This window comes from Sorex fumeus, unplaced genomic scaffold, assembly GCF_029834395.1.
Source record: "Sorex fumeus unplaced genomic scaffold, SorFum_2.1 ptg000072l, whole genome shotgun sequence".
In the NCBI taxonomy this organism is placed as follows: Eukaryota; Metazoa; Chordata; class Mammalia; order Eulipotyphla; family Soricidae; genus Sorex; species Sorex fumeus.
The window spans coordinates 35,754,492-35,871,018 of NW_026606129.1; the positions used below are offsets into that span (position 1 = coordinate 35,754,492).

General features: G+C 46.8%; 1 protein-coding gene and 1 pseudogene across 2 annotated transcripts; both read left to right on the top strand.

Annotated features, from left to right (window-relative positions):
• Positions 1 to 33,278: 33,278 nt before the first annotated feature.
• On the top strand, positions 33,279 to 91,147 carry CNOT10 (CCR4-NOT transcription complex subunit 10). Of its 2 annotated transcripts, none has more exons than XM_056129143.1 (19): positions 33,279 to 33,615; positions 44,580 to 44,674; positions 47,585 to 47,746; positions 49,586 to 49,736; positions 52,799 to 52,941; positions 53,979 to 54,065; positions 54,852 to 54,935; positions 58,517 to 58,634; positions 60,202 to 60,351; positions 63,194 to 63,396; positions 64,710 to 64,831; positions 68,094 to 68,267; positions 69,656 to 69,736; positions 79,796 to 79,909; positions 81,372 to 81,502; positions 83,349 to 83,384; positions 83,555 to 83,682; positions 90,118 to 90,193; positions 90,634 to 91,147. In XM_056129143.1, exons 1-19 carry the CDS (start codon positions 33,594 to 33,596, stop codon positions 90,783 to 90,785), a joined length of 2,229 nt encoding a protein of 742 aa, XP_055985118.1. In that variant the 5' UTR covers positions 33,279 to 33,593; the 3' UTR covers positions 90,786 to 91,147. The 2 variants fall into 2 exon arrangements, with proteins under 2 accessions (XP_055985118.1, XP_055985120.1); XM_056129145.1 differs by having other exon boundaries at positions 69,659 to 69,736.
• On the top strand, positions 59,167 to 59,284 carry LOC130038015 (uncharacterized; annotated as a pseudogene).
• Positions 91,148 to 116,527: the final 25,380 nt, after the last annotated feature.

Sequence of the window (116,527 nt, forward strand, 5' to 3'; positions counted from 1 at the left end):
AATGTTCAGATCCCACACTGGGAGCGAGCCTGAATTTTCTGGGTGTGTTCTCCTCCCATGTGCAAGTTGAAGGACCAGAGAGATAGCGCAGCAGATAATGCACTCGTTTCGCGTGCAGTCAACCCAGGTTTGACCCCCAGCATCCCATATGGTCCCCTAGCACTGCCAGGAGTGATCCCTGAATACAGAGCTGGCAGTCAGCAGTGAGCACTGCTGAAATGTGGCCCACAAAACAAAAACAAAACAAAAACCAGTTTGAACTCTGAAGTGAGTGGCACCTGACCTTGGAAATGTCTGAGAGGACATTCTTTGCAGGCAGCAACACTGATGATTACTCTCTTCTAGAATTCGAGGGTTGCTGGGTACCCCAAGACCAGCTCCCTGGAGCCTGTAGACAGCACGCAGACTCAGTTTTCCTGACATCATTTTCTTACATTCCCTTTCTGTTTCATTTCCACTATTCATACCTAAGAACCTTGACTGGAGTCAGAGAGATAGTACAGTATGGAAGGCCCTTGCCTTGCATACCACTGACCTGCATTTGATCCTGACACCCCATATGGTCCCCCAGTACTGTCAAGAATGATCCCTGAATCTCTCAGAAAAGAGCACAAAGTGAGACACCATAGCCATGCCGCTAGACCCCCATACCAGGCTGTTTCATTCAGGGCAACCCAGAGGGGTGTGGGTCAGGCCTCTCCCCACTGAAAACCTCCAGAACTCATGCTCATAGTTGCTCTCCACATACTTGGGCCGAGCCTCACCCACAAGTGAATCCACAGAAAAACCCAGGTATGCGGGACTTGTGACTGAAAACTCCAGGCTCAATGAAACTGGGAATGGGTGACCATCACCACCTCCCCCTACTTCTGGTAGCTTGGCAGTCACCCCAACAAGCTGCCCCTGGCACCATGTAATCTCATCAACAGCCATGATCCAGAGACTCAATATAAATCCCTCAGAAAAGAGCATAAAACAAAAGGCCATAGCCATGCCACCAGACCCTGTGCCAGGCTGTTTCATTCGGGGCAACCCAGAGGGGGTCAGATGAGGCCTCTCCCAGCTCCAAGGACCCAGACCTGGCAGCCAAAAACCTCCAGAACTTAACCCCACCACGCCCACAGCTTGGACAAGTCTCCACATGCTTGGACAAGTCTCACCCATGAGTCAATCTATTCCTAGATATCTCATAATTTACACCACCAATATACCAAGAGTAGCACGCCACATTTGATGGGGTTTAAAGTAGAAGGCAGGGGCTGAAGTGATAGCACAGCAGGTAGGGCGTTTGCCTTGCACACGACCAACCGGGGTTTAATCCCCAGCACCCCATATGGTCCCCTGAGCACCTCCAGGAGTAATTCCTGAGTGCAAGAACCAGGAGTAACCCCTGTGCACCACCGGGTGTGACCCCAAAAGCAATAAATAAACAAATAAATAAATAAACTAGAAGGCAACCAATTTCTTTTTTATTGAATGGCTGTGAGAACAGTCACAAAGCCTTTCAGTTCAAGTCTCCGTCGGTCATACAATGATCAAACACCCGTCCCTTCACCAGTGCACATTTTCCACCACCAAGAACCCCAGTATACCCCCCTCCCACCCACCCCCTGCCTGTGTGGCAGATTTTCACTTTACTCTCTCTAAAGGCAACCAATCTTAAGGGGAAATATATTTATACAGATATAGATTCAGAATCTCCTGCCCCCGAGCCAGACTGTCTTTACCAGGGCCCCCTCCAAGGGGGGCAGGTTGAGTTTCCTTCCCTGCCCCAAGCAGAGCCCCGGCAGCCAAAACTCTCCAGAACCCAGCCACAGCCATGCGCAAAACCACTCTCCACACGCTCCGACGCATCTCACCCATGAAGGAACCGTCAAAGGAACCCAGTATGCAGGACCTGTGACTGAAATCTCCAAGCCTGCTCAGATCAGGACTGGGCCTCCGCCACCCAGATACCCAGTTTTCCAGTAGCTTGGCAGACACACCCACAAACTGCCCTGGTGCCAAGTAATCTCATCAATGGCCAAGATCCAGAGACTATAAAACAAGCTCCCGGAAGAGAGTGACACAGTTTTTCCTGGATTAGAGGTCGCCCCAAAAGCCTCCGTACCCCTTGGAGAGTCCAGCAAGCTACCAAGGGCATCCTGCCTGCACGTCAGAGCCTGGCAAGCTACCCAGGGCATATTTGATATGCCAAAAGCAGTAACAATGATGGACTTCATTCGCCTGACCCTGAAAGAGCCTCCAGTACTGAAAAGTGAGAAGAACAAGAGCAGAGGCTGCTAAAAATCTCAGGGTTGGGACAAATGGAGACATTACTGGCGCCCGCTCGAGCAAATTGACAAACAATGGGACAACAGTGCTACAGTGCCACAATATAGATATAAGCACACAAGGCTCAATCTTTAAAAACATGTTATAGAAGGGCTTAATGGCTCCTGGGTGAAATTCAATAATCTTCACACACTTTCCTCTGAGAAACCTTTTTGTCTCATCTTTAGCAGATTATTCATAGCAAGGAATATAAAATAAATTATTTTGGTTCTGTTTTGGGGAAGAGTTTAGGGTTGGGGATGGAAATATGGTGGTGGGAAGGTGTAATGGTGGTGAGATTTGTGTTCGAATATTAAATGTGATCAAATATTATGAACAACTTTATAAATATATTTTAAAAAAAGAGTGATCCCTGAGCACAGAGCCAGGAGTAAGCCTGCCAGGTGTGGCAAAAAATTAAAAACAGAATAAATAAGAACCCTAATTGATAAAATGCAATAAGCTCATCTTTTGGGTTTTTCCCACTTTTTGGGTCACACCCAGTGATTTCCAGGGTTTACTCCTGACTCTACACTCAGGAATTACTCCTGGTGGTGCTCAGGGGACCATATTGGATGCCAGAGATTGAATCCTGGTTTGTCACTTGCAAGGCAAATGCCCTACTCAACTGTACTATTGCTCCAGCCCCTTTGGTTGTTTTGATTTGGGGTCACACTCAGCAATACTCAGGGGTTACCTTTGTTCTGCACTCAGGAATCACTCCTGGCAGGGCTGAGGGATAGAAGATGGCATGTCAATGATCAAACCCAGGTTGGCTGTATGTAAGGTGAGTGCCTTACCCACTGTACTGTTGCTCTGGCCCCAAAAAACTCACATCATAAATAATATATTTATGCTCAAAAAATATGAGACAGTGGTTGAATATAATGGCTGACAGTAGATCCTACTACTTTCACTCCAACTTTGTTGTTCGAGATTTGTTGATGTGTCTCTCCATCTCCAACAGATAAACACTTAGAGGACTAGAATGGCAAACTCCTTCCTTGGAGAAGTCTGGTTTCTATCAAGCACCCTTGTTCAAATGAGCTTCCACTACTTAGCAAATAAATGAAAAATAACATTATATGACAGACCAAAAGAACATGGAAAATTAACCTTTTATTTTTTCTAAAAGTCTATTCTGAGATTTTTTGCACAGGAATCTGATAAGACCCATGTACTTCTGCAAGGATTTTCCCCACAACTAATGATCAAATATTTCCCCCAAATATTATTTCTCTTTTTAAAAAGCTCTTTGTCCAACATAAGTTTGTCCACTGTGAGCCATGAACTCACTTTCAGGCATAAGGTCAACTTTCCTGTGATTGTTGTGGTAATTTCTACATGCAATTTTTCCGTTTGCTGCCTATGAATAAATTATCTTAATAACCTCAGGATCAGAAACTGAAGGAACTTGGAATTAGCACCTTGGGTGGTCTTCCAACTATCCCAAAGGACCCATTAAAAACAGGATTCAACAAAAACATCCTCACAGATAAAAAAACTATTTGCTTTGAAGACACACACCAAAGATATTTGGCCTAAGGAAAAGCAGTGAAATACACACCAACAAAAGTCCCTGCCTATACTTTTTAAAAATAACAAAAGAGAGGCTGGAGTGATAATATAATGGATAGGCCATTTGTCTTGCATGCAGCCAACCAGGGTTCATTTGCTGACATACAATATGGCCCCCTGAGCACTACTAGGAGTGACACCTGAGCACAGAGCCAGGAGTAAGCCCTGAGCACAGCCAGGTGTAACCCAAAATAAAAAAAATAGCTATAGATAAATTTATCATTTTTCTAGGATCTCTTGAGTCAGAGATTCAAGCACCTGATTATTCTGTAACGTCAAATGATAGGATCCTTGGAGAGATGGTTGCTTGGTAACTCCAATCAGAGGGATGTCTTTAAATTTCTCTGGAATAATGTGCATCTATTTTGGTTTTTTAATGAGCTCATTTCCTTTCCTATAGTCCCCAAGGTGAATGATTTTGGGGGAAAATTCCACTCATATAAAAGATTCTTCTCCTTTTAGTAGATTTTTTTTTCTAGAAGAAATCCTTGTCCTCTTGTGATCAAATAGCTCTATTTTCAGGACTGTGGCATGAATGTATGTGTATGTATAAGAAAAGATGTAGGGCCAGAGCTATGGTACAACAGGTAAGGCACTAGCCTTGCATGCAGCCCACCCAGGTTCAATCCCTAGCACCGCCTATAGTCCCCTGAGCACTTTCAGGAGTGATTCCAGAGTCAGAGCCAGGAGTAAGCCCTGAGCACTTTCAGGAGTGATTCCAGAGTCAGAGCCAGGAGTAAGCCCTGAGCACTCCAGGCGTGGCCCAAAAATGAAAACAAGAAAAAAGTAATATGCATTGACATGTAAGAAAAGCAAAACTCCACCTAAAGGGGAGTTTATAATTGAAATGTATATGTTGAGGCAGAGACACCAGCTTTCTAAGGGCAGAAACTAAGTCATGATCAATTAGATCATAGTGTAATTTACCTGGGCTAGAGCGATAGCACAGCGGTAGGTCGTTTGCCTTGCGCACAGCCAGCCCAGCTGGAGCCGGGTTTGATTCCTCCGCCCCTCTCAGAGAGCCCAGCAAGCTACCAAGAGTATCTCACCCGCACAGCAAAGCCTGGCAAGCTACCCGTGACGTATTCAATATGCCAAACACAGTTACAACAAGTCTCACAATGGAGAAGTTACTGGGTCCGCTCAAGCAAATCGATGAACAGGACAGTGGACAGTAATTTACCTAGCTGAATTATACTTCGTAAATTTCTGCCCCTTCAAAAAAAAAAAAACAAAACAGAGGAGAGATGTCAGATTTTTGCTATGCCTAATAGTCCTGGTCTGCCCTCTTCTCTATTCAAGATCTGATCAGAGATTTTTTTCACTCTACACTTAATTAATTTGTTAATTTATTTATTTGTGTTGGGGGGGCACACCAAGCAATATTCAAGGCTTATTCTTGGCTCTGCGCTCAGGGATCACTCCTAGAAGGGCTTGGGGGACCATATAGGATTTGAGGAACCAACTCAGGTCAGCTGTGTTTAGGCAAGTGTCCTACCCAATATACCATATATCCAGCCCCTATCACCCTACATTTGACCAAAGAAAGCTAGTTGCATCCCTTTAGATTTTTTGGGTAATTAGCAAGGAAACCTGATGGAGAAATCTTACATAAAGGGGAAATTACTGGAAGGATTTGGAACATTCACAAATGACTAACCAGCTTGAGAATAAACAAGGAAAAAGTCTTTGGAAACATAGGTAGGAACCAGAGGGATCAAGGAGGAGAAACAAGAGCTGCAATCCTCTGTGAGATTAGTGAGTTGCAATGACTCACTTATCTTTGACTCAAGATGCATAATCCTTGGAGAGAATCTCAAATGGGCTGAATTTAGGGCATAAGTAGGGACCTGTTCTTTGAAAGCAGTGAGAGGAGGGATGGGGTTGGAGGGAGCTTCCTGTGAAGGAATAACAAGTATCAAGATTTAGAGTCTCAGCGAACTGGACGGTCATCACTTCTGAAAGAGAATGATGGAGCCATAAGGAAGAAGGAATATTAAGAAGTCAAAATATGTAATGTTGGGGGTGGAGCAATAGTACAGCAGGTAGGGCATTTGCCTTGCATGAGGCCAACCCGAGTTCAATCCTTTGCATCCCATATGGTCCCCCAACCATCTCCAGGAGTAATTCCTGAGTGTAGAGTGAGGAGTTACCCCGGAGCATACCCAGGTCTGACCCAAAAAGTAAAAAAAAAAAAAAGTGGGGGGAAAGTATATAGTGGTCAGGGCCAGAGAGATAAGGCCTTGTGCACACCCAACTCTGATTTGACACTGATTACAACCTAATGTGACCTGATAAGGTAAGGTAAAGGTAAAGGCCCTCCCGTTGTTCGTCGATTTGCTCGAGCGGGCCCAGTAACGTCTCCATTGGAGACTTTGTTGTTACTGTGTCTGGCATATTGAATACGTCACGGGGAGCTTGCCAGGCTCTGAATGTGACCTGAAAACAAACAAAATGTAGTGCTCACTATTCTCTGAGGTTGGGTTCTCAGAACACAGGGATGGAATCCTCCTTATCCAAGAGATAAACTAAAGGCAAAAGAAAGCTATCATGAGGTAAAGGAAGTAGAGGAGATCAAGAAAGGTGCTAAACAGAGGTTTATAGCCAGAGTTGCAGCCCGAGGCCATGGGGCATTCTGGAATGTGAATGACAGACCAGAGTGTTAACAGTTTTGAGACTAGGGACTCAGCTTTTCAAAATATCTGAGTCAGCTAGTCATTGACTCCTTGATGCTCTGGAGAAATACTCTCCTGGAGTGTTTCCCATATAAGGGGGCTCCTCTTGGTCAAAAAACAATCCTTCAGAATAAGGAATATGTTTGGGTGATTAGCAACAACATCTAGGATTGCTGGGGGTGAGAGTTCCAGCACGGTGATGGGGCTCAGGACAGACACCCACAGCGTCTGTGGCTGCCCCAGTGATAAAAGCAAGGTATTGAAACTTCCTTTACTAATGTTCGCTGCCACACATATCCTGGGACACAGCCAATGAAAGGGATTGATTATTGTATAACTCTCTCCTTAGGGGGACAAAGTAATTAGCAGAAAAAGCAAGCAGTAAAATTTCTTTAAAGTGAAGCTGGAAAGATAATACAGCAGGTAGGGCACTTGCCTTACAATCAACTGAGCCAGGTTCAATCCCTGGACCCCTATGTGGTCCCCAGAGCCTGGCCAGGAATGATTCCTGAGTGCAGAGCCAGGAGAAAATGCTGAACACAACTATGTGTGGGCCAAAAACCAATTAAAAACATCTCTTTAAAGAGAAAAGTGATAGAGAGTTATGGATAGAATCCAAAGACAGAGGATAGAAAAGAGAAATAATACAAGAGTTAGAGCACTGTCCCTGTGCATGGTCCACCCAGGTTCCATCCCCAGCACCACAGGCCGTCTGAGCATTGCCAGGAGTGATCCCTGAGCACAGAGACTGAAGTAAGCCCTGAGCACTGCTGGGTGTGGCTCCAAACCAAAACAAAATAAAAAGACAAAGGGTAACAGAGAGAAGGTTACTGAAAGATCAACAAAAATATAAATAAATAAAATAATAATAATAATAAATAAAAGAAGAAGCTATCTCTACAGCACTTAAAGAGAAATGCATGAGAAAACCACAGTATTAAAGAAGCCTCAAAGACTTAATTGGGCCTCTGTTTACCATATCAGTACTATTCAATCACAACAGCACAAATGTCTCCAGATATTGTCAGAATGTTGCTAGCTAAATATTTGGGGAAAGGGATAAAAATCACCCCAGTTGCCAACTATTTTCATTTCCTTTTTTTTTCTTTTCTTTCTTATTGAATGAATCACCATGAGATATTGAAATTGAGTTTCAGTTATATATTGTTCCAACAATATATATCACTTAATCACTTGATACCCCGTTACTCATCGATTTACTCGAGTGGGTGCCAGTAACGTCCCCATTAATCCCTGTTGCGTGCTAGCGTAGCCCAATGGCATCTGCTCGCAGTTCTAGGAACATGCAGAGCCTCAAACCGATCATTCAGGGTCTTGCAAAGAAGTCTGACCATCTTATAGGTGGGCATCCATGCGATGTTTTGACGTCCCGTGGTATCCAGTCAGAAATGGCTCTAGTTCAGCAGTCATCTCTAAACCTCATTACGTGTCCAGCCCATCTGATTTTTGATACCTTGGCAAATGAGACAGCGTCCCTGATTCTTGAGCGTTGACGGAGATCAGAACTCCCGATTCTATCTCTCATTTGAGTGATACTCCAAGCATAGCTCTTTCGATTCCTCTTTGAGAGACCCGAATAGCGTTCTCATCCTGTTTGTCAGGGCCCAGGTCTCTGAGGCATATGTTAATGCAGGAAGAACAGTGGAATCGAAGAGATGTGCTCGGAGCTGGAGGTTCTTTGTCCTCTTAGTTATTTCTTCAATACTCTTGAAGATATTCCAAGCCACCCTCTTCCTCCTGTGTAACTCAGGTGCCAGGTCATTCATCATGTTGATTTCTCGACCTAGGTATATATATAACTGTTGCATTCGGAGATGGTGGTTCCGTTGAGAGTGAATGAAACATCAGGAACAAGACTTCCCCACCCACTCCCCCCAAAAAACAGATTTCTAAATTTAATAAAGTAAATTATTAATTTACTTTAAATTATATCAACAATTTCTAAATGTAATAAATTAAATATTAATATAATAAGCATATTATTAGAAATATACAACCAATAAAACAATAAGCAAAAGTGTTTACTACAATTGCTTTTAGAGAGTAAGTTGCTTTTTGAAGAGGGTGATTTTGAATTTTTTAATATTTTTTTCCTTTTTAAATATCACTGTCACTGTCCTCCCCTTGTTCATCGATTTGCTCTAGCCGGCCCAGTAACGTCTCCATTGTGACAATTGTTACTGTGTTTGGGATATCGAACACATCACGGGGAACTTGCCAGGCTTTGCCGTGTGGGCGAGATACTCTCGGTAGCTTGCCGGGCTCTCCGAGAGGGGCGGAGGAATCGAACTCGGGTCGGCCATGTTGGCTGCTTGCAAGGCAAACGCCCTACCTGCTGTGCTGTTGCTCCAGCCCATCTATATACAACTGATGAAAATAGAAAAAGAGAATCTGGAAAGTCTGGCTCTCCTGTTACCACACAGAAAGGTGTTGCAGAGTGAGGCTCAAAATGCTTATTCTCATAAGAGATTAAAGAAGTGCTTCTTCTGATCTTTTGTTCCTTTTTAATGCTGAGCCATCTTCTCTTATACTCTCCCAGAGGCATTATGACTGTCATCTAGCTGGAATCCGGTATTTCTTTCTTTTCCAAGATGACTCCAGGCGGCTTCCTCCCTAATGGTTCTGGTTCTGGGCAGAGAACTGGCTTGTCTGGTTGTATTTAGGTCGTAGTCAGAGAAGACAGGAACATACCCAATGGCAAATGTAGAAGAGGTGGACACTGCAACAACATCAGGGGCCTGAGTCTGCATGGGCACTGCCCTCCGAAAGGGATGCGCAGGGATCCCAGAGCTTGTCTTGCTAATGTGTGTTCTTTATTTTTCTGGTATGGCTTTCCTTATTTTCTACCCACCACTCTTCACCTATTGTAGCTCCACCATTAAGCCTACCCCCTCCCTCGCCCCCAGCCTCAACTGAAGCGAAGTCTGGCAACTGGGCCACAGAGACAGCTCAGTGGGTGAGGGGCTTGCCTTGCTTGTCATCTAGGTGGTGTTTGATCCCTAACACTGCATATGGTTCCCCAAGCACTGCGAGGTGTGATTCCTGAGCACGGAGCCAGGAGTAAGCTCTAAGCACTACTGGGTATGGGTGGGGGGAGAGCTCACTGGGTTAGAACTTTTTGTGATGCTCATGCATGCTTGGCGGTGGAGTGACAGGAATCTCCAACAGCCAGACTGCCAGGAGCATATGCTACACATGTGGGTGGGACTGCAGGGTCTGAACTTGTGACCACAGGCTAGCAAGGCAAGTGCTCTAAGTCCCTCTCTATTCCTCTGTGCATCTCAATTCTCTTGTCTATCCTCTTACTAACTTATTGGGAAGAACATTAGAAATTTACACAATACAAAGCTATGGAAATAGTATTCCTTTCTGAACAACCATTCTTTATATAGTTGGCGGGGTTTTTGTTGAGGGGGAGTTCATGCCCAATCCAATCAGCTTCATCAATGGCTGAACAAATACTTTGTTGTTACTGTGTCTGGCATATCGAATACTCTCGGTAGCTTGCCGGGCTCTCCAAGAGGGGCAGAGGAATCGAACTCGGGTCGGCCATGTTGGCTGCATGCAAGGCAGACGCCCTACCCGCTGTGCTATCGCTCCTGGGCTGGAGTGATAGCACAGCGGGTAGGGCGTTCGCCTTACAAGCGGCCAACATGGCTGACCCGAGTTCGATTCCTCCGCCCCTCTCGGAGAGCCCGGTAAGCTACCGAGAGTATTCGATATGCCAGACACAGTAACAACAAAGTCTCCAATGGAGACGTTACTGGGCCCGCTCGAGCAAATCGACGATCAACGGGAGGGCCTTTACCTTTACCTTTTACCTTGTTGAGGGGGAGGTGGGGCGGAGGGGGGTACACCCAGCATGCTCAGTGGTTACTCCTGGCTCTGCACTCAGAAATCACTCCTGGCGGTACTCGGAGGACCATATGGAATGCCAGGGATCTATCTAGCCCTGGCATTCCATATGGTCAGTTGTGTGCAAAACAAACTCCCTACCTACTGTATCATTGCTCTGGCCCCATCTTTTTATAGTTCTCTCAGTGCTCTGGTATACTTCATGCATGTGTGTGCTAAACATCCAGTGGTAATTGTTGCCAGAAAGGAAGATGTCGTTCGTGATTTTAATAATGAATGATTGGATTGGCTTTAGAAAAGCAGCTGACACAGATAAAGAGGTTAATTACTTCAGTCACTTGATGCCAGGGAATAATGTTTGATGAGTGGAAAGAGGGTTTACCAAAGTATTTCCACCTGTTGTGCTTTCGTGAGCATAAGTGCTTATTCAGCTTGTCTCTTTGCTTACATTTCAATTTTCCAGCATTTGGTAATCTTGACAACTGGGATTTTTCATGGAAACAGTAGAATAAGATACTTCACCTTCCAAAGCACATTTGGACACAGCCAGTTCAGATTTGATCCATGACCCCTTTATTGTTCCACAAGCACTACCAGGAGTGAACCCTGAGCACCTCCAAGTGTGGCCCCTAAAATTCCCAAATAATATTTGGAAAATTTAGCAAATCAAATACTTCATTTAAAAATTTTATGTAACAAAAGGGAATGCCCTGCCACAGAGGCAGGGTGGGATGGGGGGGGGGGGGGGGGTGGGAGGGATACTGGGATCCGTGGTGGTAGGAAATGGACACTGGTGGAGGGATGGGTATTTGATCATTGTATAATTGAGACCCAAGCACAAAAATTTATAAGTCTACAACTGTACCTCATGGTGTCTCACTAATAAAAATTTTAAAATAATAAATAAAAAATTAAAAATATATAAAATTTTTATGTATATAATGTGGGCCGGAGCAATAGCACAGCGGTAGGGCGTTTGCCTTACAAGCGGCCAACATGGCCGACCGGAGTTCGATTCTTCCACCCCTCTCCGAGAGCCGGGCAAGCTACCGAGAGTATCTTGCCCGCACGGCAAAACCTGGCACGCTCCCCATGACGTATTAGAAATGCCAAACACAGTAACAAGTCTCACAATGTTACTGGGCCCACTTGAGCAAATTGATGAACAACGGGAGGACCATGACCGTGACCGTATATAATGTATGGGAGCAAGAAATCTGCCACACAAAAAATATGAAAGTTACCTTTGGAAAAAGAAGTTAAGGAAAGATCTCTCTCTATCTATCTATCTATCTATCTCTCTCCCCCCCCCCCCCACCGCCATACACATACACCTGAGGATAGAGTCCAGGGCCTCATACATGAAAAGTAATGTTCTACCATTGGGCCATATCCTCACCAAAATTAAGGTTGTTATTAAGGTTACAAGGTAGCAAGAAATTGATTGCATTAAAGTAGCAAGGGAGGGATGCTGCTAAAATGCAGATCCATAGATCCAATCACTTCTTTCTGTTATTTCTAGAATGTCCTCGGCCACTTGATTCACTGAAAATCTGTACCCTCCATCACCAGGGCTGACATAAAAGGAAATGAAATAGCGGGTTTAATCAAGACACAGAAAGCATTATTTTACATTTCCCAAGCAGTTGTTCTAATCTGTCTGAGTGGGCAGGAAGCGATAGTGTTAACCTCGTCATTAGGCAGTCCTCCCCCACCACTGATTCAGCCCCATAAACAATGGATATAATTACCCTGAACAATTGGGTGTTTATTTCCATGTCTAAACACAGAGCTTGCATTTAAAAACAAAGGAGAAAAGAAAAAGAGAAGTACCCTGCTGCTTTTTAATTCTCAGTGTCAAACTTTTTCTCAACCAGACAGCCCCTCTGGTGAGTAAAAGAAAGAAACCAGAGCATCGGGACTTTTGTTTATTAAAAAAAAAAAGGGGGGGGGGGACTTTTGTTTAAAAAAAAAAAACTTTTGTAGAAAAATGGGTGTTACTGTATTTTTTTTTTAATTTTTTTTTATTTATTGAATCACCTTGGGAAAGGTTACAAAGCTTTCAGGTTTAGGTCTCAGTCATGCAAATATCAAACACATTTCCCTTTACCAATACTTTTCTTTTTACCATGAAGAACCCCAATAAAACCCCACCCCCCACCCCTCCCAGTCCCTGTGGGGCAGATGAATTCTAGTTAACACTCTATCTGCTTTGATTAGATTCATTGTTTCACTAAAAGATTCACCACTATTATTTAGAGTTTACCCCCCCCCCCCCCAAATCAGACATGCTGAAAAAGCATTGTGACGTGATTTGCTTTCTACAGCTGGGTTCAAGAATTAAATGTTGGTTTTGGATTTCTGCTATTTTACTTATTGACCCTGGGAGTATTTATACTGAAAGTCAGATAGTTAAGAAATTGGTTTCTGTGCTCTGGAGTCGTGGCCGTGCTGGAGAGCCGCTAGTGGGGGGCAACTGGTGGCCTCGGTAGGGCGTGAAGGGCGGACCGAAACGCCCCCTTCCCATGAGGTTTTAGTCGCCCCCCCACTCCCCCGGCTCATACCTGCTGTCCACAAGGCTCCCATGCGGCCGCCATCTTTCTTTCCAGAGAGGAGAAGGCGACTGGGGCAACACCCTTTCCCCTCCGGACAGACATGATGGCCTGGATTAACGCATAGTCCTTTCACTTTTCTGCTCCAAGCTGCCGGGTTCTGCATTAAGTCCTTGTGCTTCTGGGGCTGTGGCCGTGCTGGAGAGCCGCTCGCGGGGGACAACTGGTGACCTCGGTAGGGCGTGAAGGACGGACCGGAACGCCCCCCTTCCCATGAGGTTTTAGTCGCCCCCACACCCCTGGCTCATACCTGCTGTCCACAAGGCTCCCATGTGGCCGCCACCTTTCTTTCCAGAGGGAGGAGGGCGGAAGGGACCAACACCCTTTCCCCTCCGGGCAGACATGATGGCCTGGATTAACGCATAGTCCTTTCACTTTTCTGCTCCAAGCTGCTGGATTCTGCATTAAGTCCTTGTGCTTCTGGTGTTGTGGCCGTGCTGGAGAGCCGCTCGTGGGGGGCAACTGGTGGCCTCGGTAGGGCGTGAAGGACGGACCGGAACGCCCCCCTTCCCATGAGGTTTTAGTCGCCCCCGCTCCCCCGGCTCATGCCTGCTGTCCACAAGGCTCTCGTGTGGCCGCCATCTTTCTTTCCAGAGAGGAGAGGGCGAATGGGGCAACACCCTTTCCCCTCCAGCAGATTTGATGGCCTGGATTAACGCATAGTCCGTTCACTTTTCTGCTCCAAGCTGTTGGGTTCTGCATTAAGTCCTTGTGCTTCTGGGGCTGTGGCCGTGCTGGAGAGCCGCTCGTGGGGGGCAACTGGTGGCCTCGGTAGGGCGTGAAGGACGGACCGGAACGCCCCCCTTCCCATGAGGTTTTAGTCGCCCCCACACCCCCGGCTCATACCTGCTGTCCACAAGGCTCCCATGTGGCCGCCACCTTTCTTTCCAGAGGGGGGAGGGCGGAAGGGACCAACACCCTTTCCCCTCTGGCAGACTTGATGGCCTGGGTTAACACATAACCCGTTCACTTTTCTGCGCCAAGCTGCTGGGTTATGCATTAAGTACTTGTGTTTCTGGGGCTGTGGCCGTGCTCAAAGCTTAACTATGATTTTCAGAGAGAAACGTTAGGTGGTTTACTTCCCATGGATCACTTTGTATATAGAGAGATGTCGCGCGGCCGCATAAGCGGCCGCGCGGTTTTGAGGAAAAGTCCTAGTTCCCGCATACTCGAGCTGTGCTTGTAGAGGTTTCTGGTCACCGGGGTTCCATCTGGGGGAGGCGGGATGCGGTACCTACCCCATCTGGGACTTCCCGATGATCTCGGCTCTTTTTGGAACCTGTTTTTTTTTTTTTTTCCTTCGGGATCTGTGGATCCCGCCCTCCATGTTGTCCTTCTCTTCGGCTAAATGCTGTCAAGATGGCGCTGGGGGGCGGGCTGTGGGCGTGACTTCCGGAATCTGAGGTTACCTGGGAGGTGTAGTCCCGGCATTTTTGAGGAAAAGTCCTAGTTCCCGCATACTCGAGCTGTGCTTGTAGAGGTTTCTGGTCACTGGGGTTCCATTTGGGGGAGGCGGGATGCGGTACCTACCCCATCTGGGACTTCCCGATGATCTCGGCTCTTTTTGGAACCTGTTTTTTTTTTTTTTTCCTTCGGGATCTGTGGATCCCGCCCTCCATGTTGTCCTTCTCTTCGGCTAAATCGGTGTTACTGTATTGAATCCTTTGGAGGTGTGTAAGGTGGTAGGATGGTAATGAATGGAGCCGGATCCCAGGATAGTCTACCTTTGTCATAGGATCTGAACGAATTTGGGCCCTCCATGAAAAATTTTTTTAAAAAGAATAAAAAAGAAAAATGGGTGTTAAAACTTTGTAGCAAGGCAATGTAGTTAAAAAGATCTCTAGTTGTAAGCAGAAACAATATACTTTATTTTAATTGATTGCTTTAGCTTGTGTGTGAGTGGTGCCAGGGATCAATCCCAGGCCTCAGGGAGCCTCATAAAGGTGACGCACGAGCCCCACAGCAGAGTCTGCTTTTCCTCTCCTCCTCTCCCTGCTTGTTGTCAAGAATGCTGTTGCGGTGTGTGTGTGTGTGTGTGTGTGTGTGTGTGTGTGTGTGTTGGGGTGTTCTCCGAGATTTCCACAGTGTTCCTCACACATATTGCTTTCCAGGGTCTGCACTTCAAAACAGTACTGCTGGCATTTTTTATTTTTAGATTTATTTTGCGGTACTTTTATAGGCGACATCCTTTATTGCTGATTTATTCGGGGGAAGGGGCTCCCAAGCAGTGCTCAGGGGACCCAGGGCCCACTCCCAACCTTACTCAGCAAAACCAGACTGGCAATTCAAAACAACCTCTGAAACCAGCGGTACTGCTCAGGCTCTGTGGTACCACAGACTACCAGGACCACCCTAGCAGAGCTTGGGAACCTCCAGGACTGTGAGAGAGACTATGGGAGGGCACATGGTGCCAGGGATTGAACTGGGGTCCAGCACATACAAGGTATATGCCCTAACCTCTGTATCATCTCCCGAGCACCCATTTCTAATTTTATTTTCTTCACTCAGTATTTTTTTGGGGGGGATTGTTGGGGGGGAGGAATGTTTAGGGGACCACACCCAGAGGTGCTCAGTTCACACACATGCTCAGGTATGTGCTCACATATTTAGGGGTGGTGCTTACTGGTCTCCCACCTTTTTTATTTATATTGCTTGCTCATGTCCTCATGGGGGGTGGGGGTGTTGCTGTTTTACTTGTGGGGCTCATAGACCCCTGCTGCTATGTGCCAGAGATCTCACACTGATGCAACACAGGGTTACAAACACACAGCAGGGAGTTGCAGGGACCAAGACAAGAGCACGTGAGTGGCGCCAGGGATCAAACTTGTGGCCTTGCAAGGCAGACATTTTGGACATAGAGTCATTCCTGGACTCCTGTTAAGTATTTATTCACACACTGTCTTGGTCTCTTCACTTGGTTGATCCATGTTGGGGTGCCCACTTACAGACTTACTTCAACAAGTGTCTCATCAAAATATTCACTTCCTTTTTTTGCCTAAGGAAGTGAGTCCAGCATACATGTACGATGTGCATGGAGTAACCTTTAATTAATAGAGGATAGGACATAAAAGATACAGATTCTCACCTCAGTCCCCAGGCCAAACAATTTTGATCTTTTATAAGTTTTTTTTCAGAAGACTGAACACCGGCACCTTTAGTGGTATCAACTCAGTAATGTTTCCTTGTATCACCTTTTTCTTCCATCCCTATTTCCATCCTTGTTTCCTGGGTTGGCTTTTCCCAAATAAGCAGCTGACATATAAGTTTTAATGATGAGCTCAGGGGAGCTCGAGGGATTTCAAGGGATCCAGGCTAAGACAGCCAATATCAACAAATACTCTGTCTCAGTCCAGTGGATAGGGTTCTTGCTTGGACACAGCTGTTCCAGATTCAATCCTAGACACGACACCCTGTATGATCCCCTAAGCCCTGCCAGGAGTGATCACTGAGCACAGACCAGGAGTAAACTCTGAGCACTGCTGGGCTTAAAAACAAAACAAAACAAAAAAACAATGCACACTCAATGAAAGAAATAAAATTTGTGCCAGATGTTCAGATTCCTTCCAGAATTCCTTCTTCTTTATGCACATGTGTTGTTGTTTGGGCATCATACTTGGCGGTGCTCTGGAGTTACTCCCTGCTTGGTTATTGGGGATCACCAGTGGTGCTCAGGGTCACACAGTACTGAGGATAAACCCAGGCCTCCCACATGCAAAGCCTATGTTCATCCCATTGAGCTTTCTTTTCAGCCCCTCAATGGTCTATTTGTTTGTTTTCTCTTGGGAAAGGACATTACCCAGCCATGCTCAACACTTACTCTTGGCTCTGAGCTCATGGACCATTCCTGGTTGGATTCAGGAAACTACATAGGATACTGAGGTTTGGACCCAGGTCAGCTGTGTGCAAGACAAGTGCTCTGCCCTCTGGTCTATCAAAAACTATTGAGTCCCCTTTCTCCCATAATTACAACCATGAACTAATTTATCACTTTTGCCAAGGCATTAGACTAAGAAAATTGGGCTTTCTAACTAATTTCAAGATCATTGAGTTTTTGGTGTAATTTTGTTAAAAGATAATTTGTGTGTTTGTTTTGAGGACCATACCCAGCAGTGCACAAATTAGTGCACAAAAGATCATGTGGTATTAAGGATAAAACTTGGTCCTCCTGCTGTAAAGCTTACACACGAGTTCTTTGAACCTTCTCCTCAGCCCAGGGATAGTTTGTCGAAAGAGCATATTATCATGACTCCCATCCAGACATAAAATAAAAATAAATCACTGACAAATTGGAAGGCTAGTACATTAATACTACTGGCTCAAAGGGTAATTCCAAGAACCATACATACACATATATACAAACAGTCAGCAATGGTGAAATGAATTTAGAAAATGATGCAAAATTGGCATAACTCATTGAGAGAGATTAAATTGCATTTCCACATGTGAAAATGTGCTTGCAGTCTTATCGGGGGCAAGTGGGAGGGGGGCTGGTGAGGAGTGGGGTAGCTCTGCCCCAACAGAGCCCCAGTAGTCAAAATACTTCAGTACTTAATCGCTGCCCTACTCACAGCTGCCCTCCATAGGCTCAGACGAGCCTCACCCATGAATGAATCTGCTGTTTAATATTATTTTAAATTTTAGAATTCCTGGAGCGACATTTCATACTCTACACCACTAATGTACCAAGAGTAGCACACCACATTTGATGGGGTTTAAAGTAGAAGGCAACCAATCTTAAGGGGAAGTATATACATATGTATATATACATATATATATACACACAGGTATATATGTATAAGCACACAAGGCTCAACCTTTAACAACATGTTAGTAATTTCTTATACAAGAGCTTAATGGCTCCAGGGTGAAATACAACAATCTTCACACACTTTCCTCTAAGGAAACTTTATTAAACCATTTTTAGAGGATTATTCATAACAAGCAATATAAAATTAATTATTTTGGTTCTGCTTTGGGGGCACAGTTTGGGGTCTGGGGTGGAACCACTTGAAATATGGTGGTGGGAAGGTGCAATGGTGGTGGAATTGGTGTTCGAATATTAAGTGTAATGAATTATTATAAACAACTTTATAAAAATAAAATAATTTTTTGAAATGTACTTACATGTTTAGATATAAGAAGCATCCATAATGCTGTCATTTAGTGCTGTCATAAGACATTATACTTATTTTGTAAACTTTTGTAGACTTACAGATTTAAAACAGCCCTCCCATTGTTCATCGATTTGCTTGAGCGGGCCCAGTAACGTCTCCATCATGAGACTTGTTGTTACTGTGTTTGGCATATCGAGTATGTCACGGGGAGCTTGCCAGGCTCTGCCATCTGGGCGAGATACTCTCGGTAGCTTGCCGGGCTCTCCAAGAGGGGCGGAGGAATCGAACTCGGGTCGGCCATGTTGGCTGTGTGCAAGGCAAACGCCCTACCACTGTGCTATCGCTCCAGCCCCTGGATAATGAATTTTGAAGTAGGGAAAGGAAAGGTTGGACTGGAGTGCTAGCACAGCGGTAGGGCATTTGCCTTGCGCGCAACCAGCCCGGCCGAGCCGGGTTCAATTCCTCAGAGACTGAATCTAATACTTGACTTATTCAATATGCCAAAACATGCCAAACACAGTAACAACAAGTCTCAAAATAGAGACGTTACTAAATAAATAAACAAAAATAAAATCCAATATCCAGGGCCAGAAAGATAGGTAGGTTATTTGCCTTACACACGACCAAACAGGGTTTGATCCCTGCATCCCATATGGTCCCCTGAACATCACCAGGAGTAATTTCTGAGTACAGAGCCAGGAGTAACCCCTGAGCATCGCTAGGTGTGATCCAAAGAGAAAAAAAATAATCAAATAAAAATTTTAAATTAGGGGGCTAAAAGGAGAGAAAGAGAGAGAGAATGAGAAAGAGAGGATGAGAGAGAGAGAGAGAGAGAGAGAGAGAGAGAGAGAGAGAGAGAGAGAGATGGAAAGAGGGAGAGACAGGAAAAGTGCCTGCCAGGGGCAGGCAGCAGTAGAAACAGTAGGGGGAGGAATAGAAACTGGAAACATTGGTAATGGGAAATGTACAGTGGTGAAGGGATGGATATTGGAATATTGACCACTTGATCACTTGACATCCCATTAATCATTGATTTGCTCGAGCAGGCACCAGTAACATCTCCATTTATCCCTGTTGCGTGCTAGTGTAGCCCAATGGCATCTGCTCGCTCCAGGAACACGAAGAGCCTCAAACTATTCGTTCAGGGTCTTGATGAAGAAGTCTGACCATCTCATAGGTGGGCAGCCACGCAATCTTTTGACTTCCCGTGGAATCCATTCAGTAACGGCTCTAGTCCAGCGGTCGTCTCCAAATCTCATTACGTGTCCAGCCCATCTGATTTTCGACGCCTTGGCAAACAATACAGGATCCCTGATTCTTGGCCATTGATGGAGGTCAGAACTCTGGATTCTTTCTCTCATTTGAGTGAAACGTGATACTCTAAGCATAGCTCTTTCGATTCCTCTTTGGGAGACCTGAATAGTGTTCTCATCCTGTTTTCGTAGGGCCCAGGTTCCCTTGGCATATGTTAATGCAGGAAGAACAGTGGAGTCGAAGAGATGTGCCCAGAGCTGGAGGTTCTTTGCCCTCTTAGCTATTTCTTCAATGTTCTTGAAGGCATTCTAAGCCATTCTCTTCCTCCTGTGCAACTCAGGTTCCAGGTCATTTGTCATATTGACTTCTCGACCTAGTTACACATAACTGTTGCATTCGGAAATGTTTGTTCCATTGAGAGCAAATGGAATGTCAGGAAGAAGACCGTTTCTCATAAACATTGTCTTTGTGAGATTCAGCTGCACATTCACCTTTCCACATTCACAGTTGAAGTTGGCCAGCATTTGTGACGCTTGGCTAATGTTTGGTGTGATTAGAATGATGTCATCAGCAAAGCAGAGGTGGTGTAGTTGCCGACCATCTATCTTCACTCCCATTCCTTCCCATTCCAATCATCTCATGACGTTCTCGAGGATGGCACTGAAGAGTTTAGGTGAAATGGTATCACCCTGCCAAACCCTTCTCTTGACATGAATGATCACTTCCTTGTAGAATAGTGAGATCCTAGTAGTGAATCTATAATACATCTCACGGAGGATCCTGATGTATTGAGTTTGAACGCCCTGTTTCGATGACTGCCTCAGTCTCAACAGAATCAAAGGCCTTCTTTAAATCAATGAACGTTAGACAGAGCGGCATCTTGAACGCCCGAGAAACCTCATTAAGCTTGGTTACTGTGTATGTAACAATTGATATGGTCAATTGTGCTGAATCCTTTTTGGAACCTGGCTTACTCGCATGGTTGTTCTTCAGCTAGTGTTCTGCCAATCCTATTCAGGATGACTCGAGTGAACAGCTTGTAGAAGACAGACAACAGGCAGATTGGGTGATAGTTGCCAATGTCATGGATGTCTCCCTTCTTGTACAGTAGAACAGTCCTGCTGGTTTTCCACTGGGATGAAACTTTGCATTCAGACAGGTAGCGTGTGAAGAACCAAGCCAGTGTATTGATGAGTACTGATGGCAGATTCTTCAGGTGTTTGGGTCTGACCTTGTCTGGGCCGGGTGCTGTTCGCTTCTTTACCAACAAAATGGTGTGTCGGATTTCAGAAGGGAGAACATTGGGAACGACATATCCATCCTGCGGAATTTGGTATGTGGGCAGGTGGATGTGGAATATTATATGACTGAAATCCAATCATGAACAACCTTGTAACTGTGTATCTCACTGGGATTCAATACATTTTCTTTAAATAAAAATAAATAACAAAAACAAAAAATTCAGGGGGGCTGGGCTAGAGAGGTATCTCAAAAAAAGCTAGTGTTTATGTTTTGCATTCAAGGGAGCGTGGGTTTGATCCCTGACACCATAATTTTCCCCAAGTACTACCAGGAGTGATCCCTGAGAAAGGCACCAGAGTGGTTCCTGAGCAATGCCAGATGTGACAAAAAAGCCAAACAAGTAAAAATCAGGGAAACCGAAGTCTTGGGTTCAATCCCTAGTACCAGTAATTTAAGTGGGGGGTGGGGCAAGTACTTGCCTTGCATGCAACCAACCCTGACTTGATACCCAGCACTTTATGATCCCCTGAACACTGCTGGGAGTAACCCTTGAGCACAGAGCCAAGAGTTGACCCCATGCACTGCCACCTAGATGTGACTCCAACCTTCCTTCCTCATCAAAAGGAAAGTAAAGAAAGAAAAATGAATGGTTAGGTTATGAAATCAAGCAAAATGTCATGACAGGAGCTAGGATGACAAGACTTACCAGTTTGTAAGTAATTGCTCTAGGAAAAGAGGTTGAAAGTGTAAAAAGAACGTGTTAGATGTGGGGAAGAAAGAACACTCATTCACGGGGCTGATGTGATAGCACAGTGGGTAGGGCGTTTGCCTTGCATGCGGCCCAGCCCAAGTTCAATTCCCAGCATCCCATATGGTTCCCCGAGCACACCAGGAGTAATTTCTGAGTGCATGAACCAGGAACCAGGAGTGAGCCATGTGCATCTCGGGGTGTGACCCAAAAAGAAAAAAAAAAAAGAACACTCATTCACTGCTGGTGGGAACACTCACTGGTCCAACCTTTGAAAAAACATGAACACTTCTCAAAAAATAAGAGGAACTGAGCTCCCTTATGAGCAAGCAACTCTATTTCTTGGCATCTACCCCAAGGGTCAAAAAACCTCTCTTCAGAAAAAAAAAAAAACCATCTTCCTTATGGTATTCATTGCAGCACTATTCACAATAGCCAAAATCTGGAAACTACCCAAGTGTCCCAGAACAGATGACTGAATAATGAAACTATGGTATATATACACAGTAGAATACTAGTTGGCTTTAAGAAAAGATGAAGTCATGCAATTTCCAGCTATGTGGATGGTTCTGAAAAGTATCGTGCTGAGTGAAGTTTAGTCAAGAGTAGAGGGATCGACACAGAACCATCTCTCTCATATCAAGATATAATGAAATACAGTAGGGGACGGAACTGGAGCAGGAGGGCACTGTCTTGCACATAGCCTGCCCAGATTCTATTCCAGCACCCCATATTGTCCCCTAAGCCCTCAAAGGAGTGATCTCCTGAGTACAGAGTCAGTCTTGAGCACCGCTAGGTGTGCCCCCACCACATCACAAAAAAAAAAAAAAAAAAAAAAATATATATATATATATAGTAGGGAAATAACAAGTACCCAAAGGAAGGGCCGAAACAATAGTACAGCTAGTAAGGCTGTACTATTGAATGACCAGGGTTTGATCCTCAGCATCCAGTATGGTCCCCTGAGCACTGCCAGTTCCTGAGTAACCCTTGCCAGTTCCTGAGTAACTTCCAGAGCCAGGAATAACCCTTGAGCATTGCTGGGTGAGACACAAAAAGATAAAAATAAATAAATAAATAAAAAGAAACCCAGAAAACCCCCAAAGGCAACAATCTGAGGACCGGTTTTCAGAAAGGAGTTTTACCATGGCAATGAGATTTGGGATGGGAATGGAAAGGGCAAAAGGAACCGGGGACAATAGTCAGGAGAAATGATCTCTCTGCTAGGGATGTGGTCTCAGAATGTTGCATGCTTGAAACCCCATGATTGACAGTATTGTAAAATTATAAAACGCCGTTACTAAAATTAAAACTGTGAAAGTGAAGAAAGGGAAGAGGTAGGGAGCATTAGATTAGATTTCCTGGCACTTGCCACATTAGTTAGGTGCAGTGGCAGGCAGCATGTATGAAATCTCAAAGGTAGTTAAACAGTAACGAGGAGTCAGAACAATCCAACTTACCCACAGGATAAGAAAGATACGGTGATTTATTTCCACTGGCTTTACTTGCTATAAAAGGTATGACCTTGGCCTCCTTATACCATCTAGAGAAATGATCTGTGGTTCTTTACCTGCATTTGATTGATCAATGGAAGGACAAAGGTGAAGGATGTAGTCCCAGGTAGTAAAGTTCCGAGATAAAACCAGCTGAGGGACTGGAAAGATAATATAGTAGGTAGGGCACTTGCCTTGCATGTGGCCAACCCGCGTTTAATCCCCAGCATCCCGCATCCCGTATGGCCTCCCCCCCTCCCCCCCATGTAACACCAGGAGTGACCTCTGAGCACTGAGCATCAGGCAGGGTGTGGCCCAAACACACACACACACACAAAACAGCTGAGCTGAGGCACAGAGCTTTGAAACTGACACACACCAAATTATCTGGCTTGTGTGACAGAAGTGTCATTTCACAGGGCAGTGCAGAGCTGACATTCAGCTACACAAAGAGGAGGAGCAGAGAGACCACAGCTGCTTTCACTGTGGGCTTCTGTGTGTACAGTGCTCATCAAGTTCTTTAACCATGCCCACCCTTCCCCTGCAACCTTTCCACTTAGAGGGGAGTGTTAGAGGATCTGATCCTTCCCACCCTAAGGAGCTTGAAATGTTTACCCTACTCGTGGGATAGTATGAGAAAGGGTGTCCTCTAGTGGTCAATGGTAAATTTGATTTTAAAAGGCTTACAAGCAAAGCTAAAGATGTAGGTGTGCAGAGAACTAGGGCCCAGGGGGTGTTTCCCAGCCCAATTCTGAAGTTTAGTATGTTGAAGTGTTGGAACAGAATAAGGCCTGGAGTGTGGAAATCAGTGGACAAAGATAAGCCCCTGCCTTCGAGGAAATGAGCTTCTCCAGAGCCCCCGTGTGCCTTGGACAGAATCCCCTCCTCTGATGTGGAAAACTTAGAACATTTCTGTTTATTTTGTTTTTTGGTTTTGGGGTCACATCTGGTGATGCTCAGGACTTACTCCTGGCTCTGCACTCAGGAATTGCTCCTGGCAGTGTTCCAGCGAACCACATGGGATGTCAGGAGTCAGATCCCATCCCCAAGCAACCCCCCAGAGTGATTCCTGAGTGCAGAGCCAGGAATAACCCCTGAACATCATTGGGTGTGGCCCCAAAACCAAAATAAATAAACAAATAAATTTTTTGAAATGTGATCTGGGTCACAAAGGCAGTTCAAAGGGCTGGAGCACGTGCCTTGTAGGCCAATGGCTCCATGTTCACTGCATGGCCTCTTGAGCACTTGCAGGTATTCCTGGGAAGGTGCCCCAACAGAAAGGGTCAAGTCAGATTTTTTTATATTTAATTTTATTTATTCTGCTGAAAAGTATGGTAAAGACATATGTTGGCTTAAAAATGGACCAAAAGATATTTTTTGTTGAAACCATTCCATTATTTCAAAGTTCATTGTCAAGTATGATTGTTATAAGATTGGTGCATTCAGGGTGTTATGGTCATAGACTCACATTGAATTATAACTCATAAAATAAAATAAGGATAAGTCTATATGAACTTAAAGAAATAGGGAAGAATTCTTACAATAGACTTCCAAAGAATGCAAAAGGAAGTAGGAATTTATTTCTATGACTTTTTCCAGGTCTCAATTTGGTTATAATTTTAAAAAGGGTTTTATTTTTTAAGTATAAAATGGGGGAAGGGACATGTAGATGACTGAAGGAGGGGAGAGTTACAAGCTTTGCATGCAGGACCCCCAGGTTCAATCCCTGACCAGGTGGTCTCACAAGCAGCTCTCCCAAGCACTGTGGATATGGCGAACCACATGGGATGTCGGGGGTCAAAAGAATTCCCAAATTCTTTTGAAGTAAGAGATTTGGAAGAAATGTAGTTCAGTGGTAGAGTACATACTATGTATATATGAGGTCCTGGCTTCAATCCTCTATAACCAAAAACCCATTTTTTAATTGATGTTTACTAAAAATACTGTGGTTTACAAAGTTTTTCATTATACAGTTTCTTCAAGCATTTAGTATTCCAACACCACCAGTGTGACCTTCCCTCCACCAATATCCCCAGTTTCTCTCCCAATCTCAACCTGCGCCCTTTGACATATAGTAAATTTACTTTATATTGCTTATTTCAACAAAACTTTAAGAACTGACAAATAGGATGATCAGAAAACAAATCAGGGGGGTGGAGCGATAGTATAGCAGGTAAGGCGTTTGCCTTGCACACAGCCGACCGGGTTCAATTTCCAGCATCCCATATGGTCCCCCAAGCACCCCCAGGAGTTAATTCCTGAGTGCAGAGCCAGGAGTAACCCCTAAGCATAGCTGGGTGTCACCCAAAAAAAAAAAGAAAAGAAATCAGTAAGGGCCAATTAGTGATTACTATATAATTTTGACCTATGTAAATAAGATAATTAAAATTATTTAATACAATATTTAAAATATGCCTATTCTTATTTACAAAAACAGATTTTTGAATAATAATTAAAGTAGGTTTGGTATAAAAATGAGGAATAGGCACTAGAGAGACAGTACAGTGGGGGCGGGATTTGCCTTCCCATGACCAATCCAGATTCCATCTCCAGCACCCTAGACAGTCCCCTGATTCCTGCTGGGAGTGATCACTAAACTCTGAGAACCTCTGGGTATGTCCTCCCCCAACTAAAAGAGCAACAATCCTTTCAGATCTGTATGTTTTAGGGGGTGCTTCAGCTTCACCCCTTACACTGTGGTATCTGAGAAAATAGCAGAGCTTTCCCACAACATGCCTGCTATTTGGTTGTCTGGTGATGGAGACTGAAATTGAACATAATCTATTTCACCACTAAGATGAAATCAGCCAGGCCAGAGCCATAGTACAGCTGGTAGGACGTTTGCCTTGCACGTGACCAACCCGAGTTCAATCCCCGGATTCCATATGGTCCTCCAAGTACTTCCAGGAGTAATTCCTGAGTGCAAAGACACATGTAACCCCTAAGCATCGCTGGTGTGACCCAAAAAGCAAAGAATTAAAATTTAAGAAAAGATAACATCACCTTTGCAACAATTACTTGTCATATGTAAACTAATAGAAATATTTCATTTATACACAAATAGTTGTGTGTGAACAATGGGAGGACAGTGACAGTGACAGTTGTGTGTGTAAACATGATAGATGGGTGTGTACATGTATATAAATAAAGTGTTAAATATGCCAGAATGTATATGTACATGTGCAATTGTAAGTATACTTGCCCTGTTAAAATAATGACACCTTAACATTCACTTTTCCATTTGATATATCTGTTGCCATACTAGTTTGACTGAATTAAATTTTTTATGTTTTTTTATTAACTCTTTGGGCTGGAGCAATAGCATAGCAGGTAGGGCGTTTGCCTTGTATGCGGCTGACCCAGGTGACCCGGTTCGATTCCTCCGTCCCTCTCCGAGATCCCGGCAAGCTACCAAGAGTATCTCACCCACACAGCAAAGCCTGGCAAGCTATCCATGACATATTGGATATGCCAAACACAGTAATAACAAGTCTCACAATGGAGACGTTACTGGGCCTGCTTGAGCAAATCAATGAATAACGGAAGGACAGTGCTACAGTGTTACAATGCTTTTCTTAACTCTTATGGTTTAATATAGCTCTAGAAAAAAATCCAATCAGATATATTCAAGAAAAACTTGATTTAAAAAAAATCATGGGGCTGGAGAAATAGCACAGCGGGTAGGGCGTTTGCCTTGAACACGGCCGACCTGGGTTCACTTCCCAGCATCCCATATGGTCCCCTGAGCACCGCTAGGAGTAACTCCTGAGTGCAGAGCCAGGAGTAACCCCTGTGCATTGTCGGGTGTGACCCACAAAGAAAGAAAAAAAAATCATGGGTTCTTTTTGTTAGCATTATGAAAACATCCCTCTCCTCCACCTTCTCCTTCTCATCATCATAATGAGTATATAGACCTGTTGTTAAGAAAAAATGTGCACAGGGGGCTGGAGTGATAGCATAGCGGGTAGGGCGTTTGCCTTGCACGCGGCTGACCTGGGTTCGATTCCCAGCATCCCATATGGTCCCCCGAGCACCGCCAGGAGTGATTCCTGAGTGCAGAGCCAGGAGTCACCCCTGTGCAATGTCTGAGTGTGACCCAAAATAGAAAAAAAAAGTAAAAAAAAAAGAAAAAATGTGCACAGACTCACAATGTGGCACAGTGGCAGAAGACTTATTTTGCCTGTGTGAGTCCCTGGGTTCAATTCCCGGTACTACCAAAAAAAAAAAAAAAGAAAGAAAGAAAAGAAAGAAAAATTGTGCACAGTGATATCTAGGACATACTTATAAAAATTCTGTGTAAAGAGCCAGAGAGAAAGTACAGAGGGCAGGGTGCTTACCTTGCACATAGCTAACTCAGATTCGATCCCTGACACCCCATATGATTTCCCGAACCTCCCTAGGAATGATCCCTGAGCCCAGAACTAGCAGTAAGCCCTTAGGATGACTGATTGGGCTCCAAAACACAAAACAAAATTCTGTGTATATGTACAATATACAAGGGGATAAAAAACCTGGACAAAGATGAAGCAGAAACAATTGTGCTGAGTGTCCCTTTCCAGATAGAAAAGTTACTGCTTCCTTGTTTGTATTAAAAACACCAATCCTTGTACTAAGAATGCCCTTAATAAAAATATTTTTAAATTAGTAGCACTGTAGCACTGTCCTCCCGTTGTTCATCAATTTGCTCGAGCGGGCCCAGTAACATTTCCATTGTGAGACTTGTTGTTACTGTGTTTGGCATATTTTATACGTCACGGGGAGCTTGCCAGGTTTTGCCGTGCAGGTGAGATACTCTCAGAGGCTTGCCCGGCTCTCCTAGAGGGGTGGAGGAATCGAACCCGGCTCAGCCAGGCCGGCTGTGCACAAGGCAAACGCCCTACCGCTGTGCTTAAAAAATTTTAAATAAGTTGGAGCCAGAGCGATAATGCAGGAGGTAGAATGCTTACCTTGCACACTGCTGACCCGGGTTCGATATCCTGCACCTCTTATTGTCCCCTGAGCCCCACGAGGAGCAATTCTTGCATGCAGAGCCCTTGAGTACAGGAGTAACCCCTCAACACCATCGGGTATGGCCCCAAAACAAAGCAAAAAACTTTTCTTTTTAAATAAGCAACATATCTTGATGTGAGTACTTTATTATATCCAACAATTTTTTAGTATACTTTCACTTTTTAAAAGAGGGAAACATTGGTCTGGAGACATATACAGAGAGAGGATCTCTTGTCTTGTATGCTTAGATTCAGACTCCCACAACATATACTGTTCCCCGGAGTCAGGATGGATCCCTGAGCACAGAACCAGAAGTGAACTCTGAGTTCTGCCAGGTCTGACCCCCAAAGAAGTGGTAGAGGGGTTGTTAAAAATTGCTCTTATGTGTTAGCTAGAAAACGATTGAGAATTTGGCTAAATGACTGTATGGTATCACTGCCTGGCATCCTAATGTTTGACTAAACAGCCTGGAGGTGGGAAAAGAACAGAAGGAGTCAATGGTAAATTTGTGATTCTAAGGGGCTTACAATCAAAGCTAAAGATGTAGGTGTGGGTTGTGGTGGAAGGGAAACTGGAGTCATTGGTAGTGGAAAATGGACACTGGTGGAGGGATGGGTGTTGGATCACTGTATGACTGAAACTTAATCATGAACAGCTTTTTAACTATGCATCTCACCGCGATTCAATTTAAAAAAAAATTTTTTTAAAAAAGATGTAAAAAAAAGATGTAGATGTGCAGAGAATCATGGACTGTGGAGGCAGTTTCCAAGTTAACTTGCAGGCTCTGCATGCAAGTTCTAATGTTTAGTATGATGAGGTGTTAGAGAAAGATGCATCCTTGTATGTGGAAATCAATGGGCAAAGATGATAAGTCTTATGCTTATGCCTTGTGCTGACTAGCCCTTCACACACTTGCATGCCCTGGATAACAGAAAATCGCAAGTTGCTGGTTTGACTTTCCGAATAGCCCTTGTGAGCAACAAGTACCAATGAAACAAGCCTCCCAAAATCTTCCTCTTTCATGCCTGTTAAGACAAGGCCCTGTGAAGATTAGCAAAACCCCATTCTTATTTGCTTCATTAACCAACCTGGCCTTAGCCCGAGAGCCCCAAAGCAATCTATCCACAGACTCTAGTAAAAGCTTGCAGCTCAGGGCTCTCTGTGTGCCTTCAGTCTTCACCTACTGGTGTGGCCTCTTGAGACATGCTTTAGATATCCTTCAAGACCTGTGAGGCTGGAGAGACAGTACAGCAGGTAAGGAGCTTGCCTTGCATGCAGCCAACACAGGTCTGATCTCCAGCACTCCTTATGGTTTCTGTGTCCTGTCAGGAGTGATCCCTGAGCACAGAGCTAGATGTAAGCCCTGAGAACAGCTGGGTATGGTCCAAAGAAACACCAATAACAAAAATAACCTGCAATGAACTTCATTTTTTTGTTATTGTTGTTTTGGGTCACACCTGGCACTATTCAGGGCTTACTCCTGGCTCTGCACTCAAGGATCATTACTGGTGGGGCACAGGGAGAACACATAGGGTGCAGGGGACCGAACACAGGTTGGCAGTGTGCAAGAAAAATGACCCTCCTGCTGTAATATTATTCTGCCCCCTGAACTTCTTGTTCTCTTGTGGTCTCGGGCTGAACTGTGATGTGCCACCCTGTGCTTTTCTTTAAAAGAATTTTTTCATATTTTAGGTTTTGGAGAATAACGTCTAGTGGTGCTCCAAGCCTTTTTCCTGGCTCTGTTAAGAGATCACTTCTGATGATACTCAGAGGGCCATATGCAGTGCTGGGAATAAAACCAGGGTTGGGTGGATGCAAGGAAACCCTGTACTATCTCTCCAGTGCCACCCTGAGCTTCCTCAACAAATGCTAATTTTTTTTAAAGTTATAATAAAAGCATGAACTGGAGCAATAGCACAGCGGACAGGGCGTTTGCCTTGCAAGAGGCCAACATGGCTGACCCGAGTTCGATTTCTTCGCCCCTCTCAGAGAGCCCCGCAAGCTACCGAGAGTATCTCACCCACACGGCAAAGCCTGGCAAGGTACCCGTGACGTATTCGATATGCCAAACACAGTAACAATTGTCACAATGGAGATGTTACTGGGCCCACTCAAGCAAATCGATGAACAATGGGAGGACAGTGACAGTGAATAAAAGCCTACTCTGAAGTTCCAGAATCAGTATACTACAGAAATAGAGTTATAATACAAAAGTCAAGGACAGAGGTGGTCCCTTCAAACAAAAATGCATGAGGATAGCATGAACCATTCATTAGTGAACTGATAAGAACATTTTTGTGGGGGGGCAGGGGAGTGGTTGGTTCAGGGTTTATTTCTGGCTCTGTCCTCAGGCATCAGTCCAAGTAGTACTCTGGGGACCATAGGTGGTTCCGGGCATGAAACCTGGGTCTGCTCTTGCAAATGTGAGCTGAGAGTCCTGCATTTATTTATTTATTTATTTTGCTTTTTGGGTCACACTCGGTGATGCTCAGGGGTTACTCCTGGCTCAAGCACTCAGGAATTACTCCTGGCGGGGCTCAGGGGATGCTGGGAATCGAACCCAGGTCGGCCGCGTGCAAGGTAAAAGCCCTACCCGCTGTGCTATTGCTCCAGCCCCCGATTCCTGCATTTTTTGCCCTACTCCCTCTTCAGCAAGATGAACTCTCAAGAATAGTCCAGTCAAGAATTTAAGGCTCAGGACCAGGAAGATGGCTCAAAGGGCTAATGCACACGCAGGAGGCCTGTGTTTAAGTTCCCAGCACCACGTGGTCCTCTAAGCCCTGTCCGGAGCTAGAACCAAGAACAGAGCAAAAATAAACACAACAACGTGTGTGTGTGTGTGTCTGTCTGTCTGTCCTGTCTGGGAAGAAGGAGAATGGGGAAAAAGAGATTGTAGGCTGCCTCTCAGCTCCAGGCTGAAGGTCATCTTCCTAGGGTCATCAGCAAGTGTCACACTATCCCTATCACATGCAGCTGAGCCTAAGTTCCTGTGAACCACTGAGAAGCAGGAAGTCTTCTGTCCCTTCCCCATTCATGACATTGACACTTTTCCTTGGTTATGAGAGAGACTTAAAAACTGAGGGCTCTACTTGCTCTCCCCTCTGCTCCTCCACAGCGTTTCCATGCCAGCACAGAAAAGATAAGACCAGAGTACTGTCTACTCTCCACCTAGTATTTAATTTCTAAAACGAGAGCATTATGGGCCCCAGTCCCAGTTGCAGTTAGAACTTAAAGATTTTGTTCAGAGAGGAACATGCTGAATAACAGGTAGCCCTTACTCTTTCCTAAAGGAATTTATTTCACTTACAAAGAAGTGTACCAAAGATTAAGGCTGATGATTTAATCCTAAGAACATTTGAGGGATGGGACCAGAGAGCTAGATCAAGAATTAAGGAAAGGGGCTGACCAGGGTTCTATCTTACCATCATATATGATCCCTAAGTCTGCCAAGAGTGATTCCTGAATGTAAAACCAGGAGTAAGCCCTGAGCACCACTGAGTGTGGTCCCCAAATTTAAAAAAAAAATTTTTTTTTAATTGAATCACTGTGAGAACATTTACAAAGCTTTCAGGTTTAAGTCTCAGTCATACAATGATCAAACACCCATGCCTTCAGCAGTGCAGATGTTCCATCACCAAGAACCCCAGTATACTCGTCTCACCCCTCCCCCTGCCTGTGAGGCAGATGATTTTCACCTTACTCTCTCTTTACTTTGATTACATTCAATTTTTTGGCAGAAGACTCACCATTATTATTTGGAATTTTCCCCCAACAATCAGACCTGCCGAAAAGGCATCATTAGATAATTTGTTTTCTATTGCTGATAATGAAAAGTATATGATGTTGCGGGTCGCTATTGTAGCCATGCAATTTTGGATTTCTGGTATCTTAGAAATTAAGTCCAGAGGGATTTCTGCCAAAAGTCACTGGATTCTGAGACCCATTTGTGTGCCCCTGGGAACATGGTGGCTCAGGAGCCGAGGAGCCATTTGTGGGCGGCAACTTGGAGTCTCGTCAGTGGTCCCCAAATTTTAAAAAATCAAATAAGTAGGAGGAGGAAAAGAAGGAGGTGGTTGGGAGAAAACTGGTGTAATCCAAATAAAGTGGTAGTAGTAATTAACAGTAATAGTAATAATGCTATAATGTACATTATTATCATAAATTGTAATTTATAGATCATGTAATTTCATAAGTTTCAATTGTATTAACTATTAATAGTAATTCTATAATTGCTGGTTATTTTAGTATTGCTGGTAATAACAGTAATTAATAGTAATAGAAAACAGTCAAGGTTGTTTCTTAGATGTAACATAGGTGTAGCATACTAACCTAATTATTTAAGATATTCACCACAGGGGAGACAAGGTGAGTATGGGAAAACTTTGTAGTCTGTGACATTTCTGTAGATCTACAACCACTCTAAAACGGTTGTTCTGAACCGGGTACCCGCACCAGAATTGTGAGAAATCAACGACAGGGAACAGACCCAGCATAAGGCTCAAAGCTTAGCAAGAAAACGTAAGGTTTAATTCCCATGATTATCCGTGAAATGAAGGACAAGTGTTCTAACACTAAGTAAATTTTTTTTTTTGGTCACACCCAGCGATGCTCAGGGATTACTCCTGCCTTTGCACTCTCCTTGCGGTGCTGGGGGACCATACGGGATGCTGGGAACCCGGGTCGTCCGCGTGCAAGGCAAACGCCCTACCCGCTGTGCTATTGCTCCAGCCCCCTAACAGCAGGTAATTTAATCAGCATGAGCAAACCCCGAACAGTCTACCTTAGCCCGGCTCTGCACCCCGACTCCTCCTGCGCCCCCCTCAAAAATAAAACAAAAAAAAAACGAGCTAAAGCAAGCCGTGCAGGGAGCAAGCAAGCGCTCTCAAGCCGGGGGCGGAGCGCGGAGGTGTCACTTTAGGGGGCGGGGCGTTCAGGGAACGCCTCAGGGGGCGGGGCATGGAGGAGGTGCCGGCAGAGGCGGGGCGTGGAAAGGACGTCGGCAGGGGGCGGGGCATGGGGGAGAACCCCCCCATAAGGGGGCGGGGCTCGGAGGGGGCCGCTATAGGGGGCGGGGCGCGAAGGGTGACGCCTCGGGGGACGAGGCGTGGAGGGGGTCGCCTCAGGGGGCGGGGTTTGAAGAAGATGCCGGAAGAAGGCGGGGCTCTAAGGGGACGCCTCAGGGGGCGGGGCTTGGAGAGGATGCCGGCAGGAGGCGGGGCGCTGCGGGGCGCTGCGGGGCTGAGGGGACGCTTCAGGGGGCGGGGCTCGGAGGGGCGACTGGAAGGGCCGGGGACGCCTCAGGGGGCGGGGTTTGGAGAAATCCAGGCAGGAGGTGGGGCTCTAAGGGGACGCCTCAGGGGGCGGCGCGTCGAGAAGGCGCCGGCGTGAGGCGGGGCCTGCCGCAGTTCCCACGGCGGCCGCGGCCCCCGGAAGTCGTGCGTCAGGGGCCGCTGCGGCGGGGCGGAAACCTCGTACGCCCGGAAGGTGGAAGCTCCTCCCCGGCGCGGACGCGACTGCCGCGGTTGCTAGACAACGGGAATTCGCTTTCGTCACTTCCTCAGCCCGCCGTCTGCCCACTCCGCAGGCCGGAACCCAGGGGCCCCGCGGGCAGGGTGGGCAGCCCGCAGTCGTCCGAAGCCCCGCGCCACCGGAGCGGAACCACGCCGTCCTCTGGGAGGACCCCGAGCCGCGGTGGGAAGATGGCTGCAGACAAGCCTGCAGGTGAGGCGCCCGTGCCCCGCGCGCGCCTCGCGGGCCGGGACCGCAGGCGCTCGGGCTCGGGCCCGGCTTTTCCCTCGGCGGGCCCTGCCCCGCGCCTTCGCCCCGCGCATGGGAACAGCGCTCGCCTCCGTGGAGCCGCTCCCTGGGCTTCTCCGGGCACGCAGAGGTCCCCGCCGCGGGGTCTTATTATTTAAGAACTTCCCGGGACGGCGGCTTTTGCTCGGCGCTTCCCGGGTAGCTCTTCCCCGCGGCCCGCTGAACCTTCGGCAATCACAGGAACTTGCGGGGTCTGGCCTGCTTTTCTCCCGGGCGGCCCGGCGCAGGCTTCCTGCAAGATGATGTTGGTGTGCTCTGCGGCGTTCTGGTGGGGGGGCCTGCAGGAGGAGGAGGAGGAGGCTAGGAGTTGGCGGCCGAGCGTGGAAGGTGTCATTGCTGAGCCCCCCCTAGTTGTTGTTGTTTTGGAAGGAAGGCGAGCAGAGGTTCTATGTGCTGCAGGTCCTGCTGGCAGTGGCCGGCTGCCGGGCTCTGGAATCGAAGCGAGCCACGCGCGCGGTCCTGGGCCCAGGGCCGCTGAGAGCGTTGCGTCTGCTCAGCAGGCAGACCCCCCCCACCGCCGAACGGTTCGAGAAACGGGGCCGGTGCGGCGCGACAGTCCCTGGGGCCGAGACGGGTCGGGGCCGCGCCGTGCGGGGGCTGCCGCCTGCACGGAGTGACGTGGACGGGTCAGCTCCACGCAGTGGGCTCCAGGCGCGCCGTGGGCGAGGGGAGCGACGTCGTTCTTGGCAGGGAAGCGTCTCCTCCCCGGGTTCACCGTTGTTGCTCACCTCCACCCTGGTATACCAAGCTGGAGTTCAGCCTTCGGGGTGTCGCGAGCCCGGGCTTCCAGCCTTCTGCTTGCCCATGCAGCGGTCCCCCAAAGACCTAGTGGCCGCGGTAGCGTTAGATATGGAAGAAACAAGTTCCATACGCTCCCTGGCTTTGATGGGCTGCTGTTGTCACTGGGACTCTTGTTTGGGCAAGAACTAATCAATGTGTGGTCAGGTGTGGGAGGGGTATCAGGTCAGCCGGTGATAGGGTCACCCTGGACAGAGATTCTAACCCCAGGCCAGGCGAGCGCCTTCACCCCTGCACTATCGCATCCTCCCACCTCCCGACGCACCACCCACACAGCAGCGACACTTAATGGGTTTTCTTCCTGTCCAGTTCATTCCTCTCACTGCTGCCTTTGTTGTTTCTAAAAAGGCTAGTGGAATCATACCCTTTCCCTCCTGCCAACATATGTTCTAAGAGCTTTCTGTGTCAAATCCTCGTTTCTTGCTTTACTTCCGAGACTGTCGTCTGTTCACAGCAATTTCTGTATTCCCGCCAGAAATGCTCTCGCAGATCTGGTGTTCTTTTGGACTCCTGAATGCTAATAACCTTTTTTGGGTCTTTATCTCATGAGCTCTAACTGAAGATTAGCTTAGTGGGCCAGAGAGCGAGTACAGTGGTTAAGTCGTTTGCCTTGCACACATGCACCTCAGTTTGATGCCCAGGACCGCGTATGGTCCTCTGAGCATCATCTGGAATAATCCCTGAGCACCGGGCACTGCCGTGTGTGGCCCAGAAGGGAAAAAGGAAAGGATCTTGCAGTCCAGCTGAGATGCTCTGAGCTCCTTGGGGGGGGGGGGGGGGGGGAACAGGGTCTTTTATATGTGTTCTTCATATAGTAAGAGAAGAAGCCCATGGAAGTATTTAAAAAAGTAAGTGACCGGGTAACATTGTTGTAGTGAGTAGGGTTAAGTGAAGCATGGCTGAAAACTTAGCAGCTGGCTGAGACCAGTTACTGTTGTGATCATTGAGTCAGTAGATATTCACAAAGAGCATACTCTGCCAAGCTGTGATCTCTCTCTCTCTCTCTCTCTCTCTCTCTCTCTCTCTCTCTCCCTCCCTCCCTCCCCCCCCCATCTCTCCCTCTCTCCCTCTCTCCCTCATTCCCCCCTCTCAGGGGGGTTTTGTAGCATTTGAAAGATAAGCACATAATATGATTTCGAGTAGTGATGAATATTGTGAAGAAAAAAAAATGGGTCAGGAGATGGGATAAGTGAGAAGTGTGGACTTAATTTTGAATAGAGGAGGGGATTCTCAAAAGTAACCTTTCAGTGGAGACCTAAAGGATTAAGCCAGTCAGGTGAAAGAATTAGCCACGTAGGAGGAACAACAAACAAATAAAAGTCTGTAAAGGGATATTCCTGATAACCTTTCAGTGTCTGTATTGCAAGCCACGATGCCCAAAAGGGAGAAAGAGAGAAAATGAAAAAACCTCCTGCCACAGAGGCAGGGTGGGAGGTGATGGGAAAGAAACTGGGGACACTGGTGCTGGGCAGTGTATACTGGTGGAGGGATGTGTGTTGGAACACTATGACTGATACCTAATCAAGAACAGCTTTGTAAGGGTTTGGCCAGTAGGAGCATAGGTACATGCTGAAAACATAGTAGCAAAGGTAATTGACAAGAGTTGCAAGGAGGACCAGCTTTTGTCAGGCCCTGCAAGCCATGAAAGTTGGAATTAGTTCTGCTAATGGTTAGCCACTGGTGGATTGCACCGTGCCTAATGTTATCTGAGGTATGTAATAGAGAACTGAGAAAGTGATAGGCGTGTGGACCTCAAAGGCCTAGGTTCATCCTAGCTGTACTGCTTGGAATTTTTATGACCTTAGGAAGTGCTTTGCATGGGGGAGAGTGGGATGGGCAAGTAGATAGTATCTTAAGTCTCAGTAGCTATAGGTGGAGGGATTGATGTAGTAGCTTTGCAACTATAAAAGGATTTCACTGGTAAACTATGATACCCTCAATCAAAAAATAATAAAAAGAAAGTGGCCACTTCTCAGCTGTGGTAGTAATCCATGTTTTCTTCCCCAAAGCCAAACTGTTTGTAAAGTCACATTACTGTACGTTGTGCCATTCACAGCAAGGTAGTAAGGGATTGATAGTCTTTGTGAAGCCAACAGAGCAGGACCAGTACCCCTACCCAGGTTTAGGCCTGCAGGTTCTGCACCAAAACCCCACCAAAACCAAGACCGTAAGGACTGAAGACAAATTCCTGTAAGGGGAAATAAAAAGGAAATGGAAACTTGTACTTCCAAAGAAAGGCTCCCCCCCCCCCCCCCCCCCCCAGTGTTTTGGACCATACCTAGCGGTGCTCAGCGCTTACTCCTAGCTTTTCACTCAGGGATCAGTCCTAGCAGTCTTGGGGGACCATATTTGACCATTTAACTAATCCTTAATCAGGTCATATTGAGTAATTAATTTGTGTATTAAATAAGCATAGAATGTGTTTTTAAGATATAAAGTGACAAGAATCCGGACTAATTCCTGAATGCAGGTCTGCTGTGCCCTGCCTGCTATACTATGTGGTTTCATTTGTGTTTTTGTTTATGGGCCACATCTGGTCATTACTCAGGCCTTACTCCTGGCTCCGCCCTCAGAAATTACTCCTGGCCGTGTGCAGGGGACCATATGGGATGCCAGGGATCAAATCCAGGTCAGTTGCATGCAATGCTCTACGCACTATACTATCACTCCAGCCCCCAAAGTAGCATCTTTTTTAAAAGTTCACTCACAGAGGCATCATCAGTATTTTGTGCATGTAGTAGTAGCTTTTCATAGGCCTTAACATTTTCCCCCTTCTTTTTTCCCCTTAAGAAAATATTTTTTAGGACTGGAGCCATAGCACAGTGGGTAGGGCATTTGCCTTTCATGCGGCCCACCCGGCCAGCATTCCATATGGTCCCTCAAGCACCACCAGGAGTAATTACTGAGTGCAGAGCCAGGAGTAACCCATGTGCATCAATGGGTGTGCCCCCCCCCCCCAAAAAAGAAACATTTCTTGCGCATCAGTGGAGTTAGATATATTGACTAGTAGTAGCTTGGCTGTAAAAACCTCCTCCAATCAGATTTCAGTTGTTAGCATTCCATATTGGAATGTGTCTTTGCTTTCAGTTAACTGATTCTTAGCAGTTTTGAAAACGCAGGTGTGTTTCTTCTCTACTTAGCTCAGACCTCAGGCAGTACTCTGGTTAGAAATGAAACCTATTGGCTTAAAGAGCGTCAAGGCTTGTGCACCGAAGAACTCTGTCCGCCTAGGAAGTCAGCCATGCTCACTGGGCCAGGGTCGGAGGAAAGTGAAACTTCTGGATGAACGGTCTTACCCTCTTTCAGTTGGCAATGGAGATTGCTTTTGGGCAAATAAGGATACATTGTGGAATTATATACAGACTCTCTCTGGTAAGAAATCACCCATTACAGAAGATAATAGTTTTTAAACTGATCCAAAATAATATCCATTTCTTACAGGAAGTTTGAAAATGCAAAGATAATCATTAAAATTAAGATAGCAATCCTGGGGGCTTTAGTGATAATACAGCAGGTAGGGCACTTGCCTTGCTCGTGGCTGACCCGGGTTTGATCCCTGGCACCCCATGTAGTTTTCCAAGCTTGCCAGGAGTAAGCCCTGAGCACAAGGTGTGGGTCTCCCGCCCCCATCAGAAAAAGCAATACTGAAATGTATTTTTCCCTAAGTTTTATCCTGAATAATGGAATTTAGGTGAAAGAAAAATCATTTAACACATAAAGTACTATAGAGTGCAAATATCTGAAATGTCTAGTACAGAAACTGAGACCTACATAAAAAGGCTCCGTGATATAAGGGTTTATTAGAATTGTTTGATCTGGCCCAAAAGAATATACAGCAAGGAGGGCAATTGCCTTGCATGTGGCCTACCCAGATTCAATCACCTGCATCCCATCTGGTCCCCTGAGCACCACCAGGAGTAATTCCTGAGTGCAGAGCCAGGGATAAGCCCTGAACATTGTTGGGTGTGACTCAAAAACCAAAAAAGTTTAAAAAGTATATCCTCTAGGGGCTGGAGCAATAGCACAGCGGTAGAGCGTTTGCCTTGCACGCAGCCAACCTGGGCGACTCGGCTTCAATTCCTCCACCCCTCTCGGGGAGCCCAGAAAGCTACCTAGAGTATCTTGCCCGCACAGCAAAGCCTGGCAAGCTACCCGTGACATATTCGATATGCCAAACACAGTAACAACAAAATGACAAGAATCTGGAGAAGTTCTGGCAAAAAAAAGATGGGAATGAACGGGAAATTTAGCATGTTCAAGCAAAGAGTTGGGTGGACAGGAAGAGACAGAACTGTAGAGGGACTTGGTATCATTGACACATCGTGTTACCATGTTGTCTCCTGAGACAGGGAAGCTGGGAGTCAGTGATAACCTCTGACATGTGCCTGGCCAGGACTAGCCAAGGTCAAGTCCGTGAAGATTGCTCCTGGAAATTAGCTTCTAGGCAGTTTTCAAAAAATGACTAGATCAGAATATATACAAACACAAAAATATTGGATTTTTACCACATACACCCATAGGTTATTGTTATCTGCAATCCCCCTTATGTGTTTTGCTGGCTTTAGACTCTTGAAACTTTTATAACTTCTTAAAATTGTGTTAGTTTCCATTTCAGTAGGTATTTAAAAATAAAGCATAGAAAAAAACTATGTTGGGCCCAAAGATACAGTATAGGAATTTCGTTGAACATGACCAAAACCAGATTCCTAGCCTTCCCTGATTCCCAGAGCATTGCCAGGTATGGCCCCAAATCTTGCCATTCACCTTCTGTCTCTCCCCAAAAATCCTTGTTTACCATAACAATTTTAAGAGGACTGTGAAGGAAAATAAGTTCTCCCCTTCCTGGAGTGATTACTCCTGGAGGTAACCACTACTGTATATGCATGCAGATTTTATTCTATACATCTTAGGAAATTTCATACATAATTTGTATACCTATTATGTGTTTACAAAAGAGGAAAATTGAGTTGTATGAAAGTCGTCGATGATGATGCTTCAGTTCTCGACAGTCGTTGTAAATAGTGGTCCCTGTGTGCTTGCTAATTGAAGGAGTAAGACAGATGCCCAAAGGTGTGATGCCTGGTCAAAGGCTACGTACATTGGTAGCACCTTTACTTTCCAGTTCACACACACACCCAAAAGAGTTTCTCTGCATGCCACCCGTAGCTGGTTATTAGAAATCTTTATCCCGGGAGCCCAAGAGATAGTACAGCAGGTAGGGCTCTTGTCTATTGCACTTATTCTATCCGTGGCATCCCATATGGTCCCCTGAGCATCACCAGGAGTGATCCCTGAGTGCAGATCCATGTGTAAAGGAAAAGGAAACTCGTTATCCCTGATTGCTGATGACAGTATTTATTTTGGTTTGGGGCCACACCCTGTGAATTCTCAGGGACTGGTCCTGTCTCATTTTTCAGGAGTTACTCATGGCAGTCCTCAGGTTGCTATGTGGGGTGCTGGAGATGAACCCAGACCTCCTGCATAGAAAGCATGCATTCTAGTCTATTGAGCTATCCCTGTGGCCCTGTTTTATTATTTGATTTACACTTAATGCTAAGATCAAATTTTATGTCTGTTATCAAACATTCCTAGTCTTTCGGTAAGTGTCTATTCAGGGAAGGCAATGAAGAACACTGGTGGTGAGGCCATCCTGGTGAAGAGGCCATCAGACAGTGGAGGATAAGAGAACTTTGTTTATCTAGACAGCTCTGGGAAAGTCGTGGGAGTGGAGTTGCTCTTCCCGTGTCCTGGGAAGGGACTTGTGATGCATGAGGAATGGAAGGGAGCTATTATAAGACAGTTGCAAAAGCGAATCCCAGGAAGACACTCTCTTAGCTCAACCCTGATCCACACCTTCACCGACTTTAACAGAGGAACTAAGGACTGGCTTCTGTGGAGGCAGTTTGGCCAGGTGGAAAGACAAGAGGTTTAAGTTCAAAACTCACCTTCACTTCTTGGGTCACCCTGGGCGAGTTAGCCTTTTCTAAGCCATAGTGCACTAATATCTATCATGCAAATCGTAGATCAGGGATCATTTATAAAAGGCCTTAGTGTAAGGGGTGGCATATAATTAAATGTCTGATCTTTATTATTGTTAGCAATAGCATTATCTGTAGTAAAAATTAATGTCTAGCTGCTTCTGGAGAAGGTAAGGGATCCAAATCTCTCTTGCTTTTCCTGTGAAGGGAAGGGAAGTGGACGCAGAATTCCCCTGGAATAATAGCTCTAATGTTGGGGGCGGAAAGAGAGTACAGCAGGGAAGGGGTTTGCCTTACAAGTGTCTGATTCAGGTTCTTTTCCTAATATCCCATTTGGTCCCTTGAGCCCACCATGAGTGATCCCTGAGTGCAGAGTCAGAAGTAAACCCTGAACACAGCCAAGGGGTGGGGGGTGGACCAAAAAAAATTTTAATTAAAAAAATGATAAAAATAATACCCCTAAATGGGAACCAGAAAGAGAGAGCAGAGGAAGGAAGGCACTTGCCTCACATGCAGCCAAACCCAGTTGAATCCCCCAGACCACATGTGGTATCAGATTATCGAGCTGGCGTGCAGGCAAGGTCTGCACCTCTGGCTCTTAACTAATTTTGATTCTGTTTTAGAGTGAGGGTTGTTGGACCATACCCAGTGGTGCCAGGGATCAAACCTGGCTTGCCTGCTTGCAAGGCAAGCACCTGCCCACTGTCCTGTCTCTCCAGCTATCTTACCCACCCCCCCATCCCCCATCCTGTGAAGCAAACCCAGGTCCACACACATGCAAGGCAAGTATTCTACCAGTGTACTATATCCTAAGCCTAATTTTACTTTTCATACCTTATTTTGTTACTTTTTTTCTTTTTGCTTTTTTTTTTTTATTATTATTCTGGGCCATATCCAGCCATGCTCAGGGTTACTCCTGGCTCTGTACTCAGGAATTACTCCTGGCGGTGCTTGGGACACCATCTAGGATGCTGGGGATTGAATGTAGATCTGCAGCATGCAAGGCAAATGCCCTACCCACTTAGAAGAATGATGAATTCTACATTCTTCTTTGTCCTATGTGTAGAATGGGAACTGTTTTAAATTCTAATTATTTTGTGGATGCTGCTATGTAATTTATATGAAGGTATGAAATTTATGAGAAACATGTCTCCAGGGTATAGTTTTTTGATTTAGGTTTCTGTCTTACATTGACTTCAGGGCTGCAGATCCCGAGAAGAAAATAAAAGAAATGTTTGTATAAGCACCACCCCTCTGTCTCTGTCCCTTTCCTGCTACTCTTATCATCTGCCAAGGTTTATAGGCTTGTTCTAGAAAATTCTACCATGAACCGGAAGAGGTAAGATTGGCTCACAATTTGGAGAATGGTGATGATACTTACTTAATAAAAGAAAAGAAACATTTTGACGTAATTGAGCTGAAAATTTCAGGCTTATTTTAGGATTTTGTTTTGAAATAGAAACAGAATTTAAAGTTCCTGTGGAACAGGAACTTTAAATCTTGGGATACATTAAAGGACCAGAGAGAACTCACAGGTCTGAGCACTTGCTCTGCATGTGGAGGCCTGCATTCCATCCCCAAAGTACTGCTGGAAGCATCCCCAGGTACAGAGCTGGGAGTATCCCCTGAGTACCACCAGCTGTATCCCTCCCTCAGAATAAAATTGAAACTAAAACTCCTTTGTGATCCAGTAATTCTGCTCATTGGCATCTATTGGCATGAACACAGAGTTGTTCATTAAAATATACGTGCATGGGACCAGAGCAAGTACAACGGGGAGGGTGGTTACCTTGCACGCAACTGGCCGGGGTTTGATCCACAGCATCCCATATGGTTCCCTGAGCACTGCCAGGACTAATTGCTAAGAGCAGAGCCAGGAGTAACCCCTCAGCACCACCAGGTGTGACCCAAAAAGCTAAATAAAGTAAAATAAAAGATATGTGCACACCCTATGTTCAGAGCAGTGCCACTTGCATTAGGCAAGATCTTGAAATAGCCCAAGTGCCCAACAACAGATGAGTGGGGGAAATTGTGCTGTATATTCACAACCGAGTATAGTTGGAATATGCTTATAAAAAAAGAAGTCGTGCCTTTTGTTACAACTTAAAACTAGATGGTGTCATGTTAAGCAGAATATATCAGAAGGAGAAAGGCAAGTGTATGATCTCACTCAAAGTCAGGGGCCAGAGAGGTAATACAGGCAGTAAGGTGCCTACTTTGCATGTGGTGAACTCTGGTCATAGGGTCCCTCAGAACTGTCAGGAGTGATCCATGGGCACCATCGGGTGTGGCCCAAAAACAAAAATAAAGACTAAAAGTGTTTTAAGGGCTGGAGCAATAGCACAGCAGGTAGGGTGTTTGCCTTGCACGCAGCTGACCTAGGTTCGATTCCCAGCATCACATATGGTCCCCCGAGCACCGCCAGGAGTAATTCCTGAGTGCATGAGCCAGGAGTAACTCCTGTGCATAGCCAGGTGTGACCCAAAAAGAAAAAAATAAAATAAAAGTGTTTTAAGAGAGCTGAAGCAATAGTATAGAGGTAGGGAAATTATCTCGAAGCAGCTGGCCTGGGTTGTTGGATCCCCAGCACCCAGTATGTCCCCCCATCCCAGCCCCATCAGGAGTGATCCCTGAGCACAGCCAGGAGTAAGCCCTGAGCACTGCTGAGTGTGAGCCCTTCCACTCCCATCCCCCCACACATACACACACAAAAGACTGGAAATATTGCTAAATGGTAGATTACTTTCTTTGGAAGATTGAACAAATTGTAAGCACTTGTTGAATTGAGTTCAGTGCCTGACACTGCCCCCCACCCACACAAAAAAAGGGACTGGAGAGATATCTCAATAGATTGAGCATATGCTTGGCATGTGGGAGACCAGAATAATCCCCTGAGCATTGCAGGATGTGACCCAAAGAAGTTAAAAGAATGTATATGGGGGCTAGAGCGGTAGCACAGTGGGTAGGGTGTTTGCCTTACATGTGGCTGACCCGGGTTCGATTCCCAGCATCCCATATGGTCCCCTGAGCACGATCAGGAGTAATTCTTGAGTGCATGAGCCAGGAGTAACCCCTGTGCATCGCCGGGTGTTACCCAAAAACAAAACAAAGAAGAATGTATATGGGCATAGTATGTTGAGGAAGAATTTTTAGTGTGTGAGGCCAACCCTGCAGTGCTCAAGAACCGAATGGCACCCAGGGATCATATGCAGTGCTTTAATATGCCAAGCATGCACGCCAACCGTTTGAACCTGGTTGTGTATGGAAACATTTTATTTTGGTTTTGGTTTTGCAGTACTAGGGATCAAACCCAGGGCCTCACACAAGGTAAGTGTTCTGTGAGAGAGCTACGTTCCTAGCTCTTAAAGAAGGTATTTTGGAGTTCATCTCTGACTTTTAGATTTCTGCTCTTTCTATAAAAGCATTCTTTGCCTGAAAAGTAACTGAGCTCTTAGCAGTGTATTTTTCCAGTTGTTAAGTGTTACTGTGATCCAACTGTAATATAAACTTCTTAAAGGTATATTATATATCAATTTAAAATCTCCTTGTGTCTGGAGCCTGACAAAATGTGTTGTATATTCTTAGTATGATGCTGGGAGAGAAATCTAATATCTTTAAAAGCACAACAATCTCGGGGCTGGAGAGATGGCACAGCAGGTAGGGCATTTGCCTTGCACGCGGTGGACCTGAGTTTGATTCCCAGCATCCCATATGGTCCCCTGAGCACCGCCAGGAGTAACTCCTGAGTGCAGAGCTAGGAGTAACCCCTGTGCATGGCCAGGTGTGACCCAAAAAGCAAAAAAAAAAAAAAAACAAAATAAAAGCACAACAATCTCAACTCAAGCATCCTGATGGACAAAGCTATAAATGAACCTTTTTTGTGTCCTAGTGAGTTTTCATTTTCCTTGGCAACAGCCAGTGGAAACATTTCTTTACATTTTCAAAGAAGTTTCTGATTCAGTAGCACTAATCATTCTAGTTGAGAGAGTTCAAACTTTGGCAACTTTGTTAGGAGAAAGAAGAAAACAAAATGACACATTCTCTGTACAACTTATTCCTTTCTAAACAGCAGTAAAACTTGTGTATTTGCAGATCAGGGAGCAGAGAAACATGAAGGGGCAGGTCAGTCTTCTGGGATCACTGATCAAGAAAAGGAGTTGTCCACCAATGCTTTCCAAGCTTTCACGGTAAGAAATGGCTTCTCTCCATTTCCATCCTCAGCATCTGGCAAGTATTTTCTTGTCATAAATCCATGTTTTTAGGACTGGAAAGAGAGAACAGCAGGTAGCATGCTTGACTTGCCCACGGCTAACTGGGTTCGATCCCCCCCACACCCTATATGGTCCCCTGAGCACTGTCAAAAATGATTCCTAGAGCTGGAGAGATAGCACAGCGGGTAGGGTGTTTGCCTTGCACGCAGCCAACCCAGGTTCAATTCCCAGCATTGCATATGGCCCCCCGAGGGAGGCCAGGAGTAATTCCTGAGTGCATGAGCCAGAAGCTGTGCATCACCGGGTATGACCCAAACAAAAATAAATATATTAATAAAATAAAGCTGCTAGCACTTTGGCTTAAAAAAAAAAAAGATTCCTGTTTGCAGATCCAAAAGTAACCTGTAAGTATTAAAGGGTGTGGCACAAAAACAAATCTGTTGTTTTTGGGGCCAGAAACATAATACAGTGGGTAAGGCGCTTGTCTGGCATATGACCAATTTGGGTTTAATCCCTGGCACCCCAGAAGACAGGGGTGCCTACCCCCATTGAGCCAGGAGTAAGCCCTGAGTACCACCAGCTACAACCCAAACTATCCCACTATCCCTGCCCAAATAAAAGCAGTGTTTTAGAGGGGACCAGAAAGAGCTCAAAGGGCAGAAGAGAATGCCTGGCTTGTATGGGGCCCAGGGTTTGATCCTGGAATTCGGGTGACCCCTAGCACAACTGGGAACGCCTCTGAAGACATGAAAAATAACATTTTAACAGTGAAGTGTGATGAAAGACAGCACCAGGACAGTAACTGAGCGGTAGAGCACATACATGCCTTGTGTGTGAGAAATAACAGACTCCACCTGGCACTCCATCCTGGAGTCTCCCACACATCCTACCTTGGATTGTGTTCTATTTTTTCTTCGCAGGGTTTTCTCTTCTCTCTCACATTTCCTAAATAAAATTTTCTTACTTCAGGGCAAGAGAGAAAACATTGCAGTTAAGGCATTTGCCTTGCACGCAGTTGACCCTGGTTCATTTCCCACAGCACAAGGTCCCCCAAGCACCACCAGGAGTGGTTCAAAAATAAAAAGCAACTAAAATAGGGGCCAGAGTAATAGCACAGCGAGAAGGGCATTTGCCTTGCATGCGTCCAACCCAGGTTCAATCCCTGGCATTCCATATGGTCCCCCGAGCACTGCCAAGAGTAACTCCTGAGTGCAGAGCCAGGAGGAACCCCTGAGCATCGCCAAGTGTGACCCAAAAAAGCAAAATAAATAATAAAGCAAATGCATTTTTTAAAAAAGCAACTAAAATAAAAATTAAAAAGTGGGACTGGAGCGATAGCACAGCAGGTAGGGTGTTTGACATGCATGCGGCTGACCCGGGTTCAATTCCCAGCATCCCATATGGTCCCCTGAGCACCACCAGGGATGATTCCTGAGTGCAGAGCCAGGAGTAACCCCAGTGCATCGCCAGGTGTGACCCCCCCCCAAAAAAGAAAGTAAAACAAAAGTTAAAAAGTTTTTCTAACATTTCTGACTTTAAACAATATGAAAGAAAACCTTATTAGGTTGCATTGATATAAGGGGAAAAAGTGTTGATGATTTGTATTTAAAGTATATTTACTGTAATACAGGTGGGTAGGTCACTTGCCTTGCACATAGCCAACCCTGGTTCGATCCCCAGCACCACATATGGTGCCCCTCTGAGAGTGATCCCTGAGTACAGACCCAGGAGTAAGCCCTGAGCACTGCCAGGTGTGACCCAAAAACAAAAAAATGTAATTGACTAGAAATTTATATTTGTAGTAACAAAGTGAATTACCATATATTAAATACAAAGATAGACCAATATGTATCTCTCCAAGTGATATTAACTATTTTACCTATACAGATATCTATGTCATATATCTCTGTCATTATATAAGCATTTATGCTACCTTTATGTCAGCATAAGTTTCAGCAAATAAATATCCAGAATTTCTTTTCCTCCCAATTTGATTAAAATGTGTGACAAATCACAGTTTCATTTTGGTTTTTGGTTTTTATTTGTTTGGGGACCTCACCCAGCAGTATTGTTGTGCTACTCCTACCTCTTAACTTATGAGATTCTATGATACAGAGGATCAAGCTCAGGCTTTCTAGGACCAGAGTGAGTACAACATGGAGGGCATTTGTCTTGCATGTAGCAGTCTCAGGTTTAATCCCTGGCATACCATATGGTCTCCCAAGTAAATCCTGAGTGCAGAGCCAGAAGTAACTCCTAACACCTGAGCATCACCAAGCATGAACCACACCCCACTCCCCTTAAATAAATAAATAAATAAATAAATAGAAGGAAGCTCAGGCCTTCTTGCAAAGTTTCCGCTTAGCCCTTTGAAATGCTCTCTGGCCCCGTGGTTTATTAATTGATGTGACTATTCCTTCATCTAGTAATTTTAGCATAATAGGGAATTGACTATTTTCTAAAATAATTTTTCAGTGGGGAACATGAGTGGAGGGAAGTGGACACTCATTGGTCAAGGAATTGGTGTTGGAACATTGTACTCCTGAAACTCAGTCATGAATAATGTAGCTGTAATTATGGTGACTCAAAAAAAATTCTTTAATAAATGCAGAAATAGAGGCCAGAGAATATAGCAAGTAGAGTTCTTGCCTTCCACACAACCAGCCCAGGTTTGATCCCCAGTATCCTACATGGTCCCTTGAGTCTGCCAAGAGAGATTCTTGAGCCAGGAGTATCATCTGAGCACTGCTGGGTGTGACCCGAAATCAAAAAAATAAAACAAATTTTAAATTAAAATGAGTGAGTGAGTGAATTACATATAGAAATGAATGTGTAGTTCTTTGAGCCAACATGTAATAATGTTTGTGAATGTGTGTTTTGTTTTAGGCTGGAAATTATGATGCCTGTCTACAGCACCTTGCCTGCCTGCAGGATATAAACAAAGATGATTATAAAATAATTTTGAATACAGCAGTAGCTGAGTTTTTTAAAAGTAACCAGACAACAACAGATAATTTGAGACAAACACTTAACCAGCTGAAGAATCAGGTGATACATGAGTGAACTCATCTACAAAAATATTTTAGAATTAAGAAATATCAATAGTTAAACAATTAACGTGACTTATTGTATGAAATTAATATCACAGAATCTATTAAGACATTTGTTGGTAATTAATTTTGCTTATGTAAAACTATTATTCTGGGGCCCGAGTGATAGTATAAAGGATAGGGCATTTGTCTTGCAATGTGGTAGACCTGAGTTGTATTTCTGGTATCCCATATGGTTCCACACTGTCAGAAGTAATTCCTGAGTGCAGAACCAGGAGTAACTTCTGAACATCACCAGGTGTGACCCAAGAAGCCCCAAAAGCAAACAGACAAAGAAACTGTTATTCCAGGAAATGAAAGGTAGATTTTGGTATGGTTTTATTTTCTACTGAGTTTTTAACTTGAACAGGATAGATAAAACGTACCAAATTTGAATGAGCTTTGGAGTTTTAAAAACACAAGAAGGAGGGGCTGGAGCAATAGCACAGCGGGTAGGGCGTTTGCCTTGCATGCAGCCAAACCCAGGTTCGATTCCCAGCATCCCATATGGTCCCCCAAGCACCGCCAGGAGTGATTCCTGAGTGCAAAGCCAGGAGTAACCCCTGAGAATCTCCAAGTATGACCCAAAAAGCAAAAAAAAAAAAAAAACACAGGAAGGCCTATGAAGTAGTTGTTATAACTTATTTTGCAGATCTGAAAGTCGAGGTATAGACAGCTTATGTAAATATGGAGAAGCTTAGGTGCTAAGATCACTGTTATAGCTGTTAAGATTTCATCATTAAAATGTAAAATTGTTAGGACCTGGAAGATGGCCCACAGTGCTGGAACCTCAGCATGTTTTCAATGTGGGACGCCTAGGTTTGGCTCCTGATACTTCTTGGTCCCCGAGTACCACTGCTGGGAGTGGCTCCTGAGAACAGCCAGATGTGGCCCCAAAATAAGTATGTATTTTGGCACTTTGGATCATGACGTGATTAGTCCATTAAGTGGAATATAATCTAATATTTTTGTTTTATTTTTTGTTTTGGGGCCACACCTGGCAATGCTCAGGGGTTCCTCCTGGCTCTGCACTCAGGAATCATTCCTGGTGGTACTCGGGGGACCATATGGGATGCCGGGGATAGAACCAGAACCAGGCTCACAGCATGCAAGGCAGAGCCCTACCCACTGTACAATTGCTTCAGCCCTGAATCTGGTCTTGGGTTCTTTTTTTTTATGGTGTTAGGCCCACCTTCTAATTTGTCTCATCCTAAGAGCAACATTGCTCATATCACAGAGTTAGACTTTTGATGTCCAAGAGCGTCCAGTAACAAACTTAGAGTAAGATCTGTTCTGAATCATGTACAAAACAACTCACTCTTCTGAGGAGCCCTATGAAGTCAATTCCAGGGGCCAGAGAAAATCGTCTAGTAAGTCAGAAAGTAGAAATCCAGCTTATTGATGTTGTTGGCTGATAAAACATGGATGTTAGCAGCCAGAGACATGTGGCTCAGTGTGTCTTACATAAATGAGATTGAGTTCAATCCCCAGCACCGAAAAAAGAAAAAACAACTAAAGGTATCTTCACAATGCAAGGAAGAGAATCACCTCGCCTTATACTATGTACTTAAGCAGATCTCAATCAAAATACAAGTTTTACATAACACAAATTATTACGGAGGTGATTGCAAAGTAATATTTAGTATGTGAGTGGTTTAAGACCCAATCTCTTGAGAGTATAAGGAAATGCAGAGCAGAACTACTGGTCTGATTATTTTTGTTTATTTAAGCATTCTTTGACTTTTGTTCTTTATTTCCTTACTATTGTTAGAGCATTGTCCCTTTGATTATTTTATAGGTCCACTCAGCTGTTGAAGAAATGGATGGGTTAGATGATGTTGAAAACAGCATGTTGTATTACAATCAAGCAGTCATTCTTTATCATCTGCGGCAATATACAGAAGCGATATCAGTTGGTGAAAAACTTTATCAATTCATAGAACCTTTCGGTATGTAATCTGTTAAGTCAGAAATTTCTCTAGCTCCTCATTCATATTGTAAAAGGCCTGCAGGTGATTCCCGTAGGCCACTCCTCATCTCCCAGCCAGGGAACCTTTATTTCAGATAGCCTTTATTCAGATAGCTCAAGCCAGAGAATTTCTTGTTACTATTTAAAGAAAGAACAAAAGCATTCTCAGAAAATTCCTATAGGGTTAGTAAATATGTAAATTGGATCACTTTTAGATTAATTCAAATTTTCTGTTAGCCCCTCTCTTTGCCCCAATTTAGTTTTGGGGTCATAACCCCAACTCCTGGTTCTGCACTCAGAAATCACTCTTGGCTGTGCTCAGGGATTATATGGGATGCAAGTTAGTATTCGGGGCTTACTCTTGGCTCTGTGCTCAGGGATCACTCCTGGAAGGGGCTGCAGAACCATATGGGGTACCAAAGATCAAACCCAGGTCGGCTGTGTGCAAGGCAAGGTTCCTGATGCCTGCGTACACACAAGTTCCTGATGCCTATACACACGCAGGTTCCTGATGTCTGTGCACTCACAGGTTCCTGACGTCTCTCCACACACAGGTTCCTGATGTCTGCACATGCAGGTTTCCGATGCCTGCATGCACACAGGTTCCTGATGTTCATGCACACGCAGGTTCCTGATGCCTGTGCACACGCAAGTTCCCACTGCCTGTTGTACACACAGGTTCTTGATATCTGCACATGCAGGTTCCTGGTGCCTCCGCACATGCAGGTTCCTGATGTCTGTCCAGTGTATGCATTCCAGCACAGCCACCACAGGATAGGTGGCAGTGGCAGGTGGTGGCTCCTGTGGTGCTTGCAAGGGCTGCCAGGTCCCTTTTTACATCATAGCTGTTAAGCTCAATAGGTGCTGGAAGCAGTTTGTGACCCTGAGATGATGCCCAAGTGCTTGGGGCTACTATTTAAGCTTCTTAACGGCTGTGATACAGAGACACACAAAAGAATCTTGGAACCAAGCAGCTCACTGCAGAGATTTTTCCAGATCCAAATTATCTAAAATTTTAGAGTTCCAGAAGCGCGCAGCTGCTTTTATGCTATTCATAACAAGCAATACAAAATAATTATCTAACATATTCCTTTTCGGCAGGCTTGAGCTGTGGCAGGAAAATTCAAAATAATGGTGGTTGGATGGTGTCCAAATGCTGAGTGTAATTCAGTAATGTGAACAACTTTATGAAAATAAAAAAATTTAAAAATAAAATTTTTAAAAAATTTTTTAAAAAATAGAAAAACATAAATTTTAAAAAAGGGGAAAATGGGGCAGAGCAATAGTACAGGGAGTAAGGTGCTTGCCTTGTGCACAGCCAACCTGGGTTTGATCCTTGATACCCCATATGCTCCTTCAGCCCCCTTCAAGAGTGATCCCTGAGCACAGAGCCAGGAGTAAGGCCCTAGCACCCTGGGTATGGCCCAAAAAGGACCAAAGAAAAAGAACATAATTTGAGGTTTGGGTTTTTGGTTGTTTTTTTTTTTTTAACATTATTACTTGGTTCCCCACACATTATTTACTCACTGAAAAGCACTGTCCTGAGACTGATGATAATGCAGTGAGTGAGTCTGAGTCTCCAGGTCCTGAGGGGAGCTGGGAGCTTAGTGAATGAGAGCAACTGCATGCAGGAGGGCCCCATGGGAGCTAAAGGAGCACAGTAGAAAGTGAAGTCAGATGCTCTGAAGAGGCAGAGAGTTGAAGGACTCCCTGATTTAGGTGTGGAGGAAAGCCCTTGGAGACCCTCGCATGTCAGATGCGTTGGTTGATCTTTGTTTTAAGAAGAATCCTCTTTGGATTCCTGGAATCCCGCTCTGCAGGAGCAAGAGCAGAATCAGGCAGATTTGTAAAGCTTTTAAGAACTTTTGAGATTTTCTTTCTTATAGCTGCTTTCTATAGACCTTATTTTTTTCCTCTTCTTTATTGAAAGGAAAGGAAAATAGGGTTACGTTATAGTAGGTTACTCTTCCTCCAGTGGTTCTTCTTCCTTAAAGTCCTCGTCTTTATACATTTCTCTCTGGTCTTTCTTTTTTTTTTTTTTTTTTTTTCCTCTTTTGGTCTTTGGCCTATCCACTTGGCAATGCCCCAGGGTTATTACTGGCTGTGCACTCAGGAATTATACCAGGTTGTGCTTGGCAGACCATATGGGGTGCCGGGGATTGAACCTGAATTGACCATGTACATGGGAAGCTCCCTACCCACTGTACTTTCTATATAGTCTTTCTTCACTTTCCAATCCACCTCTTGCTTTCTTTTTGCAACATTTTCCCTCCCATCTCATGTATAGAGAGGAAGTCTTTAGGGTGGGAGAGATACACTACGGGGGCGGGGTGGGGTGGAGGCACTTGCCTTGCATGTGGCTGACCCAAATTCAATCCCTTCACTCCCTAGCACCACAGGTGGTCTCTCAAGCAACTGCAGAAGTGATGTCTGCACATCCAGGATCCAGGAGAAAATCCTAAACACCACTGGATGTGCCTACATCCCCACCCCACACTCCAATTCCCCCTCCAAAAAGGGGGGGAAGGGAAATCTCCCTAAAAATCACAAATGTGAAATCTTCCTAAAAACATAGATCTTTTTAGATTGAAAGAACTTCAAAATAGCACCTGGTCCACATCCCTCTCTTTTGGCTGTCACATATTCTTCTCAGTTTACAGGGCAGCCACATACCCAGCCTTCAAAACTTAGTTCTGTGGTGTGCAGAGGCCGTATGTGTAGTAAGCTGCAGAGCAGATACTGGAAGTGAGATTTCTTTCCTCCTAAAGGAACTCCTCGTCTCAGGTGCAGGCGCTGGAGAGATGGACAGCTCATAGGTCTAGAGTTGTGTGCTTTGTGCCCAAGTCCTGGCTTTGAGCCTTAGCATGCCCCTGGAATCCTGCAAGTTGCTTCCACTCATGGTTCTGCCAATGAACATTTATTTCAGTCAAGGCTTCTGCTTGGATTTTTTAGAGCCTTGTTTTCATAGGGGTGAGGGTCGATGGTGTTTGATTCACTTTAGATTGTGACTTTGCTTTTTCTGTGTTTGTTTTACCCCCCCAGAAGAAAAGTTTGCCCAAGCAGTGTGTTTCTTGCTTGTAGACTTGTATATATTAACCTACCAAGCAGAGAAAGCTTTACATCTTCTTGCTGTACTAGAAAAAATGATTTCACAGGGTAACAGTAACAAAAATGGAAAGAATGAGGTGAGTATTCTGAGGTAATCCCACTACGTTTAAAATATTCATATTTCTGTTATTAAATATATAAGTCTTTTATTCATTCATATAAAACTTACCGTTTTAAAGTGTATAGTTCTGTAGTTCTTAGTAAACACAGGGTTGCATAGTCATTCCCCCATCTAAGTCTACCCCCCAAAGGATAGGGTTCTGAGAGACTGCCATCAGACTGGAAGGGATGCTGGAGACCCAGGTTTGAGCCCCAGCATCACAGGTCTTCTGAGCACTGCACGAGTAGCCCCTAGCAGTGCTCAGGGCTTACGCCCAGCACTCAGGGGTCACTCCTGACAGAGCTCTGGGAACTGTATAGAGTACCAGGGTTACGGGGCTGGAGCAATAGGACAGTGGGTAAGGCACTTGTCTTCTTGCGTACAGCCGACCCGAGTTTGATCCCCAGCACCCCATATTGCTCCCCCTTCCCCCCTTCCCACCAGGAGGGATCCTTGAGTACAGAGCCAGGAGTAAGCCCTAAACACCACTGGGTGTGGCAATAAATAAATAAATAAGAGTATCAGAGTACACACCCAGGTTAATCATATACAAGGCAAGAGTCTTACCTATTGGAATATCTCGTCGGCCCCTACCCATGCTTTTAAAACCTTCCTATTCATGCTTTATCCTTTGCTTTTCTTTGTTATTTCAAAGAAACCAAGTGGGGCTTCTTCCCCAAGGATCACATTTTTGTTGTGATGCTGGGGGATCACAGTGGTAGTGATACTGTACAACTCAGCATTTGGGGCAGTGCCAGGGACTGCTAGGGGTCAAACTCCTGACCACCTGCCAACAAGGCAAGTGCTTTCCACAGAGCACATCCCTAGCCCCTATCTATGCTTTGAATGAAAATTGAGTCTCATCTGTGAGCTGTTCAGAAATCAATTCTTATCAGCCAATCCACACTGCCAGCCCTGAACTTCTGGGAGTAGAACCTGGAAATTCTGAATTATGAAACCTCTCTACAGGCTAAAATACTTAATTGGGTTTAACTTTGTATCATCTCCCTACAGTCTGGTAATAATACAATCAAAGATGGATCTAATCATAAAGCTGAAAGTGGAGCTCTGATAGAAGCAGCAAAGTCGAAGATTCATCAGGTAAAGCTTATGTAATAAGTGTACATATATAGGTCTAAATCATGAAGCATGTGGTCGTTGAAAGCAGTAAATAATGAATAGTTGATTATTGAAAGCAGTAAATAATTGGGGGTGGAGTGATAGTACAGAGAGTAGGGCGTTTGCCTTGCACACGGCCAACCCGGGTTCGATTCCCAGCATACCATACGGTCCCCCGAGCACCACCAGGAGTAATTTCTGAGCCAGGAGTAACTTCTGTGCGTTATCGGGTGTGACCCAAAAAGCTTTAAAAAAAAAAAAGTAAATAATTAAAAACATGTATTTTATTTGGCTTTGAGGCATATTCTTCTAAATAAATTTCACTTGAGAGCATAATGCGGCTCTCACTTCTTTTTGTTCCAGAAGATTGAAAGGAAGTAAAATCAGTTTATACTTTAAGACTTATTGTTGTTTGCCATGTTCAGTTAAGAATTGATGGAGAGAGGGGGGCTGGAGTGGTAGGCGTTTACATTGCACATGGCTCACCTAGGTTCAATCCTCAGCGTCCCATAATGTTGCCCAGCACCACCAGGAATAACTCCTGAGTACAGAGCCAGGAGTAACTCCTGAGCATGACCTGGTGTGACCCTAAAAGCCAAAAAAAAAAAAACCTAGGTCATTTAAAATAGTGTAAAACTTGCTCTCACAAGGAGCTGGTATTACTAATACAGACATATTGGGTATAAGTCCTTTGACTAGAAAATAAGAGTGACATGTGCAGAGCTGTCCTCATGCTCACACACGCATCTCTCCTTTCTCCTTTGACAGTATAAGGTGAGAGCCTACATCCAGATGAAGTCTCTCAAAGCGTGCAAAAGGGAGGTCAAGTCGGTCATGAACACGGCTGGAAATGTGAGTTTCTGTTAAACTTTGTTTTCATTTGTAATTTCAAAGCCTAAAGCTTTCTGACAGTACAGTAGGTATTTGTCATTTTAAAATTCTTTTTTTTAGTCTGTTAGAGTGTATGTAGACTATCCAATATAAAGGGGGCTGAAGAGGTTATGGCTGACCCAGGTTCAGTCCTTGCCACCACATATGCCCCCTCCCTCCCCAGCCCTGCCAGGAGTGATTCCTGAGCACAGCCAGTTGTGGCCCCAAAATAAAACCCAAAAACCTTGTTGGAGAGCTGCAAAGTAGTGATTTTTGTCTATAATTGACTGTATTTATCACTTAAAATTTTAACAAGTATTTCCCACTTTGTCCTTAGCTTCAGAATCACCATTTTAAACAACTATCTAGTATTTTGAGTGGTTTATCACAATTGATAGAAATACTTACTGATTCTAGACACTTCAGGATTGTTTGCATTATACTCAAGCATGTAGTTGTGGCCAATTTGACTAGTACTAGATATTTTTGAATATAATATCCACTCCCCAGCCTTCCACTGATAAATGAATTTTAAGGAACTAAGAAAGAGAGTTTTAAGCAGACTTGATGCTTCTTAGGCCAGGGACGGGGCATGTCTGGTCTATGGTCCTCAGAAGACCCACAAAATCCTAAGGATATATTGAATATGGTGGGAATAAGTCAAGATAATCAACCTTAGAAATAATAAACAGGATCCAAATTAGCCACCGGATCACTCATTTTTTAAAAACCATTACAGCCTAGATAGGAGGCCAGGTATTTGCATCACAGATGGCTACAGATAGAGAGGACAATAGGAAAATAAATTGTAATTCAGTGTAGTAGTCATACCTAATCAGGGAAAACTTTAAAAGGAATTACTGCCACCTACCAGGAGGTGGAGCAAAGCACTAACAGGAATTTGAGAGGAGACCTGTAAATAGAGGGTAAATAAAGCCTCCAGAGATCTCCAGAAAATCATTGCTTCGTCCCCAGATTCCTGCCTTTTTCTGCACTTTAAATAAGTTTTATGCAAGTGACCCTCCATCAGGAGGACTTGTTAGGATTAAAAGGTAGCCTTCAGGGGCTGGAGCAATAGCACAGCAGGTAGGGCGTTTGCCTTGCATGAGGCCGACCTGGGTTTGATATCCAGCATCGCATATGGTCCCCTGAGCACTGCCAGGGGTAACTCCTGAGTATAGAGCCAGGAGTAACCCCTGTGCATTGTCAGGTGTGACCCAAAAAGCAAAAATAAAAGATAGCCTTCAGGGTTTCACATCTTCCAGAAGGGCAATGGAGAAGATTATCCATGACTTCTACTCATATCACTTCGATAGCCACATCCACCTGCCCACATACCAAATTCCGCAGGATGGATATGTCGTTCCCAATGTTCTCCCTTCCAAAATCCGACACACCATTTCATTGGTAAAGAAACGAACAGCACCTGGCCCAGACAAGGTCAGACCTGGACACCCGAAGAACCTGCCATCAGTACTCATCAATACATTGGCTCGGCTCTTCACGTGCTACCTATCTGAATGCAAGGTTCCATCCCAGTGGAAAAGCAGCAGGACTGTATGTACTACTGTACAAGAAGGGAGACATCCACGACATTGGCAACTATCGCCCAATCTGCCTATTGTCTGTCATCTACAAGCTGTTCACTCAAGTTATCTTGAATAGGATTGGCAGAACACTAGATGAAGGACAACCATGTGAGCAAGCCAGGTTCCGCAAAGGATTCAGCACCATCAACCATATCCACACGACAACCAAACTTATTGAGGTTTCTCGGGAGTTCAAGATGCCACTCTGTCTAATGTTCATTGATTTAAAGAAAGCCTTTGAGTCTGTTGAGACTGAAGTGGTCATTGAAACCCTAGCCAGTCAGGGCATTCATACCCAATGCATCAGGATCCTCCGTGAGCTGTTTACGGATTCATTACCAGGATCTCACCATTCTACAAAGAAGTGATCATCGACGTCAAGAGAGGGGTTCGGCAGGGTGATACCATTTCACCGAAACTCTTCAGTGCCACCATCGAGAAAGTCATGCGATGACTAGAATGGGAGTGAAGATAGACTGTCAGCAACTACACCACCTCTGCTTTGCTGATGACATCGTTCTAGTAACACCAAACATCAGTCAAGCAGCACAAATGCTGGCCGACTTCGACCATGAGTGTGGAAATGTCGGACTACAGCTGCATTTCACGAAGACAATGTTTATGAGAAACAGTCTCATTCCTGACGTTCTGTTCGCTCTCAACGGAATGACCATCTCCGAATGCAACAGTTATGAGTACCTAGGTCAAGAAGTCAACATGACGAATGACCTGGCATCTGTGTTGTGCAGGAGGAAGAGAGCGGCTTGGAACGCCTTCAAGAGTGCCGAAGAAATAGCTAAGAGGACGAAGAACCTCCGGCTCCGTACACATCTCTTCGATTTCACTGTTCTTCTTGCATTAACATACACCTCAGAGACCTGGGCCCTATAAAAACAGGATGAGAACGCTATTCTGGTTTCCCAAAGAGGAGTTGAAAGAGCTATGCTTGGAGTATCACGTTTCACTCAAAGGAGAGAAAGAATTCGGAGTTCCTACCTCCATCGAGGGTCAAGATCAGGGATGCTGTCTCGCTTACCAAGGCGTCGAAAATCAGACGGGCTGGACACGTAATGAGATTTGGAGATGATTGCTGGACTAGAGCCGTTACCGACTGGATTCCATGGGACATCAAAAGACCTTGTGGCCGCCCACCTACCAGATGGTCAGACTTCTTCGTCAAGACGCTGAACGATCAGTTTGAGGCTCTTCGTGTTCCTAGAACTAACAGATGCCATTGGGCTACACTAGTGACAGGGACGAATGGAGACATTACTGGCACCCCACGAGCAAATAGATGATTAACGGGAAGTCAAGTGATCAAGTCTTCAGGGTCTGGAGCAATAGTATAATGGGTAAGGCATTTGCCTTGCTCTCAGCCGACCTGGGTTCAATTCCCAGAATTCCATATGGTCCCCTGAGCACTGCCAGGAGTAATTCCTGAGTGCAGAGCCAGTAGTAACCCCTGTGCATCGCACCCAAAAAGCCAAAAAAAAAAAAGTATCTTTCCGTTCAAAAGCCTCATTTTAAAGTAGCAAGATTGACTCAAGATAAAGGATCTTGGGACCAAAGAGGTGATAGCACAGGAGCTAAGGCACTTGCCATGTATGCTGCCAAGCCTGACTTGACTATTGGGTACCACATATAGTCCCTGAGAACTGGCAGGGGTGATTCCTGAGCACAGAGCCAGGAGTAAGCCCTGAGCATTGCTGGTTGTCTCTCTAAAACTTAATAAATAATGTGATAGGTAAAGTCAGAGTCTGTTCTACTAGTAAGCATACAGTAGGAGTTTTTAGGTTGACTCTTCGTTCGGTGTATAAGGTACTCTGACAGGTTTTGGTTTTTGATGGTGAGAATATTAACAAATAGATCATATTTTTTGTGGCATGACCTAACTGATTATGCTCACTGATATGATTCTGACTTCACATCAGGCATTTGAAGACAAGTCACCAGTAATATGTACTTTCTTTACAGTCTGCGCCCTCTCTATTTCTGAAGAGCAATTTTGAGTACTTAAGAGGCAATTATCGAAAAGCTGTGAAGCTGTTAAACAGTTCAAACATTGCTGAGCATCCAGGATTCATGAAGACAGGTAAAAGAATATTCACGATCACAATCATCCTGTTGTTCTTCGATTGCCTTGAGCAGGCACCAGTAACGTCTCCTTCGTCCTAGCCCTGAAATTTTAAAAAGTGCCACATTCAAGGCTCTTTCAGGGTTAGGAGAATGAGAACCATCATTGTTACTGGTATTTGGCATATTGGGTACGCCACAGGGAGTTTGCCAGACTCTGCCGTGCGGGCAGGCTGCACTCGGTAGCCTGCCAGGTTGTCGAAAGCAGGAATGAGATAATAAGGTGTCGCGCTTCCAGGAGCTGGGTTTTATAGTCTCTGGGTCTTGGATGGGATTACATGGCACTGGCAGGCAGTTGGTGGCTGTGACCCCCGCCTACTGGAAGATGGAGGATCTGGGTGGAGTATGCTCAAACCCCAATCCAAGCAGACTTGGAGATCTCAGTCCCGGGACCTGCATGCCTTTGTTTCTCTGCCGGTACCTTTATGCGTGTGGAGAGTGGTCTCAGCATGGTTGTGGCTGGTTCTGGAGGTCTTCGGCTGCCAGGGCTCTGCTGTGCGCAGTGGCAGTATCGTAGCCAGTGAGGTTTATCTGAGTCACGATTATTGCTAATTGAAAAGAATATTGTGAAGCAATATTTTCTTCCAGGATTTTTTGCTTGTTTTTTTTTGTTGTTGTTGTTGTTCTGTTTTGGGGTCACACTCTTCAGTGCTCAGGGTTTATTCCTAGCTTTTAATTTCGGAATTATTTCTGGCGGGCTCAGGGAACCATATGGGATGCCGGGGATCGAACCCGGGTTGTCCACATGCAAGACCACCCACTATACCATCTACCCTGTTTTATTTTCTCTCTCTCTCTTTTTTTTTTTTTTTTTTTTTTTTGCTTTTTGGGTCATACCCGGCATACCACAGGGGTTACTCCTCGCTCCTGCACTCAGGGATTACTCCTGGCGGTGCTTGGGCGACCATATGGGATGCTGGGAATAGAACCCAGGTTGGCCGCATGTAAGGGAAACGACCTACCTGCTGTGCAATCGCTTCAGCGATTTTCTCTTTTTAAAATATTTTATTTTAAATATTTTAAAATATTTTATTTTCTCTTTTTAAAATATTGTCATGGTTGGACCACAGCAGGCAGGGTGCTTTCCTTGCACATATCTAACTCGGGTTTGATCTCTGCATCCCTTTGCTTCCCTGAGCCTTTCCAGGTATGATCCCTAGTGCAGAGCCAGAAGTAAGCCCCCTGCACCCCTGTGTATGTCCCAGAAATTGCACTCCTAAATGAAAAGAGATTTATGGACTGGAAAGAGAACTTAGCCATTTGGAGCTCATACTTTGCATACAGGATACCCAGCTCCTGTCCTTTGTACTGCATGGTGCCCCAGCTACTCCTAAACACCAAGTTGGAGTTACCTCTGATTACTGCCCAAAAAAATCAGTAGATGATGATGAAATTTTCAGACAGCCCTGAATTCCAAATGCCTTGTAAACTGTCCTTTAGGAAACAAGTAAAATTGTATGCCTGTATGAAGTATATCAGCAGTAAACTGTTCTTTTACTGAGGGCATATATGTGTTTATTTCTCAGGCGAATGCTTAAGGTGTATGTTCTGGAATAATCTTGGTTGCATCCATTTTGCTATGAGCAAGCACAATTTGGGGATTTTCTACTTCAAAAAGGCTCTGCAGGAAAATGACAATGTCTGTGCACAGCTTAGTGCAGGCAACACGGATCCAGGTAAGTCCCCTGCTGGAATAGTTTGTGTAATACTTTGTGGGTTGGGTTTTTTTGGCTTGGTTTTTAATTGATTGAGACTGTAATTTATAGTACCGTTAATGATGGTTTCTCATGCACATAATTCCAACATCACACTCATCACCAGCATACTCATCTCCTTCCCCAAGACCCCCAGTCCATCTCCCATTCAGCCACCTCCCTCTCCCCCCACCCCACTGCCAGCCCCAGCCCCTGTATTTCACTCTTTGGGCAAAGCACGATTCTAAGAAGCAAGCATACAGTGAGAATGCACACTCTGTGAGCTGTACAGTTAAAACTGATCCTGGCTCAACATAGTTAACTCGGACGTGGCAGTGCTCAGGGCTGACTACTGGCCCTGCACGCAGGGATCACTCCTGGTAGGGTTCGGGGCCACTGGTGGTGCTGAGCATCGAACACGGTGGCAAGCTGCTTCCTGATGTACTATCTCTCTTGCCCCAACTCTGAGGAGGGGCTTTTGTTTTTCTTTGTTCTGGTTTTTATTGATGTTTTTTGGGGGGGTCACACCCGGCGATGCTCAGGGGTTATTCCTGGCTCTACACTCAGGAATTACTCCTGACAGTGCTCAGGGAACCATATGGGATGCTGAGAATAGAACCTGGGTTGGCCACATGCAAGGCAAATGCCCTGTATGCAAGGCAGTCGCCCCACCTTCTGTGCTGTTGCTCCAGCTCCTGTTTGTCTTTGTTCTGTTCTTTTTTTTTTTTTTTGGAGGGAGGAGGGATTAGGCCACAGTTGGCAGGGCTCAGGGCCAATGCCTGACTTTGCTCAGGAAACACCCCTCAGCAGCTCAGGGGACCGTGTCGGATACCAGGGATCAAACCTGGATTGGTCACATTCATGGCAAGTGCCCTACCTCCCTACCTGCTTGCTGTACTGTTGCTCCAGCTGCCCGACTCATAGGATTTTTTTTTTTTTTTTTTTTTTTTTTGCTTTTTGGGTCACACCCGGCAATGCACAGGGGTTATTCCTGGCTCTGCACTCAGGAATTGCTCCTGGCAGTGCTCAGGGGACCATATGGGATGCTGGGAATCGAACCTGGGTTGGCCGTGTGCAAGGCAAACGCCCTACCCGCTATGCTATTGCTCCAGCCCCACATAGGATTTTTAATAGATATTGCTACTTAGAAAAGAGCCCAGTGTTAGGACTAATTTTGAATTACTCATTTAAAGAAAATTTTTTTTAAATATTTGAATTTTTCTCAGAATTTTACTTGATATACTTTTTGAAAGCACCTCACAATCTTTAAGCAAAGTTTCAAAGATGCATTTTTATGTCTATAGGGTAGAATTTGGGCCATACCCGGCAGTACTCATGGGGTACTCCTGGCAGTGCATGGGGGGGCCATGTGTGGTACCACATGCAAGGATTTAAGTGGACTTAGCATCATGGAAGGGAAGTACTTTAACACCCCATCCCATCTCTCTGGTCCCATTTTAAGAATTCCTCTTCTGGGAAGAGTACCCTAGGAATGGTGCTCAGGGACCACTCCTAGAACATTGTTCAAGGGATCATGCAGTATCAGGGCTGGAACCTGGGGCTCTTATACCAGCTCTTAAAGCTAACTTGCCAGCTCCTATTTTAAGAATTATTGATGACAGGGGACAAGAGAGATTACAGCAGAGGAAGAGTACTTTCCTTATATATGACCGACCCAAGTCCAATGCCAAGCATCTGTTATGGTCCCTTAAGCCCCAGTAGGAGTGATCCCAGAGTGCAGAGTCAGAAGTTATCCAAAAGATTTAAATTATTTATATGAAGTACTTAAAACCAAGCAATTATTTAGCTTTCTGAAGTTAAAAAAATGTGAATTGATAGAAATTTTTATTCAAAATCATAAATGGTTTCATTTTAATATAGACTATGAAACTTTGGATTTGTTTGGTTTTAGTCTGCTCCTGGCTGAGTGCTCAGGTTGCTTCTGGCATTACCAGGGAACATAGAGGCAGGGATGGACTCGCTCCAGCACTGTGACACTTTGAATAGATAAGTGGATGAATTACAGTATTACAGGTATATAGTGTATCTTTTTTTTTTGCTTTGGGGCCACACCTAGCGGTGCTCAGGAGTCGTATGTGGTGCCAGGGATTCAGAGTAGGGCAGAATCATTGTGGCCACATGCAAAGCAGTCACCCCATCTTCTGTATTGTCTCTCCAGCCCCAGTGTTTATTTGGGCTTTCTGTTTTGCTCTTGAGCAGCACCCATAAGTGCTCAGGGGCTGCCCCTGCTCAGCGATACTTGGGATCATGCAGCGCCAGAGATGGAACCTGGCTTCCCGCGTGCAGAACATGCACTCAGCCCTCTCTCCTGCCCTTAGTACTTTAATTTGTATTTTAGTTATTGAAGTCCCCTAGCCCCCTAAAATTACTATTATAATTAACATAGCACATAAATGGTAAGTGGTTAACCAGGCTGAAAGTACATTCCTAAATGCAGAGCCAGGAGTAATCTCTGAGTGACCCTGGGTGTGACCCAAAAAGACAAAAAAATAAACGGAGAGGTGTGGGGCTCTCAGGGGTGAAAATGGACCCCATCTCTTTCCTTTGCCATCTAGAACAGAAGTGCCTGAGGCTAGCAGATGAGCTGAGATTTCTCTGCTCACCAGCTCAGGCAACTGCCAGGAGTCTGGTGAGTTGTGTGGGGTTGGGGCAAAGACCACCAATGGTCAGAGCCAAGGCAGCCTCAGCTCAGGTGAGCAGCATGTCAATAGCGTGTGGTTGAAGGATTCCATTGGAGTATGGGTTTTCATTGTGGGTGTTCCTTAAAGTCTAATGATTCTATCCCATCTATCCCTCTCACCAGCCAAAAAGTTTTCAGGACGCCCCATGTGCACGTTGCTGACCAACAAGAGGTATGAGTTGCTGTATAACTGTGGGATTCAGCTGTTGCACATCGGGCGGCCACTGGCTGCCTTCGAGTGTCTGATAGAAGCCGTTCAGGTTTATCACGCAAATCCCCGCCTCTGGCTCCGGCTGGCCGAGTGCTGCATTGCTGCCAATAAGGGGGTGAGTGTTGCGTGTGTATCTTCAGTCCTAACTGTTTTGTGGGGTTGGTTTGGTTCACCTTTGGGATTTGGATAGGGAGAGAGACCTTTTTTGGGGGGGGTCACACCCGGCGATGCTCAGGGGTTACTCCTGGCTTTGCACTCAGGAATCACTCCTGGCGGTGCCCGGGAAACCATATGGGATGCTGGAAATTGAACCCGGGTCAGCCGCGTGCAAGGCAAACGCCCTACCCACTGTGCTATTGCTCCAGCCCGAGAGAGACCATTTAATGTTTAATTAGGATAGTTTTGGGGGAATGGGACCTTGAGTGATAGTACAGCAGGTCGGGAGGGTGATTGCCTTGCACAGGGCCGACCTGGGTTTGATCCCCAGATAGTCTCCCTGGACACCACCAGTAGTATCCCAGAGCACAGAGCTAGGAGTAAACCCTGAGTACCACTGGGTATAGCCCCCCAAAAACAAAATAATAGTATTAATACCATAGCATAGGTCTTCAGCTTCCTGAAATCTTGTTTCTTTTCTGTGGCAAAAAGGAAGGGTAGGGACTTCCCAAGCAGTTTTCAGTGGCCACTTGCAATCTCTTGGCAATCAGGTCAGAATTCAGTGTTGGGGCCTGGGATGTTGTCCTCGTAGGGCCATGAGTCCTGGGCCACCGCACAAATACTTGGGAACCTCTGAGGCTGTACCAGGTGATTGTGATGGTGCCGAGGATCATCAAATAGGGGTCAGCTGCATGCAAAAAATGTCTCTTTTTGGGGGGTGGGTGGTCAAAGACAGCGATGCTCAGGGGTTACTCCTGGCTCTGCACTCAGGAATTACTCCTGGCTGTGCTTGGGGGACCATATGGAATACCAGGGGTTGAACTCAGGGTCGGCCGCATGCAAGGCAAACGTCTTATCGCTGTACTTATCGCTCTGGCCCAAGAATTAGTCTTAACCCCTGACCTCTGCCAAGAGAGATCTAACTCTCTGGACTTTACTCTCTTTTCTTGTCTTTTTTTTTTTTTAACTTTGGGTCACACCCATCATTGATCAGGGTTTATTCCTGGCTCTGTATTCAGGAATTACTCCTAGGAGTGCTCAGGGGACTATATGGGATGCAGGTCTGCTGCGTACAAGGCAAGTGCTTTACCCACTGTACTATCACTCCGCCCCCACAGTCCTTACTTTTGATTCTTTGATACTAAACATACTTTATCACCAAAAACTCTGCATTGGTGGATCTTAAGAGCAGGATAGTTGTGAAAGGTATTGGGTTACTTTTTTATACCCCTCTAGGAGTGAAGTTACAAGTAAGTTCCTTGTATTTTTTAGACTTCTGAACAAGAAACAAAAGGTCTTCCAAGCAAGAAAGGAATTGTACAGAGTATCATTGGTCAAGGCTATCATCGTAAAATAGTGTTGGCATCGCAGTCCATACAGAATACCGTGTATAAGTAAGTATTTTGTAAAAAAGAAAAAAGTGAATGTAGATCTTCATATTCAAATTACTCATCTATAAAAAATGGATAAGACTCTTTCAGGGCTAGAGTTACAGCACAGTGGGTAGGACATTTGCCTTGCACACTGCTGACCCGTGTTCGATGTCCACCATCCTATATGGTCCACCCTTGCACCGCCAGGAGTAATTCCTGAGCACAGAGCCAGGAATAACCCCTGAGCATTGCCATGACCACCCCTCCCCCCAAAAAAAATCTCTTTCATCAGAGGAGCCACTTTGTAGCTGAGTCTTCCTGCTACTTCAGCGTGTGCTTAGTCCCATGGTCAGTTTTATTCTTTCTCTTTTTTTTCCCCCCTGTGGGGCCACATACAGCAGGGGCTCCTGCTGCAAAGCATGCATCCCTTTAAGCCATTTATTTGCCCCGCTGATGGTGAATTTTATCCAGTGTTCTTTATTTTTATTTTGTCTTTGGGGGCCACATCTGGTGGAGCTCAGGGCTCTTCATGGTTCTGTGCTCAGGAGTGTACACTGCTTGTGCTTAGGAGACCAGATGTGGTGCCAGGGATTCCAGCCAGGGTCTGCAGGATACAAGGCAAGTACCTTAACCCCTGTAATACCTCTCTAGCCCTGATTTGGATTATATCCATAAGTTCTGAAATTGTTTGTGGCCTAAGAACCCCTTTTCAAGGCCATTATTCATATGTTCCAGAAGAGGGAGACTTGATGTCTTTCATATTTTATTTCTTTTGGTGTGGGGGTCATACCCAGAAGTATTCAGGGTTTACTCCTCTTTCTGTGCTCAGGGATCATTCCTGGCAGGGTTCAGGGGACTTACATGGTACTGAGGATTGAACCCAGATCAGCCACTGACAAGGCAGGTGCTTTGTGCTGTCTCTCAGATCCTAGCCAGACCAGTCTTAAAATATGTGTACATCTTTATTTTCCATTCAGATTTCAATTTACAGGGGCTGAAGTGATAGTACAGAGGGGAGGGTACTTGCCTTGCGCACTGCTGATGCTGCCAGCCAGCTTAGATCCACAACATACCAAAGGTCCCCAAGCACCACCAGGATTGATCCCTTAGGACAGAGCCAGAAATAAGCCCTAAGCAGCAGGGTGTAGCCCAAAAACAAGAATAACAAAGAAGAATGTGAGCTATCTTATAGATTCATCTTAGAGGTATCTAAGAATGTTTTATCACTGGCACCCATTTGGTCCCCCAAACACCGCCAGGAGTGGTCTTAAGCCCAGAGCCAGGAGTCAACCCTGAGCACCCCTAGGTGTGATCCAAAACAAAGATTTTGATTTAAAGTAACTGTTAATCCCAAAATAGTAGAATTTGAGAAGAAGGTGAGCTGGTTTGTTTGGTTCTGGCTTTTTGGGTTTATTGGGGTTTTTCCAAAAATGAAAAACCTTGGGGCAAGGATGCTAACTTGAAGGGCTCGAGCACATCTGTTGCTTCCTGCAGTCCCAGGGTCAACCTCTGGCACCTCGTGATCCCCGTAACACTGCCAGGCGCAGTCCAAAAACAACAGAAAAAGTAAAGTGTTCTTGAGGCCTGAGAGAAGCAGCGTGCGCTTGCCTTGCACATCCCTGGCACCTCAGCTGGTCCCAGAGCTCACCAGGAGTAAGACCTGAGCACATTGGTTGCGACCCCCAAACACACAAAATAGTGTTCTCTGCTACGGGAAAAACTGGGAGATTTTGTTTCGTTTTTGCAATGCCAGGGTTTGAACACAAGCTTCACACTTGAGAGACATTTGTTCTACCTCTGAGCCATGCCTCCAGCCCAGACTAGAAGTTGATCTTTTCCCCCCTGGGGTGAGGGAGACTGGGAGACCGGGCCTCACCCACTCTCAGGATGAAACCTCAGCTGTGCTTGGGGAAACCATATGTGGTACTATTGATTGAACGGGCTTAGTGGCATGCTAGGCAAGTGTCCCACCTCCTGTATCCTAAAGCATCATCTCTCTCTCTCTCTCTCTCTCTCTCTCTCTCTCTCTTTCTCTCTCTTTCTCTTTCTCTCTTCCTTTTTTCCCTCTTTTGGGGCAAACTTGGTGATGCTCAGGGGTTATTCCTGGCTCTGCACTCAGGAATTATTCCAGATGGTGTGCAGAAGACCATGTGGGATGCTGGATATTAAATCCAGGTTGGCTGCATACAAGGCAAGCGCCCTACCTGCAGTACTATCATTCTCTACAGCCCTAAGCTCCACATTCTTAAAACTCATTGATAGGTATTTTTGTACGCAGGAATAAACCAGAACTCAGCTCAGTGTGAAAATTTCCTTTCAGACTTTGGTTTCTTGAGCACTGTCTTATAGTTGCTTAAACTAAAATGTCTACCCTAGGGGCCAGAGCAATAATACAGCAGATAAAGTCTTTGCCCTGCACGCGGCCAACCTGGGTTTGATCCCCGGCATTCCATACGGTCCCCAAAGCATAGACAGGAGTAATTCTTCAGTGCAGAGCCAGGAGTAAAATCCCTGAGAAACAGGTGTTCGTCCGTCATCTACCCCCTCCTCCCCGCCTCCCACCCAAAAGAAAAAAAATTTTTTTTTACCCTAGGGACCCAGAGAGATAGCATAGCGGGTAGACTGTTTGGCTTGCATGCGGCCAACCTGGGTTCACTATTCATCATCCATTATGGTTCTCTTAAGCACTGTCAGGAGAGATTACTGAGAGCAGAGACAGGAGTACCCCGATCATTGCCAGATGTGGCCCCAACCCCCCAAAAAAATAATAACTTAAAAATAAAGTTAAAGAGGGGCTGGTGCAATAGCACGGCGGGCAGGGTGTTTGCCTTGCATGCGGCCGACCCGGGTTCGATTCCCAGCATCCCATATGGTCCCCTGAGCACCGCCAGGGGTAATTCCTGAGTGCAGAGCCAGGAGTAATCCCTGCGCATCGCCAAGTGTGACACAAAAAGCAATAAATAAATAAATAAAGTTAAAGAAGTAAACTTTCTACCTCATCAGGCAAAATTTTTGTTTTGTTTTGGGGCCGTACCTGGCAGTGCTCAAGGGCTCACTCCTGGCTCTGCACTTAGAAGTCCCTCATCGTGTGCTCAGGGAACTAGATGAGGTGCCAAGGATCGAATTTGGCTCAGCTGTGTGCAAGGCAAGCGCCCTCCCTGCTGTGCTGTCAGGCCCCAGCAGGCAAAGTTTTCATCTCTAATTGTATTGATTTTATTCCTGATGAGAGAATATTCTCAACTTCGTGTTATTTTTTTTCCTTTGATAATTTTATTCTTTTAAGTGATGGACAATCTTCAGCAATTCCTGTAGCCAGTATGGAGTTTGCGGCTATTTGTCTCAGAAATGCCTTGTTGTTGTTGCCGGAAGAACAGCAGGACCCAAAACAGGAAAATGGATCCAAAAATAGTAGTCAACTAGGTGGGAACCCCGAAAACACTGAAAACGAGACTTGCAGGTATTGGAATCCTCAACCCTACCCTCTGTTGCACTTCTGCCAAGTCCTGTTGGGGTTTTGTTAGCCTGATGCTCTGTAATTTCAAAAACTTTGCCTGTATTTTCAAAATAATAATAAAGGTTTGTTTCTAAAAGGAAAATAAATATGAACTCTACATATTCTTACCAATCTCCACTAACTTCTATTTCCATGTATTTCTAATATTCTGTAGAAATTGGGCTGGAGCGATAGCACAACAGGTAGGGCATTTGCCTTGTGTGCAGCCTGCCCAGCTGAGCCAGGTTCGATTCCTCCGCCCCTCTCAGAGAGCCCGGCAAGCTACCAAGAGTATCTCACCCACACGGCAAAGCCTTGCAGGCTCCCCGTGATGTATTCGATATGCCAAACACAGTAACAACAAGTCTCACGATGGAGACGTTACTGGGCCCGCTCGAGCAAATCGATGAACAACGGGAGGACAGTTCTACGGTGCAGTAAAAATCAAACTTCGTATCAGGTTGGGGGGAACCATTTTACCTGCCAAGGGCATGTGGATATTTAGATCATTTGCGAGTCATACAGTCCGGGCAGCAGACAAGAAGCCTCTGTGTGTGTACCCTCCCTTACCAGGGCCAGACCACACGACTTCACTGGCCTTACGATTCCTGTGGACCAGACATTCCCCATCCCTAATCCCCAGAAATTGGGAGAGCTTATAATAATAAGCTAATAATAACTAAGTAAACATGTTAAGTATGAAACTTACACTGTGTTCTACGTGGCACCTTTTATAATTTATCGGGAGGCTCCCTTTGTGCTCAGGACCAGTGCTTGGGAGACCACATGGTACCAGGGATCAAACCTGGTGCTCCTACTTGCAAAGCATGTATTCTAGCCCCTTGTGCCATCTCCCTGGTCCACACCTGGCACCATTTTGTTCTGTTTTGGGCCTATACCCAGTGATGCTCAGGATTACTCCTGGCTTTGTGCTCAGAACTACTCCCAGGTGCTCAGGGGACCAGGTAGGATGCTGGGAATTGAACCTGGGTCAGCCACATACAAGGCAAGTACCCTACCCACTGTACTATTGCTCCAGCCTCACACCTGGCACTTCTGAAATAAAATTTTCATCCTAGCAATTGTTATTAAAATATATCTTTCTCACAAAAAAATTTTGGGGAAAAGCAGAATATTTTTCTTTTCTAATCAGAAATTATGTTTCACTCTGGTTGATAAATAATTGGAAGATAGATTGGTCAATAGATTCCTGAGTGTAGAGCCAAGTGCAGTAGCCAGAGTCTGAGCATCACTTAGTGTGGCCCCAAAACAAACCAAAAAAATAGAGATACGGAAACAAAGATTTACATTTCATTGTTGGTTTTGTAAGTAAGATTCTATTTCTCTTTTAGCAGTAAGAGTCATGATGGAGATAAATTTATCCCAGCTCCACCCTCTTCTCCATTGAGAAAACAGGAATTAGAAAACTTAAAGTGAGTATCAAAACAAATTAGCTTTGTTAATGTTGAAAGGAGTGTGTCGTTTTTGTTGCTATTGGGCTGCCCCAGGGCCTCACTCTGAAGCTTTCCAGTGAAGGTATCCTGTGCTGTACCACACAGCCAGAACCCAGATCTCGGGCCCTGTGTTTAATCTCTTTTATTCTGTTCATATTTTGAATTAATACTCTTTGAATGTCAAATGCTTAACCCATCTTTGGTCTTGTGACATCATCTAGTTGGTATATAATGTCTTTTTTTTAAATTGTTGGGAGTGGGGATTTTTTTTTTTCTTATTTTAGGGGCACAGGGACCATATGAGGTGCCAGGGATTAAACCAAGATGAAACACATGCAAGACAAGCACCCTACCTACTGCGTTCTCTCTCTGACCTAAGATATTTTTTTGTTTTGAAAACAAAATGAGGGGCCGGAGTGATAGCACAGCGGATAGGGCATTTGCCTTGCACACGGCCGACCCGGGTTCAATTCCTGGCATCCCATATGGTCCCCTGAGCACTTCCAGGAGTAATTCCTGAGTGCAAAGCCAGGAGTAACCCCTGAGCATTGCTGGATGTGACCCAAAAAGGAAAAATAAATAAATAAAAGCAAAATGATTTAAAATTTTTGTTAGGAAATACTTGCCTCAGGTGCCAGAGAGGCACTGTGGGTAAAGTGTTTGCCTTGTATTTGACTGATCACATTCTGTCTCCACCACATATGGTTGCCCAAGCACTGCCAGAAGTTAAGCCCTGAGCGCCACTGAGCATGACACAAAAAAACCTGAGGAATCTGTCAGAACCATCAATTGTGGTCATCTCTGTGTTGTGATTAGTCAGTTCTTATTTTCTATTTAATAACTTTTTTGAGACAAGCAAGCAAAAAAAAACGTGGTTGGCAACTACACCACCTCCGCTTTGCTGATGACATTGTTCTAATAACACCAAACATTAGCCAAGAGGCACAAATGCTGGCCGACTTTGACTGTGAGTGTGGAAAGGTCGGACTACAGCTGAATCTTACGAAGACAATGTTGATGAGAAACAGCCTCGTTCCTGAAGCTCCATTCGCTCTCAACGGAATGACCATCTCCGAATGCAACAGCTATGTGTACCTAGGTCGAGAAGTCAACATGACAAATGACCTGGCACCTGAGTTGCTCAGAAGGAAGAGAGTGGCTTGGAACGCCTTCAAGAGTGTCGAAGAAATAGCTAAGAGGACGAAGAACCTCCAGCTCCAGGCACATCTCTTCGATTCCACTGTTCTTCCTGCATTAACATACACCTCAGAGACCTGGGCCCTACACAAACAGGATGAGAACGCTATTCGGATCTCCCAAAGAGAAATCGAAAGAGCTATGCTTGGAGTATTACGTTTCACTCATGTGAGAGAAAGAATCCGGAGTTCCGACCTCTGTCGACGATCAAGAATCAGGGATGCTGTCCCATTTGCCAAGGCGTCAAAAATCAGGTGGGCTGGACACGTAATGAGATTTAGAGACGACCGCTGGACTAGAGCTGTTACCGACTGGATTCCACGGGATGTCAAAAGACCGCATGGCTGCCCACCTACCAGATGGTCAGACTTCTTCATCAAGATCATGAACGATCGGTTTGAGGCTCTTCATGTTCCTAGAGCGAACAGACGCCACTGGGCTACACTAGCACGCGACTGGGACAAATGGAGACATTACTGACGCCCACTCGAGCAACTCGACGATTAACGGGAAGTCAATATCAAGTGAATATCTTTTTTCTTGGTTTTGAAAAAATGAAGATAAGGGGCTAGAGGGTTGGTACAGCAGATACTCGCCTTGCACGTGGTTGACCAGGATTCTATCCCCAACACCATTATGGTCCCCTGAGCACCATTGGGTGTGGCACCAAAACGGTAAAAGCTAACAAATTGAATATACAGCAGGTAAGGTGCTCATCTTGCCCATGATCAACCCAGGTTTGATCCCTGGTACCACCAGCTATTGGCATGCCTTTCTCCTCCAGAAAAATAGATAGGGACAAATTATCAGTAAAACAATGACAAAGCCAAAATGATGAATATAACTTCATTATTAAAGAGCAATCAGATCCTAACTTTTTTATTTGTTTTGTTTGGGGCGACACCCAGCAGTGCTCAGGAACTTATTCTTTGCACTGCACTCAGGGATCACTCCTGGCAGGCTCGGGAACCACATAGGATGCTAATAAGCGAACCTGGGTCAGCCATGAACAAGAGAGGCGCCCTGCCTGCTATACTATTTCTCTGGCCCTAAATCCTAACCATTTAATTGCAATAAATTCACTATGCCAGGATTTTGTCCTGAGTGTGAATGTGTTTTTAAAAAAAAAGCTTTTCTTACCTCAGCATCTGAATGTATGGTGATATATATACTAGCAGTTAATGTATTGTCCACACTGTTCTCTACGTTAGTTTTTTCATTTGATTACGTTGTTTTTAGAGGTTGTTCAGAATTAGTTTAAGTTCTGTTTAAAAGTCTTGGACTTTCTCTTCAGTCTTTCTTGAGTATGTAGAGTTGTATTATTAGGTATGACATACAGTATTTGACATTCGTACTGAGTTGTTTCATTCAGAGCAGGAGAGAGTCTAGTGTGTAGAGTGCTTACTTTGCACTCGGGTACCCATTTTCAATCCGAAGCATCCCATATGGTCCCCCAAGCACAGCCAGGAGTAATTCCTGAGTGCAGACCCTGAGTATTGCTAAGTATGGTCCAAAAACAAAACAAATTAACTTTTTTTTTTTTTTAGTTCTTAGGCAGTAGTGTGGGCTGGAGTGATAGCACAGCTGTAGGGCTTTTGCTTTGCATGCCACCAGCCTAGCCGACCAGGTTTAATTCCTCTGCCCCTCTCGGAAAGCCCAGCAAGCTACTGAGAGTATCATGCCTGCACGTCAAAGCTTGGCAAGCTACCCATGACGTATTCGATATGCCAAACACAGTAACAAGTCTCACAAGGGAGACATTACTGGTGCCCATTTGAGAAAATGAACAACAGGAGGACAGTGCTACAGTGCTACAGACAGTAGTGTGGTACAGTGAATAAAGCACTTACTTTGCACTTGGCCTACCTAAATGCAATCCCAAGCATTGCATGTGGTACCCTGCGGACTGCCGTGTACTCCAAAAACAAACAAAAATAATGCTTAAAAAGTTTTCATTCGGGGCTGGAGTGATAGCACAGCGGATAGGGCGTTTGCCTTGCACGCGGCCGACCCAGGTTCAATTCCCAGCATCCCATATGGTCCCCTGAGCACCGCCAGGAGTAATTCCTGAGTGCAGAGCCAGGAGTAACCCCTGTGCATTGCCAGGTGTGACCCAAAAAGCAAAAAAAAAAAAAAGTTTTCATTCTTTACTATTACATACAAAACTGCAGTGAATATGACATACTATTACTAAGGGAACTTCCTAAATCCTTAATGAAAATGAAGAAAATTCTTGTTGACAGATACTTGATTTTTTTTTTTTTTTTTTTTTTTTTTTTTTGGCTTTATGGGTCACACCCGGCGATGCACAGGGGTTACTCCTGGCTCATGCACTCAGGAATTACCCCTGGCGGTGCTCAGGGGACCATATGGGATGCTGGGAATCGAACCCGAGTCAGCCACATGCAAGGCAAACACCCTACCCACTGTGCTATTGCTCCAGCCCCTGAAATAATATTTAAGCTTTTTATTCTTCACTGATTTGAGTGAGTACTAATTTTAGGGTTGTTTTATATATACATATAACTTACGTATATTATCCCATAGTGACTGACTACATAATTATTGGATTTAGTGTTACCTTCTAAAATTGGTATGAGGGACTGGAGCAATAGTACAGCAGGTAGGGCACTTACTTGCCTTGTACTTGGCCAACTCCACTTCGATCCCCGGTACCCCATATGGTTTCCTCAGTAACCCCTGAATACAAACAGGTATGGCCCAAAAACTGAAAGGAAAAAAAAAGGCTAAAATGGTATGAAAGCCTGGAATAATAGTGTACAGAGTTTTGTGCTTTTTCATGGTGCAACATCTTTTTCCTTGCAAGGTGCCCTAGTCGTAAGGTTTAGCAACTTTCAGATCTTTGGAGAAAATAAAATGACTTCCTTATTTCTGGGGAGAGGGTCTCAGCAGGGAATTCCATCAGAGTGTGAAGGAAAGATAGGCTCCTTGGCACTTATTGTTACCCTTTATTCCTTACAGAAGCAGATGGGAGGAAGGATATGGACTAAGATGGGAGGAGCCTTGGGCTGGATCTATAAGAAGAGATTTTAAGACCGTGGTGATGGCAATGTGGAGATTGGCAATGGGGGCAGGAGAGGCGTCAGAAAAGATTTGTGCAGTCATGTTCAAAGCTGTAAAATCTCATGATGCAGATGGGTGTATTAAGGGGCCGGCGTGTGGCCTGAGCCAGCCAGAATGTGGGAGGCACTTGTAAGCATGGGGGTGCTCTGCTGAGATCATGGGTTTCTTCGACTTTCTCTATTTTTGCCTGAATTCTTCTATGTGATTAAGAAGTATGTGTGGCGAGTGTATAGTTTTTCCGGATTTCATATTTGACCCTTTGTGTTACGTTATATCCAGGATACCAATGTGAAAGCTCATTCCCTGTTTTCCGCATAGCTGATACGTAGGAAATCATCGTGGCTGCTTCTGGCAGAGACCCACAGCTCTTGATTAGTTACACATTTTTTTCACTTGAACATAAATAAACGTAGGTCCGAAAATCCAACCTGAGCTAATCATAGTTGTGTTTGTTGAAGGCATATGCCACTGAAAGCAGTACTGAAATTCTGTTAATAACAATCCGCTAAGGAGTGTGTAACAACTCACCTGCCGAATCAACTAGCCCTGAAAATGGATGGCGCTGGAGCGTCGGGCCCATACCAGGCCGTCGCCACGCAGTTTTATCCGGTAAAGCGAATAACAAAATAGCCTTCAGAAAAAATGTTCTCACAATTAAATAGCAATTTGTTTCCAGATCAGAACAATTCTTAGAAATTAAGAGAGTTTAAGTGTGAGTTTCAAATGGCTTAAAAGGACTGGTATACTAAATCAGGGAAGACAGTTTATTTGTATCTTGTACATAATTGAAAACACATCATGGCACTGATTAGAAGATTGCTTTAGTTCCCGGATCACTCAAAACTAAACAGTCATCTGTTTCCAGCCCAATCTTCTTTTTTAATATGTAAGAAATATCTCGGGGCAGGAGCATAGTACAGCAGTTAAGGCCTTTGCCTTGCATGCTGTTTTTGTTCCCTAGCATCCTTTATGGTTGCCTGAGCACTGCCAGGAGTGATTCCTGAGTTTAGAGCCAGGAGTAACCCCTAAGGATCCCCAGGTGTATCCCAAAAAAACAGAAGGAAAAGAAATATCTTAAGGTCTGGAGAGATAATGCAGGGATAAGGCGCTTGCCTTGTACACAGCCAATCTGGGTTTGATCCCTGGCACTAATATGAATGCTTTGCACGAGGGACATTGAATTCGATTCCCACCACTACAAGCACTGCCAAGAGTGCCCCTGAGCACTGCTTTTTTGGGGGGCATGTCTACAACTCCCCGGAAAATGTTAAACATTTTTGTCTGCTAGCAGTTTCTTAAAGCTTTTTCTTTTCTTGGCGGGGGGGGGGGGGGGGTTTGTATTTTGTTCTGTTTTTGACTAGACCCACTGGTACTCAGGGCTCAGTGGCAACTCCCAGCTCCATACTGGAGAGGGTGAGATGGCTTTTGGTGGTGCTTAGGGGACCATGCAATGCCAGGAATTGAACCTGGGTCCTCCTGCATGGAGAGCATGCACTCAGTGCCTTGAGAACTGTCCAACTCTTAATGCTCTAATTTGGTGCTTGAAGGAAAGTGTTTTTTCCTTTTTTCTTTTTCTTCTTTTGTTTTCTTTCCAACGGTTTGTGTTCTGTGGACCCAGCATCAACTCCCCCAGCTCCCCCAGTATGTAGAGGCGAGTGGCTTATGTCAGATCCGCAGGGGGTGAGGAGCTAGTGTGTCTGCCCTTAAGGGCTGCTGCTTCCAGTCTGATGAACTGTCAGATCCACTGAGTGGTCTGTAAAGCAGATTAGACAGTGGCTCAGGAAGTAGTTGTGGGGGGGGTCAACATTTTAGGTAGCAGCTTATCAAAACAAAAGGATTTCTCCAGGGGCTTGAGTGGATAAGCCATGCCCAGTTTCTTGTATAGCCAGGCTGCAAGAATGGAGTGTTCATCTCCAGTATAACCAGGCTGCAGCATGTTCATTTCTTAGAGGAAAAGGAGGGTGAGTGAGTGGGTGTTGGGAGGTGAGTTGGAATAGACTGTGAGGCACATGTTTGTGTTTAAATGGAAGGATGACTTTGTTAGGAAAATCTTGCACTCTGTTGCGATTTGATGGGATAAAGAATTGGGGGGAGGGGGGCTGGAGAGCTAGCACAGCAGGTAGGGGTGTTTGCCTTGCATGTGGCCGACCCGTGTTTGATTCCCAGCACCCCATATGGTCCCCTGAGCACCGCCAGGAGTAATCCCTGAGTGCATGAGCTAGTAACCCCTGTGCATAGCCAGGTGTGACCCAAAAAGGAAAAAAAAAAAGAATTTGGGGGAAAGGTGACAATTGAGGAAAACAGGTTTTCACCCTGTTGTATACGATCCTGTTGTGGACTTCCTGACATGACTTGACTTGTCCACCCTAAGTGGCATGCCGGTGGGTGGTGCAGATAGAGCCCCCAACTGTGGGAGAGGCCTGGCAGTGGTGGGGGGGGGCGGGAGGCTTGTTCGAGATCCTGGGACTAGAGATTGATCCTCATCTCTGGGTGCCGGGAGCAAATACCTCAAGCAGCTACCAAATCTCCGGCAGAGACCAAAGATGCGAGCTCCTGCTTTTCAGGAATATGTATGGGGCTGGAGCCATAGCACAGCAGTAAGGCCTTAGCCTTGCGCCCAGCCAGCCCGGCTAGAGCCGGGTTCGATTCCTCCGCTCCTCTCAGAGAGCCCGGCAAGCTACTGAGAGTGTCTCGCCCGCACGGAAAAGCCTCGCAAGCTACCCGTGATGTATTCGATATGTCAAACACAGTAGCAGCAAGTCTCAAAATGGAGATGTTACTGGGCCCACTTGAGCAAATTGATGAACAACAGGAGAAGAGTGGACAGTATGGGGGGTTTAGGTTTGGGTTTGGTTACGGGCCAAACCTGGCGGTGCTCAGGGCCTACTACTGGCTCAGCACTCAGGGGTCACTCTTAGAGCACTCGGGGGACCTGGCATGCTGGGTATCAAACCTGGGTTGCCTATAGTGAACAAAAGTCTTAAAACCCTATATTATCACTGCAGCCCTGGTTTGGGTTTCTGACCCACACCTGGTGGTGCCTGGTCCTGAACTTAGGGATCACTCCTGGGGGACTTTGGGGGACTATATGTGTTGTTGGAGATCCAATCCAGATTGGCTGCACGCAAAATAAGCACCTTAGCTACTCTTGTATCTCTGGGACCCCAATCTTTTTTGTTCAAATTTGTTCAGCTGTGCGTTTACTAGAAGAGCAGTTTCTAGTCAGAGAATTCAGAGACTTCAAAAGCTGTTTTTTTTGTTTCCTTAGACTGGAATGAAAATCAACATGCCTTAGTTGTGTGTGTGTCTGTGTGTGTGTCTGTGTGTATAAACACACATTTATATAGTAATTTGTAAACATTACTCAAAATCCTCTGTTTTGAGATGACCATTTGTACCATTCAGGCATCTATTTAGCATCAAAACTTTTGCTAGATCTATGGGAATGAGCTGCTTATTTAGTGGAAAACTGAACAGGGAAAAAAACAGAAATCTAGGGCTGGAGCATAGCACAGCGGTAGGGCGTTTGCCTTGCACGCAGCCAACATGGCCGACCCGAGTTCGATTCCTCCGCCCCTCTCGGAGAGCCCGGCAAGCTACCAAGAGTATCTCGCCCGCACGGCAGAGCCTGGCAAGCTACCCGTGACGTACTCAATATGCCAGACACAGTAACAACAAAGTCTCCAATGGAGACGTTACTGGGCCCGCTCGAGCAAATCGATGATCAACGGGAGGGCCTTTACTTTACTAATAAAACTTAGAACAATGTTGGCACTGGAGAGGTATAATACAGATAATACAGTGACGCAGGTCTGCTGCACTCGGCCGATGCAAATGTGATCCCAGGCATCCCATATAGCACCCATATAGCATCCCCCAAGCACCACCAGGAGTAATTTCTGAGTACAGAGTGAGGAGTAACCCCTGAGCGTCTTGCCAGGTGTGGCCCCAAAAACAAAAAAAGAAATTAAGTAAGTGTTGACAGCTATTTTTAGTACATGAATACATGTATTCATTCCACTTGATTTATTTTTTCTTGAATATCTTTTAGGATAGTCATACCTACATGAATGGAATTCTTCTAGAAGCTCTTGATACTGTTGCTTACCATGAAAGATATATGTATAGACTTCTTTTTTTTTTCTTTTTGGGTCATACCCGGCGTTGCACAGTCGTTATTCCTGGCTCATGTACTCAGGAATTACTCCTGGCAGTGCTCGGGGGACTATATGGGATGCTGGGAATCGAACCAAGGTTGGCCGGTGCACGGCAAATGCCTTACCGCTGTGCTATTGTTCCAGCCCCTGTATATACTTTTTAAGAGGTTCAGGGAAGGCTTTTTCTTTTAGTAAAATGCCAAATGTCTGTAGCAAGAATAACTCTACCTCAAGTGCCGAAGACCCAGAACAGGAGTAAAGCACTTGCCTTGCGTCAGATTGACTCAGTGTGTTTCTGCATAGCACATGATCTGCTGAGAACTACAGACATGGCCTGGATTGTAAGAATCAGCTTCTATAGCACGTGGGGTGTTATAGAAATATCCTATGACCTTCTCACTGAGCCGTGAAATACATGGTTTTTCTTTTGGGTCATACCCCGCAATGCTAAAGGGTTCCTCCTGGCTTAAGCACTCAGGAATTACTCCTAGCGGTGCTCGGGACCATATGGGATATGACGGATAGAACTCAGGTCGGCTGCATGCAGGGCAAATGCCCTCCCCACTGTACTATTACTCTAGCCCCTAAATATATTTCTGTCTTACAGCCTAATAAAGATATACATTGTTGTGGCCGGAGATAGTACAGCAGGTAGGGTGCTTGTCTTGCATGCAGCCAACCCAGGGTTCAATTCCCAGCATCCCACATGATCCCCTTGAGCACGCCAGAAGGATTTCTAAGCATGTAGCCAGGAGTAATCCCAGAGCAACACCCAGTGTTACCCAAAACAAAATAAGCATATTGATTGTAATTGTATTTGGTTATTTTGTTAAAGATTGAGTACAATTGAATGGAAACTAAAGTTTTGGGTTGATTTTGATTTGGGTTTGGGCCCACACCCAGAAGTGCTTAGAGTTTGTTTTCCTTTGTGCTCGGGGATCTCTCCAAGCGTAGATTGGGGGACCATATATGGACCATATCCAAACAGGGGTCTGCTCCGTGCAGATCAGGCACCTTTACCTCTACACTGTTTTTCTGGCTCCAGGATGTTTAAGATCAGTAGGTAAATTGTGTTTCATATGGTCGTCCTAGGGGCTGGAATGACAGTACAGCAAATAGGGCACTTGCCTTGCAAGTGGGCAAGTCGAGTTCAATTGCAGCATCACTTATGGTCCCCCAAACTCTGCCAGGATTGATCCCTGAGTGCAGAGCCAAGAGTAAACCCTAAATCCTCAAAGTGTATCCCCTAACCAATCCCCCTCCACACACACACACCAAAAAAAAAAAAAAAAGACCAAAAATAGAGGTGATCTTTTATACATCATTCTGATTATTTTTGTTGTTTTGTTTGGGGGCCACATCAGCAGGGCTCAGGCTCAGCAGTCATTCTCATCTATGGTAATCCAGGGATCCGTGCTGGGGATCGAACCCAGGCCCCAGCATACAAAGCGTGCACTCAACTCATTGAGCCACATCTTGTGAATTTCTCTCTCTCTTCGTGGTGTACGGTCATTGCCACTGTAATTGTGGAGTTCCTTCTTACTTAACTGTAGAGCCTCTTTGTGACACAGGTATTCAGCCCTTCTCATTTGTCTTCCAGATGCTCCATACTCGCCTGTAGTGCTTACGTGGCTCTGGCTTTGGGTGATAACCTTATGGCTTTGAATCATGCGGATAAACTCCTTCAGCAGCCCAAGCTATCAGGATCTCTGAAGTAAGTATGCCTTGCTCCGTGTCCCTCCCTGGTTGCTTCTGTTGGAATGTTTCTGGTTAATTTGTGGTGCATAGTCACTTCTTTTCATTCCCCCAGTGGAATATATATATATATATATATATATATATATATATATATATATTTGTTATCTAAAAGAAAACAACTGACTAAAGCATTTCTTGTCACAGTCTCTGTCTTCAGTCTCGCTGCATCTCAACCTAAAATGTGTACTCTTGGTTCTCTCCCCTCTGGAAAAGACTGTAGGGGTTTTTTGGTCGGGTGGGGGTTTTTGTTTTGTTTTTTGGGTCACACCCAGCAATGCTCAAGGGTTACTCCTGGCGGTGCTCGGGGAACCGTATGGGATGCTGGGACTGAACCAGATGAGCCACATCCACTGTACTATCACTTCAACCCCAGACTGGTTTCTTAAACATCTCTCTCTCCTCCCTCCTTCCTTCCCCCTTTCTTCTTCCTCCCTCCCTTCCTTCCCCCTCCCTCTCTCCCTCTCTCTTTCTCCCCCATCTCTATCTCCTTCTTTCTCTCGCTCTCCCCTCTCTCCTTCCCTCTCACCTATTTTTTTAATCCCAAATAAAACTTTTACTTCATTTGCACTCAACTGAATATGAGGAGGCAGAAGCTTGGACACTTGGAATTGTCCATTGCCTAAAAAAATATATGAGTCCTAAAAAAGTTAAGGAGTTTGGCCAGCATGATAAATCTGCTTTGTAGAATTCAATTTAAGCAGTCAGATAAGGAACTGAGAAATAGTACAGTGGGTAGGGCATTTTCCTTGCCACTGCCTGGGTTCAATCCCTGTCATTCCGTATTGTCCCCTGAGCACTACCTAGTATGGGGGGAAAGAAAGGGAAATGTAGTTACTGGAGAAATTTAAGCCCCAGTACCGGCTGGCTCTAGACACTGTTGGGAGTGACCCCGGGAGCTGAGGTAGTCCCTGAGTATCACTGTGAGGGACCCAAATAAATGAAAGCACAAAATGAAATGTAGGACCAAGATTTCACCCAGGGACAGAGCACTTACCTTGCATCTGTCAGACCTTGGGTTTGATCCTTGGTACTATTAAAAAAAAAAAAAAGGAGGGAAAAGAAATTTTAGGGGCCAGAGAGATAGTACAGAGGGTAAGGGAATTGTCTTGCAGCAGTCAACTTAGGTTTAATTCCTAATACCTCAGAAAGTCCCCTGAGCTCTACCAAGAGTGGTCCTTGAGCACAGAGCCAGGAGTCAGCCCAGAGCACTGCCAAATGTATGTGTGGGATTTATTTTGGGGGGGGGGGAGGTTGACCTTAACTGATTAAGCATTTATTGGCATTTTAATAGATTTAGATCTAATTCAAAGATTTGAAATGATTTAAACATAATCTTACTGTACTTTTGGTATTTGAGTGATGAGCTACTTTTTGTTTAGGAATCTATTTTTTTTCTTTTTTCTTTTGCTTCATTTTAGATTTTTGGGCCATTTATATGCCGCAGAAGCCCTCATCTCGCTGGACAGAATATCTGATGCCATTACTCACTTGAACCCAGAGAATGTCACTGACGTCTCCTTAGGAATCTCTTCCAACGACCAGGAACAAGGTTAATGAGGACACATTCGATCGGAACCAGTCCCCATTCACTCTTGTAACTTAGGATGCGTGAGAGTTTAAGGGGGTTCTCTCCCTCTGTCCCCCTCACTCTCTGTTTTTCTCTCCCCTCCCCAATACCACACGGTCCCCTAAGCAACAGTGGGTGTGCCCCACCTCTCCTCGACGGACGGACGGAAGGAAGGAAGGAAGGAAGGAAGGCAGGAAGGAAGGAAGGAAGGATAGATGGATGTTAAGGGCACTGTCAAGGGGAAGGAAGAGAGTTCTAGCTCACTCCTTTCAGCTGTATGACTTTGAACTAATGGTTTGTTGAGGAGACCTGGGTGTTGACTGTGCTGGGTTTGAACTCTCAGTTTTGAGGGACTGACAGGGTTAGGTTTCATTCTCTTATTTTGGGTCTTATACCTAGCTCTTCTCTTTGCTGTTTGCTTGCTTGCTAGTTTGGCCTTTTGTGGTCCCGTCACCTCTGTGGCTGTGGCCGCAGGTATAAGGCTCCTACACGCACCGGGGCCCATGTCACTCAGGCTCCCTGGCAGCCAAGTTCCCTGTCCTGGCCGGGGTGCTCACAGAGCTCTCGGTATCCAACTTACCACAGACCACCGCAGATGCAAGCTCTCACCCGTACCTAAAGCCACTGACCTCTTCCATAGGACTCTCTATTTTTCTCTTCTTGGTGATTCTGAAGTTTAAAGGAAATTTTTTTTTTAATTTTCACCCTGAAATTTTAGTTTACGTTAATAGCTAAGGGGGCCAGAGTGATGATACAGCAGTAGGACACTTGTCTTGCATGTGACCAACCTGGGTTCAATCCCCGGCATCCCATATGGTTCCCCCCCGAGCCCACCAGGAGCAATTCCTGAGCACTGCTGGGTGTGGCTCCCCCAAATCAAACAATAACAAATAAATTAATGACCATTGACTATGATGTTGCTCAGCAGCAGGGCACTTGCTGTCCATGTGTGAGGCCCTGGATTTGCCCTCAGAATAATTCATCAGTCATAACTGAATTGAGGTGAGAGAGATAGTACAGCGGGTAGTGAGCTTGCCTTGTACATAGCCAGTCCAGATTTGATCCTCAGCATCCCACATGGTCCCCCAAGCACCACCAGAAGTAATTGCTAAATGCAGAGACAGGATTTAATCCTGAGCATCACTGGGTGTCTGGGACAAAAAAAAAAAAAAGGTAATTCTGACTAGACTTTTGAAGAAGTGAGGCTGATGTGTGCTTGATTCAAGGTTATTTCACTGGGTATTAATGAGCAGTGGCTTTCTTATGCCTTTTTTAAAAAAAAAAAACTTTGGGGGGCTTGGGGAGCAAGGGGGCATACCCAGTGCTGTTCAGGGCTTACTCCTGGCACTCCTCAGGAATTACTCCTGGCAGTGCTCAGGGGGCTATTTGGGAGGCTAAGAATTGAAACCAGGTCGACTACATGTAAGGCAAGCGCCCTACCCGCTGTCCTATCACTCCAGTCCTTCTGATGTCTTTTACTAGAGTCCCCACACATGAAAAAGTAATACTGTGACCTAGTGCCATGATAGTGGACTTCTATTCCCTAAAGGACATTCGTGTTTTAGAAAGCAGACTTCCAGGGCCGGAGCATAGTACAGTAGGTAGGGTGTTTGCCTCGTACACAGCCAATACAGGTTTAATCCGTGGTCCCTCATATGTTTCTGTAAACACCACCAGGGCTGGATCCCTGAGCACAGGCCAGGGATAAGCCAGAACACGGATGGGCCCCATTCACTCACTACCACCCCCCACCATCACCCCCCAAAAGAAAGAAAGAAAATAGACTGTGTTGTTCTCCCTCCTGAGGTGTGTTTTCTTGTCTTTGTAGGCTCAGAGAAAGGTGACAATGAAGCAATGGAATCCTGTGAGTAAGAAGTTTTATAAAGACTTGGGTAGCCTGGCCTGTATCCCTGAGGTGATGGCTGCCCCAGTCACTCTGCTGAGCTGGGCAGCTCCAGGGCAGGACAGGGGACTGGGTCGCTCCTTAACCCTTGGCCGTTCTTCTTCACTCTTGTCCATGCTCTTTCTCCCCAGCTGGAAAACGGGCCCCTCAGTGCTACCCCAGCTCTGTTAACTCTGCCAGGACTGTGATGCTGTTTAACCTGGGCAGCGCTTACTGTCTGAGAAGCGAGTACGACAAAGCCCGCAAGTGTCTCCACCAGGTGAGTTTAGAGGGGACAGAGTCAGACCGTCTTGTCAAAGGGCTGGACGGGGAGGTCTGAAGGCCGAAACGTACATGCTCTGCTGTGGGAATCCTGGCTTTGATCCCAAGCACCACACTGTCACTGTCCTCCCTCCCGTTGTTCATTGATTTGCTCAAGCGGGCCCAGTAGTGTCTCCATTGTGAGTCTTGTTACTCTGTTTTGGCATACCGAATACGTCACGGGTAGCTTGCCAGGCTTTGCCTTGCGGGCGGGCGAGATACTCTCGGTAGCTTGCCGGACTCTCCAAGAGGGGCGAAGGAATCGAACCCAGGTCTGCCGGGTTTGCTGTGTGCAAGGCAAACGCCCTACCCGCTGGGCTATGGCTCCAGCCCTCAAACACCACACAGCTCCTCAAATTTATGGTTTGGGGTTTTTATGTTTTGTTTTTTTCTTTTCGTTCTTTTTCTTTCTTATCTTTTTTTTGACTTTGTTTTTTTGGGTCACTCCAGGGCTTACTACTGAATCTGCACTCAGGGATTACTCCTGGTGGTGCTTAGGGACCATATGGGGTACAGGGATCAAGCCCAGGTTTTCTGCATGTAAAGCTACTGCTGTACAACAATATCTCTCTGGCCCCAGTTTTTTGTTAATTTGCTTAAGACTTTTGGTTAGAACATTAAACATGAAAGTATTACTTTGCAATCTTAAAATTGTTTTTATTATAAGGTTGACGATTATAGTCACATGAACTTAAGGGAGAATTGTTTTCTAATTACTTGTATTAAATTTTCACAAGATATGAAGATTACATGGGGACACTGGTGGAGGATGTGATGTTGGAACGTTATATGCGTGAAACCCTTTTGTTAGCAATATTGTAAATCACAGTGCCTAAAATAAAAGCATTTTATTTAATTTTTGGTTTGGGGCCATTCCTGCTGGGATTCGGGACTATATAGAATCCTGGGGATTGAACCCAGGTCAGCCATGGGCAAAGTAAGCACTTTGCCTGCTCTCTCTGGCTCCCCAAAGTAAAAACATTTTTAAAATATAAATATCCTTGATTTAAAAAATAAAATAAAATTGCACCCAAAAGATTGGAAACCACCTAAATAAGGATCCCTTAAGGGGCTGAGAGTGTGACTCAGTGTTAGAGCTTTTCAAGTATGATGAGGCCCTTGAGTTCAATTCCCTGGCCTTGCCAAGAAAGAGTTTACAAAAATAGTATCTTTTAGGGACCAAATCAGGAATACAATGAGTAGGGCATTTTCATTGCACATATCCAACTCAGGTTTGATCCCCACATAAGGTCCCTGGTCCCCACCAGGAGTGATCCCTGAGCATAGATCCAGGAGTGAGCCCTGAGCACTGCCAGGTGTGGCCCAAAAAACAAAAACAAAAAAGAGATACAGTACAGCAGGCTGGGGTGTCTTGTGGTGCGTGCGCCTGATCTCCAGATTCCAAGATTTCAAAAGTCAGTGGATTACAAAAGAAATTCCTCTTGGGTCAGAGTTAACAGTATAGCAGGTATTGGCCTTGCATCACCTGACCTAGGGTCTATCCCTAGCTCCCCAAACATCACTAGAAATGGTTCCTGGGCACATAGCCACAAGTGAACCCAGAAGACAGCTGGATGTGGTCCAGAAACCAAAAAGAGAAATCCCTGGGGCACAAAGAGCTAGAGCATTTGCCTTGCAAGTAGCCAACCTGAGTTTGATCCCCTGTATCCCATATGGTCCTCCGAGCACTCTAGGAGTGACCCCTGAGCGCTCCCAGATGTGGCCCAAAACATAAATAAGTAAAAGAGAAATTCCTCTTGTACTGGAGAGAACTGGTTCTGGAAACTGGAGCGATAATACAGCATGTAGAGCACTTGCCTTGCACGCAGCCATCCCACGTTCAGTCCCCGGCTTTCCACATGGTCCTCTCAGCCCCACCAGGAGTACTCACTGAGTGCAGAGCCAGGAGTTAGCCCTGAGTGCTGCCAGGTATGGCCCCTAAAAGGAAGAAACCTTCTGGTTCTGTGGAACTGGATAGGACTGACGTGGTGTTTCATCAGCAGGTCCCAGGAAAGACTCTGACTGGACTCTGAGTCCCCTGCCTGTTCCTGAAGAGCCATGCATGGTCAGGGCCTAGCAGCCACCACCACCAGCCTCAGAAAGAAAGGGGCAATTCCCTGGGCGGGCTGATGTCAGTGCAGTGGGAATAAGAGAGTCAATAAAGTGGAAGTGCTGGGCCCCTGACCCTGTGAACCATCCTGTTAGGAGATGCCTTTCACTAATGGGAACTGAAGGTCATGCTCAGGTTTTGCAGAACAGCTAGAGGGATCGTCTGGAAAATTTGTGAAAATAGTATCTCTAATAGCAGCTCATGAGGAGATGAACTTCCCTTACTTGTCAGGGTAATTGGAATTGAAACTGGATCTAACCCAAAACATGGTTGCTTCAGAAAATTTTCTTGCTATGAAGGCAAACTTGTATCTGGAAGTAATGAGGCTTAGCGTGTGGAGAATAACAGTGGTATTTTGTCAGCTTTGTGGCATCAGCTCAGCATTTCCGATCCCAAATCAGCGAAGTGAATGACTAGCCAAGAAAACGTGTTCAGGGCTGGAGCAGTAGTATAGTAGGGAGGGTGCTTGCCTCGCACATGGCCAATCTGGCGTTGGGCAGTGGCATCCCTTATGCTCCCTGAGCACCACCAGTAGTTAATTCCTGAGTGCAGAGCCAGGAACTCCTGAGCATCGCCAGGTGTGGCCCCAACCTCCCCCCTCCCCCCACACACACACCTAAAGTGTTTGATGTTTCGTGGGAGTTGGCACATGAGACACGCAGGAGTCGCACTGCTGCCGGTGGCTGTGTGACAGCCTCACGGGTGTGGCAGGTGGGGCTCTGGCTCTCTAGTCTCTGTGTCCAGGCCAGCTGAGGGTCTGCTCAGCAGGTGGTCATGGCAGCTGCCTCGCCCGGGGAGACAGATGGGGTCAGGCCTGGTTTGGAGTCTGAGGGGGGTTTGTTTTGGTCCCTTGGTTTTTAGGTTAATCCCGTAGCGGGACCTTTGTTAATTGGGAGGCCCCCCTGCCTGAGGGAGCAGAACAATGATGGGAAGAGTTGGCAAGGGCTCTTGAGTAGCTGTGTCCACCACGAACATTCTGAACAGCCAGGAAGCGAAATACTGTGAAGTCTTCGAAAGTGACCACGGCACATTCTTCTGTTTCAGAAAAGCGACTGGCTCTGGTCAGTGCTGTGAATGATACGGGGCCCAGTAGCCAAAGAGCAGGAAAATGGAGGTTGTAATCTCCACAAAGGAAATCTAGATGGTCTTGTGGCTACAAGATTAGGCCTGGATGTATCAAATCTCACTTTCTGAGAGCCAGAGAGATAGTACTGCGGGTAAGGCACAACCAACCCAGGTTCAGTGTCTAGCACCTACGTGCTCCCAAGCTCCCCGAATGCAGAGCCAGGAGGAGGCCCTTAATACCTCCATCTGTGGCCCCCAAAGCAAAACAAAATTAATATTTGTAGGAGGACACTTCAGGTGCGATGAAGGGAAGAACCAGAGCCTCTTAGAAGCATGAGCCCTTGACTTGAGAGACCCCCAAGCACACTGGTGGTGAAGTGGTGTGAGTAACTACAGAGCTTAGCCACAGAGCCGGCAGCACTCAGAGAACAGGACCCAAGCAGTAGCAAGCGGACTAAATATGGCCTGTCAGGAGGCGTGCTGGGCCAGAGGGGGGTTGACACTGAAACTCAACTATTCCTACTGTGAATAAGTTTGCAAGTCATGGTACCTAAATTAAAAACGAAATTTATTTTTTTTAAAGGGGGCCCAGGGCCAGAGGGTAAATCAGTGGGTGAGGTGCTTTCCGCTTATGCAGCCGACCAGGTTAGATCCCTGGCACAACATATAGCCCCCAGGGGCTGGAGCAATAGTACAGAGGGTAGAGTGTTTGCCTTGCACACAGCCTACCCAGGTTCGATTCCCAGCATCCCATATGGTCCCCCGAGCACTGCCAGGAGTAATTCCTGAGTGCAGAGCCAGGAGTAACCAGATGTGACCCAAGAAGCAAAATAAGAAAAAAAAAACATACAGTTCTCCAGGCCCTCCAGGCATGATCCCTGAGCACCCCTGAACACCACTGGGTATGACCCAAAAACAAAGTAAAATGACATAATGCAGAACAAAATGTTCAAGTAGCCTTCTAGGATTTTGTTTTTTCTTATATATGTTGTGCTGGAATGGTATTGAAATTGAAATAGTATTATTTGAGGGTATTTTGTTGTTGTTGTTGTTGTTGTTTTTGCTTTTATGAAGGGGGTTGAGGTGGAAGTTGTGCCCAGCTATATAGCTATATTTAGGGCTTACAATTTGTGTTCAGGATCACTCCTGGTCAGTGTTATTTTGTTTGTAAATAAACAAAGTGCTGTTTTAGGGCCAAGGATCTTCTCAAAAAACTGGACATGTGCCTTGCCTACAGAAACCTGGTGTTTGCTTCCCTGCATCACATGGTCTCCTGAGCACTGCCAGGAACAAACCCCACATACCTCTGGGTGTGACCCAGAAAACAAAGCCTAAAGAAAAAATTGGGGGCCAGAGCAATAGTACAGCGGGCAGGGCACTCACCTTGCACATGGCCAACTCAGGTTCAATTCCTGGCATCCCATATGGCCCCCTGAGCACTACCAAGATTGATCCCTGAGCATCATTGGGTTTGTGACCAAAAATGTAAATAAATAAAATTGTACTGTTTCCAGCCTTATGGGGGTTGAACGTGGTTATGGTCTAGATTACCTGACTTTATATTCAGTTTCTTATTCCTGATACTGGGAGCTTGCGGTTGAGTTGCTCCAAGGAAAACAAAGTGTTATGCAGACTCTGATAGAGGTGCAGCGGTGTCCATGATTCAGAGCCATCAGTGGGGGCCAGAGAAATAGTAGAGTGGGTAGGGCACTTGGCTTGCTTGCCACCCCCATAAGGTGGCACAGGCCCGCCAGATATAAGCCCTTAGTACTGCAGGGTGTGCCCCCCACCCACCCCTGCACCTCTCAAAAAGAAAAAAAAAGCAGAATGTGCTAAGCGAAGGTTTCGTCCCAGAACCCTATGGATTCCTGAGCACACAGAGCATACAGCTCAGGAGTAGCCTTCAGCACCGCTGGACGTGTCCCCCGCTCCAGAGAAAGGGAGCAGAGCCATCAGCACGCAGTGGCATAGGTTCGGCCCTCTGAACCTTGCCAGGAGCAACATGCCTTCCCCGGCACTTCCGAACAGGCCCCCAAATAAAACCAAAAGTAAAAAGCCAGGCTGGAGCTATATCCAGCGCATAGGGCTCTTGCCTTGCACACAAACAACCTGGGTTGACTTCCTGGCACCACATGTGGTCCCTCGAGCCCTGCCAGGAGTGACATTTTAAAAAAACGAGAATTTTTTATGGCCCAAGGAGAGGATAGGCTTGGAAGACTGGAGCACAGGCTGCTAGTGAGAGCCCCGGCCTCACTCCCTCCACTGGCACCACCAACAGGAGGGACCCACCCGCGGCACCTGGGAGTGGCCCCTGAGCACTTCCAGGTGTGACCTCCCTTTCAGTCCCCCCAAGAAAAAATTTGTTATAGATGTATGTATGTATACATGTACACACACACACACACACACATAAAATGTCACTGTCCTCCTGTTCATCGATTTGCTCGAGCGGGTCCAGTAACATCTCCATTGTGAGACTTGTTACTGTGTTTGGCATATCGAATACATCACAGGTAGCTTGCCAGGCTTTGCCATGTGGGCGAGATACTCTCAGTAGCTTACCAGGCTCTCCGAGAGGGGTGGAAGAATCGAACTTGGGTCGGCCGTGTTGGCTGCTTGCAAGGCAAATGCCCTACCTGCTGTGCTATCACTCCTGCCCATATATATATATATACATACACACACATACATATATACATACATATATATAGATGTATATATATTATATGTTGGTGATATAGATCACTAGTTTTACATTTATGAAGCCATAAACAAGCAAAAATAACTCCTTTGAATTAGGCCAATTCAACTAAACATTTAACTGAGAGTTGTGTGTCAAGTTTGATTGTGATGGGTTAAGACAAGGCCCCTTCCCCTTGAGAGGTTGAGTGGGGAGAGCTTGAAAACAATTGCGGCTAGAGAGATAGTTCAGCGGATAAGGCATTTACCTTGCACATGGCTGACCTTGATTCGATCTCTGGCACCATATGGTCCCCAAGCACTGCCAGGAGTGATCCCTGAGTGCCCAGCCCGGAGTAACCCCTGTGAATTGCTGGGTGTGGCCCAAAAGCCAACTTTCTTTTTATTTTCTTTCTCTTTTTTTTTTTTTTAAGGAAAAAATTGTCATTGACTGTTGTTCCTTTTTTCATCTCTTTGCGTCACTTGGAGTTATCTTAAGTTTGGTTTTTCATGGGTGTCTTTTGTTTGTTCTGATCGAAGGCGGCTTCAATGATCCATCCTCGAGAAGTGCCCCCTGAAGCCATCTTACTGGCAGTGTACCTCGAGCTGCAGAATGGTGAGTGACCTCGCCGGGGCATGGTCGCCATCACTAATCCCAGGAGGGCAAAGCTCAGTGCTGGACTTTGCACCGACGAGGCCCTGGGCTGCATCCCTGGTAGTGGGGGGCAGGGGCGGGGAGGGGAGATATGAGCCTTTAGATTTTTCTAAACAAAAATAGGAACAGTGAGTTGCTTCAGCAGGCTGAGGGCCGACACCTAGGGTCGTGCTCAAGGTTCCCATTGCTGGGCCAGTGGGGAGTGCGGGAGGCACGGGGCCGGGGGGGTGGCGGCATCCAGCAGAAGAGCATTTGCTTGTTCCAACTTCTTAAATCAGAACTCTCCGTGCTCCCAGGACAGGAAGCCGGGCGCTAGCCTCCATCTGGGAGAAGGGGCCCACAGTTGGCTGTGTGTGGTGGTTTTGTCATCTGCCTTTTCTTAATAGGATGTGTTCCTACAGGTAACACCCAGCTGGCCTTACAGATCATCAAAAGGAACCAGCTGCTCCCTGCAGTGAAAACACTCTCAGAAATGAGAAAGAAGCCAGTGTTTCAGCCCGTCCACCCGATCCAGCCCATCCAAATGCCAACGTTCACCGTACAAAGAAAGTGATCTTTTCTAGTTTCCTCATGGAAAACTGTTACCTGAGACCCAGGGAAGTGTTCACAGGCCTTTTCAGTTGTATCACAGCAAAGTGAATAAAAGGATGATGAGTGCGAGGTTCAAAGGCACAATTTTGAATCAATTCTAACCCCTGATTTTTTTTTTGCCAGAAGCTTAAAATTAAGAATACACAAATTCATTTCAATCTGTTTTTCTTTAATCTTGTCTTTAATCTTTACTATTAATTTTGAACCATTATACAATGTATTTGTGTCATGGGCAATTAAAACATGGTCTTATCAGAACACTGCTGTATAATACATTCTCTTATAACTATTGTTTTTCTGGAGTTTTGGTTTTGTTTGTTTCTTTTGTTTGGGGTTTTTTTGGGGGGGGTCACACCTGGCAATGCACAGGGCTTACTCCTGGTTCTGCACTCAGGAATTACCCCTGGCGGTGCACCAGAGACCAGATGGGGTGCTGGAAATCAAATCCACGTCAGCCATGTGCAAGGCAAACACCCTACCTGCTGTGCTATTGCTCCAGCCCCTGTTTCTGTTGGTTTTGGGCCACACACATAGGGCTGACTCCTAGCTCTGTGCTCAGGGGTCACTCCTGATAGGCTCAGGGGTCCAAAGGGGATGCTGGGGATCAAACCTAGGACCTAGGTTAGCTGCATGCAAGGCAAATGCCCTTCCCGCTCCAGACCCCTCCTGTAACTCTATATCTGAGATTTTGTGTGTTCCATTTTGGGGGGTGTGAGAAGGATAGTGGTTGGCACCACATTCATTGATGTTCAGGGACAATTTCTAGCTCTGTGTTCAGAGGTTGCAATTCCAGGCATCAAACTGGGGTTGGCCACGTGAAAGATAAGCTCCTTACCTCACCCTGTACTCTCCAGCTTTGAATTCTAAATTTTGCCAGTACCAGGGATAGAATTCTAGGTCTCATACAAGCGCACCTTGCTCTCTCCCACTGCTCTCTATCCCAACCCTGAGACAAACATTTGAAAAATTGACAGGGACTGGAGAGAGAGTGCATGCATTCATTAACATGCATGTGGCACAGCTGAGTTCTATCCCCGGCACCCCAAATGGTGCCCCTGCCCAGTCCCCACCAGGAATGATTCCCAAGCACTGCCAAGTGTAGCCCCAAAATAAAACCAAGGGTCTGGAGCAATAGTACAGCAGGTAGGGCGTTTGCCTCGCACACGGCCTACCCGGGTTCAATTCCCAGCATCCCATATGGTCCCCTGTGCATCACTAGGTGTGACCCAAAAAGAAAGAAAAAAAAATGACAGGGCTGGAGAACTAACACAGCAAGTAGGGCACCTGCCCTTGCATATGGTGACTGACTCTGAACACCACTGGGTGAGGACCTACCTCCCCCAAGGACTTTCCCCTCCCCCCAAGTAAAAATGAGAGGGGCCAGAGAGATGGTGCAAAGGCCTGAGAACGTGCTTCATGTGTGAAAGGTTGGGGGGGTTGAACCTCAGCATCTCATGGACCCCAAGCACATCCAACAGTTACCCCCAAATACCTCCGAAGTATGACCCCAGAAGCTAAAATATAAATATAAAGTATGTCTTGTAGATTGATCAGTTTCCCATTAAGGACTCTCCCTTGCCCTCTGTGTCTCTGTTTTGGGTTATTCCTGACAGTTCTTAGGACTGTTCCCAGGGTGCTGGAGGACAGAGTCCAGGCAGTGCTCTCTTGGAAGCAACCGCAGGGCTTCCCAGTCAAGCCCTGGCGGCCGGTATTGGCTCACTGGCAGGGCTGTTGCCTTGCATGTCTGAGGCCCTGGGTTTGACTCCCAGTACAGAATAGGGCCCCAAGCACTGAGCCAGGAAAAGCCCCAAGGCACTGTCAAGGTGTGGTGCAGAAATAGGAAGAAAATCGAAATAAACTTTTTTGTTGATAAAGTAACAAATTGGTTTTATTTTTTCCGCTGTTTCTTGTTCCTGTTTCTGATGACCTGCTTCTTTGTCAGATCATCCTCTCTGCACGCTCAGGTGATCCTAACTATCCTGAAAGCTTGTGGTTTTGGTGTCAACATCAAAGCTTAGTTTTGCTGAGCTGTGTTCTCCATCCTTTGCTAAAGGGTCTTAATTGCGGGAACTGCTTACTCCCGACTTGAGCTCAGGGCTCACTCCCAATGTTAGGAATTGAATTCGGAGCTTCTGCACGGACATGTGTCCACTCATGCCCTTTGAGTCATCTCTCTGGTGCCACTAAAAGGTTGGTTTTTTGGGGGAGTCTGGAGCGGGGGAAACACACCTAAGTGATGCTCAGAGGTTACTCCTGGCAGGCTCTCGGGACCATATTGAGTGACGGGGATCAAACCCAGGTCAGCCGCATGCAAGGCAAATGCCCTGCCTGCAGTACTATCTTTCCAGCCCCGTCCACTAACAGGGTTTAACCTTTTGTTTTTATTTGGGGGCCATACCCAGCAGTGCTAAGGGTCTCAGTCTGCCTCAGAGCTCTGGGAACCATGGGCCAGGGACAGAACCTGTAGCTCCTGCAGGCACAGCCCATACTCAGCCTCTGAGCTCCCCACGGGCACAGTCCACCTCAGCTACTAAGCTCCCTTCAGCACCCTAAAAGGTTACATTTTTAGTTTGGGGGGCCAAAGCAATAGTCCAAGGACTGGAGCGGTAGCACAGTGGGTAGGGTGTTTGCCTTGTATGCGGCCGACCCAGGTTCAATTCCCAGAATCCCATATGTTCCCCCGAGCACTGCCAGGAGTAATTACTGAGTGCAGAGCCAGGAGTAACCCCTGTGCATCGCCAGGTGTGACTCGAAAAAAAACAAAAAGGGCTGGAGTGATAGTACAGCAGGTAGAACGCTGGCCTTGCACAGGGCCGACCAGGGTTATATTTATTTATTTCGGCTACACCCGGTGTGCTCTGCACTCAGGAATTACTCCTGGCGGTGCTCAGGAGATCATATGAGATGCCAGGGATTGAACCCAGGTCGGCCGCGTGCAAGGCAAACGCCCTACCCGTTGTGCTATCGCTCCGGCCCGTTTCCCCCCCAGGGTTTAATCCATGGCATCCCATCTGGTCCCTAGAGCACTGCCCACAGTAATTCCTGAGTGCAGAGCAAACAGTTACCCCTTGAGCACCACTGGGTGTGGCCCAAAAACAGAAAAGAAAAGAAAGCAGCAGGAGAGACGGTACAGAGGTGAAGTGCTTGCCTCACATGCACCCTGGTTCCATTTCCAGTACTACATATGCCTCCCCACCACCGAGTGGTCCCTGAGCACCACGGAGTATGGCCCCAACAAGAAGACCAAAGAAAAGGTGAGACCCAGCAAGCACTGTAACTCAATAGATGAGCGAAGCCAGAGAGTTCTGATGTTGGTGGGGCCCACAGGTGACATATCAAGCGGGGATGAAAAAGATGGTCACTTTCTCCCCAGCCGCCTCTGCCACCCGGGTCCCAGGGTTACTGGGTTCTTGTCTCGCCTCACAGAAAGGAATTTCAGGAGTAGACAAGCAGTGAAATAGATTTTATTTGGAGGGTTTTTTATTTTTTTGCTTTTTGGGTCACACCTGGCGATGCACAGGGGTTACTCCTGGTGGTGCTCAGGGGACCATATGGGATGCTGGGAATCAAACCCGGGTTGGCCGCGTGCAAGGCAAATGCCCTATCTGCTGTGCTATCTCTCCAGCCCCACTTTGGAGGGTTTTTAAGGTGCGGAGAGGGAGAAAGTGAGAGGGAGAGAATAATGCACTCAAGAGAGAACTGGGGCTTCTCCAAGGGCAAAGAGAGCCCCTAGACACATCCTAGCATTAGACACAAAAGCATGAAAGTACACATCTCTAGAGGGTGACTCATGTGCTTGGCGGTATGGGCACAAGCAGCACATGGGCTCAGGCAGCATGTGCACCCATTCCTTTGTTCAAGGTGTCTTTTATAGGCTCTTCTGGGACTAGATCACATTTTAATCAGATTAAGGGAGAGGTCCGAGGGTTTGAGGAACTTCATGGGGAGGGGGTCTAACCTCCTCAGAGTCTGCTGAAGATCTTATCAGGTCTGTTTTCTGTATCCACAGGGCAGATCAGTCTTAGGATTTTCCTCCCAGAAGTTCTGTTGACATAACTTCCATTGCCGAGGGCCTTTCCCGATCTAGCACAAACCTGGGGAGCAACTCAAGCCTGATGTGTGTGTCTCCCCACCTTGGCAGCAACAGAGGAAGGGAAGGGGAGAGAGAGTTCACCCCGAAACCCGCCCGCGGGCGCTGCACATTTCTCAGCTGAGCGCTTTGCCACGTGCCAAGGAACGCGTCCCCAAACACAGGCTTCACGCTCAGTGCACGGTGATGGCACTGGGGTCACACCCGCAGCCTCACGCCAGTCGGGGAGAGCTTATGCTGTTGTGCCAATCCCAAGCCCCACAGATTGCTCTGGGTTTGAGGTCAACAGTGAATGAACCCTGCACAGAGAGGCAAGTCCTTAGGGAGATATGGTATCTCCCCAGTGAGATGCAAAGGGGAAGGAGGACACAGGGAACATCAGAGGCCTCTAGTGTGTGTGAGGAGTGTGTTGTGTCACACCTGGGAGTGCTGGGGATTACTCTGGGCTCTCCACTAGGAGCGCCATATAAGACTGAGGATGAAACTGGGCTGGGCTGCAAGTCGAGTAGTCTGTTGTTCTGGGGCCACGCTCAGATGCTCAGGGCTTACTCCTGGCTCTGCACTCAGAAATCACACCTGGCAGTGCTCAGGGGACCTATAGGATGCTGGGGATCGATCCCCGGTTGGGGGCATGGAAGGCAAGCACCTTACCTCTGTGCTATGGCTCTGGCCCCTACAGGTGGAGTCTTAGCCCTGGTATTATCTGTCCAGCTCTGCGTTTATAGCGTGGGTCTGAGGGGGAGAATGGGCACTTGCCTTGCATGCCGCTGCTACAGATTTAATCCCCATCTCCGCATATAATCCACCAAGCACTGCTAGATCACTCCTGAGCACTAGGAGTGGCAACTGAGCACCATTGGGTGTGGTCCTAAAGCTTCCCAAATACCACCCCTAAATAAAACCCAGTGTTTCCTTTAATTTCGGGTGGGAGGTGAGGCACACCTAATGGTGCTCAACGATCACTCCTGGTCGGGCTTTGGGGTAAGACCTTAGGTGGTACCAGGGATCGAACCTGTATCCTATCTCTCTATCCCTAATGAGAACTTTTAGTGAGGGTCTGTGTGTAGAAACAGCTGAGGGCTGGCATGTGCCTTACAATTGAGGTTCCATGTCTTATTTCTGACACCAGGAGAGTCCCAGACCTCAAGCCAGGACCCCTGAGCACCATCAAGTGTGGCCCCAACACCTAAAAATAAAAACTGCCAAACTGTAAAAAAAAAAAAGGGGGGGGGTGGAAACTAAAGAAAAAAAATTTGGGGGGATGTGGGCCACACTTTACACAGAGCTTACTCCTGGCCCTGCACTCAGGGATCACTTCTGAAGATGCTCAGGGATGCTAGGAATTGAACCCGGGTCGGCCGCATGCAAGGCAAACGCCCTACCCGCTGTACTATCTCTCCAGCCCGCTCCAGCCCTTTCTGCCTCCCTTTTCCCTTTGTTTTGGGGTCATACCCCCATGCACTGAGTGCTCAGGAATCAGTGCTCAGGGATCACTCCTGGCATACACAGTGCTAGGGGTCTGGGGGCATCACGGCAAGTGTCTAAACTCCAGTGATGTCTCTGCAGACCTCTACTCCAGCCAAATGCTGGCCCGCATCAGTGCCAGTGGCCTGCTGTGCGCCCTCCCCGCCATCCATTTCCTCCTGCTCCACCCCTGCTTGCCCTCCCACACTTCTTTCCTGATGTCATGGCCCCTTTCCACACAGCCTGGCCTCCTGTTTCCACAGCCCTTTCCCTGACCACTTCCCTGGGAGCACTGTCTGGACTCCACCCACCGCTCAGCTAGTGGCTCCTAACATTAGGCCTGGTGTGATTCAAATGAAGTGATGGAGTTGGGGGGCAATGCGGAGCGGAGGTCCCCAAGCAGGTCCCCAAGCCCTGCCAGGAGTGATTCCTGAGTGCAGAGCCAGGAGTAGGCCCTGAGCTCCACAGCGTGGGGCCCCAAAACACAAATAATAAATAAAAGTGAGGTGATAGGGCTAGAGAGATCATTGACAGAGCTGATGTTTTGCATGTGGAAAGCCCAGCATCACTTGGTTCATCTCCACAAACACCACCGGAAGTGACCCCTGAGCACCTCCAGGTGTGGCTCCCAAACCAGAAAAATAGTTTTTTTCCATTTCTTTGGTTTGGGGGCAATCACAATAGAGCTCAGGGTCTGTATAGACCCCTGGCGCTGTAGTGGTGGGAGCCGGGAGGGGAGAGGGGCAGGGAGTCAAATCAGGGTCCCTGGCTGATGTGCTGTACTCTCCTGTACTGCCTCTCTGCCCCCTGGCAAACTTTTCACCCTCGTCACGGTCTGTGCAAGTGCGAAGGGCACCTGGGCGGATGGGCATAGCCTTGGGGGGGTGTGGAAGGGTGTGGATGGCTCCGGATGAATCACGCTGAGGTTTGGGTGGTATTAACTTTACAGGCTGGGGCTGGAGCGATGATAGCTCAGCGGGTAGGGCATTTGCCTTGCGGCCGACCCGGGTTCGATTCCCAGCATCCCATATGGTCCCCTGAGCACTGCCAGGAGTAATTCTTGAGTGCAGAAAAATTTTGCAGGCCCTGCAGCATGTCGGCACACACTTCCTTCACCGTGGGGACTGCCAGTTACCCCAGTCCCTGGGGCTCCCAGGGTCTCTGGGTCCTGGGCTACCTGGGCCTGGTCCAAGGAGGGTCCAATCGTGACCCAGGGCAGAGGCTGGACAGGTCCGGCTCCTCCTCCCCCTCTTCAGGCAGGAAACCCGCAGAGCCCCCCAAAGCCAGTGCAGACTCAGCAGCCGACCTCCCTCCGGGGGAAGGAGAGGCCGAGATGCCGGGCTCCCTCCCGAGTGGGGCGCCAGGGCAGGAGGCGACCAGTTCATTAGCCTCCCCCCACCCCGCCCCCCGCGCCCCTCATTTGGGGCAAAGGGGGATCTGTGTGGTGACAAGCAATTGTCCTGGAGGATTTAGGAGGATTTGGCCAAGTGTCCCCGTGGGCCCCAAGCCTCCACCTAATCCCGTCCCCATTTCAGACTATTTAGGACCGCATTAAATGTCAAAGCCGGCGTTTAGGGAAATTGCACCATTTCGTATGCATCGCCCGGGTCAAAAGAAAAGCTGCGGGGCCGGCTGGGAGCTGCGGGCGCGGGCGGCGCCCTGTGTGGTCCGGGTCGGGCCGGGCCCCCGCGCCCAGGAATGCGGCCTTTTCAGAGGGAGAAACGCGGGCGCTTTGTTCCCGCCCCGGCCTCCCCGGGGCGCATTTGCATGCGGGTCCCACCTCGGCCCGCGCCGCCCCCGGGGCGCAGCGCGGCTGGAGCTCCCGGGCCACCCCGACACACACCCCGCCCCGGTCCCCGGCAGGCAGGTGGATGGGCGCGGCCCAAGGACCCGCGCGCGGCCGCGAACCCCGAGCCAGCCTGTAGGCGCGCGCGGCGGCGGGGCCCGGGCGCAAGGGCGCCCTGGCGAGCACTCGCCGGCAGGGGGCGCGCAGCGGCCGGCACCACCCCGCCGACCCGGTCCGCGGAGCCCGGCGCGCCCCCTGTCGGCCACCGCGGGGAGCCAACATCGCCGTGCGCGTGCCCCACCCACCCACCCAGCCGCTGGAGCACCGCTTTGCAGACCCAGCCGCTCTGGGCCTCGAGCTTGAGTGGAGCTCCACTGACCATCCCACCTTTGGGAACCCAGGCGCCTGACCGCGGCGTTTCGAGGCATTTCACTCCATTGGTTGTCTTATTTCCGTTTTACTGCATTTTAAAGATTTATTCAAAGATTTATTTTATTTATTTCTGGCTCCTAAGCCATGAAGGGGTGATCCTTGAGCTCAGAGCCAGGAGTAAGCCCTGAGCACCTCTGAATGTGTTCCAAAAAAAAAAAAAGAAGAACGGGTGGGGCTTTTGCCTTGCACGCGGCCAACCCAGTTTGATTCCCAGCATCCTATATGGTTCCTGGAGCATTGCCAGGAGTGATTCTTGAGTGTGAGCTAGGCAGGAGTTGGCAGGAGTAACCCCTGAGCATCACCGAGTGTGACCCAAAAAGCAAAAAAAAAAAAAAGGAGGAGGAAGAAGATAAAGAAGAAAAAGGAGGAAGAAGAAAGAAGAAGAAAGGGAAGGAGGAAAAGGAAGAAGAAAGGAGGGAGCAGAAGGAGAAGAAAGGAGGAGGAAGGAGGAGGAGAGTATGAAGAGGAGAAAGAAGGAGGAGGAGGAGGAGGAGGAGGAGGAGGAGGAGGAGGAGGAGGAGGAGGAAGAGAAACACAAGATACAGCATTCAAAATCACCTTTTTTTGGTTTGTTGGGAGGGGTGCACACCTAGTGGTCTCAGAGGGGACTCCAGGCACAGCTGTTCAGGGGTCACCCCGAAGGTGTGGGTGGTGCCTGGACTGAACCCAGACCTCCCTTTTCCCCCTTTGCGGGGAATGGTTGAAGTGAAGCCTGCATTTGAGGAAGAGACAGTGTAGCAAAGACGCTCAGCCGCGGGGGAAGGAGCAGGGGAGCCTGGTTTTGTTTTTTCATAAAGGTTGCTCCCCAGTGGCGCAGAGGACCTCCAGGTGTTTGGGATTAAACACTTTGTATTTGGGGGTGGGGGGGTCGTGGCCCAGGGGCTACTGCTGTGTTCAGGAATACTCCTAGCAGGGCTCAGGGCTGCAACGCCTGAGTGCAACCAGGTAACCCCCTTACCTCCTGTACCCACTCTCTTCAGGCCCGTGGTTTTTATCTTCTCGGTTTTTGAGTCACGCCTGAGGCTACTGAACAGTGCTTAAGGAAAATTGCCAAGGAAGGAACAGGAGACTTCTGTATGCATGCAAAGCACCGCACATTCATCTCCAGCGTGCTCTCTCTCTCTCTCTCTCTCTCTCTCTCTCTCTCTCTCTCTCTCTCTCCCCTCTCTCCTCTCTCTCTCTCTCTCCCCTCTCTCCTCTCTCTCTCTCTCTCCCCTCTCTCCTCTCTCTCTCTTTCTCTCCTCTCTCCTCTCTCTCTCTCTCCTCTCTCTCTCCTCTCTCTCTCCTTTCTCTCTCACACACACATCTCACTCGCTTTTTGTTTTGTTTTGTTGCTTTTTGGGTCACACCCGGCAATGCACAGGGGTTAGTCCTGGCTCATACACTCAGGAATTACTCCTGGGAATTACTCCTGGAGGTGCTGGGGGACCCCATAGGGGATGCGTTTGGCAAACGCCCTACCTGCAGTACTATCACTCCAGCCCCTTTGTTGTTTTTGTTGTTGTTGTTGTTGTTTTTGGGGGGTCACACCCGGTGATGCTCAGGGGTTACTCAGGCTCTGCACTCAGGAACTACTGTCGGTGCTCGGGGACCGTATGGGATGCTGGGAATTGATGAACCCCGGTCTGCTCCGTGCAAGGCAAAGGCCCTACCCACTGCATTTCTGCCTGCAAGACAAGTGCCCTACCCACTGTACTATTTATTGTTCAAGCCCTCATCTTTCTCACTCTCGCTCTATTTTATTTGTTTTGTTTTTGGGAACACACTTCAGTACTTAGGACTTACTCTTGACTCTGTGCCCAGGGTTTACTACTCTCGGGACTCAGGACCATATGTGGTGCGTGGGTTGTAACCAGGTCACGCCCACACAAGGCTTACCACTGTTCTGTCTCTCTGGCCTTCTCTTGTTTTTGCTTTATTTTTTTTTGGTGGGGGGGAAGGGATTTGGGTTTTGGGCTCACCAGCTGTGCTCAGAGCTGGCTCTTGGCTCTGTGGACAGGGATCACTCCTGGTGGGCTTGGGGGACCATATGGAGTGCCAGGGAGCAAACTGAGGTCTGCCCCTTGCAAGACATGCACCCTACCTGCTGTGCTGTTGCTTCGAGCCCTTGTTTTTTGTTTTTCTTTTTCTTTTGGGTGGTTTGGAGCCACACACGCCAGCCGCCAGCCGGGCTGTGTACAGGGCTTACTCCTGCCTCTGTGTTGAGGATTCATTCCTGGCAGGGTTCAGGGTTCAGGGACCTTATGGGGTGCCAGGTTGGTCAGGGCTTGTGCAAAGCGAAGTTTACTTGCTCTTGGTCTCTCTCTCTCTCTCTCTCTCTCTCTCTCTCTCTCTCTCTCTCTCTTTCTCTTCCCCTCCTCTCTCTCCTCTCACCTCTCTCTTTCTTTCTCTCTCTTTCTCTGGGCCTCTCTTTTGTTTTTTTAAATCAAGTGAAGTACTGGAAGGACCTTGGACAAATGGGGAGGGAAATGGAGATACTTGTGAGATGTCCTGGGCCACAGCAAAGGTGGTGGATTAACTTCTGAGGGGTGGGGTATGGCCGCCTCAGAGGCTGGCTTCCATCCTTTGACCAACCAGAGAGGGAAAGGGGACCGTCTGCGCTGAGATAAAGCCGAGATGTGTTCAGGGCACGCTCACAGCTGGGCTTTCCAGCCCCTCCATCCTGCTGTTTGGCAAAGGCCTTAATTAGGACACGCAGCCCTAGCTCGACCCTCATAGCCACTGTTCCCCGTTTTTAGGGGGTGATCCTACTGAATTAAAATTCAATTAATCTGACTTTAAGGGCAAGAAAAACTATTTGTGAAAAATCATTAAACAGCACATAAAACCCTTTGAGGAACAGACAGTGCTGGGAGAAGTGTGCCTGGCTTTTGTTAAGGGACTGGGGCTCGGAGTTCACTTTTTTAAGGAATTTTAACAAGATAGTGGTCAAAGTGGAATTTGTTCCTGTAGTTTATTTAAGGTTTTACAAGGCCCTGCAAAGAGCCCTCCCCTGAGTCGGAAGGGGAAGAGTTGGGTAACAGGGTGGTGAGAGGTAAAATCCGAGGGGGCATTCTTGAACCCGTGAGGAAACAAAACAACTGCCTGAGAAGCTTCCAAAATGTCAGGGTCTTGAAAGACAAAGGAAAGGCAGATACAGTCCGACCAGTGGCAAGCTGGAGGCTGGGCTGGCTCCTGGGAGGGAAAAGGCAATTCCTGGGCGAAGAGGAAACATTTCTGGACCCCCCTGGGGAAATCCTTTCAGGGGTAGGCAAGGCAGCTTGGGTTGGACTCCATAAGAAAGATACTGTGACAGGGCAGGGCTCTCTGTAAGAAAGATACTGTAACAGGGCGGAGTTTGCAGAGCCACAGGAGAACTGGGCTGCAGGGATTTTGGAGCCACACCTGGCTGTGTTCAGGTCTTAGTCCTGCATCTGCACAGATGGATCACTCTGGGGTTCCGGGGACTCACTGAACCCAGGTCTGCCACGGGCAACCAAGCTCCTACCCTGAGAATTATCTCTCTGGTCTATTTATTTTACTTTATTTTATTTTGATTTGGGGGCCATACCTGGCTCAGGGGCCACCTCTGACAGTGCTTGAGGGACCATGCTGTGAAGGGGTGGAACCTGAGCATCCTCACACAAAGCCTGCATTCAGTCCTGTGAGTTCTCTCTAAGCCAAAAGCACATTTTTTGGGGGGGGGCTGCTGGGGGGCCCACCCAGCAGTGCTCAGAGTTCATTCCTGGCAGTGCTCAGAGGACCCATATGGGTGGGCTGTGTGCAAGGCAAGTACCTAAACCCTTATCTGATCTCTCTGGTCCCAAAACCACATTCTTTGCAAACATGAGACCTGGACTCAATTCCAGGCATCACACGAACAAAAAGCAAAAATGCTCCTACACATTTCAACAGTGCCAATTATGTGCACATAGTAAATACACACACAACACATATATACACACACACATATGTATATATACATATATGTACACATGTATGTAGCACTGTAGCACTGTCCCGTTGTTTATCAATTTGCTCAAGCGGACCCAGTAACGTCTCCATTGTGAGACTTGTTGTTACTGTGTTTGGCATATCGAATACGTCACCGGGAGCTTGCCAGGCTCTGCCATGCGGGCGAGATACTCTCGGTAGCTTGCCGGGCTCTCCGAGAGGGGTGGAAGAATCGAACCCGGGTCGGCCCGGTCGGCCGCGTGCAAGGCAAACGTTCGCTGTGCTATTGCTCCTATATATGTATATATATACACATATATATGAGTACATATATAAATATATATAATGCAAGTATATGTGAAAGAAGAGGGAGCGATAATGCAGGAGGGGGAAATGTTTACATTTAGAAGCACTGGGTGAAGGGGTGAAGAGTAGAAGAGCTTTTGGTAGTATTACTATTCCTTTTCTCTGTATTCAAAATTATCTCAGAGGCCAGAGAGATCACACAATAGACTGAGCACAAGCTTTGCCAGTAAAGGCCCCAGGTGCAACCCCCAGCACCTCAGGGTCCCCCCCAAGGACTGGCTGGAGTGACCTTAGAACATCACAGTGACTGCATGGGCCCCGCAACCCCCCACACACCAAAAATGTTCTTAAAAGGAAGGGCCAGAGCAATCTCAAAGTGATGCATTTTTTGCATGTATGAAAGCTCTCAAGGAAGTTTGCCTGGCACATAGCCAACCTAGATTTGATCCCCAGCACTCCAATTTTTTTTTTGCTTTGTGGGTCACACCTGGCGATGCACAGGGGCTACTCCAGGCTCATGCACTCAGGAATTACTCCTGGCCGTTGCTCGGGGATCATATGGGATGCTGGGAATCGAACCCGGGTGGGCCATGTGCAAGGCAAACACTCTACCCACTGTGTTATCACTCTAGCCTCCCATTATGGTTTCCTGAACCCTGCCAGGAGTGGTCCCTGAGCACAAAGCAAGGAGTAAGATCTGAGCACATTTGGGTCTAACCTAAAAATTGAGAAAGAAAGAGAGAGAGAGAGAGAGAGAGAGAGACAGACAGAGAGAGAGAGAGAGGTGGCAATTCAGGTTGAGTTACAGAGGCCCAGATTTTTGTGACTTTTGGGAGGTCAGAAGGGTATGGTCCTACTCGGCAGTGTGAAGGGACCCTGCCTTAATTCCTTTCCTGTTCTCTGGCACCAGATATGATGACTCACCCCCGTCCTCCAGAGAGCCGGCAGTTTCCTATGGGAGTGGACACAGGGACCATCCCTGCCCTCTGCTTTGACTGACACCGTGATGACAGCTCAGATGTGGGAACGTGTGTCCCAGCTGGGGGAGGGAACCTGCCAGAAACCAGCAGCCTCCCAGATGGAATTCTTGAGGGAGGTCGGGGAGGCTGAGTGCAAAGTCTCCAGAAGGGGCCAGAAAGACAGTGCAGCTGGTTAGGTGCAGGCCTTGTACATGGCCAACCTGAGTTCAATCCCAGGTACCCCATATGGTCCCTCTAGCATCACCAGGAGTAATCCCTGAGCAGAGAGCCAAGAATAGTGCTGAGCACTGCCAGGTGTGGCTCGAAAACAAAACAGAAAAAAAATAAACTGCGCAATTAAGGGAGCTGGGGGGTGGGTGGGGGTCTAGAGCGATAGTACAGCAGATAGGGCGTTTGCCTTGCACGTGGCTGATCCCAGTTCGATTTGTGGCATCGCATATGGTTCTCCAAGCACTGCCAGGAGTAATTCCTGAGCGCAAAGCCAGGAGGTAACAATCCCTGAGCATAGCTGGGTATGACCCAAAAGGGGGAAAGAAAGGGGGGGGAGGGGATCTGTGAGCTGTGAGAGAGGCACAAGAATCCATCATGGGGCTGGAGTGATAGCACAGCGGGTAGGGCATTTGCCTTGCACACAGCCGACCCGGGTTCGATTCCCAGCATCCCATACGGTCCCATGAGCACCGCCAGGAGTAATTCCTGAGTGCAGAGCCAGGAGTTTAACCCCCGTGCATTGCCTTGCCGGTAGTGACCCAAGAAGCAAAAAAAAAAAAAAAAAAAAGAATCCATCACATAGCCACACAGCAGCCTGGAGGAGGCTGCGGCAGAGAGGAGGACCCTTCAGGTAAGAGCCCACCCCTGGGCAGGGGAGAGGGGGAGTGGGAGTGAGGCTCTGCAGGTGCTTGCTTTTCACTGGGCCCCTGAGCTTTCAGGTAAACCCGGAATGGAGCAGGACATTGAGAGAAGCTGCTGCCCATTGGCTGGAGGCTCCCTGGCCGAGGGGCCCCTGGAACCTTGGGGCTGGGGCAGGGACACCAGCCATGCCCAACTCCCCTCACCCCATGGATGGTTAAAACGAGGGAGGCTGACCGGCATCTGCCTTCCTGCCGTGCCCATCTGCTTCTCCGTCTGGGAAGCAACCTTCCGGGAGCCAGCAAGGGGCTTGAAGACAGCTGCTCCAGGAATGGTCCTACCCCCACGGAGACCTTGGCAGATGTGAAAACTTCTTGCTGCCACTTATACATCGACTCTCCCATCATTCGATAGCACCTTCATCCACCAGGTCACCCCTACCCAAATTTCATGACTCTCATCCAAACTATTAGCCAAATCTTACACATTCTGCTTTTCCTGGGGGACAGCGGGGGGCACAGTATGAAATGCTGACTCTTGATTCTGAGCTCAGGGATCACTCCTGGCAGTGCTCAGGGGACCATATGGGATGCCGGGGATTGAACCTGGTTGGCCACATGCAAGGCAGATGTACTGCCCATTGTTCTCTCTGGACCCTCATTCTACTTTTATTTCCTTCCCCCCCTTTGGCTTTGGGACCACAACCAGGAGTACTCGACTGACTTCTTCTACAGTAGTGGCTGGGGGTGTCCCCCAGTTGTGCTTGGGAAACCATGAGGTGCCAGGGATCAAATCTGGGGCTTCTGCAAGCAAAACATGTGCACCAGTTCTTTTTTATTTTTTTAAATTATTATTTTAATTGAATCATAGTGAGATACATAGTTACAAAGTTGTTCATGATTGGGTTTCAGTCCTATAATGTCCAACACCCATCCCTTCATCAGTACATTTCCCACTCCAGTCTTCCCAGTTTCCATGGCAGGCAAAATCTCTCTCTCTCTCTTTTTCTCCCCCCCACCCATTGTAGTTTGTACTACAGATACTGAAAGGCTATCAGGTATATCCCTTTACCTACCTTCAACATTCAGTTCCTGTCCAAGGTGATCATTTCCAACTATTATTGTCATACTGGTCCCTTCTGTATCCTAACTGCCCTTCACACCCCCACACCCTCCATTGATGGCAAGCTTCTAACCACTGACCAGTACTCTTGGCCCTTGTTTTCCCTGGCCACAAGTAAATGCAGTTGCTCTACATCTTTCTCTCTCCAGTCCTTTGAAGAACATCCCCACTTGATCACTTGACTTCCCGTTAATCATCGATTTGCTCGAGCGGGCGCCAGTAACGTCTCCATTTGTCCCTGTCCCATGCTAGTGTAGCCCAATGGCGTCTGTTCATTCTAGGAACACGAAGAGCTTCAAACCGATTGTTCAGGATCTTGATGAAGAAGTCTGACCATCTGGTAGGTGGGCGGCCACGTGGTCTTTTGACATCCCCTGAAATCCAGTCAGTAATGGCTCTAGTCTAGCGGTCGTCTCTAAATCTCATTACGTGTCCAGCCCATCTGATTTTTGATGCCTTGGCAAATGAGACAGCGTCCCTGATTCTTGATCGTCGACGGATGTCGGAACTCCGGATTCTTTCTCTCATTTGAGTGAAACGTGATATTCCAAGCATAGCTCTTTCTATTCCTCTTTGGGAGACCTGAATAGCGTTCTCATCCTATTTCTGTAGGGACCAGGTCTCTGAGGCATATGTTAATGCAGGAAGAACAGTGGAATCGAAGAGATGTGCCCGGAGCCGGAGGTTCTTCATCCTCTTAGCTACAGCGGTAGGGCGTCTGCCTTGCACGCAGCCAACATGGCCGACCCGAGTTCGATTCCTTCACCCCTCTCGGAGAGCCCAGCAAGCTACCGAGAGGATCTCATCCGCACGGCAGAGCCTGGCAAGCTCCCCGTGATGTATTCGATATGCCAAACACAGTAACAACAAAGTCTCCAATGGAGACGTTACTGGGCCCGCTCGAGCAAATCGATGAACAACGGGAGGGCCTTTACCTTTACCTTTACCTCTTGAAGGTGTTCCAAGCCGCTCTCTTCCTCCTGCGCAACTGAGGTGCCAGGTCATTCTTCATGTTGACTTCTAGACCTAGGTACACATAACTGTTGCATTCGGAGATGGTTGTTCTGTTGAGAGCGAATGGAGCATCAGGAACATCATTCGACAACTGGACTGGGAAGGGATGGAGTGAAGATAGATGGTCGGCAACTACACCACCTCCACTTTGCTGATGACATTGTTTTAATAACACCAAGCATCAGCCAAGCGGCACAAATGCTGGTCGACTTCAACTGTGGAGTGTGGAAAGGTCAGACTCCAGCTGAATCTCACGAAGACAATGTTTATGAGAAACAGCCTCGTTCCTGATGCCCCATTCGCTCTCAACGGAATGACCAACTCCGAACAACATCCCCAACTCCATTTATTTATTTGATTATTTATTTATTCTTTGGTTGGGGCCATACCCAACCCATAGTGCTCAGGGCTTACACCTGGTCTTCAGCGCAAAGATCATTCCTGGAGGGACTTGGGACACCATATTCAGTGCCGGGGATCAAACCCAACTGGTGTTAGTTGCATGCTTACTCCCTGTCCTCTCTGTCCAGTCCCACATGGCCCTTTTCATAGGGCAGCTGAGGCTTCCCAGTGAGGCTCCCAGTGAGCTAAGCACAAGGCCTGTGTTGTCCTTCCGGCAGCTGAGGAAGGCTCCTGATCCGGCTGCACTTCCGCATTCTGGAACAGACACGAGAACTCCCGGGGCCCAGGGGAGACATGGACCACATGTATTTCCATGAGAATGGCATGGGGGCCAGAGAGCTAGTGCAGTGGCTAGCGCATTTGTCTTGCATGCAGTTGATCCAGGTTTGATCCCTGACAACCATCTACGCTCCCTGCCTCCACCCCTAGCTGCCATGAGTGATCCCTGAGCACAGCCCCCAGTACAAAGGTATCAGTGAGGGGCCAGAGAGATTGCCCAGGGATGGAGACACTGCACGTAGCTGACCATGCTGTGCAACATCCTGGCACTTCATATGACCCCGTTTCCCAACTGTGCACAGAGCCAGGAACAGACCCCTGAGCGCTGCCCCCTGTGTGGCCCCCAAACCCAAACAAAAAAATTCAAAGTCCCAGCTGTGTGTGTGTGTGTGTGTGTGTGTGTGTGTGTGTGTGTGACACCTAGTGAAGTTCAGGGGTTGCTCCTCGTTCGGCACTCAGGAATTACTCCTGGCAGTACTGGGGGACCAGATGAAATACTGGGGATTGAACCCTGGTTGGCCTTGTGCAAGGCAAATGTCCTACGCACTGTACTATATGCTCCTGCCCCTCCTTGTTTTTTTCTTGCAGGGTGCATGGGTGTTTACTGACTCTGTGCTCCAGAATCACTCCCCTGGTGTTTTGGGGAAGCAGGGATGGAGCCCAGCTCGGCCACATGCAGGACAAGTGCTTTCCACTGGACCATCTCTCATGCCTCTCTGTCTCTGTCTCCAAAAAGTTTCCTCCCTCATCATGAACTTCTCGCCCTGCTGCCCTTTCTGAAACCGCCCCCCTGCACCCAGACACGTGCCCCTCTCTGCAGCTGCAGCTCCCCACCCTAGGAGGACACGCATGGCTCTTTAGATAGGCCCTCCATGAAAGGCAGCACCCCACCTGGAACTCTGTCAGACTTCTGACCATGGAAGCTAGCCCAGCCCTCCAAGGCATGCACCGTCCATCTCCCCCTCCAGGGAGTCGTGCCCACAGTCATGCCCAGCAGGTGCGCAGTGAGAACTCACTGTAAACTCGGCCCTCCGTCTTCCCTCGAAGGGGAAGCAGTGCCTGGGCACTGGGCAAGGAGGCTGGGGGCTGGCCTCACTCACAAGGAATTCTTCAGTGGGGCTAGAGTGATAGCACAGTGAGTAGGGCATTTGCCTTGCACGCGGCTGACTCAGGTGACTGATTTTTCCAGCATCCCATATGGTCCCCCGAGCACCACCCAAAAAGAAAAAAAAACACAAAAACAACGAATTCTTTAGCTGCTGGTCAGTGGGTTGAAGCAATAATTGGGCACCATGTCCACTGTCCTCTGTCATTTTTTTTGTTCTGTTTTGCTTTTTGGGTCACACCCGGCAATGCACAGGGGTTACTCCTGGCTTCGTACTCAGGAATTACCCCTGGTGGTGCTCAGGGGACCATATGGGATGCTGGGAATTGAACCTGGGTCGGTTGCATGCAAGGCAAACACCCTACCCGCTGTGCTATCATTCCAGCCCCCCAAGATATGCACCTTAAAAGCATTATCTAGGGGCTGGAGCGATAGCACAGCGGGTAGGGCATTTGCCTTGCACATGGCCGACTCGGGTTCGATTCCCAGCATCCCATATGGTCCCCTGAGCACCGCCAGGAGTAACTCCTGAATGCAGAGCCAGGAGTAACCCCTGTGCATCGCCAGGTGTGACCCAAAAAGCAAAATAAATAAATAAAAGCATTATCTGTCCCAGATATACCCTAGGGGGGGCAGGGGCACAATGCTTTGTGTGCAGGAGCCCTGAGATCAGGCACTGCATTCCCCCAGCACCCCCATAGGAAGCAGCAATAGCCCTGAGCACTGCTGGCCATGCCCCTAAAAACAACCAACAAACAAGATCTCATTTAATTTTCCTAGTCACACGCACACAAAAATAAATAGGAGAGGGTTTTTTTACGGACTAATTTGTGCACACGCGTGCATGCGTGTGTGTGCGTGCGTGTGTATGTGTGTGTGGGAGGGGGTGTTGCTAGAGCCCAAAGCTCTATCACTGGAGTTTTGTTTGGCACTGATCCTCCTCCACACCTGGCAGTGCTTAGAGACTACTCCCAGGGGCCGCTCCTAGAGGTTCTTAGGGGATCAAACCCACCACAGGTTAAATTCCAGCTGGGCTCCAGGCAAAGCATGCTCTCCAGCATTTGAGCTATCTCCCTGGCCCAAGGGACTTCTTCTTTTACAAAAAAATTTTTTTTCTTTGAGGGGCCTTGAAGCATAGTACAGTGGGCAGGGTGGCATTTGTCTTGTATGTAGCCAATCTGGGTATCCTCTCTGGCACAACATACCATCTCTTAAGTCCTTCCAAGAGTAAGGTCTGAGCACTGTTCCCACCCACCCCAAAATAACAATAAGAAAAACATAAACTTTAATTCTTTGAGCTGTCTTCTGGGTCTTAGAAAAACTTTTTTTTTTTTTGACTTTTTGGGTAACTGTCAATGCACAGGGGTGAATCAAATCCAGGTCGGGGGCATGCCAGGCAAACGCCCTACCTGCTGTGCTATTGTTCCAGCCCCCAGAAAAACTTTATGGGACCCAGGTAATGCTACTTGGGCTGGCGAGATAGTACTAAGGGGAGGGTGCTTGTCTTGCACGCAGCTGACCCAGGTCTGATCCCCAGCATCCCATAAGTTCTCCTGAACACCACCAGGAGTAATTTCTTTTTTTTTTTTTTTTTTGCTTTTTGGGTCACACCCGGCAATGCACAGGGGTTACTCCTGGCTCTGCACTCAGGAGTTACTCTTGGCGGTGCTCAGGGGACCATATAGGATGCTGGGAATCCAACCTGGGTTGGCCACGTGCAAGGCAGATGCCCTACCTGCTGTGCCATCTCTCCAGCCCCAAACCAGGAGTAATTTCTGAGTGCACAGCCAGGAGTAACCTCTGAGCATCGCCAGGTGTGGCCCCCAAACAAAGAACAAACCAAACCCTCTCCCCTCTCCCCTCAACAGTGATAATACAGCTATCAATAACAGCTAATGGGTAGGGCATTTGCCTTGCATGTGGCCAATCAGGTTCGATCCCTAGCGACCCATGTGGTCCTCTGAGCCTGTCAGGAGTAAGCACAAGCACTGCCTGGTGTGGACCCCAAATAAAATAATACAAAAAGAGAAATTTCTTTAGACACAACACTCAAAAGCACAACCCCAAAGAGTAAACTGGTAACACATGATCCCCCTGAGCACGGCCACTGGTCACTCCTGAGTACAGAGCCTGCAATAGCCCCTGAGAACTGCTGGATACAGCTCAAGAAAAAAACAAGCAAGCAAAATTATTGAACTGAATTTCATCAAAATGTAACATTCATTGAAAAGATAATGGAGGGACTGAGAGATAGTACAGTGGATAGGACCCTTGCCTAGCACATAGCCAACATGGGTTCGATTCCTGGTAGTCCATATGGTTCTAGGAGTGAGCCCTGCGCTCAGAGCCAGGCACAGGCCCTGAGCACTGCCAGGTGTGTGTTTCGGGTGGGGCCACACAGGATAATGCTCAGGGTTTTCTCCTGGTTCTGTGTTCAGGGATCACATTGCCATAAAACCAAAAATAGATAATGGAAACAAACTAGCTACATCTAGGAGAAAGAAATTTTGCAAAGCAAGACTGTGAGAAAGGATTTCTATCCAAACCATATCAACTATCGTCACATAATAAGAAAGACATAATCCAATGATTGGGGCCATACCTGGCTCTGGGTTCAGGGATCATACCTGATGGGGCTCAGGGAATCATATGTGTGCTGGGGATTGAATCCGAGTTGGCTGCATGTTAGTCAAGTGTCCTACCTCCTATACAATTGCTCAGGCCCAGGGTATTGATTTGTTTGTTTCAGAGCCATATTCAGTTGTTTTGTCTTTTTTTTTTTTTTTTTTGAGGGGTAGGGTTGCTGGTCCACACCTGGCAATGCTCAGAGGTTACTCCTGGCTCTGCACTCAGGAATTACTCCCAGCAGTGCTTGGAGGACCTTATGGGATGCTGCTGATTGAACCCAGGTCAGCAGCATTCGAAGCAAGCACCCTATCTACCGTACTATCTCTTCAGCCTGTTTTGTCTTCTTTTTTTTTTAAGTCAGTGTGAGATACAGCCATTTTGTCTTTTCAAAAAATTATTATTGGGGGGGCTGGAGTGATAGCACAGTGCGTAGGGTGTTTGCCTTGCATGCGGCCGACCCTGGTTCGATTCCCAGCATCCCATATGTTCCCCGAGCACTGCCAGGAGTAATTCCTGAGCGCAGAGCCAGGAGTGACCCCTGTGCATCGCTGGGTGTACCCAAAAAGCAAAAAAAAAAAAAAAAATTATTATTGGGGCCGGAGTGATAGTACAGCGGGTAGGGCGTTTGCCTTGCATGTGTCCGGCCTGGGTTTGATCCCCAGCATCCCATATGGTCCCCCAAACACCTCCAGGAGTAATTACTGAGTGAAGAGCCAGGTGTAAACCTTGAGCATCGCTGGGTGTGACCCAAAAAGCAAATAAGTAAACAAAAAATTATTATTGGGAGTATTGTGACGGTCTGATGGGCAAGGTGCTTGCCTTGCATGTGGCAGACCTGGGTTAGGTCCCTGGCACACCATAGGATCCCCCAAGCCTGCCAGTGATCCCTGAACACAGAACCAGGAGTAAGCCCTTAGCACTGCCCAGTGTAGCCCCACCCCAAACACACACACAGTTATGTGGGAGTCAGAGAGAGAAGAGCAGGTCGGGCATTTGCAAGTGGCTGACCTCACCTAGCACCGCGTTTGGTGCGCCGAGCACCACCAAGGAGTCACCCCTGAGCACAGTGACAGGAATGCCCCCTGAATTCTTCGCGGTATGGTCCCCAAAGCTACAAATATTATGTGAAGGGCTGGGAGATGACTCAGTGAGCTGGAGCGTATGCTCTCTATGCAGGAGTCCTAGGTTTGATCCCCAACACCGATTGGTTCCTGAGCACTGCTAGGAGTGACAGTCACCTCCCTGATACTGGGTATAGTTATATTTCAAACAAAGCAACAAAAAATCATGTACTCAGAGGATAAATAGGGAAAAATTAACTTAATTTAATTTTTTTGATGTAGGAGAACTGTTATTTATTCAGCCATTGATTAAGCTGATTTAATTGGGCATGAACTCCACATTACTTTATTATTATTATTATTATTTTTGCTTTTTTGGGTCACACCTGGCGATGCACAGGCGTTCCTCCTGGCTCTGCACTCAGGAGTTACTCCTGGCGGTGCTCAGGGGACCATATGGGATGCTGGGAATCGAACCCGGGTCAGTCGCATGCAAGGCAAACGCCCTACCTGCTGTGCTATCTCTCCAGCCCCCACATTACTTTTTTAATTTTTAAATTGTATAAGTTAGTTTAAACCAATCAGTGTTTGGTTACAAAATTTGGTTACATTCAACATTTCAAACACCAATCCCACCACCATTACATCTTCCCACCACCAAATTCAGGATGTTTCCATCCCAAACCCCAATCCCTGTCCCAAAACACAACGGAACCAATATAGGAAAATTAATTTTTAATATCAACATTAATATTCAATAGGATTGAGAGTTCCATAGTTTATATGCAGTATGGCCAGATTCCATCCCTGACATCACATGGACAGAGCTGGAAGTAGCTTCTAAGCGGTCCAAAAGATAAAACTAAAAAACAACAAAAACCTAGGGAAAAAAAAAGATAAAACTAAAACAAACTAAATAACTCAAACCGCAAATTCAATAAGATGTTCTGATTAAAAAAAAAAAGTAGATGCAAAATCACTCAGGCTAGTGTTGCTGCTGGAAACCAAATGTGATTGTGGATAAATTGGAGTGTTGTATGTAGTTTTAGGGGTCACAGCCAGCTGTGCTCAGGGATCACTCTGAGGTGCTCGGGGTACCTTATGTGATACTGAAGTCGAACTGGAATCAGCCAAGCAGGGCAAATGCCTTAATCCTTGTACAATTTTTCTAGTCACCTCGGTTGGTTTTTTTTCTTTCTTTTCTGTTTCCTGGCCAATTCTGGAGATGCTAAAGGGCTACTCCAGACACAGAATTTGGAGTCCTGCTGGCACTGCTCAGGGCACTATGTGATACCGGGGATGGAATCTGGGTCTCCCCAGTGCAAAATAGGAGCCTCAGTCCTTTGAACCATCTCCCCAGTTTAAGCTTAGGTGGTGGAGGTGGGAAGTGGCTCGTGTCCAGGACTTGGAAAGGTGTAGACAGCTGGATGCTAACTAGGGGAGAGAGAAAGCTGGAAGTGGGAGGCTCAGAAAGGGTGTTTATTAGTTGGGATGGCAATGAAAAATTTAATACTAGTTTATAGCTTATAGTTTATAGGTAGGAGTGACTGTCCTTGGTCTTTCATCTGATCTGTCGCTCTCATTTCATGGATAATCAGTAGCTTTATGAGCCTCTTACCCTAATTTGTTATCACTGTATCATATTAAAAAAAAATTATCAGGTTCTGCAAAGGGAGGTACCTGCTTTAAAGATTTCCTTCCTCCTGACCAAGGGTAAATTAGGAATGTGCTAATTTAACAATTTACACTGCTTTTTCCTGGCAAAGTCCTGGCAATTCAAGAAAGGAAAGAAAGGGAAACTCCCTTAAGCAAAGAAACCAAAGAAACCAAAACCTTTCCACCCCTCCTCCCCTTTTTTTCTTTTCTTTTTGGTTTATTCTGAGTAATTGTCCTCAGAAAGCTGTCAAGTGTGATTCCTCTTTCTGCTCTTCCATGATGTCCCCGCTGACTTCTCTGCCATCCGCTGTCAGGATATTTGAGTCTCAGCACCCGGAAGATGATCGAAGTCCTGTGTTTCCCCCCCACCCCCACCATCATTCTTTTCTAAACCCTTTTAGATGCTGGTGGGAGGAGCCAACCAAGGGTCTGGCCTGTTCCTTTTCTGACCTTCTGGGCTCCCAACCTCCTAGGCATTTCTTTCTCCATCTGTTTTCCTCTTTTTCCTTAAAAAAAAAAAATTAAAAACTATATTAAAACAAAAGGTGAAGGCGTTCCCCTCCCCACCACCACAACGGGAACAAAGCCAGTGTGAGGCTGGTATTGATTCATGATTCATGTGTAAGCATGTATGTATTTACATACAGACCTCACTTTTTTGGAAGAAACTTGTATTGGCAATAGATTGCAGCATGAGAAATGCCTGATCCTGTCATCTTGAATAAAGTGCAAGTTTACGTCTCTTTCAACTTGTCAAAGGAATCCTTCTGCTCCGGTTTGATTTGCGCTTTCTCACTCCTGCCCGGTAATGCCGGTGGTGATGGGATTGGGCCCAGGTGCCCAGGAGGTTTCACGCACCTGAGGGCGGGAAGCCTCTATTCCACAACTCCACTAGGGCCCCATCACAGCTGCCTTCCCTACAGGGGCTGGAAAAGTGATTCTGCAGCCCGGCTTCAGAACATTCTTCCAATGAGGTTGATTTGAAAGCTCTTTCCAATGTTGCCATTCCCGGAAAATGCCTTAAATTCTGGTTTGCAAAAACAATCGGCATAGAGGATGTTTATGTACCTACTGGGTGTTTTGTCCTCCCCCCACCCCCCTTAATGATACCGCAGGCCTGGCGATCCAGGCTAGGACACCGAATTCTCCCTCCCCCATTTTTAGTGAAATTTGGCACCAACCTTAAACGTCAGGTTCATATGTTCTGACAAATGTACAGACTCATATATTTCTTTTTCAGTGCTCCAGAATGTTGCCTCCATTTGACTTTCCCAGCCAATCCCTACTTCCCGGTCAAAACGTATTTTTCCCTAGCCCTGGAACTGGGCTCTGCCTCTTCTAGAATTTCCTGCAGAGGGAACCACACAGTAGGAACTCATTTGTGTCCGGCTTCTTTTCTCCAAACTTGTTCATGAAATGCATTCAGGTCTTTGCCAGTGCAAGCCGGCCATGTGACTTAAAAAGTAAGATCCAAAATGTCACTTGCAGCTTGGCCCTAGTAATACAGGGACAATTGTTCCCGGTCTCCGGAGACTATAAATCCTGGTACGTGGCTCTCTCAGCACTTCCCAATTCAGTTTCTTCCTAGGACCAGGCCAGTTCATTTTCCAGAACCACCCAGGCAGTCTCGGCACCACCCAGATGGCAGCCTCCCCTGCAACAGCTGCCCGCGGTGTCCCCCACCCTAACCAGGAACACTCGGGAGGGAACTGACCCCTCGTTAGATCAGAATTTGGATCCGTCTCACTGCATGCATCCAACAGCGCTCAACTGCGAGGTGTTTTGGTGTGGATCAGAAAAGCCGAATCTTAAGGAAACGCAAAAAGAAAGAAAATGAAAAGGGGTGTGTGTGGGTATGTGTTGGTGGGGGCGCCCAGATCGGCTCGGCCGCGACCACCAGCTTCAGTGGACTCAGGATTTCTAACGAATTCTTTCCTGCTCTTTTTAAAATGAACGGAAGAGTCGCTCAGGCTCCCGGCTCGGGAGGTTTCAAAGGTCGTCGCACGGCGGCCCGGGGCGTCCATCTCCCCACGGCCGGCGCGGGGAAGAGGTCGGAGGGAGGCGGGAGGGCGCACACAAAAGCGAGCGGAGCCGAGCGGGCTAATGTTTCCTGTTTGCCGCAGCCCCCTCCCCCAGCCCCCTCCCCGCACTCGGGCGGAAGTGAGTTTGCTCCTTTGCAGATTAAAAGGATTCCGAATTCCGATCAGTCCCAATAACCAGCTCACGGAGAGGAGGAGGAGGAGGAGGAGAGGCGGCAAAGCAGAGAAAGGGGCCGCGCGCGCGTACTCGCACGCAGCCCGAATTGGGGGAGTCGTGCAAAAGCCCCGAGAAGCCGGGGGGCCGCGCGGCACCGGCACAGCGCGGTAGGCGCAGCGCAGCGCGGCCACCCGAGTTCTGCTCGGCGACTCGATTCGGAAAGGAGATGACGCGGGCGCGGGCCGGCGGCGTTGGCCACGCGGCTCCCGAGCTCAGCGCCGCGTGGGGCCGTCGCCGGTTCCACTGATTCCAGCGCGCCCGGGAAGGGAGGCTCCGTCCCCGCGGCTCGGAGGGGGGACCACGGCGAGGGCGAAATGGCCCGATGACAAAGGAAATGTGAT

What these genes read in the sequence shown, in the direction of transcription:
- CNOT10 (XM_056129143.1), top strand. Translation starts at nt 33,594, where the DNA reads ATGGCTGCAGACAAGCCTGCAG. An exon ending in TCCAGGATTCATGAAGACAG is followed by an intron (nt 58,635 to 60,201) that starts GTAAAAGAATAT and finishes TTTATTTCTCAG; the next exon opens with GCGAATGCTTAAGGTGTATG. An exon ending in ATACAGAATACCGTGTATAA is followed by an intron (nt 64,832 to 68,093) that starts GTAAGTATTTTG and finishes TATTCTTTTAAG; the next exon opens with TGATGGACAATCTTCAGCAA.